The 108,952-nt window shown below is 40.1% G+C and overlaps 1 protein-coding gene across 1 annotated transcript; it reads left to right on the forward strand.

Moving 5' to 3' along the window:
* The first annotated feature begins 9,159 nt into the window (after positions 1 to 9,159).
* Positions 9,160 to 80,393, forward strand: XRCC5 (X-ray repair cross complementing 5). Its single transcript, XM_042466112.1, is given in 21 exon segments — positions 9,160 to 9,263; positions 11,621 to 11,734; positions 13,548 to 13,731; positions 17,718 to 17,770; positions 18,870 to 18,991; positions 21,891 to 22,079; positions 33,232 to 33,346; positions 35,672 to 35,810; positions 38,914 to 39,026; positions 42,454 to 42,516; positions 45,500 to 45,637; positions 47,024 to 47,114; positions 48,300 to 48,433; positions 50,317 to 50,513; positions 53,432 to 53,525; positions 54,928 to 54,997; positions 69,734 to 69,843; positions 70,620 to 70,716; positions 72,721 to 72,788; positions 78,644 to 78,715; positions 79,655 to 80,393. Coding segments are annotated over 21 exon segments (2,193 nt in total). The 5' UTR covers positions 9,160 to 9,248; the 3' UTR covers positions 79,670 to 80,393.
* The last annotated feature ends 28,559 nt before the right edge of the window (positions 80,394 to 108,952 follow it).

Raw genomic sequence — 108,952 nt, forward strand, 5'->3', positions numbered from 1 at the left:
GTACAGAAACTCAGGCCAACTTGGTTTCCTGGCTTTTAAGTCCCAATTCAGTTGTCATTGCACATTCTAAAGCATTTTTGTTACTAAGGCCAAGCAACAGCAGAAAACACAAGAGATGAAGCATAGAAGATTTATGAATTGCTGCTCTGGCCTTAAAGTCTGTCTGCGATTATTTCAATACCAAAAGAATCTATCAGTATCTTAGCTGTTTTTTTAATAGAAGGAGCATTTGAATGAATTACAATGAGAATAAAAGGGGTTTTGTTTCTGATAAAAATTCCTTTGTTAAGCCTGGGATTTAGAACACAACAGCTAGTTGTGGAAATGCCTAAACCTTTTATATATTTATGTTGGAGGCAAAGGATATACATTTGCCTCCAACAAATAAATTTGCTTTGGCAAGTCTCATTTTTGTAACATACATTCTTGAAATGATAGATACTTTCAGTTACAGAGAATATATTCCAGATTTAGTCATACTTAGAACAGATCTGTTCAAATCAATGGAGCTGAAGATAGTCATACATAAATTAAGTTCCATTGATTTCAAAGCATGATATAGCCCATTGTCACTATCAAGGGAGAAACGAACACAGGACTTGCTGGTTTATATACCTGCACCTTTATCCTAATCTAGGCAAATAGGGAGTAGTATCTTTCTATAGGCTCAAGCATTGTTTCATCCCAAACTAGCTAATTGTATTTCTGTGACCATTAGATAAAAGTTTTAGGTCAAAGCTGGTTAGCATTCCTAGTATAAGAGAAATCACTTTTCATTGAAATTGTATTAGTAAGTTTAACATAACAAAGTAACATTAATCACTATTTCCCAACACACTCAGCCCTAAATTTATCCTTCAGCAACACTGTTTATCAAATTATCACTGACTCCACAACATACAGTTCAGGTTTGCAAAGCAAACTATTCTAACACACTAAAGCAAGATGTTGGGACAGAGAGCTGGAGTGAATGGAACAGTGAAAGTGGCTTCTGAGTTGCAGTTTACATATTCCTTCATAGATCTGGGTTCATTGTCATACAGTTCCAAGAATATTTAGGCAAATAGATATTTTCCTATTGCCTCCCATCTAGTAAATATGACTTTCCTCTTTTATGGCTTCATCCAAGAATTACTCATTGTTCTACACGTGGTGTAGTCAGGGACTTACACATTCTATGTGTATGTTCACCATGTCTCCCTTTAGAACCGAAAGTTTATATCCCTCTCCAATTCCCACTTCACTGGTTAGCATTCATAAGGATAGCCATGTGGGACCAGACCAGACCTATCTCACCTAACAGTGTTTCCACAGCCCAGACCTGGACACAATATTCCAGTTGGGGCCTGACCAGAGCAGAATAGAGTGGCATTATTACTTCCCTTGATCTAGACACGCCAATGGACAGTTAAAGACTCTTAGCTGGTTTCCATAAAAAGCAAAAAACAAACAAACAAAAAACAAACTTCAAAATCCAAAGAGTATTTTAAAAATATTTTTGAGGCAAGAATTCAAAATATTTTTCAATTCAGTAAAAATTAAGAAAACTCAAAAGACAAATAGTTTATTATCTAAGAAGGCAAGCAGATTTCAGGCTTCACAGTAAACTGCTCCAGTGTCGAAAGCAAAGGAAGATATATCAAGGAATAAAGTGCTCCTATCAGTATACCTCCATCAAGGACACATTCTCAGTTTCTCCTTATGGGCAAAAAGCCTCTCATTATGCTCAATCTGTCTGAAGAAATGCATTATATGTTAATGAACCAAAAAGCAGTTAGTGAAAGTGAAGCTTTGGTCAGGCTTATCCTTGAAAATATCATTCCAGAATGCAGAAAAAGTTGTTTTAAAGGCACCTGAGCAACTCCTACTTTTAAGCACACCAAAATAGTGCATTTTGATATGTTGGGGAATCATTTAGCTTCACATAGAAAGGCTGTTTGGCTGACAAGCAACATCAGTGGTGTGGAACAGGAAGTATAGCTGGGAGTACTTTGGCAGAGGTGACCTTCCCAAGGACATAGCTCACAGGAAAATCTACAATTCCCTGGGAAATTTTGCTGCAACCCTATTGAAATGAACCAGTGTCCTTGTATTTCAAAACTGAGAGTGAAGAAAACTTAGTGGAGTGAGCCCCATGCAAAATAGAACAAAATATGTGCTATTTAGACCCAGTGTTGTGTAGCGGTTTGAGCTTTGGACTACCATTCTGGAGACTAGGGTTCAAATTCCTGATCGGCCACGGAAACCCACTAGGTAACCTCTCAGCTCCAGAGGAAGGCAAAGGGAAATTCGCTCTGAACAAATCTGGCCAAGAAAACCCATGATAGGTTCACTTAGGATTGTTATAAATAACAAACTACTTGAAGGCACACAAGGAGAAGAATGTGCTGTTTAGCCTTTCCTAGTGTATGACATTTTTTATTCCCCTTTTCTCAAATAAGGGTAATGCTTAGGATCTGGAGATGCTACTTAGAATCATAGAATCGTAGAGTTGGAAGAGACCGCAAGGTCCATCCAGTCCAACCCCCTGCCATGCAGGAAATCCAATCAAAGCATCCCCGACTGATGGCCCTCCAGCCTCTGTTGGAAGACCTCTGAGGAAGGAGACTCCACTACACTCCAATGGAGTGTGTTCCACTGTCGAACAGCCCTTACTGTCTGGAAGTTCTTCCTAATGTTGAGGTGGAATCTTTTCCTGGAGCTTGCATCCATTGTTCCTGGTCCTGTTCTCTGGAGCAGCAGAAAACAAGCTTGCTCCCTCCTCAATATGGCATCCCTGCAAATATTTAAACAGGGCTATCATATCACCTCTTAACCTTCACTTCTCCAGGGTAAACATCCCCAGCTCCTTAAGTCGTTCCTCATAGGGCATGGTTTCCAGACCCTTCACCTTTTTAGTCACCCTCCTTTGGACATGCTCCAGTTTCTCAATGTACTTTTTTAATTGTTGTGCCCAGAACTGGACACAGTATTCCAGGTGGGGCTTGACCAGAGCAGAATAGAATGGCACTATTACTTCACTTGATCTAGACACAATACATTTATTGATGCAGCCTAGAATCACATTGGCCTTGTTAGCTGCTGCATTGCACTGTTGACTCATGTTCAATTTATGGTCTACTTGGACTCCTAGATCCCTTTCACACGTAGTTTCATTCAGCCAGGTGTCCCCCATCCTATATCTGTGCATTTCATTTTTCTGCCCTAAGTGCAGTACAGTACCTTATATTTCTCCATGTTGAATTTCATTTTGTTAGCTTTGACCCAGTTTTCTAGTCTGTTCAGGTCATTTTGAATCTTGATCCTGTCCTCTGGGTATTAGCTACTCCTCCTAATTTGGTGTCATCTGCAAATTTGATAAGTATGCCCCCAATTTTGTCCTCCAATTCATTAATAAAGATGTTGAATAACACTGGGCCCAGGACAGAGCCCTGTGGGACCCCACTGGTCACTTCTCTCCAGGATGAAAAGGAGCCATTGTTGAGCACCCTTTGGGTTCGGCCGGTCAACCAATTACAAATCCATGTAACAGTTCCCTTGTCTAGCCCACATTTTACAAGCTTGTTTGCAAGAATATCATGGGGAACTTTGTCAAAGGCCTTACTGAAATCAAGATATACTATATTCACAGCATTCCCTTCATCTACCAAGCTGGTAATTTTATCAAAGAAAGAGATCAGGTTTGTCTGGCATGACTTCTTTCTCTGAAACCCATGTTGACTTTTTGTAATTATGGCATTGCTTTCTAGATGATCACAGATTCTTTATTTAATGATCTGCTCCAGAATCTTTCCTGGCATTGATGTCAGACTAACTGGACGATAATTGTTGGGATCCTCTTTTTTCCCCTTTTTGAAGATAGGGACAACGTTTGCCCTCCTCCAGTCTGCTGGGACTTCTCCTGTTCTCCGTGAGTCTCAAAGATTATTACCAATGGCTCCGATATTACATTTGCCAGTTCTTTTAATACCCTTGGATGTAGTTCATCTGGTCCTGGAGACTTATATTCGTTTAGGTTAAACAGGTATTCCTGTACTATCTCTTTACTTATTCTGTGCTGAAATTCCTCTTTTCTGTCCTCTGCTCCATTATCCTCAGGTTGAGCACCCTTTGCTTTTTCTGAGAAGACTGAAGCAAAAAAGGTATTGAGTAATTCTGCCTTTTCTCTGTTCCCTGTTAGCATTTTGCCATCTTCTGCATGCAGTGGCCCTACCGTTTCCTTCTTCTTCCTTTTGCTGCGGACATATCCAAAAAAGCCCTTTTTGTTGTTCTTAACCTCTCTAGCAAGCCTGAGTTCATTCTGTGCTTTTGGCTTTTCTGACTTTACCCCTACACAGGCTCGCTATTCGTTTGAATTCCTCTTTGGTGATTTCCCCATTTTTCCATTTTTTATACTTGTCCCATTTAAAACTTAGCTCAATTGAAAGTTCTTTAGTCATCCATCCTGGGTTCTTGAGACATCTCCCATTTTTCTTCCTCATTGGAACTGTTTGAAATTGTGCCTTCAGTATCTCCCTTTTAAGAAACTCCCATCCGTCTTGAACTCCCTTCTCTTTTAGTATTGCTGACCATGGGATCACACCCAGTATTTCTTTAAGTTTACTAAAATCGGCTTTCCTAAAGTCTAGAATGCATGTCTGACTATGCCTGGCTTCTACTTTCCATTGTATAAGAAACTCTAGGAGAACATGGTCACTTCCACCTAAGGATCCCATCACTTGCACTCCATTAACTACGTAATCCCTGTTGGTTAGGATCTTACTCACTTATTCACAACTAGTAAAAAATAAAAATATGGGGATCAGTAGTGTGCCCTACTCCAGTTCTTGGTGATGATCAGCAAAAAGCACTTTCTATACCTAAGAAGGAAGTGCTTGAAGTTATATATTTGGGAGCAGGAACAGGAACAAATTAATGCAGTCTTTTGTTCAAGAATCCCTCATCAGTTTGTTGTGGGTTTTTCGGGCTATGTGGCCATATTCTGGAAGAGTTTCTTTCTGATGTTTCACCAGCATCTGTGGCTGGCTGGTGAAATGTCAGGACGAAACTCTTCCAGAACATGGCCACATAGCCCGAAAAACCCACAACAAACTATGGATGCCGGCCATGAAAGCCTTCGACCCTCATCAGTTCTTTGGACAGCATCCTCCATGCTGGCCTCTGCTAAAATTGAGCCAGTCTCTTGTCTGAATTAACAGGAACTAATGGGAAGTGGTATAATAATCCACAGTGACCAACTCTTCAACTGGAAGTATCTTTAGTTATTTTTGTTTCCCAGTTCCTATATGCAGCAGCCTCCCAGTTTCTACAGCTTCACCAGTCTAAGAGAGATTAATTCTTCCATGACCTTGCAGTCATTTATTTTAATGAAATGTCTGGACTGGATCCCGCTTGTCCATAGTTGTTCATGTTTTTATCTGCTTTGTTTCTCTTCCATTAGAGATTTGGGCACTCGGCATTAAGATCCCAAAGCTACAACATGGAGAAATGGGGTTGCTTGAACTGTGCACATGATCTATTTACGCTTCAGTGGACTAGAGTCCTGCAGAATCACAGCTGTGGCTCTTGAGATAATGCAGCCTTTCTTAGGATACAACTGGAAGCCTATTATCTTTATTCCTTGGTAAGGCAGCCAAGTTAAGCTTGGACAGTCTTTCTTGTTTCATTGCTTCAGACCAAGGCTGTACTTGCTCCAGAAAGGCTTTGTTTTAGATTAACAAGAGTGCCTTTATTTTATGGGAAACAAGATTCCCCCTGAGATTATCAGAGCTCCATCATTGTGGCCAGAGTGGTGCAGTAGTATGTGTGTTGAACTAGATTCTTGGGAGACCAGAGTTCAAATCCTCCCTTGGCCAAGGAAGCCCACTGGGCAACCTTGAGCAAATCAAACCCAAAAAGACAATTTTCAGCCTAAAAAGAAGCCCATCGTATAAATATTGTATAAATATTACCAAGAAAAACCTATGATAAGATTGCCATGAATTGGCGTTGGCTTGAAGGCTCATAACAGCAACAATGATTGTAGTTCCTTTTAGAACAATATCCCACACTATCTGTAGAGTGGTATACTCTGCAAAATGGAAGATGTCATTTAATCTAGTTCCTCCCTCCTGGCACACATAGCAAAGGCATCTAGTTTTTAAAAGCGGGCCAACAGTGTATTCTAGTATTCCCAAATGAAGCCCATTAATCAAAATTTGATAGCTTTTCTACAATGAAGTTCCATGTAAATTCACCACATCCAGGGGGGAAGATCAATGCTAAACATTTAATTTGAAATGATTAGCGAGGATTTCCAAGACGGCATAAACAGACCCAAGAGAGGAGTGGAAGTAATGGTGGTGCTAATTGCAGATATGTATTTAACAGAGGCACCTCTATGATATTATATGAATAAACATGTTTAGGTAGTGATACTGTTCAGTAAGAAATTATTTGCAAATAATTTCATCAAATGAATTAAAATAAAAATCCAGCATGTCACACGGATTTTGGTGTTATACTTGGAACTCTATTGGTAGGAAATTACTGTTAAATATTAAAGAGGGGTAACGCTGATCATTTGATCACTATCTGTTGAATTTATCTGAAATTCATGATTAAAATTTTTTCAAAGCTTTCTGGGTCAAAAGCTAAAAATGAGAAGTTTAATCATCTAGAAAAATAATGAAGATGAATTCTTTCTGATCAATAGAGGATTTTTCATTAGTTTAATTCACCATGCAAATATGTATTATTTTCCAACAGCTGTCTGAAATGACTTGAAGGCACACAACAATAACAAACAAACAAATAAAAATAGCCCTTTAATACCAGAACCTCATCCCCATTTCATTTTAAGGATGGTGCCTAAGATTTAAGATACACATGTATTAATGTAAATTGTGAAGAGGACAAATATGAACTTTCAAGCACAGACTTCATACAGATATAATTGAGTCAGGTTTGACAATATTTTCCAGGCTGACTTGAGGCAGGGAAAATGCTTGGGTAAGCACTGAAACATGGAAAACCCTATGTGAAATTGCAAATTTGCTTCTATGAAAGGAAAAATGAAAGCAACAATCAGTTTTTAATATACTTTGGCTTCACACTTGAGTCCCCATATAGTTTAATGAGATTTATGGCTGCCAGGTAAGTTGGCCCATGATTGCAGCCTTAATGGTACTTCATTTGGCAAATCTGGACTCCCTGTTGTGTCATGTATAAAAAAAGTTGTTACTTAACAACAACAACAACAAAAAATACCCTAACACTCATTGCAATAAACACCATTTAAAAATAATATCAATTGTGCAATATCTTAACATGTCTATTCAGAAGGAAGCCCTATTAAGTTTAATAAGGTTTACCTCTGATAAATGTAAATAACATTTGTATTGTCTGACTGCAACTCTTGTCAGCCCTAGTCAGCAGGCCTAATGGTAAGACATGATGGAGGTTGCAGGGGGTCAAGCATTGAGCATCCTAGCATTGAGCCAAGCTAGTTAAAGGGGTGTGAGTGCTTTGGGCGTTGGACTATGACTCTGAGACCAGGGTTCGAATCCCCACTCAGCCACCACGTAAACCCACAGGGTGATGACCTTGAGTGACTCACACTCTCTCAGCCTAAGAGGATGGCCATGGCAAACCCCCTCTGAAAAATTTGTTGTTGTTGTTAAGTGTCCTTGAGTCGATCTCGACCCATGGCGACCCTATGGATGAAACATCTCCAAGACCCTCTGTCCTCCACTGCTCTGCTTAATTCCCACAAACTCATACTCATGACCTCCTTAATAGAGTCCATCCATCTGGCATGGGGCCTTTCTCTCTTCCTTCAACTTTTCCCAGCATTATTGTATTTTCCAAGGAGTCCTTCCTTCTCATTATATGTCCGAAGTACGGTAGCCTTAGTCTGGTCATCTTGGCTTCCAGGGAGATTTCTGGCTTGATCTGCTCTAGGACCTATTTGTTTGTCTTTTTGACTATCCATCATATGCTCAGCACTCTTCTCCAGCACCACATCTCAGATGAATTGATCTTCTTCTTGTCTTCTTTCTTAACTGACCAGCTCTCACATCCATACATGGTAACAGGGAATACAATGGCTTGTATGATTCTAATTTTAGTGCTCAGTTACATATCTTTGCATTTTAGGATCTTTTCCAGTTCTTTCATAGCCACCCTGCAGTCCCCATTCTGATCAGTGTTTGATCCCAGGTATGAGAATGCTTTCACTATATCTATTTCTTCATTGTCAACCAAAAACAGCTAGGGTAGCTGTGTCGGCCATATAGCAAATCCAACAACATCCAAACAATGACACTTTTATTGGACCAACCAAAATGCCCAATTACATGTTGCAAACGTTCAAAGTCACACTGGCTTCTTCATCAGGCCTGACGAGGACCTTTATTGGGCCAACCAAAATGCACAATTATATGTTGCAAGCTTCATCAGGCCTGAATCGATGAAGAAGCCAGTGTGACTTCAAAAGCTTGCAACATGAAATTGTGCAGTCGAAGGCTTTCATGGCTGGCATCCATAGTTTTTTGTGTTTTTTTCTGGCTATGTGGCCATGTTCTAGAAGTTTCTTCCTGACGTTTTGCCAGCATCTGTGGTTGGCATCTTCAGAGAAACCTTCTCTGAAGATGCCAGCCACAGATGCTGGTGAATTGTCAGGAAGAAACTCTTTTAGAACATGGCCACATAGCCCCAAAAACCCACAAAAAGCTATGTAATTGTGCATTTTGGGTTGGTCCAATAAAAGTGTCATTGTCAAAGAAGCCGGTATGGCTTCGAAAGCTTGCAACATGTAATTGTGCATTTTGTTTGGCCCAATAAAGGCATCGTTGTTCGGATGTTGTTGCATTCATTGTCAAGGTTGAATTTGTGAATTTGTATGATTCTAAACTTTTGTGCTGAGTTGTACATCTTTGTATTTTAGCATCTTTTTTTCCAGCTCTTTCATAGCTGCCTTCCCTATTCTTAACCTTCTTCTGATTCCCTGGCTGCAAGTGGCCCAGAAAACCCCTTGACAGGGTCTCCATATAGGTCTGAACGACTTGGAAGGCACACAATAACAACAACAGGAACAGAAACAACAACAAAAGGCCCAATTCTCTTCTTCAGAGGCACTTCCTGCGAGGCGGCCATTAGGTGGCGCTGCAGGCTTCATCCAGATCCAGGCGCCGCAGCGGAGGCGGGTCTGCTTCACTCAGGAAGGAAGGAAGCAAGCAAGCAAGCAAGCAAGCAAGAAAGAAAGAGACATGTCCCGCGCGAAGGTAATATCATGGAAAAGGGAGGGAACAGCAGCAATAATAACAACAGTGGTCTTGGCATGTTAGAAGAGAAGAGCCCCTGGTATGAATGCTCTCTGCTTCTGGGGGAAGAGGAGGCTGGGAAATGACTCCTTGGTGCATCCACACTGTAGAATTAACCCGGTTTGGCACCGCTTTAACTGCCCTGGGGGCTCCATGCCACCCAGTCCTAGCTGGGAGATGTACTTCTGCAAGGCACCAAGCACCCTTTGTGGCAGAGAAGGGCTGAAGGCCTTGCAAAACTATACAAACTGTAACAAATTGTTAATTAGAGACAGTTCCCTGTCCCCAGGATTAAAATGCATGACACAGCTGCATCCGTACTGGAGAAATAGCCTGGTTTGGCACCGCTTTAACTGCCCTGGCTCAAGGTTACGGGGTTCTGGGAGTTGGAGTTTTGGCTAATCCTGGACCCCGAGCAAGGTCAGCCTTGGTAGGTACTTGAATAAAAGACCAGAGATAAATGCCAGGTGATGCCTGTAGGCTATATTTCAGAGGAAGAAATTGGCAAGACCACCTTTGAGTAAGGATTTCATGCCTAAGAAAACCCAATGGAAATCATGGGATTGCCATAGATCAAGTGGCAACTTGAAGATACACACATATATGTACACACACAGGTGATTTACATGTTAAATGGGTCCATGCTTCATAATTATATCACTTGTACTTTTTAATCTGTTGTAGCTTTATGCTACAGAATCCTGGGATTTGTAGTTTGGTGAGGCCACTCAGATTCCTTGCTAGAGAGCAATATTGCACTTATTACCCTGAACTACACCACTAGAAGGGAGCCAGCATGGAATAGTGGTTTGAGCATTGGAGTAGGACTCTGGCGGCCTGGGTTCAATTCTCAGCTCGGCCATGAAACCCACTGCTTAACTTTGGTTTGCTTTTCTTTTTCTCTTTTCTTCTTCTGAGCAGATTTGTTGGCTTCTCTTAAGAGCTGCATGCCAAGTAGACAGTTACTCATTTGTACAAGGGAAGGCTTTGCCTGCTGAATGGCTCTTTGGTATGCAGCTGTTGAAGACTTAGGAGACCTGCCAGGAAAAAGAAATATAGGCCTGACTTTGCCTTTTATGATTTCTGAAATGCCATTAACTACAATTCTTTGCACATTTGGACTAGGAATAAGCTTTATTGAACATAGTGGGACTCGCTTCAGAATAAATGTTTATTTAAAGCATATTTATCCTGCCTTTCAAAATAATAATTTCAAGGTAGGTGACAAACATATCAATCAAAGACATGAAATGGGATATTGTTTCAGGACAACTCAAGTGTGGTGTAGTGGTTTGATCATTGGACTATGACTCTGGAGATTAGGGTTCAAATCCCAGCTCAGCCATGTAAACCCACTGGGTGACCTTGGGCAAGTCGTACTTTCTCAACCTCAGAAGACAGCAATGGCAAATCCCCTTTGAAGAAATTTGCCAAGAAGACCCCATGATAGGTTTGCCTTAGGGTCGCCATGAATGAATGAAATATTTATTTATATCTTCCATTTTGGGGATTGAGGCGGGTAATAACATGATTATACGATACACAATGATAAAACAATAAACCCACAAGACCCTAACCTAACCCTCCCTCCCAAGTTTAAAATTAAATAATAAAACAGTTAAAATGTATGTAACAATGCATCAAAATTATTACACAATCCACGAGTGGCATTATCAGTCTGGGAAGGCCTGCCAGAAGAGAAGGGTTTTTGTCGCCTTTTTGAAAGCCTCCAATGAAGATAATTGGTGAATCTCTTCCGGCAGGTCATTCCAAATTTTTGGGGCGGCGGTAGAGAAAGATCTCTGGGAGGTCACCACCAGTCTGGTCTTTCTTGTTTGTAAAAAATTTTTCCTGGATGAACGGAGTAAATAAATCTGAAATGACTTGAAGACACACAACAACAACTCCTTTCATTCCTTGTCATTGACTGTGCTGCCCAGAGCTGATGGAAGTTGAAGTCCAAATCATATAGAGGGTCAAGAGATTCCTCACCTTTGTTATACAGGACAATGTTCTTCCAAAGCAGGTGGACACTTAGAAACTGTAAACTAAAAACATATTTTTGTGAATATTTATTACCTCCCATTGGTTTAATAGGCCTCATTTCCAAGTAATTGGGTATAGGACTGTTGCCTGCCAGATATATTTATGCCATTACTTCCTTTACAGTGGAGAAAAAATTGATCTCAAGTGTTGCCATTCCATAATGTTCTATGTAGGATTATAAATATGTGCTTGCATTATTGCAGCTTGTTCATAGGTATGTTAAGTTGTTCTTAGGTATGTCCTAATTCAGTTTGTACTTTTCCTTTTGGAAGGCCGCAGTGGTGCTATGTATGGATGTTGGCTTTTCGATGAGCCATTCTGGTCCTGGAGAGGAGTCTCCTTTCGAACAATCCAAGAAAGTAATGACAATGTTTGTGCAACGACAGGTAAAAAACAACAACAACATGGCAGTGTGGTAGTGGTGAGCAACAGAAGATATTACAAGAATTGTCAGCAGACGGCAGCCCCGTGTTGAGTTGCTCTGCTTCTGTAGCATAAACCGAAACTGGTGCATCTTTTCATATCATTGTGTCGTAGTTGTTCCCATAACCCTGGAAAGAGCAATCAATAAAATATTGTGGGGAAAGTGGAAAGAAACATAGTATAGCTATAAAATTGGGATAAACATCAGGTGCATATAATGCAGGGCGGCAATTTGCTGCAGTGTTGTTGTCTTTAGCAGCAACTCCATGTCTGTTGTAATGACTGAGGAGTGTGCATATTCCTGAACATCCAGCAGCCATTTTTGCCCTCTTAAGGACCTTTTCAGGCCCCAGCCCCTGACAAAAAAACAACAATCTTTTTTTTCTCCCATCTAGAAGCCTCAGGTGAGGATGCCATCTGTCAGTTTGCCTTTTTAGCCAAAAATGTCTTGTGAGAAATGTCATTTGGATTATGGGGGCACAATTAGCCATTTTGTGGGGTGGAGAGGTAGACAGAGCCAGCAGTGGTTTGAGAGTTTGACAACAATTCTGGAAAACAGGGTTCAAATCCCTGCTTGACCATGGAAATCCACTGTTTGATGTTGGTCAAGCCACATTCTCTAAGCCTCAAAGGAAGACAAAGACAACCCCCTCTAATGAAATCATGCCAAGAAAACCCCATGATAGCCTTCGGGTCTCCAAGAGTTGGAAACGACTTGAAGGTGCACAATAACAGTAATAGGCAGGTCAGAGGGTGCCTCTGAAACTGGAGCTACCTTCAGTTTGCATCCTCAGCTTGATAGGTTTGGCACTGGGAAGTTTTGGGTCAAGCCTCACCTCTTGAGATGTGACACATGGTGATCCTCATTAGTTGCCAAGTTATAAGTGAAAAGGTTTGGAAAAACTGCCATCAGTAGGAGTAACATCCTGTCAGGCTGCTTAGAATGGGGTTCAGATCTTAGTTCAGTTTCTCCCTTATGCCAGGGATGGGGAACTTTAGTTCTTCCAATAGTTTTGGACCATGACTCATTTAATCCCTTGTAGTTGTTGTGTGTCTTCAAGTAATTTCCAACATATGGCAACCCTAAGGCAAACCTATCATGGGATTTTCTTGGCAAGTTTCTTTAATCCCTTAACAGTTGGCCATACTTGCCAGGGCTTCTGGGAAATATAGTGTTTGTCAGCAGCTGAAATTAGAAACTGATTTTCCTCCTCCCTCTTGAACCGAGATGATCAGCCACCTGTGTTGGGGTACCCCCACACTACTGGGAGTGGGGTTTTAGCCATAAACCTGAAGTTATTATCAGTGAGGGTGTTTAAAACTAAAAGAGTGCTGTATAAACTATGACCTCTGGTGGGTTACCAGGATTGGTGATGGACCATTTTGAAGTCCCCCCACCCCCGACTCTTAAGTGTGTTGAATGGGTGTCCAGCCAAGCCAGAGGGGGTGCAAAACCCCTGGAGAATTCCCATACCTGTCTTAGAACATGCCTCCTATTCTGTTATTTATTTTTGCACATTCAGTCTATATTAAAACCATATAAGGAAAAGAGGATGCATGCCTCTTACACTGTTTGGGGCACAGAATTTTTTTAGCCAGAAGATATGTTTCCAAATATTGACCTGCAGTATTATGTAGTCCTCAAAACTTATGTTGGATAGCTGTGCCTGAAGCTTAGATATAATTAATTAGATTTTACATATGAAGCCACCAAATAATTGAGGCTTAGCTGTAAAGTTTACGCCACTCACTTTATCACTATTTTATCATTTTCAGGTGTTTGCAGAGAGTAAAGATGAAATTTCGTTGGTTTTATTTGGCACAGAGAACACAGCAAACAGTCTTGCCAGTGGGGATCAGTATCAGCATATTGCTGTGCACAGACACCTGATGCTGCCGGATTTTGATTTGTTGGAAGACATACAAAATGTGATTCAGCCTACCTCTGAACAAGGAGACAGTATCTTTTCTGAATGCTGAATGGAGGTTTTTTTTTGCTAGATAACAGTTGTATGTGGGATTGAGAGTTTGTTTTTATCTTAAACTGTCCTGTTAATAATTTCCCATAGTTCTTATGATTAAGCAGACTGCTAGAAATCTCAGTTTAGAAATACAGTCATCCCTCCATATTTGTGGCTTTGATATTTGAGGATTTGATTATTCACGGATTTCATTAATATGTTCTCTCTAGGACTGTCTAGCTCCTCCAGTGCAACTCTGTGGTCAACTTTAACTAAAAGTTGCACTGAAAGACCATTTGTAGCTACTCCAGTGCCATTCTATGGTCAGTGTATGTTGGACATTGACCACAGAGTTTCACTGGAAGACCTAGAGATTCCTAGAGAGGTGTCCTCTCAGGTAAAAACAGTGTTTTTGTTATTTGCGGTTTTTCCATATTCACGGGGGTCTTGTTCCCCTAACCCTAGCGAATATGGAGGGACAACTGTATTATGTATAAAATTATCTTCAAGCTGTGTGTATAAGATTTACATGGAACATAAATGAATTTGAAGTTTAGATTTGGATCCCATCTCCAAGATATCTCTTTATTTACATACATATGCAAATACAAGTATTCCAAAATCCAGAAATATTCAAAATCCAAAATATTTCTAGTCCCAAGCATTTTGGATAAGGGAGACCCAAACCTGCAGTATGTTTTGGGTGGTAGCTGGAGGCATGTATCACTGGGCTTTTGATGTAACAAAGTGCTTAGCTGATCATTGACTAGCTGTACCATGGTGGCAAGAAACTGAACATCTTATGTGGATTATTCCAGGCTGAGGTTGATGGTAAGGTAAAAGTTGTTGAAATTATGGTCGAACACCTCAAGTGCTTCCTTCCCATTAAGTCAAATGATACAGATTTTGTCCTAGAATAATAGAATTGTAAAGTTGGAAGAGACCGCAAGGGCCATCCAGTCCAACCCCCTGCCATGCAGGAAATCTAAATCAAAGCATCCCCGACAGATGTCCATCCAGCCTCTGTTTAAAGATCTCTAAGGAAGGAGACTCCACTACAATCCAAGGGAGTTTGTTCCACTGTCGAACAGCCCTTACTATCAGGAAGTTCCTCCTAATGTTGAGGTGGAATCTCTTTTCCTGGAGCTTGCATCCCTTGTTCTGGGTCCTAGTCTCTGGAGCAGCAGAAAACTAGCTAGCTCCCTCCTCAATATGACATCCCTATATCTCGGGTAGAAGAGAAGCATGGTGTTAGCATGTGACAGGCTACAGAACTGCCATTAATTTGAAAGTAGATATTATTCTCAGAAGTGAAGTAATTATGAGGGAGTACAGAGTAACAGAGTTGGGTGGCAAAGTGTGCTGTAACCCTAGTCAGAATTCTAAGTACAGATACACTTCAGTTAACAAAGTAGGTGTGTTTTTGAACATTATCTCTTTAAAAAAATGATTCTAGAGGCAAAAATAATATGAAAGGGATGTGGTAGATGCTCATGCCCATGCCACAAAAAAGAAGAGCAGTTCAGCATTGTTTCAGCAAACTTTCTGTTCACAATTAACACAATATACATTGTGAAATGAAACAGCTAGGTCAAATAAGCTTTGTACAAGTAAACAAAAACATTTTGAATCTTCTAGAGATGACTTGAAGGGTTCCACTAAAATACATCCCGGAATAGCTTTTTCTTTCATCAGTCTCCCCTTTTCTTATGATTTCCATTTTTATGGCTGAACTTACAGATGTATGCTTTTTTAATATGCTGGGAGTAGCTGGAGAGGCAGGCTTATTTGCTGTCCCCTTTTATTTCTGTTTTGCTATTCACACGTGCTCAGTAAAGGATTCTGGAGGAAACTACTGTTTACCTGGCCTGTTTTATACAGGCACACATGGCTACAGTATTTATTTATTACTTTATTGAAATTATATCCTGTCTCTCCCAAGGTGGGATTCATGATGGCTTACAATAATTTTAAAAAGATCAAGCTAAAACATTAATTTTCAAAAGTTAAAAAAGAATTAAATAACAGTATTATTTTAAAGCATGATTAAAACAGTTAAAATGCTTAAAACGTATTTAAAACATAATTTCCAATTAAAGATGAAAACATACAGTCCACCACTTTACATCCAAACTACTGCTCCAGTATTAAAATCCAAAGGCCTGCTTGAAACATCTTCACATGCTGGTTGTAAGAGAGCAGGGAGGCGGCCAACTGAGCCTCCAATAGAAGATTGTTCCATGAAAAAGGCTCCTTACCAACCATGCATGCAAAGGTGTTAGGACTGGGAAAGCCCTCCACTGCAAATTTTAAAGCTGGCACTGGCTTGTATAAGGAGATGCAATCTTTCAGATAGTTTGGAACCAAGCCATGTAGGTCAAAACCAGCATGTTGAATTCTTTCTGGAAATGGACTGGTAGCCAGTGGAGCTGTTTCAACATGGGAGTCCTATGATTCCTGTAACCCTGGTCAGCAGCCTGACCAAGATTTTGGACCCAATGAAGTTTTTGAACAGTTTCCAAAGGCAGCCTCAGATAGAGTGTATTACAGTTGTCCAAATGGAATGCAATCAAGGTGTGTGACCATAGCCAGATATCACTTTTCCAGGTTTGGATAGAGTAGAATACAGTGGGGCCTCCGTATTAATGGTGGTTTGGTACCATGCCCCTCCCCCAGATGCCAAAAACATGGATGATCATATCCCATATTCAGTGGCGATGATGTGAATGCACACACTTTATATGGGATGTGTTGATCTGCGGGTGGTGAAAATTAGCAGATCTGAAACCTACTGATATGGCAGGCCCACTGTACCATTTTTCCCAAGGCCAGGCTTTATTACATTGTTTATTGCAGACATACTGCTGCATTCTGAATATTGGTGTTTCTCCCATTCTTCACTATCTTCCTAGTACCAGTGCTACTTAAAAAAAAACAACTTTCCAGCTAGACAAGATAAGGAAGAAAACAGGAGCTGTTGCAGGCATAAAAAGACTTTGTAAAAAAGAACTTCATTGTTCAAGGCTTTGTTAATTGAGGTATGCCTATATACAGTGCACCTGCGTCATATGCAGGTGTGCCTTACGTGGCTTCCGCACTGGAAAAATCCCTTGCACACCCTGGAAGAAGTAATGGGGCGTGTGCCTGCGGCGCGTCACAGGCACGAGCCACATTACTTTTAATGGAGTTTGAGCATATGCGTTTTTTTCCCTTATGGGGGGGGGGGGGAGGAACGGACTCTCCGTGTAAAGGAAGGGCCCACTGTACTTGATGGCTTGCAGTCCACCTTTCTTTGGGATGTTGGTGCACAGTGATTCCACATCCATACTGGCTAGGGAGGTGTTCTCATATTGTGGATAGGTTGTATTTTCCTCAGAAAGTGTACCCCACAATTTTGAGTATTGATTGCATATGGTGTGAGAATAAAGCCCACATATCCAGACCCCAGGCAGTGAGGGTTGCAGTGGTTGAGACAGTGTGCTAACAAGATTTATTTATTTTGGGTAGTAGATAGATGCTACCTGCTGTATAATTCCTTCTGGTAATGAATAGTGGGCTATGTAGGCAGAGTTCTGTAAAATGAGGTGTTGACAATTTTTCTCTCAGCCTCTTGTATTTAAATTGTTCATGAGGACTACAGCCTATTTAATTACATATTTCTGAGTCTGTGGATGTAGTAGTATTTTGTTCCGTATGGCTCTGATTTTTTCTTAAATTATGTCCCTTATAGATTGTCTCCATCTGGAAGTGGCAGCAGAAGCATTCTATGTAGAAATCCAGTTGCATGTTCTGATCAGCAGGAGGGATCTCTGTAGAGCAAGATGGACAAATGCATGGGAAGCTGGGGCCAATTCCCCCCAACTTCCCCTTTGGGCCAAATTTTCTAATTATTTCTACTCTGCCTATAGGGTTGCTATATATGTACTGATGTAGTGATGGCTAGGATGTACCAAAACATCTTCTTGTCTCTCCTTAATGTGCCTAGTTCTCGATGCTCTGATTGTGTGTATGGACTTGCTTCAAAGAGAGACAATGTAAGTACTTCAGCACATGGCTGTTTTTTTTCTGGATTTCGAAAAGAGATCTGACTTGCATTATAGCACTTGGATATTAAAGTATGGCAGGGCATCTTTTAAAATATTATTCTACAGTGATTATAATGGAACACTTTAAAAAAGAAAGGGTAATAAGGATAACACAAAAATTCTCATCTTTCCTGCTCACTGGGTTTTGGTATTGTTTATTTATTTCTTTTGTTGCACATTATACACTTAACCTTTTTTAGCCAGTTTTTATGAAGATTTATTGAATAACAAGGAGACCAAACATCATATATGTAAGTTTTATGTTTATTTCAGTGTCACAATTTGGTTTGAATACAATTTAAGAATGTTTCCTGAACTATTCCCTCACCACTTCAATACCATCTCCTGTCTTATACCAAAGGGACACAGAGCTCCCAGCTAAACAAAGTGTTCCACTTGTCCCTATGTTAATCTTGTCCCTTGGCCCATTCACTATACAGAATTATAGCACTATGATTCTACTTTAACTGCCCTGGCAATATCCTATGGAATCCAGTGATTTGCAAGTTAAGGAGGAGTGTTCAGAATTCTCAGCCAGAGAGTTTGGGGAGTCAGCTACAAATCCCAGGACTCCATATGATGCAGTCAGGGCAGCTGAAATTGAATAAGAGCACTGTAAATATGTAGTGTGAACTGTGTCTCCTTTCTCATTCTGACCTTATCTGACAATTGAACATCCAAGCCTTTCTTTTTATATTCTTTCCCACTTCAAGCCCCTTTACAGCAATCCACGTCTGGCTGTGCTCCTGCTTGGTAGTTGACTGTCCTCCTTTTCAATTAGATAGATAGATAGATAGATAGATAGATAGATAGATAGATAGATAGATCCTATCTGATAGTTTTATGTCTTGCCTTTCCTGACAGTTCAGAATATCCAATAGCAATTCTACAAGAAAAAGTAGCATATTTTATTAACACAATATGTATGTTGATTATGAATTTTTGTTAAGTATACGTGGTTGGAAATCTGAGACTATATTTTAAAAATTATTTCTGTATTGCAGTCAGTTATTATTGATACTAAATGTTTTGTTTTGGTCTTCCTTTAAGAGGGAAAAAAATATGACAAGCGACACATTGAGGTTTTTACTGACCTTGGCAGTCCCTTCAGTGAGGATCAACTGGATGTTATCATTGCTAACTTGAAGAAAACAGGGATTTCACTTCAGTTTTTGTGAGTATGAGGAGACTTATGAAATCTCATTTTCACTCCAGGTTGTCAGAAAGGACAATCTTCTATCTGTCTGTAGCACAATAATGTGGGTGATATTTTGTAACTTTTTTTAATTAGGTGCTGCTGCTTGCTATAATCAAGGCAGTCTGCATAGTGGAGAAGCAGCAGAATCTATATCAAAGAAAGTGAAATTCTACAGCCAATGTAAATTGTACAAATATATTAAGCAGATTTTTCTGATTTTGCTTGTTGACAGCAATCTGCCAGTAAGAAAAAGGAAAATGGATGCATCAAAATATACAAGGTCTCTGAAAATAATATACAGAGGGGCACAGGAATTGCTTTGTTGTAGCAAAACCAAGAAGTAGTTCTGTGGTGCAGGACTAAGACACACACAGATCTCTGACATATCATGCTATAAGAAATCTGCTGGTCTGTAAGGTGCCACAGGATTGTTCCTGTTTCCTCAGAATGAAGTCTATTTGCAGTGTGATTCTCTTTTGCACTTCCCCAAATCCTTCACCATACTGGGATAGTGTGGGATATATGTCAGGCACTGTGTGGTATACTCAGAAGCAAGCCCCATCATTTTAAGTGGGTCTTAGTTCCAAGTAAGTGTATAAGAGTGGATGCTCAACATTCTTCACGGTTTTGACTCTGTTGACTAGAGCTGATGGAAGCTGCAATCCAACAACATATGGGAGACGACATTGGATTCCATCCAAATATATGTAAAAGAAAACAGAATTTACTCAGCTCTTGTCTTGTTAGATGTGATGAATAAAGTTTAGAGGATAACAGTTTCAGAGACACCGAGCCAGTATGTTATTTTGGACATAACATTTTATTAAATAATGGGAAACAAGGAGGCAATTTTTCAAATGGATTTTTCATTCTTTAAATTATTACTCTTTGATCAAGTTCAAACTATACATGAAATGGATTTATTTCTGTCTCTCCCTGCTTTCCTGCTTTTTTTTTTTTTTTGGTAGTAACTGCTCTCTCTGTGTATATATGTTGAAAATCAGGACCCTTTTCCCTTACAACATAATCTTCATAAAAAGCACTTCCCACGCAAAAAGTTCTGTTCCAAGAGAAGCTGCTGTTGGTTTCATCACCTCTGGAGTAAATAGCTTCTGGGCAGGGGGAGTAGATTTGCTTTGGGAATCTAGTGCTAAGGAAGAGTTGAGCCCCCTTTTTCTTCCTGCACTCATCTTATTTTCACATCCCTCTCCATTGGCTCCTTTTTTAAAAATGTGGATTTCTTGTTACTTATAACTTAGACCACAAAAATTATGGGATGTTCTAAAAGAAATGGAAGTACCACTACCTTTAATTGTCCTGATTCATAACCTATACTCAGGATAAGAGGCTGCCATAAAAACTGACAATGGAAAAACAGAATGGTTCCCAGTTGGAAGAGGGGGTCAGGCAAGGCTGCATACTATCACCTATTTATTTATCCTATATGCACAAAATACTGTAAACAGAGTAGGTTCCAGAGGAGTGGAGATGGGAAGTAAGATTATTAACAACCTATGCAGGCAACACAGTATAACTAGCAAAAACCAACAAAGAACTGGAGTAATTACTGAAGGAGGGTCAAGGAGGAAAGTGCCAATGTATCCTTGATGTTGAACATAAAGAAAACAAAAATAATGACCATGGAAGATCTACAAGAATTCATCCTAGATAAAGAGAAAATTGAAATAGTACAAAAATTCCCATACCTTGGATCAAACGTTAATCAGAATAGAGGCTGCAGTCGAGGAATTAGAAGAAGGCTAGGACTGGGAAGGGCAACTGAAAGAACTGCATAAAACCTTAAAGAGCAAAGCAACTGAACACTAAAGTGAGAGTTGTCCAAGTCATTATATTCCCCATCACCATGTACAGATATAAGAGCTGAACAATGAAGGAAGTAAATAGAAGATAAATTCGTGTGCAGTGTGCTGGAGAAAAGTGCTGAGGATACCATGGAGAGCCAAGAAGACAAACAAGTCTGAATTTCCCCTGAAAACCAGGAAGACTAAATTGAGACTATCATTTGATCACATCACGAGAAGGCATGAATCATTAGAAAATACAATAATGCTAGGAAATGTAGAAGGCAGCAGAAAGAGAGAGAGACCACATGCCAGATTGATGGACTCAGTCAATGAGACCATAGGCCTGAGTCTACAGGACCTGAGCAAAAGAAAGAGGGTCTTGGAGATGTCTCATCTATAGGGTTGTCATGAGTCGAGGTTGACAGGAGGGTAGTTAACAACAAATAGCTTAGACCTCAGTTGTTGATGCGTAAGTTATGACAAACGAGAATTCAATTTTGATGTACAGTGGGCTTTTGGTATCTACAGGGCTTTAGTTCCAGGACTCTCCATGGATACCAAAATCTGTGGCTTTTCAAGCTCCATTATATACAATAGAGTAGTAAAATGGTTTCCCTTATATTGCAAAATCAAGATTTATTTTCTGGAAATTTTTTGAGGGGGAATATTTTCAAGCCATGGATGATGGAATCCGTGGATGCAGATTCTGGGGATACAGAGAGCCAATTGCTACACTAAACTCTTAATCTAGCCTCTTACTGCAGAGGGCAGTACACCAACTTTATAAGTTCTCAGAAAAATTCCAGATTCTTAAGATCTTGTACATAACATAGTCGTGTCACCAGTGACTAATAGTACAGCAGTCAATAAGCATAATCTGTGTGGGTTTGCTTACTAAGGCTTGAGAATGACATTTGAAAGTGTATCAGAACAAAAGAAGGATTTGAGGCATCATTTCACATTCTTTCCTATTAAAAAAAATAAACAAAAAACACAATTTGAATTGATTTGTAGTTGTGCCTTATGAATGAGGAACGTAAATGGAAACTGTTTTTTAATTGCTTATTTAGCTTGCCATTTCCAGTGAATGACGAAGGTGGAAGTGGGGATAAGATTGATCGTGTACAGTCTAATAGGCAGCAAAACTCTTTTCCAAGAAAAGGGCTATCGGACCAGCAGAAAGAAGGCCTTCAAATGGTGCGGAAGCTGATGCTTTCACTAGACAAAGAAGATGGCCTGGAGGACATTTACACTTTCAGGTAACCTTGAAGTCCCTCTATTTCTCCTGTTGGAATTTATGCTTTTTGCTTCACTCACAAGAAAAGATAAACTCCACAAGTCTTCCTTTGCTTAGAGCTTATCCCCTTAATTTATGGTGGAACTTTACTTCAGTGTAAGCATGCATCGGATGACAAGAAAGAGGTTTAGCAGGCATTTGACAGGTGTCTGCCATGTATTTTAAAAACCATGGGAGAGAGTATGATTTGGATAAGAGAAACAATGGACAGGAAAGGAGGAGTACTTAATATTTATTAATAATATTTGAACTGTGTCTTTATAATATAGAATCATAGAGCTGGAAGAGACTGCAAGGGCCATCCAGTCCAACCCCCTGACATGCAAGAACTCTAAATCAAAGCATCCCTGACGGATGTCCATCTAGCCTCTGTTTAAAGACCTCTAAGGAAGGAGACTCCACTACACTCCAAGGGAGTTTGTTCCACTGTCGAACAGCCCTTACTGTCAGGAAGTTCCTTCTAATGTTGAGGTGGAATCTCTTTTTCCTGGAGCTTGCATCCATTGCTTGCTCCCTCCTCAGTATGACATCCCTTCAAATATTTAAACAGGGCTATCATATCATCTCTTAACCTTCTCTTCTCCAGGCTAAACATCCCCAGTTCCCTAAGTCGTTCCTCATAGGACATGGTTTCCAGATCCTTCACCATTTTAGTCGTTCTCCTTTGGACACGTTCCAGTTTTTCAACATATTTAATTTCCCCTTTGATTGCTGGCATGTAAGGCAATATATAGAACTTTATGCAGATGTAGTCATAAAGCCAGTGTAGTGTAGTAGTTTGAGTGTTGGACTATGACTCTGGAGACCAGGGTTCAATTCCCCGCTCGGCCATAAAACCCACTGTGTGTCCATGGGCAAGCCACAGTCTCAGCCTCAGAGGAAGGCAGTAGCTAATCTCTGAACCAATCTTGCCAAAAAAACTTGAAGGTAAACAACAAAGTCATAGTTAAAGTAGAACCATTTAAATTAGTGAAAATTAAATTGGTCACAATCAATTTAAATCCCATTCATTTGTATGTATCTGCTTTAAATATGACTAGGTCAGGCTGCAATGTAGAATATTGTACTGAAAATAATGAAAGAAATTAATATCTGTATAAAAGCCTCACAATATAATCAACACTTAACAGCAGCACACAAAAATAGTACAAGTGAAATAATTCTAAAACTAACTGGGCCTGAACCGACAGGCCAAAATAAAGCTGCTTCGGGTCACTTTGGAGGTATGCTGTTTAAATGACACATGCATCTTAAGAAGCCAGAAGCTGCACCAAAGCTGCGTTCCAGTCCTTGGGACTAGAGAATGGCTTTGTTGCGGCTTCCAGCCTCTTAGGACAGCTACAGCATTTAAAGAGCATACCTCCAAAGTGACCCGAAGCAGCTTTATTTTGTCCTGTCTGTTCAGGCCCTATTTTTATCTGAGGCGAGTTACTTTTTTTTTTTTTTTTAAATTTCAATAGACTTTATTGTGGAATTTATACACATACAACACATACACGACTGAATCTAAACAGTAAATCAAATCAAAACAAGGGAAAAAAAATAAAAATAAGAAAATAAAAAATAAAATACATCTTACTTCAAACATTAAATACATTTAACACAGTCATCTCACATATTAAAAGAAACTGACCAGCTAACACTCTTTGTGTTTACCTCAACACAATTTCTCTTTCATACCATGTCTTCCACCGCCTTCTCTTTATATTTTCTGGTACTCTCTTAAATCATACTATTCAGTATATATATAAAAAAAGATTTCCATTCTACTGAGCAGAACACGAATAATCTTATACATTCCCAAAGGTATATTCTTATAACGTTTAAACTAAGAGACAATTTATCCTCTTTCTATCTTATCATTCTATGTATAGCAGATTATTCCCAAAACATCAAAAAGGAGCATAATTGTATATAGAGAAAGACCATCATTATCTCAATGTTATCTTTCATTTTTAACAGCAGAGCTAAGGTAGAGAGGAAAGAAAGGCACACCAGATGTTACATAGAATCTACCTACAAGTTTATACACTGTCTTATCTTAATCTAATACAGTGGTACCTCGGGATACGAAATACCCAGGTTACGAAATTTTCGGGATACGAAAAAATCCCATTGGAAATCATTGTTCCGGGTTACGAATGTATTTTCGGGTTACGAAGAAAATTTTTGGTGCTTTTCGGCGCTTTTTCGCACGAAACGCGGCTTTTCCCCATTAGCGCCTATGGCAATTCGGCTTACGAAGGCTTTTCGGGTTACGAAAGCGGCCGCGGAACGAATTACTTTCGTAACCCGAGGCACCACTGTATACTATTAGGATATCTTTCCATTTCATCTTCATGTATTCTAATACTTTTGTCCATTCTTCCTCTATTTTGCCGTATGAAATATTTTTCGTCATGCTTGAGAGTCTGTCCATCTGCATCATATCATATAGGTAACTGACCCATTCTTCTACACTGGGAGTTTCCTTGACTCTCCATCTTTTGGCATATAAGATCCTAGCAACAGAAACCATATATGTCAAGATCTTTACATATTTTTGGCTCACTTTATCTTCAAACATCCCCAACAAGATACTTTCCGGGTTTTTTTTTCAGCTTAATATTTAACATTATATTTATCTCACCTATTATCTCATCCCAAAATGTTTTAGCCTTCTTACAGGTCCACCAACAGTGGAAGTAGGTGCCTGTTGTGCAACCACACTTCCAACAAAGATTATTTGTTTTGTTATTTATTTTAGCTAATTTCACTGGTGTCAGATGCCATCTAAAGTACATTTTGTACCAATTCTCTTTTAAATTTTGAGCCGCCGTATATCTAATATTATGTTTTCACACTTTCTCCCATAAATCTAAATTAATAGGATGGCCAATATCTTTTGCCCAACTTAACATAGATTCCTTGATAACCTCCTGTTCAGTATGCCAAGTTAGTAATAAATTATATATCTTTCCCATGAGTCCTCTTTTACTCTCCTTCATACCTAATATATCTCCCAATTCAGATTTTTTCTCCGTAGCTCCCCATACTTTTAAGTCCTCCTTTGCTCTTTCTTGAATTTGCCGATATTCAAACCAATTTAAGTTTATATCTACTAAGCCTAGTTCCTGTTGGGTTTTAGTCTCAAATTTTTTCTCTTTTATCTTTAACAGATCTTTATAAGTGGGCCAATCCCCTTCTCTATACATTTCTGTTCTATATAGGGCTTCCAAAGGGGAAGCCCATTTTGGTAAGCCAATAACAATTCTTTCCTTATATTTTTTCCAAATTTTGAATATAGAATTTCTAATACAATGTTCATTTATCATTCTGTTTGCTTTTTCTTTTTCATACAAAAGAAATGCATGTAAACCAAACTTGAGACCTTCTGATTCTAATTCTATTAATTTTTTGTCCTTTAACGTCATCCATTCTTTTAACCAAATCAGGCAGTTTGCTTCATAATATAGTATGAGGTTAGGAACTGCCAAACCTCCTCTTTCTTTAGCATCTTGCATTACTTTTAATTTTATTCGGGGTTTCTTCCCCTCCCAAATAAACTTCATCATCTCTCCTTGCCAGATCTTGAAAATTTTCTCTGGTATTCTGATTGGTAAGGTTTGAAAAAGAAATAAAATTTTTGGAAGGGCACACATTTTTACTGCTGAGATTCTTCCCAATAATGATAGGTGTAATTTGTTCCACTTTATGAAGTTCCCTTTGATTTCTTTCCATACTTTAACATAGTTATTATCATTTGATTTCTTTGTCAATTCTACCCCTAAATATCTAACACGTTTCTTTACTGTCATACCTGTACCCTCCTGTAATAGTAGGTCTTCTCTTGCTTTCATATTCTTCGTAATAATTGTAGATTTACTCAGGTTTACTCTACATCCGCTTACTTTTCCAAAATCATCTAGGTGTCTCATCAAAGAATCTGCATTTTCTAAGGGGCTTTCCAAATTTATCACTAAGTCATCAGCATATGCTTCAATTTTGTATTCATACTTTTTTATCTTTAGTCCTTTCAGATTTCTGTCCAATTTAATTTTTCTAATCAGTGTCTCAATAACAATTAAGAATAGGAGGGGGGAGAGTGGGCATCCTTGACGGGTACCTCTTTTAATTGGAAAGGAGCTAGTTTTTTCACCATTAATAAAAATACTCGCTTTTTGTTCCTTATATAGTTCTTTTATCCTTTTACAGAAATTATCACCTATATTCATTGCCTCCAATAATATTAGTAAGGTGTCCCATCTAACCACATCAAACGCTTTTTGTAGGTCTATAAAGAATATGCCTGCCTGTTTGTCATTATGTCTATTATAGTACAGTGGTACCTCGGGATACGAATTACCCAGCTTACGAATTTTTCGGGATACGAAAAAATCCCATAGGGATTTATTGTTTCGGGTTACGAACGTTTTTTCGGGTTACGAAAAAACGCCGGCGCTGTTTAAATGGAGCCGCGGCAGAGCCGCGGCTTTTTTTCCCCATTAGCGCCTATGGCAATTCGGGTTACGAAGGTTTTTCGGGTTACGAAATTAGCCGCGGAACGAATTAATTTCGTAACCCGAGGCACCACTGTATTCCAGGATATTTAAAACGTATCTGACATTTTCTCTTAGTTGTCTCCCTGGGAGAAACCCTCTTTGATCTTCTCCAATCAAATTTTTAAGGCAGCTTTTAAGTCTTTTAGCCAGTATAGAGGTATAAATTTTATAATCGGCATTCAGCAATGATATGGGCCTGTAATTGTTAGGGTCTTCAGCTTCTTTATTATCTTTTAAGATTAAAGTAATATTAGCATCCTTCCAAGATTCAAGTACTTTTTTTAACAATGCGTTTCTAAAGACTAATTGTAGGGGGTATCCCAGTTCCTCTTTAAACATTTTATAGAATGATAGTGGGAGCCCATCCGTTCCTGGAGATTTATTCTTTTTTCCTTCCTGGATAGCCTCCATAATCTCCTCAATTGAGATGTCCTTATCCAACATATTTTTTGTTCCTCATCTAATTTCATAATACAGTGGTGCCTCGGGTTACGAAATTAATTCGTTCCGCCGCGGCGTTCGTAACCCGATTTTTTTCGTAACCCAAAAAAGCCATAGGCGCTAGCGCTGGAAAGCCGCGTTTCGTGCGAAAAAGTGCCGAAAAGCACCAAAAAATTATTTCGTAAGCCGAAAAAAAAACAAAACGTAACCCGGAACAGTTTTTTCCTATGGGATTTTTTCGTATCCCGGAAATTTCGTAAGGCGGTGCTTTCGTATCCCGGGGTACCACTGTATCTTCTTTCGAGATCCATTCATTCAATGGTACGCTATTTGGTTCCACATTATCATATAAAGATTTGTAATATTTGATAAATACTTGTTTGATTTCCTCCTGTTTTGACTTAATTTCCCCATCACTCTTAACTTTATATATATGATTTCTTTTTTTCTTTTCCTTTAATCTATATGCCAGCCATTTCCCTACTTTATTTGCATGTTCAAAATTCTGTAATTTCGTTGCTTTCAATTTATTCCCTAATTCTTGATTCAATAATGAGTCTAACTGTTTTTGGAGCATCTTAATTCTCCCCTTTATTTCTTTATTCTCTAGTTCCTTTGCTAGTTTCACCTCTTCATCTTTTATTTTTGTATTTATTTTATTAATATTTATTTCCTGCTCTCTCCTTTTCCTACAGCTTTGTTGAATAAAAAACCCTCTAAAAACGGCTTTAGCTGCATCCCAAACTGTTTCTATATACTTACACCTTTTTTCAGATTTTCTTTGAAAAAATTTCTGATCATAATTCTGGCTCTTTCACATATCTTTAGGTCTAGAAGTAGATCTTCATGCATTCACCATTCAAACCTTTTCCTTTTACCGTTTAGAGTAGCTTTCAACATATTATGGTCTGAAATAGACCTGGGTAATATTTCCATCTCTTCCAAATCTCTCACTAGTGATTTACTAACTAATACCATATCAATTCTAGCCATTGAATCATGCCTATTTGAGTAAAACGTAAAATCCATTTTTTCCCCATATAGTTGCCTCCATGCATCTATTAAATTTAGATTTTCAACCATCTCAAAGAAGGAGTTAGGAAGCTTGCCTTGTCTTTCTTCTATTTCCCTTTTAGCTAATCTATCCAATCTTGGCTCCCACACTCCATTAAAATCCCCTATTACAATTATGTCTTCATACAGTAGTTTAGTTAATTTCCCCTGTAATGTGGTATAAAATTTACTTTTTTTTTAAGGGACAATACACTCCCACGATTAGAATCTTCCTATCCTCTACTATGGTCTCTACCCCTACATAATGTCCTTCATTGTCATTTATGACTTCTTTAGATTCCCACTGATTGTTAATATAAAGTAGTACTCCTCTTTTCCTTTTGGGAGCTGCAGATACATATTCTTTCCCTAATTTTTGTCTAACAATTAATCTTCTGTCCTTTGTGATAATGTGCGACTCCTGAATGCATATTATATCTGCTTTGTGTTTAGTTATTAATGTGAAGACCTTACTCCTTTTCGTAGATGAGTTCAAGCTTCTTACATTCCACGACACTATTTTCATCTTTAGCATTGAATTCAGAAAAACCAAGCAAACAGCAGCAGCAACAACAACAGATAAAAAAAAAAGACAAGAACCTATCTCCCACCCTCCCCCACACTCCCCTACCCTTCTAAATGCAGAGACCTGATCTCTTTGCAAAATTTACACTTAACTCATTCACCAATTGGTGTAATTGTAACATCAGATGGGGTATTTTTTTTCCTCTTTTCTTCTTCTTCTAATCTTCTTGTTACTTGTCTTGTCTGTATTCTCTCTGGGAATCTTTTTCCGAATCTTTCCTTGTCTGGGCTGTCCCCTTTGTTCTTTTCAATATCTTTTCTATATTTACTCCAGAAATCTTTTGCATTAGATAAAGAGTCCAAAATATATTTCTTCTGTTTCCATGTCACTGTAATTCCTTCTATCTCATTCCACCTGAATGGGTATATTATATACCTTCAGCTGGTCCGTTATGAAATGGTAATCGCGTCTCGATCTTAGCGTTCTAGCAGAGATGTCCTTAAAGATCTGGATTCTTCTCCCATCAATTAACAAATCTTTATCATAACTATTCTGGATGATCAGGTCCCGAGTCTGACGTCGCACACATTGTAGCAAAATATCTCTGGGTAGAGACTTGATTCTTGCTGTTCTTGTGGAGATGCGGTAGATCTTATCTATCTCCCAGGGGAAGGTTTCAGCTGATTCCTGCACAAAATCTGCTAAGATTGGAACCAATAATTTGTATAAATCTTCATTTTCTGCCTCCGGAATTCCTCTTAGCTTCAGAGAAGATTCCCTTAGTTTATTTTCCATTTTAATTATATATATTCTGTCTTCTTCCTTTTCTTGAATTAGTCTCTTCAATTGTGTCTCCATTTGTTTTTGCTCAGTCTCAGTATTTTCCACCTTTGCCTCTGTTTGTTTTTGGTCAGTCTGTAATTTCTCAATTTTCTCTGTTATTCCTCCTATTTCCTTAACAATGGTCTCTAAGTTCAGATTTATCCCTTTCAGTTCTTGGCGTAATTCTCCCCTTATTTCTTCCTTCATCTCATTTTTAATTCTTTCATTATCTTCCCTTATCCCAGTCCTTATTTTCTGTAACTCCTCTGCCAAGGATTCACCTTGCTCGAGGTTTTTCCCTGAGTTCATGGTGTTCTCCATTGAAGGTCGTCTTTGAGTTTGGCTTGAGTACATCATTTGTTGTGTATTTTTTTTCACAGCAGCCATCCCTTCCTTATTTAGTTACCTAGTTTGTTTAATTTAATCACAAATATACTCCAGAGATACCACAGAGATTTCCTACTTGCTTCCTCCAACTTTTTTTTCCTCTGCCTTCTCGGCGCTCACTTATCAGCTTGTGCTTATTAGTCTGTGTAAATCCTTGGCGTTTTCAAGGTTAAACAGCTGAGTCTTGTTACCAACCCAAATGTTGTCTCTAATTCACAGACCCAAGAGCTGTTTCAAAGTATCTTAATGCCTCTAGTTTGTAGCAGTTCTAAATAGAAAGTTTGAACTTTAAGGGAAACTCCTCAGAGTAGGTAGAGACTAAGCAACCAAACACAGTCTTTGAATGTTACTTTCCAAGTGTCTTTCTCCCCCTCTTTTTTCCTTCTAAGACAGTGGATTATTATCTCAAATCTTTTTTTTCCTCAACTTTCCCTTCCTTTGATCTGTTATCTTTACTCTTTAGCTCTTCTGTGACTCTTCTCTACTCTCATTAGCTCCCTTTATTAAGCAAATTGAAGCAGATCAAGTCAAACCATATATCTTCTAATTGTTAGCACCAGTTTGTAGCATTTCCAAAAAGACTCACAGGAAATAATCATTCCAAATCCGATTGTAAACAACTCACATTACAGTCTCTCAGGATCTTTCCCCATTTGGGGCAGCAGTAAAGAGAGGAGCTATCAAAGCGGCTTCCTAATGAGCAGCGTTTTATTCTTTTATGTTTTCCCTTCTTCCTTCTTTCTTTAGTTGTTAAATGCTCAAGAAGGCAGGGAGGATCTGCATTCAGCAGAAACGCCGAGCTGGGTCGCAGCTTTAGGCTTGCCCTTGCAGGCTCAGTCTCCCTTCAGACCTTGCAGTCCCTCAATAACCACTTCGATTTTAACTGTCTCTCCTTTCTGGGAGGGGACTTGCCTTGCAAATAGAGGGCCCCCGGAATCCCCTTTATCGGGGGGGTATTAGGGCTCCCCAAGCGATGTAAAGCAGGGAGTTTGCCACGATCAGCAGCTGCAGTTCTCAGAGCTTCCCTAAACTGCAGCCATTGCAGAGCACATCCTGCCGGAAGTCCGTGAGGCGAGTTACAAACCGCCATTAGGGACGTCCTGAGGATGTCCCAGTTTGAAAAAGGGGTGTCTCTTCTAGACGCCCCTTACCCTATCACGGACTCAGTCCGTACAAAATGGCGGCGCCCTGTTCATACTGGCGCCGCCATTTTGGTGTAGCGGACACTCTGCGTCTGCACGTGGCGCACCAGAAGTGACGCCGCGAGTGCACCCTTTGTCACTCGCGGTGCCTCTTCCGGGGCCTGAGAAGGAGCGAGATTTCCACGCTCATTCTCTGCAGCGTCCGGGAGCTGCGCCGTTTAAAGGCTGCAGTTCCCGGACGCTGCAAGCGGAGGCGGAGCCAGACCGCTGCTTCTCAGCGGTCTGTAACGTGCCCCTGAGTTTTAAAAGATGGCATTAAAGCAACAGCCTAGTGAAATAAAATCATTAGTAAAATCAACAGTCATACAAAATAGCTGGAAAATACACTATTTATTGCTGTGTTAGTCAGTTTCAGTCTTAAAAGGAAAGTTAAAAAGTAATCTTGTGGCGTGTTTAAGGTAAAGCAGTTTGTTTCACTACAAGCTCTTATGGACTACAGTCAACTTCTTGCAGCTGAGGAAGGGGCTGTAGTCTGGAAGGCTGCTGCTGAAAACAATGGTTAACCTGAAAAAGGAACCTCAAGAATACTTCTTTGCTCCTTTTTTTAATACAGTGAGGCCTTGGTATCCCTTGGGCTTTGGTTTTTGGTCCTTCCCCATCATGGCTACCAAAATTGGTGGATGCTGATTTTCCATTAAACACAGTGGCATAGTAGAATGGTGCCCCTTCTACAAAATGGCAAAATCAAGGTTTATTTTTCAGAATTTATATATTTTTTGAATATTTTCAAGCTGTGGATGGTTGAGTCCATGAATAAGGAATCCATGGATGTGGATGGCCTACTGAACTTGTTGCAGTGGCTCGCCAACACCTACCCCTTCTCTCCCCCTCACCCAGCTTGGTTAGCATCATTAGTTCTTCACAGGGGTGGCAGTTATGTAGTTCACATGGCCTAACAAAGCCCCAGTGTGCCCCCATTACAAGCTTATTTTGCTGAATCCCAAAATAGAGAATCACAGTCTCAGAAGCCTCCAAGGGACACAACTCTTCATTTTAAGACTGTTTTGGTGATAGTAGGGGAGAACTTTTGTTTGAGCTTTTTTTTGAATATTTTCAAACCATGGATGGTTGACTCCATGGATATGGAGGGCTGACTGTACATGAGCAAGTAAAACCAATGGAGGTTGGGGAGGACTGGAGAGTGATGTGAGTGAGGCCCCTTAGACCCTTCACAATTGGCTACTTCTGTTGCAAATAATAATAAAAGCTCTTTAAAGCATAGTCTTCTGATATCACAATGCTGTTGGGGAGGCAGAGAAGCAGAGCTCCTTCTATGACTTCTGTGGGTGTAGGAGACAGCATTCTTCTCTCTTTAACATATTTTAATTTAGGTAGTGTACAGAACTATTTCTTGTCAGCCTGTGACCCAGTTGCTTTTACCAGGTTGGTATCACCAAATTCTTGTATGCTATTTATTGGGACAGAAGCAACTGGTGATGATCCAAATGAAAAAATTTGGGTGTGTCTACATTATAGAAATAATGCATTTTGACACTACTTTAATTGCCTTGGCTCCATGCTACAGAGTTTTGGAATCAGTCTGAGGCACCAACACTCTTTTCCAGAGAAGGCTAAAGACCTTGTAAAACCACAGAATTCCAGGATTTCATAGGATGGAGGGACAGCACCTAAAGTGCTGTCAAACTGCATTATTTCTACAGTGTAGATACACCCTTTGCTGCTCATACAACATTGTGATATTGGCATTCATGACTTGTTTGTGATACTGTCCTAGGGGTTTGTCAGTACAGTACATTCCATCCTGATTAAAAGTTGGGAACAACAGGACCTGAACCCCAAATGGATGTGAATATTCAGCAGAATTTTTTAGATCCTCAGGAAATAAAAGCCATACAGTTATCAGCTAAATGTCACTGAGATAATTCACATACTCATGCACCTGACTTGGTGACTGGTAGCTGGATAGTCTTTGCTGAAAATCCTTGTATTCTGAGGTTCTGTCTTTCATGTTATATCTATGGTGAATTTGTGAGAACCAACACAAATATTTGGGATATTTGTTTACAGTCCTGAGAAGTAACTGGCAGCTGATCCTATAAAATGACTGTATATTTGTACCACAATAATTTGTGGAGCATTTTCATATTAGACAGCTTTTCTCTTACTTTTTTTTCCATTTAGAGAGAGTCTGGAGCGTCTTTCAATGTTTAAGAAGGTTGAAAGGAGGCCCATGTCTTGGCCCTGCCAACTTACAATTGGTTCTAAACTATCTATAAGGATTGTGGCTTATAAATCAGTAAGTTATTAGCATTGTATTGTCACTCTTTTGTCTCAGCAGATGGCTTAAGTGGTCCCATATCAACATGTATGCCAGTAAAAGGAGAGGCACTGACTCTGGAATTAATCAGTTGAAAATGTTAGTTAGTTTATTATTTAATTTATATCCTGCCCTCCTCTCAGCATGGGACCCAAGGCAGTTTACAGCAGAGATTAAAACAATGTATAGGTTGAATATCCCTTATCCAAAAAGCTTACAACATAGATTAAAACAATGTACAGGTTGAATATCTCTTATCCAAAAAGCTTGGTGACAGCTGTGGGGTGCTCCCCAGAGCTATTTGTTCATCCTGTGGGACAGTGGCACCACTATGGGGGTGTGGCGGTGCAGACTGCCCCAAGTAACACTCCAGAAGAGAGGTGACACCTGGCTGGACCCCTGCGCACCATCTCCATGCTCCATCCCACACTCCTGTCCCCAGATGCCATCCCCACAGTGCTATCCCTGCACTCCCTCCTCCCATCCCCGCACTCTTTCTTGCTGCTTCTGTCCTCCTGCTCCCCCTGCATTTCCACCTCCACAGTGCCGTTCTCAAACTCTGCCCTCTCGTCCCCATGCTGCTGTCCCCATGCTCCCCCCATGCTCCTGTGTCAGCACTTGGAAGAGACAGCACGGGGGCGTGTCCCCAACCCCCAGAAGCCACCTCCCACACCAACTGACACCCAGTGCAGGAACATCACTGCCTGCAGGGACTGGGTGGCCAGATCTGCTTGCATAGAGGGAGAACAGGAGAGAGTAGTGCAACCAATGCCATCAGAATTAACTGTGATTTCTTGGTTCCCAGCTGCAGAAGGCTTTGGTAGGAAAGGAACTGATTTGAATCTAGCAGTGGAAGGTGGGGGGCGGCGGCTGTTGTTATGGCATGGGGCTCTCCTCTGGGCCAAGGTTGGAGGCAGTCATCATTCACTGCCACATCCTGCTCTAGACCTCACTTCAGCTGGGGGTGGTGGTGGAGGAGGAACAGTAACAACCGCAACCACTGTGGTTGCTGCTTCTGCAAAGTTTGGCTGTGAATTCAGCTTCGCCATATGCCTCTCTTCCGTTTCTTCCCTCTCTCTTGTGAGGGGGAGTCTCAATAATGCATGGCTGGAGCTTGCTGCTTCCTCTGTTGTTGCCCTGTAATGTTAGCACTCAAAAAGTTAGTGGATTTTGGAGCATTTTAGGTTTTGGATTATTGGCTGAGGGATACTCAACCTGTACAGCTAAAAATGTAATATTAAAAAAATGTTTAAATATCAGTCCTATTCAAAACAAAAAAATTGCATTTGTAAAGGAATAAAGTTCAGTAGACACTTTGTATTTTGGGGGGATCTTTTCTAGACCTGACACCCTCCTCCACGTGGAAGGAAAAAAAACACGGGACCTCAAGTACCGTTGTTCGCTATGAGCATGTGTACTATTTTAATGCCCAAGGCTTGCTGTCTACGTGAACTTGAGTCCGTGGATGGTAAGCCTGTGTATGGGCCTTCTGCCAAAACTAATTAATAGGCAAAGTCCTTCCTAAATAAATAGGTCTTTGTGTCCTAGTGTAAAGAGACTATGACTCTGGAAACCAGGGTTTGATTCCACCCATAAAAACCCACTGCGTGTTTGGGCAAGTCACATGCTCTCAGCCTCAGGGGAAGGCACTGGCAAAACCTTTTCTGAAGAAATCATGCTAAGAAAACCCCATGATAGGTTCACCTTAGAGCCTCCATAAGTTAGAAACGACTTGAAGGCGCACAACACTCATGTAAAGAGAACAGAGAGGACCAAACAAATCTCACGTGGGAAGGTATTCCACAGCCTGGGAGGAGACAATGAGAAAGCACTGACCCATGTCCTCTCCAAATGTGCCTGTGATGATGATGACCAAAATAAAACCCTCCCCTGAACACCTTACAATCCAGACCTGCTCATAGAGTTTAACCGTGGTAGCTAAAGTGCATTAGATGTTTGTTAAATGTTAAAGATAATGGCACAGAGAAATAGAATATGGCCATTTATCATAATATAAAATATCTTAATAAGACTCACCCTGACTTAATAATAAGACTCACCCTGTCTTCTGAATGTCACGTTAATTTAGAAAATTCTCTGGCAATTGGAAAAATCCAGGAGGAATGAGTATTTTCTTCATTCTCTTATGTTCATAGGATAAAAAACATTTTGTACATCCTGCCTAGGACCATTTTGAACAAGAGATTTTTCCATCAGAATGTTGGATACTGTCATCCCATAATTCTTTGCAGTTAATGTGCATCTTAGAATTAAATAGATTCTCTCTTACCTTTCAATGCCAAGTTCACTGAGGAGAAAGTGAAAAAATCCTGGATGTCGGTGGATGCAAAGACTCTAAAAAAAGATGATGTGCAGAAAGAAACAGTTTATTGCTTGAATGATGATGATGAAACAGAGATCCAAAAAGAGGATGTTATTCAAGGTATGATTACTTTTCTATGGGCATTGAAATTTTCCAAGGGTTCCTGTGAGTTCATAAAATATATTTAGGGGTAGCCATATTGACATGCAGCAAAATACAATAAAATTCCCAAAGCACTGATACCATTATTTGACCAACTCCAAAGCATAAAATAAATTATGCAAGCTTTAGAAGCTTCACTGTCTTCTTCATCAAACAAACATGATGACGATGTTAGACTCACAGGGCTACATTCTGTCTTAGATGTTACTCTGTTGCCAGTTAAAGATGTTAAGGCCTGTGACTCTTAACATCATCAACTTTTTTCTCCTGTATGGTTTTTAACAACTTTTCACGATGAAGAAGGTTGTGAAGCTTTGAAAGCTTGCATAATGTATTTTATACTTTGGAGATGGTTGAATTGCTACTTTGTGGATTTTGGATTTTGTTTTCTTTAGAAATTTATCTTTTTTCTTCTTTGGCTGCATCTGCACTGCAGAACTGATGAAGTTTGACACTATGGCTCAATGCTGTGGAATTTTGAGAGTTGCAGTTTTTTGAGATATTTAGCCTTATCTCTGTCAGAGCTCTGGTACCACAACAAACTACAAATCCTAGGATTCCATGGGATGGTACTATGTAAAAGTGGTGTCAAACTGCATAATTCTGCAGTGTTGCAGTTCTGACTGGTGAAATTTTCCTGCATTTCCCCTTTGTTTCAACTAGCTTTAACTCAGTCCATTTTTTCCTGGTTGTCTCGATCAGGTGAAGAATCTGAGTGCTGACATGCTTGACCCCACATTCAGTATAAAGCAGCACATATGAGCTTCATTGTGTCCCATTGTACCTATTTGCTGAAGCTTAGAACAGTTACTTTTTGGCTACAGCTCCTAGAATTCCCCCAGCAGCATAACCAGTTGCTTGCTGACTGGGGAGTTATGGGAATTGCAGTCCATAAAAATAATGTTTCTAAACTCTGACATTTACACTGTTTAATTGGTGCTTGAGACCAGAGGGTGTTGCTGGTTTTGATCTATATTTTCTCTAGACTTGTCTCCTTAGGCAACTCAGTCTATTCCCTTTTCCTTTGGTCAGCTTTCCTGTTGTGCTTGAATGGCTCTTTTAATTTGTCATTTTATAGCTTTTGTAGTTGCAGCTAACTTCTCCATCCCCTCCTGATACTTGCTGCCCACCTAGTGACACAAGTGGCAGTAAAGTTTATATGTAGCAGTATACAAAGCACTATAGTCAAGAATATTGCAGTATGGTTGGGAGATAAGACCAAGGAAATGTGTTATTTAAAATGGGGAAGAAACCAAGACTTGTTATTCACCTAGGTATTTAAAAATAACTTTCATTGCTGCTGAATTATTTATTGTTTTACAATCTGAACTGCTGCGTCAACTCTAGCTTTCTGTGATTTAATTTGATTCTTCTTTTAACTGTTTGTAGGGATTATTATTTTTTTTAAAAAAAATACCAATTAAAAAAAATTAATTGTAAACTGCCCTGGATATTTTTGTGAACTGGTAGAGTGGAAATCTTTCAAATAAAATTAAATCTTCTGTATATAGTTTTTCAGCAGAGTAAATAAAAAAAGATGGCAAAATACAGAAAACACCGAAAACATATATCTGCTCAGAAGAATGGTTTCTTTGGAAGAGCATTGTTGGCATTTCATGAGGCATTGGTGTGTCTTCAGTGAGATGTTTTATTCTATGAACTCCTCAGAGGGTGCTTCTCTGTGTCTCTGGCTGATGGTTGTGCCACTGTTTCTGGGTTTGTGACAATGAAATAAAAAAAAAGCCCTAAAATGAAACACACACATACTGATTGAAAAAGAGAGAAAGGAAAGTGGCAATTTGAGTGAAAATTCTTTGAATTTGCTTTACTAGCCCAAGTGTTAAGATGAAATACAATAAAACATGAGAAGTGAAAATAAGAGGGAAGGTTTCTTGATACATGTTCCAATTAGCAGAGTATTGAAAATGGCTTTGGGGCCATTTTTAAATGTACAGAACACTTACCAGAGCAGTTAAACTATGATAGCTGCACGATCTGTATTAGATTTCAAAAGTAGAAAACTCCACATAAAGGAAATATTTATTTATTTATTTATAGTATTTATATGTTACCTCACACACCACCAGGGTTCCAGATGCAGTGTACAAGTTCTCTGACATTTATTTTCCCACTACCCAGTTCCTTCAGCTGTAGTAGGGCTCCTGTGTTCAACTCATAACTTGAAAGGTTCTTGGTTGGCAGCAAGATAGCTGAGTGTCCTCTTAAGCAGAGCTTGGAAAAGCTACTTTTTAATACTATAATTCCAGGATCCTCCAGCTAGCAAGTTATACTTTTGAGCCAAAATCCAATCACTAGTTTCAGCCAAAGTAGGGCAGTTGAATCAATACAACTTACAAACATTTTAATTTGCCTAATTCCATTGGGCAACTCTAGTTGGGATTAGTAATTTGATTTAAGTTTTGAAAATAGTTTTTGCAAACTCTGCTCTCAAATTCTCTTCCAGTGAAGAATTCTTGATGGGAGGAAATTAAGGGAGGAGGAGGAGAAGGGGAAGAAGGCATGAAACAGCCTGTTTATCTTTCGTTGCAAGTTCAGTTCCTGCCCATAGACGGAAAGGAAGCAAGCAGCAAAACTAAATTCACAGCCATAGTTGATTGAGGACATTTCCTTTGTGTTGCTTACTGGTGCTAGAGATTCCTGACATTGTATATACAGTTGCCCCTCTATTTCTTCCCCCCGCAAAAATGGAAATCCGCCAATATTCATGCCCCATTGGCTTGAATGGTGGTGTGCCCCGATGGGCACCCATGGGCATGCGCCGTGGGTGCACACCCCATTTTATATCTCTCCATTTCCCCCTCACACGTAATTGAGGGGCACAGATTCGAAGTCCGCACAAACGGAGAGACGACTAGTCAGCATTTGGCTATGCTAGTCTGGGATATGATGGCAGGATCAATCCAGCCCCTCCTTCCCACCAACTTCCACACCCATATTTTTTGCAGGAGGTTTGATTTTTTCCTGCACAGCTCACTTGCTGAGGTTTCTACACGAAGACCTCGACATTACTTTAAAAATATGTTCTTCTCTCATTCTGCAGGATTTCGCTATGGGAGCGACATAATTCCTTTCTCTAAGGTAGATGAGGAGCAGATGAAATACAAAACAGATGGAAAATGTTTTGCTGTCTTGGGGTTCAGCAGATCATCTCAGGTATGGCCCATAAACCTTTGAACTGCAGGCTCAGTTGAATTTCAAGTGAAGTGAAATTTCACTTGAAATTTATTTCAGGCCAAAGAGATTGTAGAATCATGGTTTCCCTGTTTTCCATGGCTGAGGAGCTGTGGGGTAGGATCAGTGGCATCCCTGTGCTTGTTGTCACCCAGTGTAGGGGGGACAGAAGAAGGGAGACAATGGGGGAGCAATTGGGGTTTGGGGTCCAGCACTGTTGCTCAGAGGAGCAACTATGCTGACCCCAAACAAAAGTCACCTCCTAGTGTTATTGCCTCCAAACAGCTGTTGGGAATCCAGAGTGGTTGCTTGGAGAAGTAGACGTGCTGGACCCCAAACAAAAGGCACTGCCTCCCCAAGTAGTGCTATGACCCTCCCATCAGTCCACATCCCTCCTCCCCTTAATGAGGTCACTGGGTAAGATTGCCAGTTGTCCAAGCCTGGGGCTTGAGTGTCTCCTGTAGCTCTTCATTCCTCTGTTTACCAGGATGAAGAAGAACAGTCGAACTTGTGGAAGGATGCAAAATTAATTTTAGCAAGTAAGAAGCCATGGAGATTTATTTAATTTCACTATGTCATGGAGGCTTTGGAAATTCAGCCTATCTCATTGCAAAATTGAGTAACATTGCCACACATTTTGTTTTCAATCTGAGATATGCTGATTAGAGGCTGGCCTGCATATTTAAAATACTCCTCATTCTAGCCAATTAGAATGCGATCTGGCCACATGCAATTAATAGGAGTTCAGTTTTTTTGCGCCTACCCCAGAAAACTGCTTAAACGCCATGGAAACAGACTTCACATTCTTTACCAGAGTATCTGCTAAAATCCACAGAAATTTGCATTATCACATTGTGGGTGTCTGTTTATTTTGCATGCATTTGGGTGACTGTATTTTTGGCAGAGGGAGAGCGGATAGGTGTAAATAGATGCGAATTTGCACATGAAAGTGAAGACAACTAACTGCCAATGTAAATGAGTGAAAATGCACACCCCATTCTCATAGTACATTTATGTGTAGACTAGCCGCTAGTAACTGTCTTGCCCAAATTTGGGCCTGATCTGGCTATAAAGGACAATCTGAACAAAGGACTATGGAATGATGGGTACAACTGTGGGAGTCACTTTATATGAACAACAAAATGAATGTTCCAGTCCTATGCAAAGTTGGAAATAAGTCCCATTCTGACATACTAGAAGAGTCTTGTGGCAGCTGACCCTCATCCAAGCAGATGAGACATTTCAATTCCCTGAGTTGTGTTTTGTTGCAAAATTTATACAGGATTAGACCTAAAAGAATAAAAGCTTATGATACTGTCATAAGAAGAACTAGAAGCAAAATCCCTGTGTTCCAGCCTTCTGACATTTAGATTTTTTTTCTAGAGAAACTGAAATAATATTTTTAAAGGCAGAAATTGGTTTTATAGTATCTATTTTTAAAAAAGGAGAGGGGACTGATGGCTGCTGACAACAAATATTCCACCTCATGAGAATATGTGCTGTGGCTCTGCATGTTTGGATATTGTAGAATATCCTTAATTCTGTATGCAAAAACCTTTTCTGTAGTCATGGGACATTTTCATAAACCAGAGTGCACTGGAATTCTCATTAGAATAAAAAAAGACCCCAGGATAAATCACTTGATGACAGTTGCTTTTTAAAATCTGCTGTAATGAGTATTACAGTCTGACAAATTGTATGTGGAATAAGCATTTCTAGATTGCAGCCTGCCTTCACCAGAGGCACTCTGGCCCATTCCATCATGTGGTTTTGTTCATTTGTTTATTTCATCTATATTCTATCTTTCTGAAAAACCATACAGCTATTGGAATGTGTGGCTTCCAAAGGATAAGTTATGATACATTGAATTTTAGGACAGTGTTTGAAACCTGGCCAAATTGAACTTTTCAAAGCTACAGTACTAGAAAGATCGTATCTTTGCTTTCATAATGTGGAAATTAAGGTTTAATCTACACTGCTTTGATTGTCATAACTTAATTCTATGGGATTCAGATTTGTTGTTTTGTGAGATATTTAGCATTTTCTATCAGAGAGCTCTGGTGCCACAACAAACTACAAATCTCAGGATTGCATAGGATGGCTCCATGGCAGTTAAAGTGGGGTCAGACTGCATTAATGTGAGATGCAATTTGAGTTTCCCTGAGTGTTAACCCTTTTAAAGAGAAACAAAAATATGTAGGTATGAAAGTTAAACTTCTTGGAGTTCAGCTTTCATCTGCAGAACAGCAAAAGTGTGAGTTCGGCTATTATAAACCTGCCTTCCTAAAGAATTAAGGCTTATTTAAAAAAAAACAACATACATTTTCTAGTTTAAAAACAAATTATAAAGACTTTAATAAATAAATACATAACAAACAAAATCCTATTCTAACTAGTGATGATTTGGGAAAAGAGGTGAAATCTCACCATCAGCAGGAAGAAGAGAAAAACCCTACTACTACTGAAGAGAAGAGACTGTTAACCTCACTCAGAGGAGACTCTTACATCTTAGACTGAGAGGAGACTGTTACTCTGACTGAGAAGAGACTGTTTACAATCTTGAGAAAGAGTCTGTTAAACAGCCTTCAAGAGTGAGTGACCAATGTCACATGTTTAGATAGAATGAAATAGATAGAGGGAAGTCCCTGTCTTTCTAAGGAAGGAAAGGAGAATGCAATACATAAATTTTCCAACAATTATTTCTGCAGTTGCAGATTAGACTAAAACTTTAATAATTTTCTTCCCTCTGTTCTAAAACAAGGATGGGGATGTTAACCACCTTGGGTTCTGCTTTTTCCAGTGGAAAGGTAAAAGCATAACAATAAATATATAGAAATATGTACAGACATCCATTCAAGTCCATATTCCCTCAAGGGTAGTCTGCCAGGAGCTGCATGCTGGTAGTGGGGCGAGAGCAAAAAGTGGATAAAGCATTCTCTTTTCTCTTTCTTTACCTTCTCTCTCTTGATTTCTCTCTCACTTTTTCTTTTCTCCTTCCATCACTACCTTTTCATCCCTCATGCTACAAAAATAGTATCTAAATTTGAACAGTAGCTTGAGAGGTATTCAGAAGCCAAACACAATGAACTATCTTTAACCTGTGGAAGAAGACTTAATGGGAGCAATAATGAGGAACAGTGAAAGCTGCTGTATGAAAGAGAAGGGATGAAATAGGTAACTGAGTGATGAGAGGAATGGAATATCTTACATCTGAGTTCTGTTAAAATTAACTTGGAACAATAACTAGAATAGAGACATGAGTAGCTTTGAGAAAGACCAGTGGAATGAAATGCAGAGCTATGCTTGATTTTTCCACTGTCAAATTTAATTTGCATGTTGCTGGCTGTGACTTTAAAGTGTTCAAAGTGGCATTAGCATAAGACCAAGTTGTGGAATCATTCTTTTGTAGATCCTGAGACATCGCTACATGGGGAGTCAGGTTCTGAAGGTCTTTGCAGCAAAGGACGATGAGGTGAGACAAACTGACTATCACTTTAATCTTAAACTAAAAATTTTATATTTTGCTTTGTTTTTCAATTGTGAAACATTGAAAATGTTTGTATCCTTATTAGCGTCCATGGCTACCCCAAGACACCCCTCCTATTTTGATATCAGAAATGTGATAAAACATAGGCTGAGTGACCCTTCTACAACCACAAATGTGGATGCCTAACCAGGATATAATATCAACAAGTAGGCTAGCAAGATAGGAGTTGCATGGGGCCCCGGTTTGATTGATTGATTCCGGACATCCTGGAGGAGGTGAGGAGACCCAAGACTGCAGTACAATGGGCTGCAGATATAAGATAAAGAAAGCATCGGCGATCTTATGCGCTAATCCTCTCTGCCTTGGAAATGAGAGTCTATTGCCCTCCATTCATACCTCAGTGTGACAACCCTGGAAAACCATTTCAGAGTAACTCCAAACATTTCAAAGTAGCTCCAAAACCATTTGGTCTTTTCAACCTCTTGGAATCTGTCCCAAACCATAATTTTGGTGTAAATATTGGGGCTAGTTCAGCAAGTCCCTCGGCTCAGTCTAGCTGCAGGCAGAACCCCTGCCAGTTTGCTTGGCTAAGCACCTTAGCAGCTCGCCCAGCCCCCATGACATGGGAGCTGCTTGAGTCCTCCTTTTCATCCTGGACCCTCAGTAACTGGAGACAAAATCCACATAGGTAATTATTGCTGTTAGTGAAGTCTCATTACTCTTCCAATCTCTCTAGTCTCTCTCTCTCTCTCTCTGTGTGTGTGTGTGTGTGTGTGTGTGTGTGTGTGTGTGTGCACGTGCATGGTTGTTTGTTTGATTGATTGACTGTGTTTATTTTCCTTTTAAATAAAGCCCATTTTCATTGGAAATCTGCCTCTGGAGTTCTGTGTGAATTTGGACCCAGTAAAAGTCGGGAAAAAAGTTTCATAGACTGAATTACCCCAACCATTACACATCTCTGTATTTGAGCTAAACACAATTCCCTTGAGTATAAATTGGTCCTGGAGCAGCCTCTCTGGACACTGTTGCATTGAGGGCAACATCCTGGTGCAGGGATACAAAAACTAACTGCAGCTTCCCATCCTTAAGTGTTTTGAAAAAAGAACTATAACCTGCAATGGGAATTGTTTGTTTGATGGGGGCGGCAGGATGCTGGTCAGGCTGAATAAAATGTCACAACAAATAGTACAGGTATTTTGAGATTATTTATTTATATCCCTCCCTTTGTATTGAGATTGCAGGACAGCATACAATAAAACTAAATGACAAATTTAAAACAGTACAGTGGTACCTCGGGATACGAAATACCCAGGTTACGAAATTTTTGGGATACGAAAAATTCCCATAGGAAAACATTGTTCCGGGTTACGAATGTTTTTTCGGGTTACGAAAAAACTTTTGGTGCTTTTTTCAGCTTTTTCGCACGGAATCGCGGCTTTTCCCCATTAGCGCCTTTGGCAATTCGGCTTACGAAGGCTTTTCGGGTTATGAACGGTGCCACGGAACGAATTAATTTCGTAACCCGAGGCACCACTGTATAAGTGATTAAATTAGTTTTAAAATATTTTAAAAATAAATATTTGAAAAGGCTAAAACATATTAAATGATTACAAAAAATAAAAGTGTTGTATAGTTTTAAATGAATTAAAACCATGTGCATAAGAGAGTTTTTATAAAACCACTCAGGCCCCAAAGTTTACATGAACAACCATGTTTTCATGTGTCTCTGAAATGACAGCACTGTTGGTGCCAATTGGGCTTCCAAGAGGAGGGTGTTACATAACTGGCATGAGACTGCAGAGAAAGCCCTCCCCCATGTCCTCACATAGCACATGGGATCCAGTTCTGGGCACCAAAATTCTAGAAGGATGGTGAGAAGGTGGAGCATGTCCAGAGGAGAGTGACCAAAATGGTGAAAGATATGGAAACCATGCCTTATGAGAAGACACTTAGGAAGCAGGATATGTTTAGCCTGGAGAAGAGAAGGTTAAGAGATTATATGTTAGCCCGGTTTAAATATTTGAAGTGATGTCATATTGAAGATGAACCAAATTTGTTTTCTGCTGTAACATCTTGCCTGAGAAGAAACCCATGGAGCTTCGGAGTAACTACTGCAACAAGTATACTGTGTATTTTGGTTGGCCAATAAAGGTATCACTGATGGATTTTTGTTTGCATTTGTTAAATGGCCAACACAGCTACCCCTGAATGTTGATAAAGTCAAGTGAAAGAAACTGTTAAACTTTGTAACTACTGAAACAATTTATACACTGTGTCAAGCTTGACTAACATCCTATAAGAAAGATAGTGTAATCAACCTTGCTTGTAAATAAAGTTTGTTCCTTTGTTTCAACAAGTAGTTACCTGAGGTGTGCTTACAGATAACATCCACGCTACCAAACATAATTAAAACAGTACCAAAGGAAAAAGACCTTTTATTATTTAGGACACTTCAGATAGTGGGTGTGTAGTTATCACTTGACAATTGGTGTCAAGCTGTTGGGATTTTAAAATCCCAGAGTGCTGGATGTTTAAGAGAGTTCTAGTGTACGAATCCTTTGTTAGAGATCTGATTTTGAGGGTCTCCAGACATAATTGGTGTCATGGTGGCACATAGTGTAAAGGGGTTTAAGAGATTTGGCAGTGACGTGGTGTCACCCCAACACATAAGTGGTGGCAGCAAGTGAAATAGTAATAGTGGTTCATACATAATTGGTGGCAGCTGGTGAGGTAGTTGCTAAACCATCACAGTAATCCACTATATGGTTTAAAGATGGTGCCTTACTTGGGGACATCTGTTGACGTGATCTGGTTGTACACTTGTCACTGTTTCCTTTTGCTTTTGAAGAAATAAGATGTAAGCTTTAAGTCAGTGCTGTGAGTTAAAATAGGAAGGCCCCTGTTTCTTTGAACCTGTGAATGCCATTGTTGATGGGCATTAATGCTATTTGTGTATCTCCTTTGACAGGCTGCAGCAGTTGCTCTTTCTGCGCTCATTCATGCTTTGGATGAGTTGGATATGGTAGCCATTGTGCGTTATGTCTATGATAGAAGATCTCAGCCTCAGGTTGGAGCAGCCTTTCCATTGATCAAGAATGAATATGAGGTAATACTTTTTCTGATAATCTAGTTCATTCAGCCCTATTTAGTTGTCTTTTCCCAGTAGGGTAATGTTGGTGTCATTCGAACATGGATGTCATTCTGGTACCAAATAAAAACATATTTTTTAAAAAAAGAGTAAACACCTTTGGGGCATAATTAATTCTATCCAGATTTTTTTAGCCTATTTTAATTGGTCTTAAAACTGTATTGCTTTTTAATTTTGTCAAATTGACTGTTATGTTATTAGTCTGTTTAAATTATTTGGTACTTGCTCAAATTGCTTGATATATGTAAAAGTGATTTTGTTGAACATCATCCTGAAATTCCATAATATAAGACAAATGTTAAAAATAAATAAATAATAAATATAATATTGCACATCTCTTCAGCAGGATCTTGGAAAATGTAGAATTGTTATTCAAGTTTCTAGATGGTAGCATCTAATGTTAAAGCTGTTAAGCCCTGATACCTAAAATCTAGTATAATTTTTTTTAAGTCTATGTGTCTTGGCTGCTTTTCACAGAAGAAAGTTCTGCATTCCACACACACACACACACACACACACACACACACACACACACACTAACCAAGATGGTACGTGGAGAAAATCTGCATATGGCTATGTCTTTTCTGCCTTGCACATGGCAATGCTCAATAATCATTGAGCAGGAACACAAACTTTATTGTTTTTCAGTTGGACATAAGCTTTCAAGTTCTTTTGATATACATAAACTGTCCCAGAGAAAAGAAAATTGCTCAAGATGAGTTGGGGGAGATGTGCAAATAGAGGCAAGTGAAAGGCTATAAATGCTGAGAGCAGATGATTGTCAGTGGCCACATCCAGACAGAAGGCTATACAATCCCTGTAAGAAGAAAACTGCTGTTACACAGGAAGCATATTTGTTTTGCAGAGAGGAAATCAAGAAAATAATAAGCCAGTGGGCCACTCTCCAGTTAATTCAGTGCCCCTATATATATCTACTAATTTAATGTTGAATATTTATTGTAATACTTTTGTAAATGTTTATTTTGTAAAAAATGTAGTATTCAGGTGATGTTTTGCTATTTAATATTGTGGATGCTTCCAGCCAGAGAAATCCTATTCATACAATTTAAAGATACTCTACTGCTTTTTTATTGTTCTGGTAAAAATCCAGAATTAGGTCCCATTTACTCGTGACTCAACAAAGTCACAAGTAAATGGGACCTAATTCTGGATTTTTACCAGAACAATAAAAGTCACGAGACAATGGGAACACCTGGAAGGGTTGCATATCGAACAAGGCAGTGTATTTGTACTACTTTGCCTGGAATCACTCCTCTACTGTCTTTTTCATTATGATTGAGCTTTCTTGACACTCTGCTCATCCACTTTTTTTCTTTTTTTAAGTGCTTGGCATATGTACAGCTACCTTATATGGAAGATTTGAGACAATACATGTTTTCCTCCTTGAAGAATAATAAAAAGTGTTTACCAACAGGTGAGCTTTTGCTTTGACTCATGTCCTTAACAAAGTGGTCCTATACATTCTACTCAGTTGTGAGTTACACTGAGTTTAATGCTGTTTTCTCATAGACTTGTACAAGCTTGCAGGTTAGATACTTCCTGTAGTGCATGTAGACTTTGTAATTTCAGAAATTATTGACTGTAAAATGGTTGTTTTTAGAAGTGTAACTTTGTGTAATTAGCCCTTCAATCCCTGGAATGAATTTTCTCTTCCAGTCTTAGCTTCACTTTCCAGCTTTGGCCTGTAGCACAGATCTTGACTGCTAACCAGGATAGTTCAGTATTTTCAGACTCTGGTGTTGACATGTCTCATAAATGCAGTTCAAATATGAGTGGGAACCCACTTTTGTGAGTGTGAGGAAAAGTGTGCTCTCTAGTTGGCTCCTTCAGTTTGATTGCAGCAAACCATTCTTTACATTTTTGTTGTCATTGACTGCTTGTGATTTTGTGACACAATGCAGTCTTTTATTCAGAGTAGGGAACATTTGGCTCTTCAGGGTGTTCTTGAACTGCACTTCCCATCAGCCTTAGCCAGCAGGACCAATGGTGAGGAGTTGCTGCAAAACAAGTGGGAGGGCTGCAATTCCTGCCACTGGTCTAGTGCCCAAATATGCCTGTGCTCACTATGTGCATTCTCTCCACTTTTCTTTGAAGCATATAGCATTACCTGCTGCTTGCTTTTCCAAGATAAGCTTTATCATTTTTAGAAGTTCACAGAACAACTTGGTAGTGTGACTGCTTCATTCTGATATTCCAGTATATCATTATAAAAGATGGTATGTATTTTCTGCCATGGAAGTCAGGGGCAGAAAATTAAAACTGTCAACCGCAAAAGACAGGGTTCAGGAGCATAACAAACCTGTTTTCAACTGAGATATTTGGGTTACCAATAAATGAAACAAGAGAAGGAAGCTTCTGTCTCTTTTTCTGACTTCACTTGCTTTAAATTTTCTCCTCTCACAACAGAGTGGCTTCATATGATTTATTCGGGCAAAAGTTAATGTAACCTCTCCTTGTGGTATGCATTTGACTGCTTGTGGGAATGATGACAATTGGAATTATATTGGGGGTTGGATGCCTGTTTGCAAAAAGGGAAATCTGCTATACTTCTCTCTTCAGTGTGTGTTTAATATATATCTGTTTGTATCTGCTGACCCAGAGGATCAGTTGCTGGCAGTTGACTCTCTGATTGATTCCATGAGTTTGGTTTATGAAGATGAAAGTGAAGGGACAGTTGAGGATATATTTAAAACCAGCAAATTTCCAAATCCTCAGTTTCAAAGATTGTATCAGGTAAGATGCTGGTCTTCTCACCATTATTGTTAAAACTTCCCTCCCCCGTCCTCCCAAGGTGTCTCCCTCCATCTTAGTACTTCTGTTAAAAAGAACATTGTGCCAAACATCAACTGATAAAATCTATAACCTGGAGGTGTTAGGTTTTTTTTTTCACTATAGCTCCATCCTGTGGAATCCTAGGATCTGTACTTTTACAAGGTCTTTAGCCTTCTGTGCCACAAAGTGCTGAGGGCCTCATAAAACTACGAATCCAAGGATTCTGTAGAATGGTCCCATTGCAATTAAAGTTGTGTCAGACTACATTATTTCTAGTGCTGATTGAGAGATTTGGGGGGCTGTTGTCAAGAGTATAGCTAAGGAGGGAGGAGAGGCAAAATGAGGATATTGCGCTGCCCCCCCACTAAGAATTTTCCTTTAATCCCTAATTTTTAGCATTGCAGTAACTTAAAACCTCAGTTGAGCATTTAGGAATAAAGGTAGTCAGTGTAAATTTGTGTGCACTTAATTAAGTAACAGAGGCGCTAAGAACTCCAGTTACTGAATTGTGGAGATGCATAATGGGACCCATAGTGGGCCCAGTGTGCGTTGGGGACTGTACTGCATTGGTCAGAATTCACATTGGTCCAGTTACACATTGGTCCTCTGCTGGTTCTGCTGCATAGTTACATAACAGTAGCCCTCTACCAGATACAAACATTGCACTTTTTTGTAATTCTACTTTGCATAGGCACAAGTCCACTTACAAGCATGCAGCACCCCAACAGGATACTGGCCAAAGTTTAGGCATCCAGAGAAAAGGGGCAGACAGAGTTATCAAGCAAATGTGAACATAGGTGTGAATTATTTTAGTGTCTCACTTTCTGTATTGCTAGAAATTTGGGGGTCGAAGAAAAAATTAATGGGAGAGACAGAATTGTTATTTGGGGATGCAATGTCTTCATCCCACCTCCCTGCCCCCCTCATAGGTACACAAGTGGTTGTAGTCCAATTTTCCCCCTATGTTCTGGTGCATCTAAGCCTATGTATGTCAGGACAGGTATCTTACCACTTGATTTTGATTACTGAACTGATAAATTTTGCATCCCTGCTTATGCTGTAGAAGAATATTTTCAGTCAGTTCATTTAGAATTTGGGGAAATTATTGTTTATGTGCACTGGGTACAGTGTGCTGTGGGGTATCAGATGTAGCAGTTCACTTAAATTATGTAGCATTTCCTCCACAAATGCTTCATCTACCTGGTTCAGAGCAAAATAACCTATACATGCCCCCTCATCATTTATTTATTTCGATCTCACTGGAAAATGTGTGGGCAGCATAAAATAGTTCAGTATTTCAGTACTGGAAGTCTTGGACTGCATCCTAGAAACTGTAGTGAAAAAACTGGGTATTTTGGCAGACAGATGTAAGTTTGACTTAAGGAATTTCATCATACAGCTTCAGGTTAATGTGGGCTATTGTATAGTTGTGTGCAGTGAAATAGAATTGGGTTATATGGTGAAATTCAGTTTGAATTTGATCATTATAATGTTCTTGAATTTTAACATTCTGTCAGCTGTAGTGATCCCGGCACATTTTTGCCAGGCTTACCATGTGTTTATCCTGGGAAGCCTGATTTTCATGCTGAAACCACAGAGCACTACATATGCATGCAGTATGATCCCTTTCACTGTAAACAATTCTTGGAAACTCATAATATCAGAATATTGCCTCTCATATAAAAAAATATTTGAATTTCTGCTCCACGGCAAATACCACTGAGGCTGCACTTATGAAAAGCATGTTAGAAGTGATCATGTTTCTAAAGTATACACTCATGAACATGTTACTTTCTCTAAATTATTGACATGAAATCACTTTTTCTCTTTTATTCTCTCACCAGTGCCTACAACATAAAGCTTTCCATCCTGATGCACCCTTGCCTCCTATTGAAAAACATCTCTTAGACATGTTGGAGACACCTCAGGAAGTAAGAGAGCAATACCAGATTCCTCTTGAAAAAGTAAAATCGCTTTTTCCATTGAAGGATGTAGGCAAGATGAAAGAACAGAAAACAGCTCAGCATATCTTCAAAGACAAGTGAGTTATATCACCCCTGCTTATAATTTTAGGCAACAAGGATCCATAGAAGAAGGATGTTAGTATCTATCTCACTGCTGTGGAACTTCATCTTTGTACAACTGGAGTGGACAAAGTCCTGTGATCTGGATACCAGTGTTTGACTTCCAAAACTCACTACAGACTACATTGGTCTCCCAGCCCTGACTTTCCCCTGCAAATAAAACTGGAAGTGGCTTGAAATCAACTTTTAGTTTTGTAAACCCACCTTTTTGAGTTTGAGGAAGCAACAGCAGCCACAAATGGTAGAGGGCATGCGTTTTGATTTAAGGCAAACTGTTTTAATGGTTGCTTGGTTTTATCGTGTGTTTTTATAATGAATTGGGAGTCTTCAATACTACAAATGTTTTGGACTGCAAGGTCCATAATCCCTTACCTCTTGCTGCACTGACTGTACCTTCTTAGACCTCAAGTCCAAACAATCAAAAGAGCAAAATCTCCTTATGTGTTGTATCAGACTGTTGTTTCCTATAGTAACTTTTGGGTTGCGGACATGCCAAAAATGGAAATCATGTACAAGTTGAGCCTCCCTTATCCAAAATGCTTGGGACCAGAAGTGTTTTGGATTTTGGATTTTTTTTGGATTTTGGAATATTTGCATGTACATAATAAGGTATCTTGGAAATGAAAACCAAAATGAAATTCATTCATGTTTTGTATGCATTTTATAAACATAGCCTGACAATAGTTTTATACATAGCATTTTTAATAATTTTGTTCATGAAACAAAGGGCTCATACAGACAGGCCAAAATAAAGATGCTTCAGGTCACTGTGGAGGTATGCTGTTTAAATAATGCATCCATCCTAAGAGGCCAGAGGCTGCGCCAAAGCTGCGTTCCTGTCCTCAGGACTGGAGCATGGCTTTGGCGTGGCTTACAGCCTCTTAAGATGCATGTATCATTTAAAAGCATATCTCCAAAGTGACTCAAAGCAGCTTTATTTTGGCCTGTCTGTATGGGCTCAATGTTTAATAATTTTGTTCATGGAACAAAATTTAGAAAGCAAAGATGTTACTATCTCAACCATCCTTGTGGATAATTTTGGATTTTGAAATACTTCAGATTTTGGATAAGGGATACTTAACCTGTACAGTTCACTCTTCATATCTATGGAAATTCTATTCCATGCCCCTCCCCCGACAGATAGCAATGCAGGACCTCAAATGTCATTCTTCCCAATGGCAGTGTGCCATGTGCACTACCGCATTGGCATGGTCATGTACATGCACCGCCATTGGAGAGAACAGGGAGGTGCCATTCATGGATGCTCCAATCTGTGGATGTTAAGCCAGTGGTTGGGGAAAGTTTCCAGCGATATTCACCCTTCTCTTCCCTTCCTCAATCTGGCTTCTTTTAATGTCTTTTAAAAAAACACCTAACTTTATAGCTATATTGATAAAGTGGTAAATACCTGTAGTTGGGACAATCAACCCTGCTGTCTGTTCACACTAGCCAATTTCAACTTGAGTTGAAGGTGCAAGTTTGTGAAAATGTGTGTGTTTGTGTGCATAACTGGACTCTTCCTTCCACTTGAGTTCTCAGATGTTCCCATATTTCTTAGTGTATTGTGGCTGGGTGGGATCTCTCTGAGCACTAGAGCCTTCCTTAGCTGTAAAGCCCTAGAGAGGTTTTTAAAAATTAAAAACATTACAATGAGGCATTTAAGAGCAGGAAGAGAAGAGAAAGAAGGAATGGCAGTGGGGGATTTGGAAAAGAGGTGATATGAGCAAAAGGGATCTGTCCATTTCTCTCCCACCATCAACCCTCTACCACTACCACCAGCGCTTCGATTCTTGCAAAATAAAGGGAAAAAATAAAACAAAATAAAATAGTTTAAGTGGGAAATGGCAAGAGGGGAAAACAACCTGAGATGGTTGCCGGGGGGGGGGGGGATTGACCCAAGTTACCAGACCAAAAGACTGCAGGGTCTAGATACAAGATTCACTGCTTCTGTGAAAGTGGAGTTTTGTTTTGTTTTCTTTCTTTTGGGGGACAGGGTTGTTTCATTTTAAAGAAATGTAGTTGTCCTCTACCAGAAAAGTATGGGAACAGATTAATAGCAAGGAACATTTATGCTGTTATGGTAAAGTGTGAATTAAATCAGTCTTAGTTCATAATGGAATCTTCATTCTACGATATGTTAGGTGCTGGGAGAAGATTTACATGATGCCCTTGCAACTGCATCGTGTTAAAAACTAGACATTTGTCTTTTGAAAGCAGTTTCAGATGTAGTTTAAGGTCATTTAGTGAGCTGTCTTGTATTTAACTGAGGTTTGTTTAGTGAGTACTGACAGCTGCAACTTGAAGTTTATCAAGCTCTTATATGTGTTGACCAAGGAGATGCATTAGAAGACACACAGGTCTTCTTTGTTCACACATACTTAATAGCTGTCAGTTTCAAGACAGGAGCCAGCAAATTACATTAGAAGGGCAAATAGATTTCTTTCTTAAACATTAAATTTCCATTATCTCTCATGCCAGTGTAATCATTAAAAGGAACCTGATGTGAATACATAACATCATGGAGAATTCATATACATAGACACCCACACACCCCCCAAGTGTCACATTAAGAAACTACAGGAATATTGGTAGTTGATTTTCTGCTATCCAAGAAAAATGGCATGCTGTGAACATCATAGCCCTAATGAACATCCCATCATTCTGACATTAAATTGGATTCCTTGTTACTGAAACCTTTCCCCTCCTGACTTGAGAGAGGGTTCAACTTCTCAGGAGTGTAAAAGACTGCCGCATGGCAAAACTGCAACTCCTGAAACTTTCTTGGCAGTAAATTCTTTCCCAATATAAATTGCCTTATTCAGGATGTTTAAAATAATTCCTTCAAAATCACAGTTTTTATCTTGCTTACTTCCAGTAATGAAGATGAAGCCAGTAGTAAAAAAGCAAAACCAGAAGATGATGAAGTTGGTTTTAGGATTGCAGACCTTGCCGAAGGCAATGTCACTGCAGTAAGTACTTCTTGCAAAGGCTGCTGTTGCAGAATTGGTGAGATTGGCTGCTGTGATGGAGTATCAGTCCCTGGTGAAATGAGACAAAATCAGGAATGGACAACCTGGTCAGTGCATTCCCCCTGGCAGTTTTTAGAGTAATTTTCTAGTTTCATAATAGGTAACTTTTCTTCACAACTTGACCCAGTTGCTAAAAGGGTGTGGAGATTTGCTAGCTCTCATTTGACTAAGGTGCTGTCCATAAGCAAGGTGGACATTACTCATGGAGTAATGTGTCTTGTGAACTAAGAACTTTAGGCTTTAGCAGCAGTGACAGTTTTGGTGAGCTCCACCACTGGAAAATAGAAGCAGCTTTATCCTACTAGTCCACCTTGCCCAGTATTGTCAGTTCTGATTGGTAGCAGCCTCTTTGAGATTTTCAAATGGATCCATTCCTAGTCCTGCTTGAAACTTCAAATAAAAATAGAATGATAGAAATTGGCAAAACTTTGTCTTTGCAAATGTGTGTTCCCTGTTTTATTTGTATATCTACTTAATCTGTGCAACAATAGTGTCCTAATATATTAACTAGAGTTTGTTGTGAACATGGGATTCTGTTTGTGAGGCAGAACTTTCTCTTCCTTTCCTTCTCCTGAACCTGTAAAATCTGATCCAGATAATCACCAAAATGGTTTTGTTAGGGGGTCAGTTCAGGAGCAAAGAGGAATTACTCTACCCCTGTATTCTGCTGATGGAAATTGCTTCATCATCAAGAAGGCTTAATTGGATATCATCCCTTGCAAATAAATTAATGGGAGGGGATAGGAAGCAGGGCAAACAGGGTGTTTAATTTGTTATTTTTCTGTCTCTGTGAAACAACAACTTCCTTTGACCTTCTTTTAGTTTTTGTAGAAACTATGTGTGGCTTGGCCTGTTCCATTGTAGTATGCATTTTGGTACCCCTGAGTAAGCTAAGAAGACCAATAATGTCAGCAGAATATTTGCTTTTTCATACAAATGCAGCACTGGAGCGCCAGGCCAGCTCAGCTCTTCTTTGCTCATTTGGCTAAGAGATTTGACTTCCAATTAAGCATATGTCAGTATGCAAAACCAGCCTGTGCTCTTGGGAAGGTTTCCATATTGTAGTGGGAAAGCAACATGGAGTTTGGGCTCCCTGACCCCTATCTTTGGAGAAGATGGGCCATCATGCAAGGACAGTTAAGTTCATCTTTGGGGACCTGTTCCTGCCACATCCGGTTTTGATAAGTGTATTTCACTTTAATGTACACCCAAAATGATTCCTTTTGTGGGATCAAAATGGGTGAGAATCAAGAAAGCCAATTTTCAGCTTTGCTTTTTAAAAAGTGTGGATGGAGTAAATGAGTTCATGGCCTGAGAATGTAACCTTTGTATTATTTTATAGGTTGGAAGTGTTAATCCAGTAGAAAATTTCAGAGTGCTGGTGCGGCAGAAGACAGCTGACTTCAAGGAAGGTAAATGGACATTGGTTTGTGTTTTCTTTTTTTTTTTAATTGCATTGGGCCAATTCCTCTAGAGCCTGGGCTCAAAAATCACTAATCTACTAATCAACCCAATCCTGTATGCTGGTCAATTTCCTCTCAAAGGTGAATTTTATTAAAGGAACTATCCTTCAAGCATATGGAAAGTTAATCCTTTAGGACTAGGATGACATGTATTGGTTCTTTGCTGCTGCTCATGTTCTACTTGGTGTTATTTGTTTGTAAAATTGGTCAGTTTCCCCTCAAAGGTGAATTTTATAAAGAACTATCCTTCAAGCATATGGAAAGTTAATCCTTTACGACTAGGATGACGTGTATTTGGTTCTTTGTTGCTGCTCATGTTCTACTTGGTGTTGTTTGTAAAATTGCAGGAAATGCATTTTAGAGGGGCTGAAAATTAGAAAAGGGTATGCGACGCAAAATCTGTTTTACCTGTAGCACAATATAAAGAATGTTTATTTAGCCCCATTTCAGTGGAATTTACTTGCTAGTAAGTTTGTTTAGGATAATAGTTTTAAACCTTTTTAAATATATTGTGGCATTTCTTCCCGTTACTGTATTTCTTTTTATATTATTGAGATTAAATGGGTTGTGATTACTTGGATTTTTATGTGCACTATGATAGTCCCCTCTCTGTCACTGTTTATAATTATGTTTGTCTTTTGATCTGATCATCAGGAGTGCATAGGTGGACTGTTTTAAAGAGCTGCTGTTTTAATTAAATCAAATGGCAGAAATTCTTCTCATTCAAAAATAATAGCTGATCCAATTTTGAAATTTACAGTATAAGACTAGGTGTAAAACCACCATGTTCACTCTAAAACAAATATCTTTACTAATAAAATAAATAGTGCATTTGGATAACTAGTTCTCCAAGATAGTGGGTGTGGCTTCAGTGTGCATGTATTTAAATAACCTCTAAAGATGGGAAACTGTTGGCTCTCTAACACTTTCTGAAATTTCATGGTGATGCTTGAATAGCTTGGACACTTAATACCAATTTGTCTATAGTTTATAATCGCAGGGTAGATTGTGTGGTCCACGTTCTCATTAAAGAAAAGATATTGGTGACACTCCTAAGTGTTTCTATTCAGCCTATGAGGCTGATATTTTACAGATAGAAACAGATACGTTCTCCTGAGATGGACTAAACTTTTCCATCACTCTTTCAGAGAAATGGATGGTTTCTTTTTTAAAAATTTTTTTATAAAGGTTAAAAACAGTACTTATATTGACCCTTAGATAAGTCAACTCAGATTTTTTGGGTTGATTTTTTAAAATAAAATTTCTAGACTTATATATGAATACTGTATATACTCATGTATAAGTCTAGAAATTTTAGTCAAAAAATTGACCCCAGAATCCTGAGTCATTTATGTGTGGGTCAGTGTAAATACTGTACTTTAATCTTATTTAAAAAGGAACCATGCACTGGTAAAAAGCAAGAGAATAATCTCTCCAGGAAGCATTGACCCCCCCCCCTTTTTTTTTCTTTCTTTTTTTTTTAAATTCTCTCATCTCATCCTTTAGGATAAACACAAACAGTTGTGCCTGCTGGAATTTTGTAAGTTGTTTGGCATTGTTTTTCTTGCTTCATCCTTTAGATTCTTTGTTACATGCCCCTAAGTTTTACCTTTGACTTATACACGGGTCATATCAAAATCCATAATTTTTGCCCTAAAACCTACCCTCGACTTATACATGAGGTTGACTTGTAGTTCAGTATATACAGGTATATACAGTAAAAGATAAAAAATAGCATACCACTTAGTGCATGCTTTTCTGTTATTAACTGCTGTCATATCAACTTCAACTTACAGAGACCATATGAATCAGAGACCTCAAAGTCACCCTGTCATCAACAGGCCTGCTCAGGTCTTGCAGACTCAGGGCTGTGGCTTCCTTGATTAAGTCTATCCATCTTGGCTTCTAGGGAAAGTTCAGGCTCTATTTGTTTTACGACACAATTGTTTGTCTTTTTACTAGTGCATGGTATCCAAGGGACTCATAGCCTTCTTCTGATCTCTTGACTGCATTCTCCATTTCGATTACTGACTAAGCCAAGGGATGGAAAACTTTGAACTATTACAATCGTTCATCATCCACTAGATTATGTAAATAATCTATCATCATTATGTTTGTTTTCTTAATGTTCAGCTCTAAGCCTGCCATTGTACTTTCTTCGTTGGCTTTCTTCAGTAATCATTCCAAGACTTTTATGTTTTCTCCTTTTAGTATAGTATCATCTTCATATCTTAAATTTTTGATGTTCCTTCCTCCAATTTTCACTCCCCTGGATCTCCTTGCCAGTTAGATAACATTGCATTTCTCTATTCTGTTGTGACAGTAGCATCTTGTTCTGAGTGCAGATTATGCATCAGGATAATCAAATGCTCTGGCACACCCATTTCTTTTAAGAGTGGTCCAATCAAAGGCTTCCTGTCCTGACTATGGATTTCTTATCAGAACTATCAAATGTAATGGGACTCTCACGTCTTTAAGAGTGTTCCATAGCTTTTCATAATCAATGAAGTCAAAGACTTTGCTATAATCTATAAAGCACAAGCTGATTTTTTTCTAAAATATTTTAGCGTGCTCCATTAACCAACATATACAGTGCGCCAGTGTGATATGTGGGTGTACTGTACGTGGCTTCCAACTTACGCAGAAGCAGCGCAACAATTAAAGTAATAACGTGCTTACTCGTGCGTGTACACTGTCCTGAGCCGCAAGCATGCGCCTCATTGCTTGTAGTGGGGTGCAAGCATATGCGGATTTCCCCTTACGGATCCCCCATGTAAGCAGAGGGCCCACTGTATATGTAATATGATTCCTGATGCTTCTTCCATTCCTGAATCCATCTTGAACATTGGATTATATATGGTAAAAGTCTTCATTGTGGAATTTTGAGCATCACTTTGCTTGCATAGGGTCCTGTACATAAATTTACTTGCATAGGGATTACTAGTATCGCTTTTCTTCAGGACTGTAATGTGTTTTGAGTGTTTCCAGTCTTTTGTTTTCCATATTTTTGACAGGTTTTAGTTAGAACAGTAGATTCTGTTGGCATGCCATCTTTACCTAGTGATTTTTTTCTCCAAGTGCTCAGAGTGCAGCTTCCTTTTTACTTTATAAAATTGTAGGTTCATCTTCAAATGGTTCTTCCTTGAATGAATCTGCCATCCTTTCATTCATTGTATTGTTTACATTGCCTTTTTATTTCTATTTGGTCATGTATTATGTTCTTCTGCTGGTTGTAAAACACCCCCAGTCTTAATTTAAATATCTTTTTGATTTGTTGGATCTTAAGGAAGAGGTTTCTTGTTCTTCCTTCTTTGTTGTCACCTTCTATTTTTCTGCATTGATTATTACACTAATTCTCCTTGTCCTTCTGTGTAAGTTGCCAAACAGTTGCATTCAAGGTTCTGACGCTATTTCTTTCACCTTTTACTTTTGCTTCTCAACTATACTGGACTATTTGAAGAGTTCCATCTATCTATTGATGCTTCTCTTTATTTTAGGCTACAGACAGTGTCTTTTTGCATGCTTCCCCCACAATGTCCCTGACTTCACTCCAGAATCCTCCTGGATCCCAATCTATTTGGCTTAATAGTTCAAATCCATTTTTCTCTTTTCTCTTTAAATTCTACAAGGGTGTTCTTCAGTTTATGTAGCTACTACTACATAATTTAAATCTTGAAGAGCTGCCTGAATAAAAAGGTCTTCACCTGCATAACAGACTCTAGTCCTGTTTCCTGCTCTTGAGTAGGAGAGGAGACCTCCAAATTCTCTCTGCTGTCACCACCACTAATTCAGCCCACTTGACTCAGTAACCTAGTGGGAGTTGCTGAGGGGTTTAATTTGCACCTTTTCAACCTCTCACTCTGCAGAGACTTCCCTCTCCCTCCGGTGATAGATGACAACCCCATATGTGTAGGCATGCACAGGCTGAGCAAAGATACATGAGGAGATTGTGGAAAATAAGAACTTTTAAGTAAAGCTTTCTTAGCAAAAAATATTACATTAGCAAAAACATACCTTGTATACAAAGGCACCTTCCTTCAGGTGTTACTTAGCTGCAGTTACAAAAACAGTTTAAATAAAATTCAGCAGAGGTTAGAAGAAACATAACATGACTAGCTGAACATTCCTGTTCTCATCACAACGCAGTTGGTGATCTGGGTCTTGGATGTTGATGGGAAGTTGGTAGTCTGTTTGGACTTCATTGTCCTGCCTCCAACCAAGCTTCCCTAGGGGACAGGCAGCACCTCCCTACTTCACCTCTATCCCAAACGTTTCTTCAAAGATTTCAAAGATTTCCCAGCCACTCTGTCTTGTACCTTGTGGCATCATGTTTTATAGCCTCTTATCTTGGAGACATCTAGAACAGGCTTGCACAACATATGGCCCAGGGGCTGCATGCGGCCCACCAAAGGATTTTGGGTGGCCTGTGAGGATGTGGAACAATTTCAAGGCTCCTGAGAAAGCCAGGCAGCACAGGAGGAGGATGGGCAAATGCTTACTGAGCAAGGCTCCTGAATAGCGGAGGAGAAGGATGGGCAATTACTTGTCCTACAAGGCTCATCTGCTGCTTGCCTTTCTCCTGAGGAGAAGGCAAGGTGGAGGATGAGGATGGGTGAACACTTGCAATGCTCCTCTGCTGCTCAGCCTTTTCTTGAGGAAAGGGCCAGGCAGAAGAGGATGGAATTAATATCAGTAATATTAATTATTAATAATTAAGACCTATCTACGGCCCGAAGAAATTAATCTATTTTAATTTTGGCCCCTTCCTACTGCCAAGTTGTGCAGGTCTGATCTAGAAGCTTCCAAGGTTCTCCCTCAACTGATCATCCTCCCTGGGCAATTGTGTTTCATGATCATACTTGTTGCTGATCCCCAATAACTGTAACCTAAAACCATTGCACCATTAATGCTTTATTTACCTGGAAGAGAGACTATATCCCTCAGCTATGTTGCCCAGATCATGGGAGAGCCTATTATCACAACCTGCCAGCAGAAAGACAGCAGAGAGGAAGCCTAGTGGACTTCCTTGAAAGGGAGCTTCATAACCTAGAAGCAGCCACCGTGAAGGCTCCTTCCTATGTCCTCACCAAATGGGCCTGAAAGTTGGTAGGGTTGAGAAAAAGCCCCTGTTCCTAACACATGAGTTGGCTTGTGAAGGAAGATGCAGTCTTTCATCTAGTGCACTTCTACCTAGTAGGTAGGATGCATAGTACATAGCTCTTCAATTTAACTTGGATTGCCCAGAATGTAGCGGGAGAGCTAGTATTTGCAAGGCAGAAGGGTCATACTAACAGAGCACGTTTGCTGACTACACTCTGTGTTGGTATACTTATGCTACAAAAGAAAAGGAAGAGGCTGAGACAACAACTGAATTCTTAACTTGAAGAAGGTAATCAATCAACAGTAGAGAAAAGGCTGAGAAAACATAAAAAACATGGTCTTGACTGGAAAATGAGCTGTGGAAAAGGCAGTACTATACATCAGACATTTTAACAACAGTCATGGCACAATCCTTCTCTCTTTTGATGTGACACTTCTCATTTGCTTTATATATTGCAGCATATAAAGTATCCACTTAATTATGTCTTATGTGCATAACATTAATTTTGATAGCTGAAGAGCGATTGGAAAGAACTGTGGTTGACTAGTTTCAAGTAGATCTTGTGTTTCTTCTTAAAGAAAGTTAAATACATTTAACTTTTCAGCTTCTGTTGTTCAGAGGCCTTCTAGCAAGCAGGCAGCAGAAAATAGCATGCCACCATTTTGTTGGAGGGCTTTCCTCTGTTTGAGAAACATAATGTCTTTGAGTCTGAAAGATGTTTATTAGGCTTTAAAGCTGTGCAAATGGGGCAAGGAGAGCAAAATGAGGACATAGGCAAGGAAATGGGAGGTGGCAGTCAGAAACCAGCATGGTGAGAGCCAGTGTGGTATAGTGGTTTGATTTTGGACTAGGAATCTGGAGACCAGGGTTCGAATCCCTGCTTGACCATGGAAACCCCATTGGATGACCTTGGCAAGTCACACTTTCTCAGAGGAAGTCACAGCCTCAGAGGAAGATTCTGGCAAACCCCCTCTGAGCAAATCGTGTTAAGAAAACTCCTTGATAAGGTCGTGATAAGTGGGAACCAACTTGAAAGCACACAACAAGTAAGGAACAGCTAGAATGAGAGAAAGGTTACTGTAGAAAAAAAAGTCCATGTTTGCTGGTATATACCTTGAAGTAGGATTAGAGATAAGTGAATGTATCGCATTTTAGCAGCTTACAGGGAAACAACATATGTGCATTTATTTGAGTAAATAAGGGAAAATGCTATATGAATGATAGTGGTAGTGATGCATGACTAAATTCAATTCAGAATCAGTATTTATAAGCTTTCTTGGCTTGGCTGAGTTTTTTGTTTAGTGTTGTTTTTTTAATTGAGGAGATTTTAGTGGGCTTTTCAGAGCTGTCTCCAAGTTTGCAAATACCCTTATTGTTGCTGCAAAAATGTAGTTTGGTTTTACATGTTCTGTGGCTATACCACAGCACCAGTTGTGGCAGAAAGCAGTTCAGAAATTCAGCTGTTTCCCAGTGAACCCAGGGAAAGAGTAGGTTTTAAATCTAGATGGAGAACAGCAGCCATTTAAAATCTTGAAAAATTTAGATAATTGATTGACCCATATACAGAAGATGCGCATCAATCAAACGACTGCTTGATCAGGGATTTGGTCATGAGAGCCTACTCTCTTGGAATCATGGGTGAGACATTTCTTTAGAGCTGTGTTAGTGGATCTCACAGTGGTTTCAGATGTACTAGCTTTTCTGTCTTAAACTTGTTTTCTCCTTCCAGGCTTGAATTATACTGTGTTACAGAATGATTTGAGCAGGTCTGAGTCTCCAGGGGGTGATTAACAAAAAGTGTCATCGCTAAGGTGGAGGTTTCTTCAGATAGAAAGCAGGATTCAATTTTGATTGTGGGAAGGCGGGGAAGGATAAAGGTCAGTGTGTTAAAATGAGCTGTGTGATGCTTTGAAGCTGAGGAGTGCCTTTTTCCCAATAAAGATTTCCGCTACACTTTCTTGGTGCCTGGGGTTTTAATTTAACACATCAGTGAAGAGGGAATGCTCTAGATGTGGGGGGTAAGGGTGGGGGAAACAGCAGGGCTTTTTATTGCTGCAATTTCTAAGAAATTAGAATATTTTATGAGAAAATCATTAGCCGTGGGGTGGGGTGGGTGGGTTGGGAGAATGAATTAACCTGTGAAGCTAAAATGGTAAAGCTTTCAGTTGATTGATTGCATATAAAATATACAAACCAAAGGCTTTGATGGTTCTTTGGGGGAGACAGCAGTTTGTGTCATTGTTCCTCCCCACAAATGTTTTTCTAAGAACTGACACAATACAACACAATGGTATGCTAATCTTCTTCATACAGGAGAGACGCAGTCATGACTTCAAAATTTGAAGCACTTATCTAGATGCTGTATGTGAACATGTGTCTACCCACATGTCATCATAGCTACCTCTTCCTACTCACGGGTCAGCTTTTTTCAAGCAAGGAGGAGGTGTGTTCAGCCATACTAGGGCACATCCAAATAACCCAGCACATATTCAGCGTTTATTAAGCTGATATTTGTCATGTCATTGTGTCTTGGAAGTATTTTGTAGGAATTGAGATTCCACCCTGATATTGCATAACATTGTGGTGACTCTCTCAGTAAGCATAGTCCTTATTAGCAGTTAATGGAAATTGTTATTAAAACAGTTGTGCATTTTGAAGTTTATTGCCAAGTCAGTGGGTTGAGTCTTGGATGGTTCAGGCTGGTTCAGACTTCTTCTGTTCCTTACATGTTTAGCAGAGCAGGTACTCTTTCTTCTAGTCAGTATAAGTGAGTACCATTACTTGTGTTCTCTCCGCAGCAATGGGGACAGCTACTTCCTACATGATTCCTGTTCGTCTTCCAGCACCAACGATGAGGTCACAATGAGGCAACCGGTTTTCAGTGCTGGGTGCCTTGTTGTGACCAAGTGGCTCATGGGGACTTTGTGGGTGGAGACATGTAGCATAGTTTTACAAGTGAGGAGACATGTAGCATAGTTTTACAAGTGGAACTATTTCTATACCTTCTTCCCTACAGGAGGCTGGTCAGTGCATGTCAGCATTCATGAACCCTGGTGATGCAGTTGTTAAATGCCTGTACTGCAGCCACTCACTCACAAACCATAAGGTTGTGAGTTCAATACCAGCGAAGGGCTCAAGCTTGACTCAGGCTTGCATCCTTCTGAGGCTGCTAAAATGAATACACAGATTGTTGGAGGCAGTTAGCTTACACTTTGTAAACTATTTAGGGAGTGCTTAAGTGCACTGATAAGCGGTATAGAAATGTACTTGCTATTGTCATGAGTGTTGCATCCATAATAAAGGGTATTTAAATATATCAATTTGTTTAAAGAAATTGTTTGCTTAAATAAAATAAGGCATTAGTCTTTACATACTCTCTGCCTTAGTCATGACTCTACTGTTTCATTTTGTCCTTGTCCTGGACTGCGGCCAGCACACACAGACACACACCGATAAGAATGGCTTAGCCCAGCAAGTGGAAGCAGGACACAGACCTTGCAAGGAGTAAGCGTGAGAGCAGTCCGAGAAGCCAAGCCGAAGTCAGGATACGAGAAGTCAGAGCAGTCCGAAAGCCAAGCTGAAATCAGGATACCGGGAGTCAGAGTAGTCAAAGCAGTCCAAGGTCAAAGCAGCCAGAAGATAACAAGGGTCCAGTCCGAGGTCAAAGCAACAAAGAGTCAAGATACAAGGAGCCAGTGCCAGCAGCAATCACACCAAGGGATCATGCAATTAACTCTGGCACTGAGTGGAGGCCTCTCTACAGCTTAAGTAAGGGAAACCACCTGAGGCTGGTTGGCTAATTGCCTCTCTGCAATCCTCTTGGATCTGCGCCTCCAACCACTCTCAGCCCTTCTCTGTTTGTAAGTAGGCACATCCAGGCAAGCTTTATCCCCAGAGTCACCACTAGGCTGTTGCACCACATGAGGGCTCTCACTAGCACTAGGACCTGGTTGGGCCTCCTCCTCTGGGGCTGGGAGAGCACAGCTGGGACCTGGCAGAGCAGGATTACCACCTGGTGTAGCCTCAATTAGCTCTTGCTCTGGAGGAGGCTCCTCCTCCTCCGAGAGCTGATCTTGGCTGGCCATGACAGTCCTTTTGGTTTAAGGGTTGTTGGAGTGCAAACCATCACAAGATGGATAAATTATCCTTGATCTTAACTGGCATTTCATTTGTGTGCACACATATATGTGCCTTCAAGTCATCTGTTGACTTATGGCGACCCCACAAATTTCATTAAGTTTTCTTACTAGGCAAGGAATACTCAGAGGTGGTTTTTCCAGTTCCTTCTTTTGAAATATAGTAAATATAGATATGAGACACTATTTAAGAGACCTGACATTAACTGTTGATCAGAACTGATGGAGCAATATCATTATTTAATCCTCATCTTTGTTATCTGTTTGGAAAGGATAGACAGCAACAGTTTAATCTTTGAGGTGGTTGAATATTAGTTGAATATCCCATGTATTTCCTATTCCCTTTTTCTGAAGATTATGATGATACCTTGCTGAGTTCCTTCACCCCATCTGCCACTTTGAATGCAAGATAAAACTGAGTCAATGTTTTTTAATGAGTTACTAATCTCTAAAGGAAGCAATATCAAATTGAAACCAGTGATGTGGATTCCAATTTTTTGTTCATGAATGAAGAGATTGTATCCATGGATAAAGGCTTTCCCATATCCTCCATCTTTCTGCAGTTCCCTGCTTCCCACCCACACATTCTTTGAGAACTCTTGAAGAACAGGAGAAGTCCCAGCAGACTTGAGGAGGGCAAACGTTGTCCCCATCTTCAAAAAGGGAAAAAAAGAGGATCCCAACAATTATCGTCCAGTTAGTCTGACATCAATACCAGGAAAGATTCTGGAACAGATCATTAAACAGAGAGTCTGTGAACATTAGAAGGCAATTCCTTAATCACAAAAAGTCTACATGGGATTCAGAGAAACAAGTCATGCCTGACAAACATGATCTCTTTTTTTTTGATAAAATTACCAGCTTTTTAGATGAAGGGAATGCTGTGGATATAGTATATTTTGATTTCAGTAGTAATAATAATAATAATAATAATAATAATAATAATAAATTTATAACCCACCTCTTCCGTTTGGGGATCGAGGCGGGTAACAACAGAGTTTATGATACACAATATAAAGACAACAACCCCCTGACCCAACCCTCCCTCCCAAACTATAAAATTAACATAAAACATTATTAAAATATATAACAATATAATACAACATTACAAGATTATTCTACAATCCGCGAATGACGAGGAGATATAGTAGGAAGGACTGATAGAATCGGTTCTGGGCGGTTATCACTAAGGGAAGGCCTGCCAGAAGAGAAAGGTTTTTGTTGCTTTTTAAAAAGCCTCTAATGAGGATAATTGGCAAATCTCTTCCGGCAGGTCATTCCAAGCTTTAGGAGCCGTAGCAGAAAAAGACCTCCTGGAGGTCTCCACCAATCTGGTCTTTTTTGGATGTAAGGCCTTTGACAAAGTTCCCCATGACATTCTTGCATTTAGAATGTGGGCTAGACAAGGCAACTGTTACATGGATTTGTAATTGCTTGACAGTCTGAACCCAAAGGTTGCTCAACAATGGCTCCTTTTCATCCTGGAGAGAATTGACCAGTGGGGTCCCACAGGGCTCTGTCCTGGGCCCAGTGCTATTCAACATCATCAATGACTTGGATGACAGAATTGGGGGCATACTCATCAGATTTGTTCGGCCTCTGAGGGAGAGAGAAGGCTGGCCCAGTACCATCAGGGGCCGGCCCGAAGAAAGAGGCTCCTCCCTCCCTAACTGTCATCTTTCGGCCTCTGAGGGAGAGAGAAGGCTGGCCCAGTACCATCAGGGGCCGGCCCGAAGAAGGAGGCTCCTCCCTCCCTAACTGTCATCTTTCGGCCTCTGAGGGAGAGAGAAGGCTGGCCCAGTACCATCAGGGCTAGCCTGAAGAAGAAGAGCCCTCCCTCCGGTCCATCAGCCTTGGTCCAGGCCTCAGAGGGAGAGAAGAATGCTGGACCTGATTCCCTTCCCCCCTCACCATTCCCTTCTCCTTTTGTATCGTGTCTTTTATATTGTAAGCCTGTGGGCAGGGAACTGTCTGTTATCCCCTCTATTGTGAACCGCTCGGATTCCCAGTGATTGGGCGGTATATAAATAAAATCTATTATTATTATTATTATTATTATTATTATTATTATTATTATTATTTGCAGATGAGACCAAATTAGGGAGAGTAGCTCATACCCCAGAGGACAGGACCAAAATTCAAAATGACCTGAATAGACTAGAAAGCTGGGCCAAAGCTAACAAAATGAAATTCAACACAGAGAAATGTAAGGTACTGCACTTAGGGTGGAAAAATGAAATGCACAGATATAGGATGGGGGACACCTGGCTGAATGAAACTACATGTGAAAGGGATCTGGGAGTCCAAGTAAGACCACAAGTTGAACATGAGTCAACAGTGTGACGTGAAAGCTAAAAAGGCCAATGCAATTTCAGGCTGCATCGATAAAAGTATAGTGTCTAAATCAAGGGAAGTAATAGTGCCACTTTATTCTGCTCTGGTCAGGCCCCACCTGGAGTATTGTGTCCAGTTCTGGGCACCACAATTTAAAAAGGATGGGGAGAAACTGGAGCATGTCCAAAGGAGAGCGACTAAAATGGTGAAGGGTTTGGAAACCATGCCCTATGAGGGAGCTGGGGATGTTCAGCCTGGAGAAGAGAAAGTTAAGAGGTGATATGATAGCCCTCTTTAAATATTTGAAGGGATGTCATATTGAGGAGGGAGCAAGCTTGTTTTCTGCTGCTCCAGAGACTAGGACCCAGAACAATGGATGCAAGCTATAGCAAAAGAGATTCCACCTCAACATTAGGAAGAACTTCCTGACAGTAAGAGCTGTCCGACAGTGGAACACACTCCCTTGGAGTGTAGTGGATTCTCCTTCTTTGGAGGTCTTTAAACAGAGGCTGGATGACCATCTGTCAGGGATCTTTTGATTTGGATTTCCTGCATGGCAGGTGGTTGGACTGGATGGCCCTTGCAGTCTCTTCCAACTCTATGATTCTATGATTATGGGACCTGTAGAAATGAGGTGGCATATGTTTTCTGTTCCTGCAGATAGAGTAAAAGGTTGATAGAAATCACATGTACATAGCCATTGTCTTGGTGCTGGCCTATTAATTTTCACATTTTCACCACTTTTTATATGGGTTTTGCAACCACTGCTAATTGTGATATGCCTTCTGTATGTGTGCATACACAAGTATTTATTCTGCTTCCAGGTACTAAGTCCTCTTCTTTTGTGTCTACCAAACTTTGCCTATATGATTTTTGTTCTTTGTACTCCTCCTGACTGTGATTCCCTCAGTATGACTTTGTAAGCCTTCTTCAGTCAACAGAGATTTAAGTCTAACATCCTCTGCACATGAGCACACACACTCATGATGGGCAGATTCATTATGCACAACAGTTTTGGTGTAGCAGTGCTTACTTGCTAGTCTGGGGATAGGGTGGGGTTGGGAGGACAGCGCTGTCAATTAGCATTGAGCTTTTATGTAATAGTCTCCGCTGTAAATAACCCAGCCCCAGATAAGGCCTGCTTGAGTGTCTGGACTGGACCCCATTGTACCGGAAAATATCACCCAGTTGCCTAAGCTTTGTGGTGTTTCCCCCAAAGGCCTTCAAAGACTGGTGGAATGCCAGTGTTCTAATGGCAGCTAGTAGGTTCTATGTCAGGGTGGTGGTGAATCTAGCCTGGATTTTATTTCATACTTTAAATAAACTATTTGAGGTTCTGAACCCTATCTCAAAAATAGGTTCAGCATGTACAGTACAACATCCCCTGTATCCATGGGAGATGTATTTCCAGACTTACTGTGGAGACGCAAAGCCATAGATAATAGTGGAACCTATTAAAATGAATTATGTTTGGTGGAGGTTTACTGTATAATCATGGTGAAGGACCAAGAGATTTCTAGAGAGAACACCTCTAGGCATTTCTAGGTCCTCCACTGCAACTCTAAGGTCGTCTTCTGCCGGAAGCATAATAGAAAATCATGCTGGGAGACCTAGAAAATATCTAGAGAGAACATTTTTGTGACTTGGGAGAGTCCATGGATACTGGTCCCACAGATAAGGGGGTTGTATTGTACAGTCCTCCCTCCAGTCTCACGAACTTGGGATCCGCACCCCTCAATTATCCATGGGGGGGACGAACAGAGGAAGTTAAAATGGGGTGCGTGCCCATGGCACACATCCACATGCCCCCGTGGGAGCGTGCCTCCATTCAAGCCAATAGGGCTTGAATATGCACGTTTTTTTTTTTTTTTCATTTTCCCACGGGGAGGTTTTGGAATGGATCACCCACGAAAAAGGAGGGGCGACTGTATTTACAAAAAACACTCAGACACACTTCAGTCAGTTGGAAAAAAGTCATAATGTAGCTATCTACATAAGTAAATATGCATGCATTTCCCCAGAAAGATTCACAAATGTTCACGCATAAAGAAGAAAAATACCTTGCAATGCAGTATGTAACTCAGGCAATAGATCTCTCATTGACTTCCACTAGATTTGCAAGGATTTTTCATTCTGAATTGTTTAATACTAGCAGCAACAAAATCTTTCCCACCCCAGTCTTAAATGTTAATGGTGAAATTAAGAAAATTTTGGGTAGTCAGGAATAGATTTTGTGTGTGGAAGAACTGTGAGCTCCATTCAATACTGCATCTCAAATTAAATTCCTAAACATTAAATATATATAATTTGTATCAGGCTCCGGTTGGTAGGTCTTATGGTATGGTGGGTTCTAGAAAGAAAAACGAAAACAGTCTTATGCAAGCCTGAAATCTGCCCACCAGTAACCAAAGGACTTGAAGGCACTGAGCCCACACAACCTACTTAAAGGGGGGAAAGTTGAGGTTTAGTTTGGGAGGAAGAGGAGGAGCAAGAGCATTGGCTACACCTTGGCCCTTTCATTGGCATAGTGATCACCCATTGACAGGACTGTGTCTTTGGAAGGGCAGAGGGTTGTGCCAGCAGGTCCTCACTTGCTTTTCATGTAGATCTTGTTTCTTTATTGGTGACAAAGTCTATGGCATTCCATAGTAATGTTGGTGGTGGCGGGAAAGTGTTGCATTGCTGGAATCATTGCACGATACTTTTCCTTTTATTCCATTGCTTTAGATCCACCACTTCCCCACCTTTGTCTGATACAGTGGTACCCCGGGATACGAATGCGCCGCCTTACGAAATTTCCGGGTTACGAAAAAAATCCATTTAAAATAACTGTTCCGGGTTACGAAGGTTATTTCGGGTTACGAAAAATTTTTTGGTGCTTTTCGGCGCTATTTCGCACGAAATCGCGGCTTTTCCCCATTAGCGCCTATGGCTTTTTCGCCTTACGAAGATTTTCGGGTTACGAAAGCGGCGGCGGAACGAATTAATTTCGTAACCCGGGGTACCCCTGTATTAGTTTTAACTAGTATTTTAAGGCATACGTAATTTGCATTAGATTCTTACTAATTGTGCTGCATTAATTATTTGTCTAATTTTCTTGTTCTTGTCTTCTAGTCAGTCAGCAGCTAATAAAACACATCCACCAGTTTTTGGAAAACAGGGGTCATTTATACTATTCAAAGAGCATTGACTGCATAAAAGCTCTCAGAGCGGAAGCCATTAAGGTAGCAACCATTTGAAAACTACTCAGTGTTGTATGTGTGTGTGTCCGTAAGTGCCTTCAAGAAACTTACAACAAGATACCTATTGCCCTGTGGTGACCCCATGAATTTCATAGGATTTTCTTAGGCAAGAAATACTCAGAAGTGTTTTGTCATTGCCTTCTTCTGAAATCCAGCCTACATCACCTGGTATTCCTTGATAGTATTTCTTGGAAATCTCCCATCTAAGTACTAACCAAGGCTGACCCTGATTAGCTTACAAGATCAGACAGGATCTGGTGCCTTCAGGGTACTCTTTGTTGTGCTGATAGAATGTACATGCCTTCCTCATATTGAAAATATAAGAGTTGCTTCAAAAGGGAATTGTTATGGTGTGCTAGAAGCATAAAAGGCACCTCAGTGCTATGTATTTTGGTCTTTTGCTTCCTTCAAAGTGTAGACACAGTTCCACTGGGGTTTTCAAATGTACAAAGAGAAACTTGTTAGAAGAAAAGGAAGCCGTACTGTCCCGAAATAATTTCCTAAATAAAGCAAATCAGAAAAAGAGACAGTGCTGCTTATGTAATGTAATTTCTTTAGTGACTCATCACACATGAGGCATTTGGTTCTAAGCAAGGCCAGATGAATTGAATGCACAGTGGATTGAAAAGCTTTGCTTCCCATCTCTCCGCACCCCCACCCATTTCAGTGTTATGATGAATTAAGAATATAGTGTCATTTTGATGTCAAGCTAACTCTTATTTTTCTCTGTTATTCCTTTGTTGTCACTGTTGTTTCAGCTGTCAGAAGTGCAGTACTTTAATGATTTTCTGGAGGCTCTGAAAAAAAGGGTGGAAGATAAAAACTTAGCCGATTTCTGGGAGATTATAATACAAGGTATGTCAAATATTATTTACAGTTTGAAGTGAAGGGAAAAGAGGACTGAGGTTTAGAGGCAAATTGGAAATTTTATGAGGAAAATCACACTACTGTCTCAATGAATTAATAGTATGAATTCAGACTTGTATTACTCCTCTGCAAATAATCTGTATAACAACAATGTTAGTTGTTTCTCAAGTACAGTAGTAAGGTGGGAACAGATCAGGAATGTATCTGATTTTCTTCATGCACCTTACAAAGAATGGGTGCCCAATAGTAGTAGTGGTGATGAATGAGGGGTGGGAGAAGGAGGAGGAAGAAGCAGAAGCAGCAGCAACAACAGTTTTATTCAATTAGTCCAAGTTTCCTGAGTGGAATTGTACTCACAATGGTCCTGCTGGTGGAAAGGGGAAGAGAGGCAGTCTGTATAGATTACCTCCTTCCTCCACAGCCCCCAGCACCATCTCCAGCAGTGTTGCAGAGGTTGCCCCAACCTCCACACATTTTCAGGAGATGAACTCTTACCTTCCTAAATCATATGACAGTATGTATCAGTGGGACTGGAGGAACTAGAATAGAATAACACCTCCTCCCGCTATTCAGCTAACAGAAGAGCTCCATTGAATCAGAAGTGGATGGATGGAAACCTTCTGTCCTTGGGAGGCTTTTGCTGGATCCAACTCATTAATTATTTGCACTAAATAATTGTATGTGAACACTGGTCCAAAGCAATACACTGTATAAATTGGATCTCTCTGGACATAGATAGTTAATGATTGTGCCATGTCTGAGCTGTCTGGAGAGAGCCAAAATTATTCTTAGTGGCTTTTTGTATTTTGTATAGACAGCAACTGAATATGCCTGAGCTGCTGAGTTAGACTCTTCAGGTGCTCATGCCCTCACCCTGTTTCATACACAAAATCATAACTACAGTCGGACCTCTTTTCCACAGACTCTTCATACCGAGTTTCAACCATCCAAGCCAAGGCTTGCAAAGCCCCCAACTCAAAAAAACCTTTCTAAAAAGCAAACTTTGATTTTGCTATTTTATGTAAGGGACATAATTTTATAACACTATTGTATATTATGAGACTTAAGCATCCATGGATTTTGGTATCCATGGGGGTTCCTGGAACCAAACCACAGCAGATAACAAGGGCTCTCTGTACTCTGATGTCTGTTGGCCCTGCCCTCGTTTACGTGTGAGGTTTTTACCCTCTTATTCCCTTTATCTGAAATGTTATTTCTGTAAACCATTTTTATCAGACCTTCCTTTTCAAAGGCCAAGTGAGGTCTTTATTTCAGCTAAACTCATCTTTCCCTGCGATCACTTCAACATTAGTTAGCATATTACCAGTAGTTTTCTAATGATTTATGGAAATTTTCCAGTCAGGTGTGGAGTAATTTAAACATTAATGGGCTGGAGTGAACACTTTTGCTGGAATGCAGAGCTTCCTAACTCTTCAAGAAAGAATGTGATTGGGGTTTTGCTAGCAATAAATGCTTTGCAGAAAATGGTAGTTGATTCAATGGCTCAAATAATGGTAGGAATCTGCATGTTCTTCAGTAGTATATATCCATAGTACAAGTCCACAGTGAATGTGAACAGATGAAATGTATCTATCTGTCCAAAATCTAGATATATGACAAAGCATTCTAGCAGGTTAATGTGCAAAATTAATCAGTGCATAAAACATTGAAGGTATACTACACAAACCAAATGTTCTGATAAAAATGTTGAACTTGGCAAATGTAAAGAATTTCAGTGACTGTAGAAATGCTGCTGAAGAGAACAGATAAAATGTTCAAGGGTTTAGCGAAATTGGAATAGACACATTACTTATATTATTATTAGTGTTATTATTGTTACTCATGGTGCTTGGCTTGCTTGTGTAAGCTGTGTTATCCTAAAAGAAGTTGTTGCTGCTGCTGTTGTTACCACAAAATCTTGTTCTGCTATTCTTTACATGTAACATGAAGAGGAAAGACTTTGTAATCTGGTGACTATTTGCTTATTGTTAGATGAAATTTCCTTGATTACCAAAGAAGAATCTGGAGGAAGCTGTCTGACAGCTGAAGATGCCAGAAAGGTATTTGTGCAGTGGGCTTTTTAAAAGTGAGCTATACCAGGTCCAAGAGCAGGTTTTGCAGCAGGCTTGGGATAGATTCAAAAATCCCGCCAGCAGTTGCAAGTATAAAATGTTCCCATCTTCAGGCCAGATTATGTTGATTTGATTGAGCCAAGAGTACAATTTGCATGCACACCTCAGTTAACAAAACTTCTGAGAAAGAAGCATTCTTTTATAAAGTATTTTTATGCCTCCTCAGCTCCTCTTCCTCCTTTTCCTCTGTCTAACTAAATTTTTTTAGTAGCATAGGCATTAGGAGGAGGGTGAAGGGGGTCTGGGGAAACACAAACCTTTAGTGTTAGGTTGTAGAAGCATGTCTATAGCAAACAATGCATTAAAGTTTGAGCAGGGAAAGGGCAGGATTCTTCTCTACTTGGTCCAGCTGCAGCCATGTGTGCCTCCCCACAACAGGCAAGGTAAACAGCAGCTTTCTTGAAATCCTTTATTGAGCATGTTTGAACAGCAAAACAGAGATAAAAGAGGAGAGCAGATAAGCCTCACCAGCTACTTTAAGGTTTTTTTTTAAAGCATATCTCTATATGTTTGTTCACCAAAATTTAAATTATTAGAAAAACGGAGGCTGGTGATAGAAAGAAAGAAAGAAAGAAAGAAAGAAAGAAAGAAAGAAAGAAAGAATCAATCTTTGGTTGCATTTTGGAAGAAGCCTTCAACTGGTCTCTTGAAAATTCCAGCTTTTTTTGTTTACTCATGCAATGCACTTATCTGACCTGGGTGTTTTATTTCTCATGTTAATAATTTTAGTTCTAAATAAAATGTCTTCTGAAGCATGTTCAAGCTATCAGGTTTTTTTTTGTTTGTTACCCAGGAACCTATCCCTATTTTTATGTGTTATTTCTGTCACTGGTACCAAGGTTTCTGTTAAAGAAATCATGCCCAGGAACACATCTACTTTGTTAACTGAGGTGTACCAATACTGTTTATCTGCCACCAACCACAGATATTCATTCATCTGAGACCTAACAGCAGATCCCTATCTAAAACTGTTGTGTGAGTCTACCAGCTCTTGTGCCATTTCCATTCCATTATATTGATCAAAGAACCCATTTGTCATTTCAGCAACCTCCTCCTCCTCCTCCTTCTTCTTTAAAGTTATTTGGTGTGCAGCTGATCTGATATAAACCCATCTACTCACGAGGAAGATAAACCCCACATGTTATTTTGCTGCATCTAGCTTCTTGTGGCCTCTTTTAACTTTTAGGTTTTCACTGTTGACATATTAATATAATACTTGGCTCCTTTTTCTAAGCACAATGTTATGTGTTTGGAGGATTTGTTTTGTGCAGTTTCCTTTAGTTGTTTATATCCCCTGAGACAGGCACGATGAGGTGTGTGCCCAGCCCTTGTCCTGTCTTTCCCACCCTCTTTGTGCCACTGCTTCCCTTGGGCTCCTGTAGCCACAGCACATGGCAATGAGGACCTGGTTTCTTTGTTTGTCTTTTATACACACAATGACAAAGAGAAGCTACTGAGAATCACCTTGGACCCAGGAGCGAATACAAAGTATCACTGAAGAACAGCATGGCAGCATCCTATTAGCCTGTGCATGCTGTTCCATGTGTTCAGTCTTAAAGGCCCAGGAATAAATCTTGCCAACAAAGCCTCATGATAGGTTTACTTTAGGGTTGCTGTAAATTGGAAATTAGTTGAAGACGTACAACAACAGTGCACATGCATGCCCTTTCCTATTGACTGCCTGTGTAGCTCAACCTCAGTGAATCATATACCCTCCTATTCTTTACAGCAGAGACTTCCCAGGCTTAGTGCCCTCTAGAGGTATTGGATTACAATTCCCATTATCCTGCCAGTGGGATTATGGATTGTGTAATACAGTATGTTTGGAGGGCATCAGGTTCAGGGAAGCTGCTTTAGAGGGCTTTCAGTTCTTACAGACTACAGGAGAAAGAGTGTTTTGCCTGAAGTGGGCTTTGCATCGCATTGGAAGTTCTTTGCCTAAACCAGGCAAGTTGTGAATTACAACACCATTGTTGTTGAATGTGCCTGCATTGCAGTGTGGGATCTGGTTGCTGGAGGCTCATTTGATACATTCAGTCCCTTGGAGGAAAAGCATGTACTTTCTGTTTGTTGCCTTCAATTTGGTCCCGACTCATGGCAACCCCGTGGATGAGACATTTTCAAGATTCCCTGTCCTCCACTGCTCTGCTTAGTTCTTACAAATTCATGCCCATAACCTCATTAATAAAGTCCATCCATCTAGCATGCAGTCTTCCTCTCTTTCTACATCTCTCCACCTTTCCTAGCATTATTGCCTTTTCCAACGAGTCAGGCCTTCTCATGAAGTGGTCAAAGTGTGACAAGCTCAGCTTTATCATCTTGGCTTTCAGGGAGATTTCAGGGTTGATCTGTTCTAGGACCCATTTGTTTGTCTTTTTGGCTGTCAGTGACATTCTCAGCACTCTTCTCCAGCACCACATTTCAAATTAATTCATTTTCTTCTTATCTGCTTTCCTCACTGTCCAGCTCTCACATCCATACATGGTAATAGGGAAAACAATGGCTTGTACAATTCTGACTTTCATGCTCAGTTATGTATCTTTACATTTTAGGATCTTTTCAGGAGCCCAGGTGGTGCAGTGGTTAAATGCCTGTACTGCAGCCACTCACTTAAAACCATAAAGTTGCGAGTTCAAGACCAGCAAAAGGGCTCAAGCTCGACTCAGGCTTGCATCCTTCCGAGGTCGCTAAAATGAGTACTCAGATTGTTGGGAGCAAATTGGCTTACAGTTGTAAACTGCTTAGACACTGCTTAGGCGGTATGAAGTGGTGTATAAAGGAAGCTTGTTTGTTTTGTTTCTAGTTCCTTCATACCTACCTTCCTCATTCCCAATCTTCTTCTGATCTCACGACTACAGTCCCCAATCTGATCAGTGTTTGACCCAAAGTATGAGAAGTCTTTTATTTCTATTTCCTCATTGTCTACGTTGAATTGTATAGATTTTCTGTGGTCATTAGTTTTATTTTCTTTATGTTCAGCAGTAAATCTGCCTTTTCACATTTTTCTTTGATCTTTCTTTGTAGTGTTCCATGCTTGCAATGTCTTCTGCTAGTAGCATGGTGCCGTATGCATATCTTCAATTATTGATATTCCTTCCTCCTATCTTCACTCCTATTTTGTGTGCCTTCCCCTTATTCCTGCTCTTCTTGGGCAGCAAAATGAAGTGGCAGTTTTGAGTTGATAGATCACTGTACCACTCCAGACCTCGGGTCAGGGGATACCAGTTTTTAAAAAAGCACCTGGGTTTATTTTTCCATACTATATATTAGCACATCTGACTTCTGAAATGGTAAAGTGTACTCTTCCACCTTAGTTCCTCATTCTGCTGATTTGTAAATCAGGTCTTATGGCTGAATTGTACAGGACATAGACCACATGGAAAGTCTTGCCTAGGTAAGCCTAAAAGTTCCCAGATCCATAGATGCTCTTACCATGTGAACTGTGCATGCCAACAAAGTACGCTTCCAGGTTACCTATCACTGTCATGCTAAAATAATGTATGAATGAGGCAGTGGTAAATGAAGTTAAAACTGATCAGCATGTATGAAAAGCATGCTTAGGTTGGGCCTTTTCCTTTGGCCTAAATCCTGCATGAACTGAGTCTTAATCTCTTTCATGGAAAGGATTGTTCTCTCTACATCTTCAAAGAGCAAAGGTGGGAAGTGTTACTCTTTAGAACACAGAGATGTGTTGTTAACAGACCTGCCAACCACGTCTCATTGTTACCTTGAGAATGGTAATGGATTTCAGCACAACTATTATGTGTAATTTTGCTTCTGCATAAATGTAAAACAGATCTTGTCAGGAAAGGGGAGGAGGGAAAATAAGGGAGAAAAACTGCTGATACTTGCTGCTTTCTTGATGGGAAGCAACCAAAAAAAAGTTTAATTTTGTTGCTAAGCAATTTCTCATCCTTGGTGTCTTCAAGACTCTGATGTGTTGTTTACATCTAATTTAGCACCGGGATGCCACTTTGGAGGCCTCAGAGCAAATAAGTAACTTTCAGAAATAGCATTTTACCTTAATTAACTATGTAAAATGGGATTTGCTCCAGCGGAGAAAGGCTTTTAAATTTGACAACTTGCTTTTACTTCAATATTGCCTGTACAATAATGGTATTACATCCACAATGTCAGAGAAAGAGAAGCACATGGGCATGATGTATTGGGACTGTGCAATCTTTCCTGCTGTATAACCTTTGCAGACTGTGCCACCTTTCACTACTGAAGGCCACAACATATTCAGATAGCCTTAAAATAAACATTACTTGTAGGGTAAGCTTTGGGAAAGTGTAACATTTGCATACTGACACAGGGAACACAGCCATCAATATAGCAATTAAAAAGTGCCATATAATTTTTCTCATTTTGAAAGCCAGAAGTAGTACTTTCCTGATAAATTAATTGTCTATCTGCATCTTAGTTAGAAGACTGGATCAAAGTAAATTTCATTACATAAAAATATGTCTAAAGCAGACATTCTTATGCTCTGAAGTTGTATTATTTCATATTTCTCATTGTAGTTTTGAATGTACTATAAAATTGTCCATTGTAACCCAGAGCTAACCTGGAATTATCTTGCTTCTTGTTGTGGTCTTGAATACAGTCAGCCCTGCACATTTGTAGCTTTGACATTAGTAGATTTGATTATTCACAGATTTGAATAATATGTTCTCCCTAGGAATCTCTAGGTCCTCCAGCATTACTCTGTGTTCAACATCTGCCAGAGGTCACACTTGAAGACCTAGAGATTCCTAGTGAGAACACTTCTCTAGGCATTTATAGATCTCCCAGTGCAATTCTATGACCAACTTCTGGCAGATGTTGGCCACAGATTTGCTCTGGAGGACCTAGAGATTCCTAGAGAGATGATCTCACAGGTAGGAAAAAACAGTATTTTTATTTGTGTTTTTTCCCACTTTCATGGAGGTCTTATGCCCCTAACCTCAGTGAATATGGAGGGCTGTCTGGCAGTACAATATACTGCCTCGGAATGTGGTGGAATCTCCTTTGAATGTTCTTTGATTGTGTTATTCCATGTTCCTTTGCATTTCAACCCACCCAGCAAGAGCCTGGCAGAACCTTGGATAGATGGAAAGCTTTGATAAAAGAGTGCTCTTCACTTTAGGATTGTATTCTTAACAATATTTTAAAATGTGACACTGTATGAACTTTCATCAAAAGCCAAATGAGACTTCTCATATGTGCACATATGAGGATTATAAGGTAATTTCTGGTTGAGGAAAGTTGTGAAACAGAGTATCAACCATATGTTATCAGAATATCAACCACATTGTATTCCAAGGCTGTTGATTAAGTTAATCCCTTGGTTACATTCTGGCCCAGTGAATGGTAATTAAAATTGGTTTGATTTGGATTTGAATGTGCAGCCTTACTTGATCTTAACTTGCCTAGAAATCCTTCTCTACATTTGATATTGATGTCTGGAACTCCTAGTAGGGCAGGGAAATGTCTAATTAACAATTTGTAAACTGCTCTGATAGCCTTTTGGCTGAAGAGTGGGGTATATATAAATAAATAAATAAATATTATTATATTATTAGTATCTTGAGAACTTTTAAATTCCTATTGTAATGCAATTATAATTTTTCTCTTTCTGAATTATTATTTATTGCAGTTTTTCCAGTCTAGTCCAACCTGCGTTGAGTTCAACAGCTTAGAGAAGGCTGGTTGTTGTTGTTGTTGTTACAGCTTTTGTTGATTACAGGGAAAGAAGAATCCTTAAAAATTACTGATTGCATTCAAATGAATTTTATTTATAGTTCCTGGCTCCCAAAGATAAGCCCATGGAAGTCTCACCAGTTACAGATGAAGGGGGTGATGTTGATGATCTTGTAAGTATTTTAAAGAAATGTTCTAACACAGTTATTAAAACACTGAGGGGCTTCTGACCAGGAGCTCTGGAACTGGTAGGCAGGTGGAGCAGGGCAATAGGCCAGGTTACCAGCTATCCAGAAACATCAAGGACTACAAATCCCACCTGATCTGTGAGTAAGATTAGGAGAGTGTACCAGTCAGTGGTGGTAGGATATTTAGATTCTTTCTTTCTTTCTTTTTTCTTTTTTTTTTGGGGGGGGGGGTCTGGTTGATTTTACTTCGTAACTTATAACTTTTATTTCTGTGTAAAGAATAAGAAGGTTCTTCATGTAGAGAGATATCCTTTTGCTATAGAATTTCCCTACTTAGAATAATACCTTTTTCTTTAAAAAGTACTCTTCCTCTCTTGTATTCCTCTTAATATGCCTTAGCTTGGCCCAGTTCTTCCCTGCAGTTGGCAAGGGAGATGGCAGTAGAACCTCCTAGCAACGTCCCAGTGTATTGCTAAAGAGGAAATAACCAATCATTGGGTGGTGGCAACGAGTTCTTTAGATAAAAGGTGGCTTCAAGGTTGTCCTATCCAGCTTAGGCAGGAGAGGGAGGGACACCCAGAGAACTTTCACAAAGGGCTAGCTTGGGTCTAGTTGTTTTTGTTTTTTGTTTGTTTATAAATTATTTACTGTTTAATGATAAGCCAGTTTTCTGAAGCTAGGCAAACATAGCTTTGCACAGTAGTTAGACAAAGACTGTCTCAAAAGCTCCACATAAATTGCCTTGAAGTCTGTGATGAGGATACAAATAACTAGTGTTTTTATTAGTAGATCTTTCTCATGTTTAAGAAGCTACACAGGTGTTTCTCTCTGTGTGTGCATTTTTTTAAGCCCCTAGTCCATCCTATACAAGTTTTATTCTGAAATCTGAGACCTGTTTGCTAATTATTATGTGCTCTTTTACAGCTGGATATGATTTAAATAGTGGGCAGCATCAGGGAATTGCTGGACCTGAAGATGTCTTTAGAATCCAGGGAGAACAATATCAGGAAGTCATCTACAGGAGCTTAATTCCACCACATGGGAAGCAATGAAATTGCCAGTATGCTTTCAGTCTTTGCTGTCTGTTTGCCACAAGGCTTGAGAAAAATTACCAACAAAAATAACACCATCTTACCTATTCAAGCATCTTTTAATATGATGGCTCCATATTCTTTGATATTAGCATAGTTGTTGCAATTTCTCAGTCCTTGTTATATGCATGTAATATTTTGTTAAATTCAGTGCCTTCTAAATAAACCATAGATATAGGACCCGTCGTAGCAATGCTTCTGATGTGGCTATGAAATGTTCTGACTAGTTACTAAATACCCCTTTTCTTCCCCCAACTTATCCCTGTATCTTAATATGCAAATGTTGGTGTTTTTGGAAAGCTGACTTTTATATCTTTTTTCTACAGGGTTATTACTTTCAAGCATTTTTTGCCACCTTCATTTTTCCTAATGCAATTTGATGATCTCAAGAGGCAGCTAGTTTTCAGTGTTGCTGATGTTAAAGTCACCGGGTTTGTATAGGGGGTGATGGAAAACCTTTTAAGTGTGTGTTGCAGAAATTTTGTTTGCAATTAAATGTAATGTTGTTATAATACAGTTGAAAAACAGGAGGCAAACCAGAAAATAAAAGTTAAAATGCAATTTAGAAAAAACTTGGCTTGGCATTTTTGCATCCCACACATGCTTCTCAGTCAGAAAATAGGGGAAGTTAGCAACTTCCAATCCTTGATTTGCTTAGTGATGGCAGCATAAAACCAAAGTTTAAAAAAAGATACACACGAGTCTCAGTTTGTATCACATTTACAGTATTTATCCAGAAATAAATAAATCAGTAAACGTCTCCCCCACAATGTTTACGGAGAGAAAGCAACTGCAGTCCTGGCATTGTTGGAAGAAAGGGTTTTTTCCATTACCTGTTTAAAGATGGGCATGAGTGTGATGAAGAAACTGGAATCATGGAGTTTAGGTATTGCTGGAAGGAATTTTGACTTGCTTAGGGGAGGGGTCAGAGGCAGCTACTGGGGTCTTATCATCTGGTATAGGGGAGTTTCTCTACCCCAGAAAGGTAGATGTCTTAAATAATAAACACTGATGACTTGTGCTTTAAAACTATTTAAAATAAGTGGCAGTTTGAGTAAAATCACTAACTGTGGCAACTTCACTTCCATTAGAATGCATCCTCTAAGAATGATTCCCTATGCAACTGGTTTACTCTATTTACATTAGTCTCGGTTTACATCCTGGAACACCACCTGATCTAAATCAAGATTTATCTGTACTTTAAGTAGTTTTTATTCCAGGGAGGGAGGGAGATGGTGTGGTCACAGGGATGAACAATCTGTGACTCTCCATGGCCTCAAATTCACACACACACACACACACACACACGTGTGCGATGTCTTAAACACCTTGACTGAAACACCTTGACTGTAGCTCACTCTCTACATGCCATTGCTCTCACTGTATGAATTTTGCATCAAGGAATGGAGATGCTTCTCTTCATCCCCAAATCCTATAGATCACTTTTTCCATGATGGAAGAGGGTGATGATAAGACTGATCATTCCTGTCCAGTGAGGTAGAAGGCTTCGAAGAGAGAGCAGGGTAAACATGGCTATGTGCAGACATCTGATTCCTCAGCCATAATTGCATGTGGTCCTCTGTCCCCAAAATGTTGTGCATCTCTGGTGTAACCCATAACTTGGAAAAGTTACTGGTTTGGACAGTCCCTGGCCAAGCTGACTATGGCCCCATACAGACAGGCCAAAATAAATCTGCTTTGGGTCACTTTGGAGGTATGCTGTTTAAATGATTCATGCATACTAAGAGCCCGGAAGCTGCGCCAAAGCCACGATCCAGCCCTAAGGACTGGAGCGCAGCTTTGGTGCAACTTCCAGACTCTTAGTACGCAAGAATCATTTAAACGGCATACCTCCAAAGTGACTCAAAGCAGCTTTATTTTGTCCTGTCTGTATGGAGCCTAAATAACCAATAAGTACATTTGCCAGTGCGAGCGTAATTATTGTTACTGATGGATCAATGATGGAGAGAAAAACTGGAATCAGTACAGGGTGTGGTATTGTTGTTTCTAGCCTGGAAATTGTAGAATCAATTTGCATGCACCTGCAAAAGCTTCTTCCTCCTCATCCAAAAGCGGTGATGCCTGAAAGTACATGAAAGTTTTCCTCCACTTTTTGCCTGTGGGCCAGGGCTCAAGAACTTCTTTGCCAAGGTGGTGGTGGTAGGGGTTCATCAGTGACTCAGGAACTAGTAGAAACAAACTTCAGATTTTCCAAAGTGGCATTTTTAAAAATTTCTTCATGGTTGTATGCCTGAGAATAGGCTAGTAACAAATCACTTTCTCATAAAAATGCTGCTCTTTTCTTTGGAATATTACAACTGTTACTCATTGGAGGAATATTAGTTAATTGTACCACTTTCAGTCAGTTAAATCTGCATATTCTTCAAGGGAATAAGCTCAGTATTTAAAGGGCTATTTTCTCAACAGCTGGAGGACCACACTTTCCTCAGTCTGAATAAACTGTTTTTTCATTCATAGTATAATCTGTCATGAGTTCACTATTGGAGAGAATGACATGTATTCCTACCCATGTTTTACAGAAAGAGGAAGAAGTATGCCACTCCAAAAGACCCCAACTTTCTTTCTATTGTGCAACCCAGTTAATATTAAGCCATCACAAGCATTTACTTGTGTGTACTTTGTTTACTTTTTCTACTTGTTTCTTTTTAAGCACTCTGTTTTCCCACTTGGGGTGTGGTTAAGTTGTGATGTGGGCTTGGTTTTCTTCCACCACTCTGCCAGCCCCTCTATGAAAACATCCTTCATGCTCCTTCCTCAGCATCCATATTCCCTGTTTTGCACATTTTTTTTTTCTGTTGAAAAGAAAAGAAAAGAAAGATTCAACATGAAATGTAGCGATGAAACCAAGGTCAGTGGAAAACCTCTGTGATCCTTTTTGTGTTAAGTTGTGTGGGCATGGTTTCGCCCATCCTCACCATTAACTTGAGCTCCAGTGTTGCAGAGGAAGTAGGTATAAATAAAGTGACTTGTTGATAAATGCAGTATTTTCCCTACATGCTCCTTCCTGAGCATCAACATTCCCTGTTTTTAATTTTAATTTTTAGAAATGGTTTGTACTGTCATAGTGCTGCACCACTTTAGCATTATAATCACAAAAGAAATGGGAGGAAAGAGGAAGAAACATTCATCCTAGTAACCAGAAATGTAATGAAGGGCCAAAGGTTAGTGGGAAACCCTTGTGTCCAAAGTCTGACCCCCATTCAAAACATCCTCAGCAGGACTGCCCCAAATTGGAGGAAAGAAGCCAATGGAGACAGATGTGTGACATTTATCCTGGTCTGTATCAGAAACTCCTGGGACAGAAAAAAGAAACACTGCTGTGGGAATAAAAAATTACTGCTAATATTGAAAATTCACAAGAGAAATATCAGAGTAGGAACAACATTGTAAGGATATCAGATCCTTTCCCTTCCTACTGATACGTTATAATTCTTACCAAATCTTTTGGACAGTCTGGAGGAGTCCTAGTTTTCTACTTGCCAATTTGTTATGTAGAAAGTTTGCACACCACTGTTTAAATGTTCAGAATTTCATGCATGGGCTTACTCATATTTCTCCATATTGAAAAGCCCTTCAGTCTTTGTGACTTCTTGTTTGGGAGCTGCTGCAACTGCTTTGTCATTTTAGTTGCCTTTTTCTGCACCCATCTGTGTTGTCCTTTTCTGTAGTGAAATGTGAGTGGGTAGGCAGGGAGAACAACCGTAAACATTGGCATGGAAGTAGCTTTTTTTTTTTTTTAGAATCCTTTTGTGAATCACTGATGCTGGGCTTGTGGGCACAGTGTATTTCCAGAGGTTAATTATTTTAATACATGACTTTATATACAGATGAAGGGTAATTTTCTGAGAGGTTCAGTCCTGACACTGGAAAGTGAGCAGAAAGGAGCTGTGGAGTCAGGATTGGGAAAGCTGTGGCCTTCCAGATGTTGTTGATCTGCAGTTCCCAGAAGCCCCAGCCAGCATAGCCAGTGGAAGTTGCAACAACAACAACAAGAGCACTAAACTATGAATTTCTAAGGATAAAGAAGTTGACTCAAGGGCCATGCCTTGGCTGGACCTCCGAGTACCTTGGAGGCCACCAAATGTGGTTGCCACATTTCTTTCCTATTAATATTTTTAGACAAAAACACATGCACATCCCAACACACACTTGTGCATTCTGTTTTCACTCTTTTCCGGTCTCTTTTTTTCACACTGAAAGGAGAGGAAAGACTATGAAAAGGATGACAGAGAGCTGCTGTATTCAGTGGTATACATTTTACCCCAGTGATACTCATCATAACACAGTCTTTGAAAGAACATATAATGAAAGTATCAATATGAACCTGTTTGACTTTACTAACATGATAATTTTTATTAGTCACCACCACAGAGTTGGAAGTCTTCAATGGCATTTGTTGTTGTTAACGACCCTCAAGTCGATCTCAACCTCTGGCAACCCTGCGGATGAGACATCTCAAAGATTTCCTGTCTCCCACTACTCTTCTTAGTACCTGTACATTCATACCTGAGTCATCCTTAATAGAGTCCATCCATCTAGCATGCAGCCTTTCTCTCTTTCTACTTCCCTCCACTTTTCCTAGCATTATTGTTTTTTTCCAGTGAGTCATGCCTTCTCATGATGGGTTCGAAGTAGCATAGCCTAAGTTTTGTCATCTTGGCTTCCAGGGAAATTTCTAGCTTGATCTTTTCTAGGACCCATCTATTTGTCCTGGGGGGGAGGGTACTAGGGATTTGATATGTCTTGTGTTTTTAACTTGGCAGCTGCCCCGATTGTTCTCAGAGGGGAGGGATACTACTACTACTACTACTACTACTACTAATAATAATAATAATAATAATAATTGTCTTTTTGACTGCTCATGGCATCCTCAGCACTCTTCTCCAGCACCACATCTCAAATGAATTGATTTCCCAACAGACAGGGTCCTAACCTCCTGTATTCTGGGTTGAGCTCCTCCTATTTGCTCCTGTAGGCAGGGACAATAAACAAAAGACCGGCCCCTATATAGGGAGGAGCTAACCCCCCTGGGCCCCAGTCTTGTTCCTGCCTAAGCTCCTAGCAGGATGTTCTCTTCGAGCCAGCGAAGTTTTTCCTTTCTCCGAGAGCGGTTTGAGAGTTTTCTTGGCCTTCCCTTCTTCTCCTCTCTCCTGCCTTTCCCCCCTTCTTTGGTGGTGGCTATGGCAGAGGCCCCCAAGAGCACTGGCTAAGGGTCATCCTTAGCTCAGGCTTCCCTAGCTCAGGGTCTGCCAGCTCAACAGAGGGAGCTGGCTTCAGAGGGAGGCCCATTGAGATGTGTTTGCTGTTGCTCTGCAGCTTCTTTACTACAGCCTTGGAAGCATGAAGAAGCCTTAATATGGCAAGGGCTCCCAGGATTGGAGAAAGGTCTTGGCTTTGCCAATGACTCTCCCTCTCCTCCAAAGCTGCCCCCTTTCATGGTGGGAGCACAGGAGATTTCTGCGCACATGGGAGCCGTGGGAAGAGATGGTGAGGGGTATCCCCTCCATGTCTCTGTTTCTCCACATCCCCTCTGCCCAGCCTGTTTAAGGCCAGGGATTTTATTATTATTATTATTAACCTTTATTTATGAAGCGCTGTAAATTTACACAGCGCTGTACATGCAATCCTTTTAGTTAGACGGTTCCCTGCCCTCAGGCTTACAATCTAAAAAGACATAACACAGAAGGAGAAGGGAGTGGTGACGGGAAAGGGTAAGAGGTCCAGCAGTTCCTCTCAACCTCCGAGGCCTGGACCAAGGCAGATGGACTGAAGGGAGGGCTTGGCTTCAAAATGGAAGGTTAATCATTATCCAGGGAAAATACAAACTCACAAGTAGGATAATGCATATACAGTACATAGCAATACAGGAAATGGATCGATAAACAGCCAACAACAGAACATCAGATAGTAAGCGACAATTATGCGATGCCTGGGAAGGCTTCTCTGAATAGGATGGTTTTCAACTCCGTTTTGAAGCTGGTTAATGAAGTGATGGCTCTTGCTTGTGGAGGAAGAAGGTTCCAGGAGTGAGGGGCAGCAAGTGAAAAGGGGCGAATCCGGGATGGGGCAGAGGAAATCCTGGGCTGAGACAGGAACCCTTGACTACCAGAACGGAGGGCCCTGGTGGGAAGGTGAGGAGAAAGAAGGTCTGATAAGTAGGGAGGGGCCAGTCCATGGAGGGCTTTGAATGTCGACAGCAGGAGCTTATACTGAATGCGGAAAGGGAGAGGGAGCCAGTGAAGGGATGCCAACACAGGAGAGATGTGGTCAGAGCGGTGGGTGGAAGTGATAATGCGTGCAGCTGAATACTGGACAGAGATTAAAGGACGGAGGTGAGAAAAAGGAAGCCCAGCCAGGAGGACATTACAGTAATCAAGTCGTGAGATCACTAGGGCATGGACCAGGATCTTGGCAGTAGAGGCGGAGAGATATAGTCGGATTTTGGCAATATTGTACAGTGAGGAAACTGGCCAGAAGTCATGGAAACTTCCCTGCTCAGCCCATTTGGGGCCAGAGTTCACAGGACAGGCCGGCCAAAAGCCATGGCAAAGGATTTCTCTGCATCACCTCTGCCCAGCCTGAAATGGCCAAGGTCAGAGAGGCAAGCCAGCCAGAAGACACAGGAAAAGGGTGAGTACCAGGGGCCCTCTATCTCTAGCCAGCAAGGAACCTTTGCCAGATCTAATGCCTTCGCTCAGGGCAGGCACTGCCAGGAGGCCTCTGCCATGGCCATTGCAGGCACTATGCCTAGCATAAGGTTTGGGACTCTGCCAGGAGGAAAACGAATGTTGGTACTTACCCGTGATACATTCATTTCCAGCAGACGAGGGTCCTAGCATCCTGCCCACTCGGGTGCTGCCTGCGGCCTCCGACCCTGCCTGCCTGTTGGTGGACCTGCCTTGTTCTTCTTATTGCTGGATTGGTTTTCTGAGTTCTTGTTTGTTCTTGGACTAGTTTTTTCTAAGGTGTTCTAGTTAACCCTTAGCTGATGTTATTAAAGTTCAGTTCCTTGGTTTACCTTACTAGTCGCTTGGCTTGTTATTGACTGAGGCCCAGGGGGGATAGCTCCTCCCTATATAGGGGCTGGTCTTTTGTTTATTGTCCCTGCCTACAGGAGCGAATAGGAGGAGCTAAACCCAGAATACAGGATGCTAGGACCCTCGTCTGCTGGAAATGAACGTATCACGGGTAAGTACCAACGTTCGTTTTTCTTCCTATGTTGTTTCTTAATTGTTCAGCTCTCTATCCATACAAGTTAATAGGGAATATAGTAGCTTGTATGATTCTAAATTTTGTGCTCAGTTGTATATCTTAGCATTTTTGGGTCTTTTCTAGTTCTTTCATTGCCACCACCCCCATTCTCAGTTTTTTCCCCCCTGATTTCCTGGCTGCAGTCTCTGTGTCTATCAATGTTTGATCTGAGGTATGAGAACACTTTTACTTCTTTTGTTTCTTCATTGTCTAGGTTGAATTGGTGTAGAGTCTGTGTGGTCATTATTTTTGTTTTCTTTATGTACAGCAGTAAGCCTGCTTTTGCACTTTCTCCTTTGATCTTCCTTGTTCCAGGTCTGAGAGGTTTTCTGCTAGTATTATGGTATTAGCAGCATATCTTAGATTGTTGACATTTCTTCCTCCTATTTTCACTCCTCTTTCTTCCTGCTTTTCTTACAATATGTTCTTCATATAAGTTTAATAGATAGGGTGATAAGATGCAGCCTTGTCTGACCCTTTTGTCAATTGGGAACCATTCTGTTTCTCTGTGTTCTGTCCTGACAGTGACCTCCTGTCCTGAGTACAGATTCCTCATTAAGACTATCAGATGTGTTGGTATTCCCATGTCTTTAAGGGTGTTCCATAGCCTTTCATGATCTGTGCAGTCAAAGGCTTTGCTATAGTCTATAAAGCACATACTGATTGTCTTTTGGAATTCCCTGGTGCACTCCATTAGTCATCATATGTTTGCAATGTGGTCCTAAGTGCTTCTTCCTTTTCTGAACCCCACCTGGAACTCTGGGATTTCTCTCTCCATGTATGGCTGGAGTCTATGTTGAAGAATTTTTGTGCATAATTTCACTTGTGTGAGAGATTACTACTATGGTCTTATAGTTGCTGCGGTCTTTTGTGTCTCCTTTTTTGTGGGTGGGGGTGTATATTGATCATTTCCAATCTGTTGACCATTGTTTCGTTTTCCATGTTTGTTAACATATGATGCTTAACACTAGAGTTTGACTGGAATATTATCTGTTCCTGGGAATATTATCTGTTCCTGGAAACTTGCTTTTTGCCATTTCTCTTATTGCAGCTTCCAACTTGCTTTTTAGAATTTGGGATTCATCTTCACATGGCTCTTCATTCCATGAGTCCTTCACATTGTCATCTCTTTTATATAACTCTTCTGTATATTGCATCTTTATATTCGTTCCTGGTCCTGAATTATGTTATTTTTATTGTCATAGAACATCCCAGTCCTTGTTTGAACTTTCCTTTGATTTCCTGAATCTTGTGAAATAGATCTCTTGCTCTTCCCTTTTTTGTTGTTGGCTTCTATTTTTCTGCATTGGTTGTTATAATAGTTTTCTTTATCTTTATGTATTAGCCGTTGTACTGTTGCATTCATGGTTCTGAGTTTATTCTTACCTTTTTTTTTGTTTTGTTTCTCTTCTTTCCTTTATTATTTGTAATGTTTTATCTGTCATCTGTAGTTTCTTCACTTTCTTTGTGTTTGTTGGAAGTATCTGTCTGCATTCCTCTTTTATGACCTTGGCTTCAGACCATAGTTCTTCTGGTTCTCAGTCTATTATGCTCAATAGTGCAAATCTGTTCCTTATTGCCAATACATTCTGAAGAGATATTGTTTAGATCATACTTTGATATGATTATTGGTTTTGTTTTCTTCTTGAGTTTTACTCCTAATTTTCATATGAGTAGTTTGTGATCTGAGCCACATTCGTCACTTGGTCTAGTCTTGGCCACAAGTATGGAACTTCACCAACTTTTACTTCCGATTATACAATCTATTTGGTTTTTCTGCTGACCATCTGGTGATGTTCATTTGCATAGCCTTCTTTCTGGTTGTATGAAAAATGTGTTTGCAATGAATAGGTTGTTGGCTTCAAAAAATCTATCAGATGCTCACCTGCTTCATTTCTTTTGCCTAATCCAAATCTGTCTACTGTTTTTGATTCTTCTTTGTTTCCAGTTTTGGCATTTCAGTCGCCTGTGATCAGCTTGATGTCCTGATCTGGTGTGTTGTCAATTTCTTCCTGTACTTCCTCGTAGAATCTTTGAATTTCTTCCTGTTCTGCCTCTGTGTTTGGTGCGTATACTTGAAATATGGTGATATTCATAGGTTTTCATGAAGCTTTGGGTTTTTTAAAAAATATTTCTTTCCAACATATAATATGCATAATGATTAGATTCAAAAATAAGCATAGAACATAATTTTCCAAATATACATAAGCTTTATTGAGATGATTTGGTCTGATTTTGCATTGTATCCTTTGATTACTTTTGCCACATCTCTTCATGTAGTTTCATGCCCTGAGTAGAATACATTGTAGTTGTCTGAATCAAAATGACCTATTCCTATCCATTTTAACTCACTCACTTCTAGTACTGCTATCTTCATGTGTTCCATTTCCATTTTTACTATGTCTAGCTTCCCTTGGCTCATGCTTCTCACATCCCATGTTCGTATTTTATGTGTGATGCTGCTTCAGACTGCAGATTTAAACCAGGTTTTCTAATTTCAACAACAGAATAGTGCAGTATCCGGAAGTTCTATGAAGACATACATATGAAGACAGCTGGATACTACTTAAAATATCATACTATCACCTGAATGTGTTTGACCTTCCATAGATTACTTAGGAGGTGCTTGGACATATGCTTAATAGTTTTTAAATGGTCTTTTCAAAGTCTGGGAATAGATCTGCTGTCCTATTTTTCCTGCTGCTGCAATGCAGGCTGCGAAACAACAAAAAACATACCAATTGTCATAGGCTTTGAATTTTGTTTGTTTACTAGCCTCTTAAAGCACTGGAATTCTGTTGTTGGCTAGGCAGTTGAGCTGCTAACAGCCTGAGAGGAAATGCATAATTTATGTCTACTAATAAAATGGAGGTAATCTGGCTTATCTCAGGCACAGCAGGCTGCTGGGCAGAGAATATGGTTGTGAGAATGTTGTCTCTTCTGTTCAGGACAAATGACAAAATCACACTTAAATTGGATTCTCTGTTTTTATGGGGTTTCTCAAAAGGAAGATCATTTGTTATTTGTGTTAACAGCAGCGCCAGTAATTGGTGTTTGAACAACTCAGGGTTTTAATGTCTAATATCTCACGCTATAATGTGCATGGCAGGGACAAACATTTCAGCCTTGGGCTGTTATGGGTGAGCTGAGGTGTGTGTGTGTGTGTGTGTGTGTGCGTGTGAACAAGTTGTCTCACCTTCCTAAAATTTAACAATCTTGCTTTCACCTTACTCAAATGAAAGCAAGATTGCTAAATTATTTCAGATTCACTTCTGTTGGTTTTTTGTTTGTTCTTTGCTGTCTCCACTCTGCTTATTGGCTTTATTTATTGGCAGGCTTTTTAGTGCACCTGCTGCTCTTCTTGAACTATAAGAATACTCAGAATAAACAAAAACAACCCAGACTTCTATGGACCAGCCAACAGTCATTTGTAGCCTTGCAGGAATGTCAGTTGAACCTCAATGGGTAGTTTTTCCTTCTAGATTGTTCAGGAAGGCCTTGGAGCTGCTTTTCCTATCCTGGCACTCCTTCCCCCCAGTTTCTGACCACTGGCTCTGCTCACTTAGGCTGCTGACAGTTGTTGGCCCAAACTTGTGTGACACATCAGATCACAGAAACATGCTTCAAAGTGTTAGCCCAAGGTCTGAGGTGATGATAGGAGAGTAGCATGCCTGCTCTGAGAGTGCTTGAAAGTTACTTGGTAATACTTCTGCCAAGATGCCAGATTTTCATGAACAACATTATAAGAATTATTGTGTCACATTGGTTAAAATGTTGGATTAGCATCACAGAGATATATAGTCCTGCATAGCCACAGAGCACACTCAAAGGCTCTGTCCCAGTCATTCAACTTTTTGCCTGCTAGGGTTGTTTTGACAATAAAATAAGAGCAAAACTGTGTATACTACTATGAATTCCTTGGAAGAATCGTGGGCTAAAAGTGCAATAGTTGCTTAAATAAATAAGCAAATCTAAGAACAGCTGGAGAGCCAGCATAATGTAGTTCTTTGAGTGTTGGACTATGGAGATTGCTACATGTATCTTTAAACTGTGATTACAAGAAAAAGTGCCTTTAGCGATACTTATCAAAGCTGCCTCCAGCATGTAGCGTCCCTTTTCATTTACATGGGAAACCCATCAATAACCTCCCAATTATGCTAGTCTCCAGGTGTGAAATGTCACTGCATGGCAGTTGCAATATTGGCAGTCACGTGCCATTAGTGTCCCCTCCTCTCTCCCTGTCCCCACTCCCCCTTGCTATTCTCAAACAGGCTGATTGCCTTTATTTATTTAACTTATTTACATATTTTTATTTAAGGCACATTAATAGAACTCCAGAACAGTGTGAAAAATTAAATTAAAATTAAAAAAACACAAAAATCATGCTGGGTAGGGCATGGGGGGGGCAAGATTAAGGGGAAGTATGGAAGAGAGTGTGATGATGGTGGCAGCCCAGTTGTGCGATTGACAAGAGGTGTGACAATGGATTGGTTAACTTCCATTTTTTAAACTGATGCAATTGTGGTGAGAACAGAACTCATATAGCAATGTCATAGGACTCTGGAGACCAAGGTTCAAATCTCTGATCAGCCATGGAAACCGACTTCGTAACCTTGGGCAAGTCATACTCTTTCAGTCTCAGAGGAAGAGAACAACAAATATTGCCAAGAAAATTCCATGACAGGTTCACTTTAGGCTCGCCATAAGTCTGAAATTACTTGAAAGCACACAATACAACATTACCAAGAGGTGCTGCTTAGGGTGTTGCTGAAAGCCAAATGAGATGTAGCATTTGTGATGTGCAGGGCCAGATTACCATGGGGCAGATTTGAGCCAGTTGCCTTGGACAGCAGAGGCTGGGAGAAGACGGATTTTGTGCAATGCATCTTGTGCTCCTAATGTTAGCCTGCTGCAGATGGGGTGAAAGATACTGCCCCATCATCAGCATGAAAAAAAGAGTCAATTGCTTATCCATTCTGTTTTTGTATCAGAGAGGCTACCATCTTGTCCTTTGTCTTAGCCAAATGACTTCTGTTAGCTAGTTTGTCTTTGGGCAACCAATTTTCTATCAAGCCATAGGTGGTATTGGATGAGCTTCATCAGAACCATGGAATGGGGGTGATGAGTAATTTTTATTTCCAGCAGTGGTCTTCATCTGAAGTTTGAGCTCCCTCTACTATATCCAGTGGCAGAAAAGTCTGGCCTTAATGCACAGATGCTCATGGAAAGGCTCATGCCCCAAGGTGGTTAACAGCCTTTAGCATATTTTTAAGACTGCAGTAGTGAAAGGAGTGAAGAGAGATTCTTGGAAATGAACTGAAGCACTAATGATGAAAGAATCATAGAATCATAGAGCTGAAAGAGACCACATCCAGTCCAAAAATTAATTAAAAACTCTTGCCATGCAGAAATACACAATTACAGCACTCCTGACAGATTGCCACCCAGCCTCTGTTTAAGAATGGATTGTTAAGGTCACTGAGTTAACTCAAATGGCCACATTAACATGAGTTCTAAAGGATAAACCAAATGAAGATTTTTTTGAAAGACTGGAAACCATTTATGGATTTTTTGACCAATAAGAAATCTAACAATGTAATAATTTGTAGTTATGGTTACTAGTGATTTTAGTAGGATTATTTAGTTGGATTTGTAATGGTAGACTTTTATTCTTTTTCTTTTCTGTGTATAGGTTACATGCTTTTCCTCCTTTTTCTTTTGTCTTCTTTCCATTTCATTCTTTCTTTTTACATTATTCTGATTGTAAATTAGAGTGTTTGTGCTAAAAAGTAATACAAATGCTTTAAAAAAAAAGGGGGGGGGCAGGAAAGATTCCTTACCTGACTTTGACTTCATACCTTTGACTTCATACCTGGGGTGCCATCCAAAATAGGCTCTCTCTTTTTTTGAGGGGGGCATTAAAAAGCTGTTAATGTCTGGCAATAGAAGTCCACCCTTGCAAAAAACAATTCTAATCAGCAAAAACAATGACTATAGCCATGATCTACAAACAGTAATACAGCGGCCCCTCATCTGTAGAGAGTGCTCTGGATTTTCTTGCAAAATCCAGATCAAAAGATGAACTTTTAAAATCCAAATTATGCAGGCATAGGGCTAATTCAGTGTGGAACTGGTCTTCACTTCAGAAGACAGTCTTCACTCAAATTCACAGTGAGGGTGGGTGGAAACTAGTATAATTGGCCTGTGTTGACGTGCCCCGAGTCTCTTGTAGCATAAAAAGGAAGAAGAAAGGAAGTAACTAGGAGATAACGGTCCCTGGGGGGAAATGGAACTTTTGAGTAGATGTGCACTGTCATGATCAAAATCAATCTTTTAAAACTGGCCATTTATGAAGTGCAGTATTTACAGATGGTCTTTATGGCTTGCAGCAGTCACCACCCTAGCAGCCATTTAATGAAGTGGTTGCATAGAATCATGTTGAATATATCCAGACATCCATTAATGTCCCATGACCAGAGACTGGAAAAATTACTGTTTTTAGTCAGCAGCTCCCAGATTCCACCAGCCACTGTGACGGGTGGCTCTGCTGGTCAAGGATTATGGGAACTATAACACCAGCTATGAACATATTTCATTCCAGTGTCTGACCTGGTTTTGGTACTAAAACTTCCTCCTTTTTGTGGGCAGTTTCAGGCAGGCAATCAATCAACCAATAATAAAAATGGAGGTTTGGGAAGCATCTGGTAAGTTGTCATACAAGGCTGGTGGGATGCATTCAGCTGGATAGCTTGTAAATTCTCCAGAGCAGCTCTAAAAGATTAAGTGAGGAGGGTTTTATTTCCGCACCTGATATCCAGGAATGAAAAGCATCAGTCCCTTTCCCTACTGTGTTGCTTCCTCCTACCAGTTATTACTACAGAGATGGATGGCACAAGTGGTAATTGATTTTGTAAATGGTGCTATTCTAGTATCGCTGATGGAAAGAAACATCTCTGACCATGAAACCTGCTGTATACCTCATCGTATGCGATTGTGCACCCAAAGCCAGTAAGTTCTGTAGTAATAAAGACTTTAAAATTTTTGTGACCTGAACGCTTTACACAAATGTGCATAAAATAAGATGTCGGGTTAGTCTTGGGTGATTTTCTGGTGTACCCCTCCAACACTTCTGTGATTCTGTAACTGCAGCAAGGGGATGACTAATGACATTGGTAGGACTATAAGAAATTACTTGATGCGACTGGATGGCTCCTATTTCACTAGATAGCTCTCACAAAGATAGATACTTACCTTGTTGAGGATATCACATTCTCAAAGCTTAGAAAGTTACTTGCTGGAATTGTTCAGAATTTGTCAGCTGATATTGCCAAAGAATTAAAATTCATCCATGCTCCTTTCCTACCAATCTACCTACCTATCTATATTGGCCACATTGAGTGGAGTACGCTGAAACAACTACACCACATTTTGCTTCATAAAAGAATGATATTTTGATGCAGTGGTCCCCAAACTTTGGTCCTCCAGGTGTTTTGGACTTCAGTTCCCAGAATTCCTGACTGTTAGCCAAGTTGGCTGGAGCTTCTGGGAGCAGAAGTCCAAAACACCTGGAAGACCAAAGCCTGAGAATCACTGTTTTAGTGTGAGTGCAATAATTTCTTGCATAAACTCCTGTCATGGGATAACCAATGAGGTCTTGCTCATTCTGGTCTACCAATGATTTTTTTAACTGACAGGTGGTAAGGGACACTGTCTTCTTTTCTCCCAGTTTGAAAAGACAGGTGTCCTATGGCTTGGTGAATCCAGTTATTTGATTCCTGACACCTTGGGTGCCTCTCTTCTTCTCTCTTCACTGTGCCATTAAAGCCATGTGAAATGCCATATAAGATGGCTGAGGAAGGCTCTATGCCCATAAGTATGTTAGCACCATGGTTTAAAATAGCTCACTCACATAATTTTTGTGAATGGAAAAGGAGCACTGTCAGAAAAGACTTTGGTGAGTCCCTAATTCAACAAGACACTTATTTGCATTGTGTCAGTTTACACTGGAATCCTTGGCATCACACTGCATTGGAAAATAATGAAATCAAACGGCATCAGCCTTAAGTGTAGGGTTATTTACATTTTACACACAGAAGCTTATCCTTAGCTAAATCTGAGATTGTAGGAGCTCTGAGCAATGTTAAATATGTGAATATCTCTCTAATAGTGAACTCATTCAGTACAGAACATAATAAAGCATAAATTATTCAACATAGGGTGAGGGAAGTGTGGTCCTCTGGGTGTTGTTGGACTGCAGCTCCCATCAACCTAGGATAATCAATGGCATGATGGGAGTTGCAATCCAGCCACATTTGGAGGGCTACACCTTCATTATCCCTCATTTAATAGGATTTGTCATTAATAGTCCCATTCTGTGGAAACAAGCTTCCAAGGACTATGGAAACTTCCAAGGAGAGGGGAGGTCTGGAGTGAAACCATTAAATTTAACACACCGGACTGGACAACGGGAATAGAGAAGAATGGAACAGAATGGAAAGAAAGGAAAATGTTCTTCAAAATCGGCTGCTGTGGAATGGTTGGGGAACAGATTGGGGACTCCTGGCGGCATCGGCGGCATTCTCCCATGCGATAACATACATTTCCCCCCCTTTCCATTCTATTCCGCTCCGTTCCCGTTCTCCAAGTCCCATGCAATAAACTTACATGCTGAAGACAAAATCCTCCTTCCCAGACACCACTGTCCTTAGTGTAACCCCCCTGCCTCCCTCTCTTTTGCTCTCTTCTGATAAATTAACCCCCAATTAATGAAAGTATTGTGCAGAGGCCAATAAAAGGGCCATAACAGAATAGGTTCCCCAGTGGTGAACAACAGAAAACCCCATTCATTTATAATACAATAAAAATAAAAACATTGACTATGAGGGAAGATTGGTAACTGAGCATTTGGCTAATACGAAAATTCCGGATGTTTAATGGGTGCCAATACTTTCCCACTTGCAGTAACCATTAATAAACAACTTTAATGAAGGCAGTGACAAGTTTGTAATTTAATAGATTGATTTGGTCCCTTGATATTTTAAAACATTTCCATGTGCAGCTTTTCATTTCCTTTTAATTTATTTACTATTAAACTTATCAGATGAATAATTCCTCCTTTCTGTCTACTACACCAGGCTTCCTCTGAATCACTTAATGGGCTATAATCCAAAACATTTAAGTGCCCCTTCAAAGCTGATTTTAAAATGTGGGTTTAAGGACACCTTGCTATGAAATGAATCCCCAGGAACCCAGTTTCTGTGTTGTCCAGTATTTCTTCTAACTCCCCCTTGTTATAAATTCACTGATAGGTATATTTTCTGATGCAAATTAACTGTGAATTTCACAACTGAATAAATCCAGTGTCACTGGCAAGTATCAAGAGCCAGCATCTAATAGTACCAAGAACTTTATCACAGGAGCCTCACTTTCACCTCAGTTTTGCTGCAATTGCATTATTAAAAGAGAATAAAAGCATATTGGTTTTGTAGCTTTCATCACCACACCTCTCTTCAAAAACACAGCAGGGTTTTTTTGTTGCATTGAAGGTCCCTGCACTCTTTCTTCTTCATCCCCCCTTAGCCCTTCCTCCCTGTTCTATGCCTTACTCAGCATGCCTTCCTTCCTTTTTTGTAATACAATTTTTCAGTTATGTGAATGTGATTTAATAGAAGAAGAAGAAGAAGAAGAAGAAGAAGAAGAAGAAGAAGTAAGTGGGGGGAAAAAAGAAAAGAAGCATGTGGCCTGAGAATAGAGGGCAGGGGAAGAGGGGAAAAGGAGGAGACTGTCACTGCTCAATATCAGGACTGCCCCTAACTGTCATTTATCACACTTGTGGAGTAATGGGATGGCAGTGTCATTGGCCACTAACTGATGGGTTTTCCTGTCTATGAAACAATGCCCTCTAACAGCAATGGTCTGGAGGCAGCTTCATGTGATAGATACTGCCAAAGGCACTATTTTCTTGCTAGAATTACAGTTTAAAACTTGGTAAGATCCTGAGTTATCTGTGTTTGTGTAACATAAAATGGAATTTGCAACCTCTATAGTTTGAACTGAAATACAGTTGGCTCTTTCTATCTGCAGGTTTGCCATCCACGGATTGGAGCATCTGCGCATGGCCCCACCTGGTTGTCCTCAGTGGCAATGTATGCATGTGGCATGCCAACATGGTTGCACACATGTTACGGCGCCGTTGAGGAGAACAGGACTTGAGGTCCCACAATATTTGGCATTCGTGGGGTGGTGGTAGTCCAGAATGGAACCCCTGCGGATATGAAGGGCCAACTGTAAATGCTGAAACTCTGGAATCCATTATGTTCTGGATCCTTTCACATAACAAACTTTATCCAAATTTCCACTTCCCAGTAGGAACATCATCATGGAATGGGGAGAAAGTGGGGTCTTTTGCACCCACATGAAGAAAGATGCACAAAATAATTTGGCATGTCATTTGAGTATGCAGTATTTACTCTTCCCAAATAGGTTGATGAGATATTTTGAAGGTGCATTCTTAGTTACCAGGCAAAACATTGACAAAATAACATGTGGAGGAAGATAGCTGCCTTCAAATCTAAGACATTCTCTTCATGCCTAGAAGCCAATTATTAATGTTGGTTTATCTGCAGAAATCTTAATTTTTGGAATTTTGAGCTTTGTCACAATTCCTCAATGGGAAATTGAGATTTTGACTCACACCATCTCTTGGAATATAACTGAAAATAATAATTGTGCCCCTTCCTTTTCCCACTGCTGACTTAATTGGGTGCAAGCTACTTTTGTACTTTCAGCTCAGTTTGCAGCAATTGGAGTATGCTGGGACAAAGGGAGAAAGTGGAAGGAGAGAAAAACTGGGAAATTTTAACAGAAGCTGAATACATGGGATAATAGGATTAATTGGCACTGTCTTAAATGGCTACAAACAGATCAGGATACAAGAATAGTTTTCATTAATAAATGTAGAGGAGAGAAGTGGAGAGGTCATAGGTTTACCTTTTGCTATAGACTCGGGCAAAAGCAAACTGCTACAGCTTTTCCTAATTGTTCTGGGTCCCCCCCCCCATGAATAGCTTTTACCATCTTGACCACACTCTGATGTTGTTTGGCCACATACTTTTCATCTGTGAAACATTGGAGGGTATGAAGCTAAAATATGGAAGAATTAGATTCTGAATTCAAGTCATCTTTGTCTGCCTTCCTCTTCTTTATATAATCTGGGTTGTAATGTCTCAAGGAAGTCATCCTAACATACTTCCACATAGTCAGGTAAGGAAAAATAAGTTCCATGGACATACATGATGGTTCATAGACCTTTTCACATTAAAATCATATCAGCACAATGAAACACTGAGATGATGATGGTGCTTCAACTCTGTGAACTCTGCATTTTGGCCTGAGAATTCAGCTCAGTGAGCAACATAGGTAGGTTTATCTAAGGCTCTGGCAATTATTTGCTTACAGATTGGACCAAGTCCCTCTTTCATCAGTCAGAATTTTAATTAATCAAAGCAACAGATGGGTTGCTTCGGCCTCAAATGCTAGTGTGATTAACTCATTCATTATCCTGTCTTGCTATGCAATGACTCTTCTTAAAGGGCACCCTTCATTTTTATGCCATCACATCATTCTATCTTTTTTCATTGCAACTTCAAAAATACAAAATGCATCGATTAGTTGAAGTGTTCCATGATAACCTGCCTCTGAGAACAGTGAAAATTCTTTCAGCTTCACCTTCATCCACCAGCAACCTTTCCTGCTGCGCTTCGGTGGTACTATCAATTATTAAGAGTATGTTCCTAATATTAGTAGGATATTTGGTTTGTCCTTTGAATCTTCCTTGTAAACTAGGTCAGTTTTACAATGTGGGGGCACCCCAATTTGTACTGTATTTTTTAGCTGTGCACATAAAAACATACAAAATACAGACATTAAGGAAAATATCTTGTGGAAAGGCATCGATGAAGGCAAAGTGCTTGCAAAAGGGTATGTATTTGTGGAAACAATGTGAAAAATACAAAGGATGAAGAGAGGACAAAGAGGAAAAAAGAAGGAATGTAATAGTATCAGTTTATATAAAAATGTCTGTGTAGACCTTAAAAGAAAATATCTATAAACTGGTGCAGTAACAAGATGGAATGAACTTGTGCCAGAAAAAGAAAGTTAAACACCCCTAGTACTGTATTTAACATGAGGAAATTACCATATGGTGATTATTCTGGAGGCCAAGAACGATCTAATGCATCCTATTAAGGTTTTTTCCCCCAGGCTGTTTTCTTGTCTCTCCTGATTGTTTTATTCCTAAGGCTCTTAAGAGGCTAGGTATTGAATGTGACTATTCTCAGTAGAGCATACTGTATATGACAATGTAATTATTAGTACATTTAGTCCAGTATTTCTTATAAATTTTGAATCTGCCTTAGAAGTATTCACACGTATGATATGTCTTCTTAAAACTAAAACTTGTGATTTTAATATGATATTTTAATGAGATAGTGATTGCAGATTAAAAGGATACTGATAATTACATTTGACCACACTATTTTCCTGAAATATACTTTTCTCCAGAATGCATGTTCCCATGAGGAGCACTGTCAAGTTCTGGGAAATTTAGCTTCCAATGCCTTTTTAAAATATTATGAATACCATATGCCAAGTTGAAAGACAGGAGCGGCATACGTACAGACGTAAGCTTCCTTTATTCCTGCCTGTGACGTTTTTGGGATACTGCAGAGCTTGGTATTTCCTTTCTCCTCCTTAACCATGCAACCCCTCTCACAGTTATTGTACACCCTCTGACTACACCACTGTTATTCCGTGGCTTCTGGGGAGCAGGAAGGATATGAGCCACTGGCATCAGCAATGAAATCTGCCAGGGTCCTCTGGATGTCTCAGCGCTGCTGTAATCATTTCACGTCTGGCTACAGTGACATAGCAAGATGTTTCTCTGATCCTGCCCCTTGTCCAGCAGGCACAGAATGCTCATGCAGGGAAGGGTGGGCTTCAGAAGCTGTATGCTATGTCTGGGTGTGTAAGACGAATGAGTGAGTTCTGACTTAAACCCAGAGCTGAAGAACCGAAGAACCAAGGAATTATGCTTTAAACATAGCTAAAAGAACAAACAAGATGGTTCCGCGCAAAGCACTGATGTGACGAAGGTATTTGGCAACCGAGGCGAGGAAAGTCTAAAACTTGGAAGCTGAAGCGGGGTGCCGTCCAGGTGTGATGAACCATGACCGGGAAGAACCTTATCTCCTGAGTCGCCATGATGAGGAACTGACAGGACAATGGAGAACTTTGAACAGAACGAGTAGCTTTGAACACGAACTGATCTGAACAACCTGTCTGTCCTCCCAGAAGAGGAAGTTGAGTAATGGGCTGCAATATTGCAAGATTCCAGCAGCCAAGAGCGAGAGAGAAGGAAAAGTATAAAGATCCTGGACTTTCATCTCCATTTTGTTGGCATCTACCACGGCAACGGTGTCATCCCCAGCCTTCGAGAACAACTGATCAATGTTCGGCGGAAGGAAAGTGTGTGTGAGTATTGTATGAATTTGTGAGTGAAAGAGCTCTTGATAATCAATGGTTGTGTTACTTGTGTGATTCAATAAATGTTACATACATGGTGTTTAAAACCAAATTTGGTGTCTCAATGTCTTTCTCAGCCTTGCTGTGAATAGGTCCACGGAGGGAGAGGTTCTCGTCACACGCTCTCAGGATAAACAGGTTGCCCTTACAATCTTGGGCATAACAGGTGGAATATGCCTTAAATTAGTGTAGGTTTTCATATGGAACTACCATATTACTCTGAGCCATACAGGATTGCAGCCAATGACTGTGATCCTACATCAGGCTTGTGTATTGTATATCTCCATTATGTGAAGTTATTAATTGTACTACACAATCATTGTATTGAATGGCTCAATCAGACAACTGAATGTGCATGTACATTATATACACATTCACAAGCACAACAGAACTACATGTGTAGTCCTGCTTCCACAACATTGATCTGAATGCAGATATTCCATAAGTGAACAAAATATCCATAAAAGAATGTACACTTGTGTAACACACCAGCTGGACTCTAGCCAATTGCTCCCATATCTGAATACTGACAACTACTACCAAGTTTATAAATAATGTCAAGGTTTTTTTTTTTTATTCCAGGCTGCGCTGAGAAATGCTTGCCCATCCTTACAGTGATAATCCTGGTATCAATGATTACATAAACTGAAGCAGAAAAACAAAGAAATTAAGACAGTACAGGGCTCAGTGGATCCATAATCTCAACAAGAGGCAACTTTTTTATTTTATCAGTGTATGCAGAATTGGCATCATGTATATACCAGCCTTGTTTTGGTTTCCACCATTTTTTTTGCCCCATATCATGATGTTTTCTATTGTTTCAGACTGCTGAACACAATCAACTTCCACACACCTTCACACACCTTGTACCAAACCCCTCCAAAATGTAAGTCAAAGTCAATTGTATACAGTCCATTGTGACTTCTAGACAACAGCCAAAGGCGATTTTATAGACCGGGGTGGAAATAAATAAGGAAGATGTTATAGGTTAACAGTCACAGGAGGAATAAAAAGTAATCTACAGAGTCTTTCAGCTTCTTCCTTCCCACCTTGGTTACTATTTTAGAGAAGAACCTTCAGACACCAAGGAATTTGTCTGCTCATCAAGAGCACTTATTATTTCATTCTTAATTCAGGTTTATGACAGGGAAGTGACACATTCACATGGTAAATTAAGCCTTGAAATAAAACCCACATTCTCTTAGGCTGGTTATTTTTAAGGATAGCACTGCAGCCTTTTCTGTCTCAACCCTCCCCTCCTTTCTCTCCACTAGTAATCCCAGAATGCCACATACTGATCTGGGAGAGTTTTCCTTGAATAGTGAATAGAAGAATAGTGTGCATTTTGCAAACCAGTCACCCACATAAAGCAATGTTCAAACTCCTAGCATGACGTTAGGTAATGCAGTCAAGACAATCAGTATTAGGCTGGTAACAAATACAGATATTGTGTGTATGAGAGATGAGATTTTTTTTTTAATTCCCTGCAAACAAATGGGTGAATGCACTGACAAGGCCTGAACATGGTTGTACACACGTAGGGCAAGGGCATATACAACTCATCTGCCTTCTGTGAAAAGAAAGGAAAACAAAATAAAAATGTATCTATGAGTGCCATCATGAATTTAGCACTGTTAGCTTCTGTCTCTTGTAAGAATTAAAAAAAAAAGCTGTACAGGAATTGGCTTGAATTGAATCGGGACACTGCAAAGGCATTGATTGTGGTTAAAGCATCAGAATGAAGTTTTGCAGGCTAGAATACATACTAAATGTTATAATCAGAGGCCAAGGTCTTACGCTGAGGTGGCAGAGTGTAACTTTATATTCTTGGAATTACATGATGTTTGTGCAATGCTGCCTTGTTGGTGAATTATGAAATTGCACAACAGAATGCACATCCAGATGCACACGTGTGGCCATGTGCAACACACATATGCACTGATGCTTGATGTGCCACCATGCACAATGGGACTGAACGCACTTCTCTGCTAGTGCAACACTGAACTGAACATAGGACCAGAAAAAAAAAATGTCCAACTGCTTCTGTAAGGGAATTTTCACATGTGTAGGACACCAACAGAAGTTTGGCCAAAGAGAAACAAAACAAGTAAAGTTATGTTTGTGTAATCTCAGGAATGTGGATATCTATCATTGTTAGTAATTGTTCACTTATGCCATTCATTTTTAGCGTATGAACAAGACTCACAGAAAGACAGAGCAGATACACATAGATGAGGATGAAGTTGATTCAGGGAAATTTATATTCCTCTTATGAAAAGTCTGGAGTAGTGAGTCTAACAGAAGTGGGCCAGAGAAGATAATGAATGGAAATGTGAAGATATTTCAGATGGCCAGCTCCTAGTACCAGACATGTCAGGTAAACCATTCCTTGTGAATGATGCCTTGAAAGCACATGTTCATTACAGTGTACATATGAAGAACTATGTTGGGTCAGACCAAAGGTCTGTCTTGCTAACATCCTTTCCACACATTGGGAAACCAGATACCTACAGAAAGCCCACAAAGAAAATATGTGGGGATGAGCCATCAGCCATTGTTATTTCCTAGCAAGTAACTGCTATTCTGAATTGCTTTGGTGGCACTCAGAATGATGCTCTTGTGATAGCATAATCTCTGATACTGATCATGTTATGGTATGTTGCCATTCTTCTGAGGAAAGCTTTTCCCTCATATACTTCATCACTGAATGAAACCAATTTGGCCACACAATGGAGCTTTCAGGAAACTGTTTGGCTATGTCGACAAATGTTGTTTCTCTTCACCAGACCAAGTAGCCAAGACTGATTTCCCCCCACTCATAGCAAAGTATCAGAAGCACAATTGCCAGGGGAAAACATACACCCACCCAAATACTTTGGCTTTCATTCTAATTAGTCTAATTTCTGATTGCTGGCATTCTGATAATGGCTATCTGAGCTTCCAAAAAAAATCAGTCATAACTGTTTGAGAATATTCACTTTTCAGTTCACTGACATCTTTCCAAAAAGAAGGAACGGACCTTCTGTTTTATGATTACTGCTTTTCCTGTTGGATTCTTTGTGCTTTGTGATGGCTTAGTGGTTAAGACAACAAGCCTTACGAATGGAAGATCAGAAGGTTGACAGCTCAAGGCCTGAGTGCTGCATGATTGGGTGAGCTCTTGCCACTAGTCCCAGTTTCTGCCAACCTAGCAGTTCTAGGTACCACTTCAGTTGGGAGGGAACAGTGTTTGGTGCAGTCATACTGGCCACATGACCACCAGAGTCGTCCTTGGACAATGCTGGCTCTTCGGCTTAGTAACAGAGATGAGCACCATCCCCTACTCTTGGTTACAACTAGACATTAATGCCAATGGACTACCTTTACCTTTTATCTTTAGTGACATGCTTTGCCATGTGCTTTGTAAAAATTATTACTGCAATGAATTCTTTTAAAAACAGAAAACATTTTTAAATTTAAAAAAAAATTGTGCTTGTAAAATTGTCCTTGTAAAACCATTTATATAGGATCTTAGTACTAGATAATAGGATACGGAAATAAATCTCTTTGTTCTCAGATTTAGAGTCCAACCAACTACCAGTAACAAAACCAAGGCCTTTGTGATTTCAGATGTTGTGCTTTCAATATTCTTGTGCTTATTTTGTTCTCTAAATGCCCATGTCGTGCAGGCAGAACAGATGGCTTGAGTAAACAAGAAGATTCACCTAGACTTATCTGGAGATGCTCCATCACTCACCCAGATCCTCATTTCTAGAGACAGCCTTAATATGAAGTAGACAAGTCAGAAAGAAGATTGTAGATGGGACATCCAGAAAGATTTTGTTAATTTGCATGGGGTGGGGGACATTTTAGGAAGACAAGAGTTGGGTGGGGAAAAGTTTACCCTTCCCCTCCTTGTGTGTAGTAGTCCCAGTCCTGATTGGGATTCCCACCCCATATTTACTTATGGGAAAACAGACCAAGAACCCCAACTCATCTGAACAGTGACTGGAATCCTTCATTGGGATTGCAAAGTATAAATCTCTACATGTGGAGTTATGTATGTGCTACACAAACTTTGTGTTGAATGGCAAAGTTGCACAGATGGAAACACATCCAAATGTGCCAAAAATACACAACTGAATGCAGACATGTGCACACACAAACATCTGCATTCACAGTGGCACCATATGCATAGCTCTGCTTCAGCAAACTTGGACAGAAACATTTTGTATTAGACAAAAAAGTATTTTCCAGAGGGGACTATACACCGGCAGGATTCTGGCCACAATATTCTTTGTGTATATGCTCTCAAGTTGCAAATTGACTTATGGTGACTCCATTAATTTTATAGAATTTTCTTAAGCAAGAAATACTCAGAGTTGCCAGTTCCTTCCTCTGAAATGTAGCCTACAGCACCTGGTATTTTTTGGTGGTTTTCCATCCAAGTTATAACCAGGGTTGACCTGCTTAGCTTTCAAGATCAGATAGGATCAGGTGCCTTTAGGCTATTTAGGCCTAATAGTGTACTTTGTAGTAGTAGTTGTTGTGTGCCTTCAAGTCATTTCTGATTTATGGTGACCATAAGGTTAACCTATCATGGGTTTTTCTTAGCAAGTTTCTTCAGAGGTGATTTGCCATTGCCATGCTCTGAGGCTGAGAGAGTGTGACTTTCCCAAAATCATCCAGTTTGTTTACATGGCTGAGCCGGGATTCAAACCCTGGTCTCCAGAGTCATAGTCCAATGCACAAACCACTTAGCCATAAGGTATTTTGCCTCTCTTGTGCCTCTGTCTTTTCTTCAGTATCATCAAGTAGAACAGGGAAATGCTCCGTAAAAAGAAATAGCCCCTCCCTCCTTTCACAGTACTATTCTCTTGGGCAAAGGCAACTGAATCAAGAAAGTTTGTCTGCTTCCTTAAAAGCTGTGAAAGTTAAAAACATTGAACACTCTTTTTTATTTATTTATTTTAAAGAATCAGATTAAAAGTGGCACGGAAAAACTGCCAAAGCAAGAAGGGAGACAAAAGAGACAGAAGAGAACCATTCAAATGGGAACATTTCTGTGAGCTAACGGATATCGTCTCTTGCTTGAATCCTATTGTGCACTTGGTATTTTTCATGCTACATAGTGAAAAGAAGAAATTATTTTTGTTGTTGTTGTTGTTGAGCAAAATTGTGTGTATAGAAAACAGGAAAGAAATATGAGGAGACTGATCTGATCCAAAAGAAGAACAAAGAGTAAGATGGCACCACAGTAAAGCCACCATGAACATATGGAAATGAAACTTGCAGACTTTCTCAGCCTAGGGAATTTATGAGTTCAAAAACATCTTGTAGAGGGCTCCGAAAATGGAATCCTGATAACTTTTAGCTAGAGGGAAGCATCTTATCAAAGAGAAGAGCTAAAATATGTGAAAGACCACAAGAATGTACAGCATTTCAAAGAACACAGATGAGAAGCCAATTGAAAAAGCTTGCTTAAAATATTATGTTTGCACATTTTAAGGAAATGTATTTGGTTCTTTCTCTGACCCAGCCCTAAATCTTCAACTGTTTCTTTAGAATCCATGAAACTAGGTTCTCAGCCACTCATCATTTTAGCAAGGCAATAGATAGATAGATAGATAGTATAAGCTCAAAACAAGAGAGCTCTGATAACAGCTGTAATTGTAGGTGGACCCTTTTGCTGTTAGGAAAACATGCACACACGATTGTATAACAAACCTCATAGGCAAGAAAGACACTGTGGTATCCACTAGGTAGCATGTCTTGATGTAACCCAGGAAGAATGTGCAACTAAAGTCAATATGAAGGCCCTCCCCTCCTTTTGCTTATAGCCAGGCATATCCAAATTGCCCAACATTTTGTTGTGAAAACCACATTCTGTCTCTGAGTGGCAAGGGGGCACTGAGTGCTGGTCATTGCCAGGAGATGGTGTGCTTCACTATGGATTCTCACAATGCCCCATGAGGTAGTTAAGAGTATCAGTTATCCCTCTCCCCCCCCACCCGCCACCTCCAGAACAGGGAACCTCCTGAAAGTTACAGAAGACAGTGTCCAAATGAAGGCAAGAAAACTCAAGAGTCCACTGATAACTCCTATCCTGTCTCTTCTCCTATAGCAAAATGCTCTGGCTTTAAGCTTTCAATCTGTGAGTCTTACTGATATGTTGTTTTCTTTTTCTTTTGTAGAAAAGTGAGGCACTGAGTTTGATATTATATCTGGTGACCAGAAAATGGTTATATTCTCCTTTAAAATTTCTGTACTCCTAAGCTGGAGATGGAAAATTTGTTCTTGTAAACAAGGATGGCTCAAATGTTGGTGTCACAACAGGCAGCATGGCCTCTTATCCCGAGGTTTTCCCCCCCCCCCCCCCTTCTCTCTCTGTGAGAAGCTACCCACTACTAGCCCCATCCCATAACTGTTTTGCGTTCAAAAGCAAGCAAGTGCAGACAGAAAGCTGTATGCCATCACACAGAATGTGTTAGTTGGACCCTTCAAAGAGGATGGTGAGATTGATAGTAGCCATTCCCAGCTTCTCTGGCAATGATTTTGTCAGCCTTCAGTGAGTGAGGCGGGTTACAGACCGCCCTCAAGCAGCCGTTTTCCCGTTGCCGCCATTCGCTGCGGAGGGAAGCCCCAGCGGCCAGACCGTGAGGCTTCCCGGCACAGTGAAAAAGGAGTGCTGAAATGGCGCTCCTTTTCAAAGCACGGAAGTGGTGCCACGAGGGGCGAAGCGCGCCCTCGCGGCACCACTTCTGCCATGACACGTCTGGACGCTATGCGTCCAAGACGTCAAAATGGCAGCACCCATGTGGATGGGCGCTGCCATTTACGACGCGCTCTGCGCGTACTACGGAGAAGGGCCGTGAGGAAGGTAAGACCCTTCCTAACCCTAGTACGCATGGAGCGCGTACTTTATGGCGGTCTGTAACCCGCCTGAGATGCTCACCAAGTACCTTCTTCATATTCTCTAAACTATTCCAGAAATTGCTTAGATATGGCAATTAGCTGTCTCTGGAATATGCCATTTCAGAAAAGTCAAGACATAGCACAGTTGCATGGCACCATGATCTGATCTATATGCCCCCCCATCCCTCCCTTCCCAACTGTGTTTAGATTTTCAAAGGGACATTTTTTTTAACTATGTACCACCTTCAGTAAAGAGGTAGTTGAGCTTTCCCAGATCTTAGACAGGGACGTAGCCAGGATTTTGGGAAGGGGGGGTCCAGACTAAGTGCCACCATTATAATGGGGCTTGAGTGCGGCGGCGCGGCAGCACACACCATTAATTTTATCTAATGGAAGGGGGGGTCTGGACCCCAAGACCCCCCCCCCTTTGGCTACGTCCCTGTCTTAGAAAAGACAGAGTTGGCAGCTCAAGTCTATGTTGGACAGTCCTCCCTCCAATGGAAGTCAACTTAGAAGGGGTGGGGGGTGAACTGTGTCTTTGATCCCAGCTCACCCCCAAGCTTGCATGCAGCAAAGAGATGAGAGTTGGGTGCACTACACATATGGACACACACATACACAGCACAAGATTGCTGGTGTGATGAGATTAAAGCATTCCATTCCCAAAGTATCCCTATCATAGCTGTTTTGCTACTGTCAGTGACAGAAACCAATGACCATGCTGGTGGTGGATTCTGGAACCTGTAGTCCACAAAGGAATTTCATCCTGGTTCCTCAGCAAACAGAATGTGAATAATAGGGCTTAGCCCACTGTTCCACACCATACCTCCCTCTAACTTCTATACCTAGATTGGGAGAGAAGTAATCAGAGGGCAGAGGGGAAGGTTTTTAACTCCATGGCCTTTTGCTGTCACTCCGATCCTCCAGAAAAAACATTTTACAATGTAGAAAGACCAGACTGGCGGTGACCTCCTGGGGGTCCTTCTCTGTCACCACTCAAAAGCTTGGAATGACCTGCCGGAAGAGATTCGCCAATTATCCTCACTTGAGGCTTTTAAAAAGGCGACAAAAACCTTTCTCTTCCAGCAGGCCTTCCCCGATTGATAATGTCCAGAACCAATTGAATCCCCCTTTTATTGTTTTTCTTATGTGTGATTTGTTTTTAACTTTGATGTATCGTTTGTAATTTTTAAACATTTTTTTTACTGTTTAATTTTATAGTTGGGAGGGAGGGTTTTGTGGGGCTTGTTGTTTTTATTGTATATTGTATTTACTTTGTTGTTACCTGCCTCGATCCTCAATCGGAAGAGGCGGGATATAAAGAAATATTTATATATTATTATTATTATTATTATTATTATTATTATTATTATTATTATTATTA

The sequence above is a fragment of the Sceloporus undulatus genome, chromosome 1, assembly GCF_019175285.1.
Source record: "Sceloporus undulatus isolate JIND9_A2432 ecotype Alabama chromosome 1, SceUnd_v1.1, whole genome shotgun sequence".
Lineage (NCBI taxonomy): Eukaryota > Metazoa > Chordata > Lepidosauria > Squamata > Phrynosomatidae > Sceloporus > Sceloporus undulatus.